Raw genomic sequence first — 130,697 nt, 5'->3', positions numbered from 1 at the left:
TTCTAAATTCCATCCTCCATAGAAGGAACCAGAGTTCTTTGGCAAGATGTTCCCAGGGCTTGGGCAGGGAGAGGACAGGATGCGCCTGGGACACCTTCCTGTGCCCAGAAGCACTGAAGGGCTCAAAGCATAACTGGGACATGTCAAAGGGACGTTACCAGCTTGAAGCTCCCCCCCCCCCACTGGCAAATCAGAGGTCACAATTATTGTCACAAGTTATAATCACAGAATAAAATAGGAAACCACAAGTCCACACATATTCAGATACTTACTAGGATAAATTATTTGTAAGTTGAAAGTTTGATGAGAAATAGTCTATTTGCCTGGTTTTAAAGTTCCTCACGCAAGGTTCCCATAATCACTAAGGGAAGAAGAGTGAGTCCCCAGGGGAGATGCGGGCAGACACCACGGTAACCAAACAATCTAATCGGACACCATCACTCGTTGGCTCAATCGTAGTCCTGCATCACCGACAGGGTGGGACGGGCAGACGGCACGTCAGTTGTGTGATTCTCCTGCCGAAGAAGCATAGCCTGCCTCTGATCACGAGGAAAACTCAGACATCCACGTGGAGGGACTATGTACAGAAGGACGGGCCCAGAACCTTCACAGGTGTCAGGGTTTCAGCTGTCAGGGAGAGGCCAAGGAATGTTCTGGATCTTCAGAGACTAAAAAGATGATGGCACAGTGCGATGTGTGGCCCTGGGTTGGATCCCATGCACAGTACTGGGACAACCAGAAAGTCTTGGATGCAGTCTAAGACCAGATGGCGATGACCCTACTTTGGACGAGGTGCTATGGTTATGTCAGAGAACAGCCTTGTTTGGGTGCATGGTAGAGCCCTAGGTCAGCAATTAATTCACAAATGCTTCAGGGAGAGGTCCTGTACCATTCTTACAACTTTTCTGTAAGCTGGAGATTGTTAAAAAAAAAAAAAATGTATTTTTAAGGATGTTATGGGAAGAAGCATAAATTCTCTCTTTGACCCTTCTTAGCTTGAACTGCCCAGCGGAGCAGGCTCTAGCCTGAGGCAGCCAAAAGTCTTACCATTGTGCCTGTAGGGTGAGGCCTGAGGGGACACTAGGAGGACACCAAGAGCATCGGCTTCTCTTTCAAACAAGAGGGCAGAGGAGCCGGCCCCCTTCCTTGTGTAACACAAACGTATGCCAGAGAGTGGAGGCCACTCTTTAAATGTTCTGTGAAAATGCACAGGGAAGGAAGTTCTGCAGAACTGGAAACATTGGAACATGAACCATAGTGGTGAGCAGTGTGGAGACAGAGCAGCCTACATGAGGCCTGGAGCTGGCCTTATGCCTGTTGTGAGCTGAGAGTTCAGGCCGGTGTGGGACACAGTGGAGGTCATAGGCCTTTCTGAAATGGGAGTTGGAACCAGTCATGACAGCACAAGTTAGGAAGGGGCTGTCCACTCTACGAAGGGGACTTGGAGACTCTGCCCACCAGCCTGGTGGTGGAGCTCAGAGAGCAGCCATCCCAGACTGGGACAGGACAGAGAGTTCTAGGAAAATGCAGAACCAGTGGAATATAGGATGCATTCTACTAGATCAAAAACTGTACGGAGTGCCTGTCGGAAGATGTAGGAGGCATTAGCTATAGGTACAGAGGAAACTCAGCAGGTGAAAACATAAAGGCAAATGTTAACTCCAGGAAAAACAAAGAAAACAATCTAAACAGAGTTCACTACTTGGCCCAGCAGTGAATAGTATTTACATAATTATAATAGTGCAAACAACAGTAACAAAAAAAAAAAAATGAAATAGTTCACTTGGGAAGATGAAAGAAAAGAAAGACTGGGAGCTGAGGGTGCTGGTGAGAGCTCCTTCAGTGACATCTCATAACGTCTAAATCTGGTTTAAAAAAAAAAGCAAGGGTGGGGCGCCTGGGTGGCGCAGTCGGTTAAGCGTCCGACTTCAGCCAGGTCACGATCTCGCGGTCCCGGAGTTCGAGCCCCGCGTCGGGCTCTGGGCTGATGGCTCGGAGCCTGGAGTCTGTTTCCGATTCTGTGTCTCCCTCTCTCTCTGCCCCTCCCCCGTTCATGCTCTGTCTCTCTCTGTCCCAAAAATAAATAAACGTTGAAAAAAAAAATTAAAAAAAAAAAGCAAGGGCATGTAATTTAAAAACGTGGAGAAACATCAGACAAGAAACAGCTGAAAGAATTGAGAGAGGCTGACACCAGACCCTTGGACGCAGGGTCCAGAGTGGGACTCAGGGACCACTACGGACTTGTTGAAAGTGGCCTAACTTTATGGCTCCTTCTGTTCCTTTTATCTATGTATCTGTCTTTCTTTGGTAATAATCAAAACAAACAAACTGGAACTCTAAACTGAAAATAACAAAGAAAAATGCATTCATATTCCCACCATAAAATGCCACAGTTTGGGACATTAAAGAACAGACTTTGACTAAGTCATTGATTAGAAAAGGAATTAAAATGGAATCACAAAATCTTTTAAAGTGAATGATAATGAAAACACTGTTAGTCAAAATTCCTAGATGCAGCTGACGTAGTACTTAGACTTTTATAGCCTTCAGTTCCTATATCAGAAAACAAGATAGTGGTTTTTGCCGAGTGAGGAAACTATAGATATTTTTAATTTCTTCTTTGTGCTGACCCGCACTTTCTAGTTTTCTAAAGAAGCTGCTTTTGGTTTTGTTGACCTTCCCTGTTGTTTCTTCTGGACCATTCTGGCCAGGAAGAACCCCCCCCCCCCCGGCCCATTCCCCATAGGAGCTTCTGTGGGGTCAGCCTTGTGGGCTATCCAAGAACTATTCATTCCACGTGGCTGAGATTGTGTGTCTGCCTTCCCTGGGATGGTCAGGGGCCAGGGTCTATGCAGGGTCACCCATGGGTCCCAGCATTCAGCAGGCAGTTAAGACCTGCAGGGTGGGGGTCAGCCAAGGTGACGCTTGGGAAGCTGAGCAGGGCACCTGGCCACAGGACACGCGAGTCCCGCTCTGGCTGCCATTGGGAATGAGGGGACGAGCCCAGCACAGTGCCGCAGGGGCTGACTGCCTCACCCTGTGCCCCTAAGTCCTGCTTGTCACCCCCATGTGCCCGTCTCCTGCCCAGGAAGTGCCCTTGTCTTCCTCCAGGTGGGAGGAGGGAAAATCAGGGGCCCCTTGCCCCAACCACCCCCCCCATGGTTCCACGGCACTGCCGGCTTGGCGGGTCCCACCGTGGCGGGCCTGGTCTCAGCTGCCGAATGGAGCTGGATGGGGCAGCACTGTCACTGCCCAGCCCCTGGGAGCCTGGGCAGGGCATCAGGGCCGTCGCGCCCAGGAGCCAGGTGTTTGCTGTGTCCCGCCTGTGGGCCCACAGCCAGGGCGGGAGGGGGCCTGGCCCGGGCCCCAGGCCCCGGGTTGGAGAGGCCAAGCCGGCTCTGGAACCCTTTCCTCTGGGAGAAACAGCTCGGCCAGCACAGAACACATTGGGGATCCAGGAGCAGCAGCAGGAAAGGTGAGCGGGGGTCGGGCCCAGAGCAACCCCCTCCGCCCCCCGCCGACCCCCAACAGGGGCTTTGAGCTCCAGGGCTTGCTGGCGTGTTCTGGGGATGTGTCCTCAGCTGCTGGGGCCCTCTGGAGAGGACTCAGCCTGGAGGAGTGCAGAGAGAGCCTGTGTGGGCGCTCTGCCCTGCGGCCCCACCCCTGCCTGCAGGACCCTGTCCCCCGAAGCATCCTGTGCTGCTCTGGAACGTACACCTTGCCGGGCATGGCCTGCCCGGGGCCCTGGCCATACCCCACGGATCACAGGGCGGCCGCCTCATGCCTGTGCCCCGTAGCCCTGGGCCAGCCGGGGGCCCCGAAGTCAGAGCGTGTGGCCTCCACGTAAGCCAAGAGGGGTGGGGGCACAACGCTGCAGGGCGGAGGGGATATCAGGGCCGAGCCGGGGCCCGGACATCACCGGCATCCTTCAAAGACCCGCCCCCACCCCCGCTCCCGCCTCTTTGCCCTACAGACACTGCTGAGCCGGGTGGGCACTGGGGACCCGATGGGGGCAGGAAGGGCAGGTTCTTGCCTGCAGGAAGTTTCCCACCGGCACCTTCCAGAGCCGGTCCTCCCGGGGCTGGACTTACCACAATGCCGCTTATGACCGTCGGGCCACGTGGCCAGAAGTGGGATCTGGGTGCCTGGGGCTGTACGCACACCCCAGTATCGAACCTTCGAGGCACTGAGTGGGGAGGTGCTACGGTCCCCGTGTCAAAGCAGAGCACGGCGAGGCTCAGGGTGCCCCCGACCTGCCCGGGGCACCGTGGGGTGAGCCGGTGGGAGCCTGCCGCAGGGTTCAGACAGGTGATGTGGCGGTGAGTGCTCCGAGCGCCCCGGTGAGTGCTCCCAGCATCCGGGGAGGGGCAGCAGGGAGCCCCTCGAGACAGCCATTTCCCCAAGCGGCTGTGTTCCCTCCCCATTGTGGAGGGAGAGTCCCACCTGCTGGGCCCCCACCCCCACCGAGGTGTCCCCTCTCTCTCCTGTATCTGCCCTTCCCCACAGCAGCAGGACACAGCCTCGTCTTCCCTCTCTCGGGCCCCCAGCCCCTCCGGCTGCCTCCGTTCGGTCCTTCCAGCCACGCGTCCCGGGCGCCAGCACTGTCCTCCCCCTCCTCCGCCCCCGCACCCAGGCTCTGGAGTGAGCCTCCCCTTGCCTGGTGCTATCTGCCCTCTGCCTGTCACCTGCCCCTTGCCCGCCAGGGGCCCTGTCACTCTAGCAGCGAGCGGTGAGTAGACAGACTCTCATTAAATCCTGGTGAACCGATTGACCAGCTGACAGAGGTCCGAGGAGGCACGTTGCCTCAGGCCCAGCCACTGGCCTGGCCAGGTGTCCCCAGGTGCTTCCTCTTGTCTGACAGGCACCGCCCTAACGGCCCCCAAACTGTGGGGGCCCTAAGACCTCTACCTCTCTGGGCCCGAGGTAGCCTCTCCAGGAGACAGAGAGGCCAGGTTGAGTTAGGGTTCGAACCTACTGCAGAGGAGGTGAGAGGACGCCGCACACCCCAGAGGTGAGGGGCCACGGGGGGGGGGGGGTGCTCCGGCAGGGAAGGGAGAAAGGGGAGTCATCCTCAGAGCGGCAGAGTCCCAAGATGAGGAGGGCAGCTGGCGCCCCCCTCCGGGTCTCCCTCAGTGCTCCCTATAGGGTTTTAGATGACTTAGGAGGGTTCTGTCAGCACCTGGCTGGTGGGGGGGGGGAAGGGGGGAGGAGTAGGGCCCGCACCCCAGGCCTGGCCACAGCACCCGGCCCCTCCAGGGCCTCCTCCCGTGCCAGGGCGACCCAGGTCTGTCATCTCCCACCCCAGGCCCCTGGGCCCCTCTCTCCTCGAAGCAAGGCCACAGGCTCCCCTCCCTGAAAATCATAAACTGTAAATCGGAGACACACTTGGTTCCCCGAGCAGGCCCCCTCCCGCCCTCCTGCCGTCATTCCTGGCAGGCGGACCAGTGAGCTCACTCATTACATAAGGCATGTGAGCTATTTCTTGGGGGCAGGAGCTCCCCCTACACGGGGCTCCGTTTCCCCTCTCCAGCTCCAACCGCAAGCCAAGGGGGTCTGGGCCTAAGAGGCAAGACCCCCATGTTCCCAGAGCCCCCTCACCCCCTGCGGGAGGAGGGGCTGCTCAGCCCAGGTCCCAGCCCCCACCCCTCCAGGAACAGGAGACCGAAGGTCCTCCCTGAGCTGCACCCGGAGGGCGGCGGGCAGCGACCCAGCCCCAGCCAGGTCTCAGGCATAAGGGAAGGGGTCCCAAGGGCATCACTGGCTGCTGCGTTTCAGTCATTGCTCCCAGGACGGGCACAGGCGTTCCTCTCTCTCTGGATTGGGGGTCGCTCCCGCTGGCACCCCCTCTCCCCCGGCCCCATATGATGCTCTTGGCCCCTCAGAAGACACCTGGATCATCCGAGGGCCCCAAGCCCAGCGACATTTCAGCCAGGACATGTGCTCCTGGGAGGAGAGGCAACCAGATATCACTTTGCTCAGACCAGAGGACCCCCAGGGAAGGACCCCGGGGGTGGGGTGGGGGGGTGGAAGGAGCCCCAGCAGGACAGCCATGCTTCCTGGAGGTGGGCCCCAGCCCAGGGAGCCCTCCGCTCGCTGCTGGCGGTCCTCCCAGGAGCCTCCGGCCTCAGCTGTTGGGGGACAGGGGCCCAGGGACCTCGGACCCCCTGCCGCACTTCCGTGACCGACTGGGACTGAGGGTGACCCGTGAGGACACGGCTTGAAGGGACGGACGGGCAACATGTGCAGGGCATCTGGGGGGCAGGCAGCGAGGAGCAGGGCAGGGCCGCTCCCCGCCTGGAAGGGGGGCCGTGGACGCGGGTGGGGTGGGCCTGCGGGCCGCCTGCGCTGTCTGCCCCGTGGTGGCGGGCTCTTCGGCGGGCTGTGGGGGGGGGATGGTGTGCGAAGCCCCGGTCCCCCCCCCGCCCCCCCCCACCCCCCCCCCCCCCCCCCCCCCGCTTGGCCCTGCCTGCAAGGAGAAGTCGGGAGGACACCCAGCCACTCGCCGCCCTGCCCGCCGCCAGGAGGGAGGCCTGTGCGGCTGTGCGGCGATCGGGGCTTCCAAGGCCCCTCGCTGCGCCCTGCGAGGGGACAGGGGACAGGGGACAGGGCTCTCGGGCGGCGGGGACGCGGGGAGCCCGCAGGCCGGAAACAAGACCACGGCTCCTTTCTTTTCAGAGACTCGATTTCTTGGAACGCACACCCTTCGGGTTTGCTATTTTTACCCGCCCCAGCCTTCCGGTCTCCATGGCGACGCCTCCAAACAGCAGATTCCAGGCGGCAATGACGTCACCTTTCCCCTTCCTGCCGCCCAGGCCTCCGGGCGCTGCCGGGCCGACCCCGTCGCGCGCCCCCCTGCGCCCCGGCCGGGCCCCCACCCCCCTCCCCTCCCCCGGCCGTGGGGTCCCCCGCGCCCCCGCGCCCCTGCCCGCCCGCCGGCGGGGCCTTGGGGGGCCGCGCGGCCCGTCCCCGCAGGGCGGCTGTGCTGGAGCCCCCGTGGCAGAGGGCACGGGCCCAGGGCGGCCCTCCCTCCCGCTCCGGGATCCCTGCCATGCGGGCCGCCCTGTGGGAGCTGCGCGGGCCCTCGCGGCCGGGGAGGCAGGGGCAGGCCGGCGCCAGGCCTCGCTGGCTGCGGGGGTAGCAGCCCGTCTGGCCTGGGAAGCCCCTGCCGCTCCCTCGTCGGACACCGGTGACCTACGGCACAGGGGCTCCGAGGTGGCGGGAGAGCCGCAGGGGCCCGTGGCCTGGTCGGCTGAGCCCCTGCCGCTGTGCCCCTGGGCGTCCGAACCCCCTCCCGCATGGTGGCAGTCCTGTCCGGGCCTGTCGTGGGCCATGCGCTGCACACCTGGGTCCTGATCGGCAGTGGAGCCGTGCGGCCTCTGCTCCCGGGCCCGGGTCTCCTACCGGGGGTCAACCGCCGCGTCCGTGGGGGCCAACACTTTACCCAGCTGTCCCTGTAACGCCCGGCCTGAGCTCAGTCCTCGGCGCAAACCAAGCACAGGGACACTTGGGGCTGGAGGGCCAGCCATGTGCGACTGGGGTCGGGTGGGAGCGTGGGCTACCCGGGTCACCGCCCCCCACCTCCCGCGAAACACCCTCCCCCTCCCCCCTCCGGGTGCTAGCGCCACACTGTGGACTCACTTTCTCCACAGTGGTTGAGGAGTCTCCTCGGTGGCTCGTGGGGTGGGGGGCACCACACCCCTGCTGTGGCCTGCTGGGGTGCGGGGGTGCTGGGGGGCCCCACCCCCACCCCGAAGCAGGGCCCGCCCCTCCCCAGCAGCCCAAGGGGCCGAGACAAAATAACCCCCGGCCCCACCCCCAGCAGCCTCCCCCACCCAAAGCAGAAGCTGGGCCTGAGGTTCAGAGAGGGGAGCAGGACAGGCAGGGCAGAGGCGGCACCGTGGGGGGGGTGGGGGCCCCGGAGAGTCGGGGCCACGCTGCATCGGGCCAGCGTCCAGAAGGGCAAAGAAGGCGCTTATAGCAGCTACACCGTCGGCTGCGGTCTCTGCTCCCAGAAACGGTATTGAAACAAGGTGGTTTCGAGGCTCACATTCCTGCCCTCCTGCTCGGTGCGAGGTACGAAGCCCCAACTCGCCCCTGCCTGACGTGGGCAGGCGCGCTCGCAGGCCCGGGCACGAGGCAGGCAGGTGGGCCCCCTGGAGTGGGGGTGGCTCTAGCCGGAGGTGGACGGGGTTGTCCACGTAAGCACCAACTCCAGCGGGCTCCGTCCAGACAGAAGACAGGAAGGGGTCACTGGGTCTGGGGAGCTGTTGGACACTGAGGGGCCTGAGAGCAGGCTTCATGCGGAGGGTGTGAAGTTTGAGGACAAACAGCTCGTGGCCCCGGAGCAAGCGGGGTCTGGGCACCCCCGGCACCCGCGGGCAGTCCTGTCCGTCTGCCCTTCTGCCTCTCGCTCTTTATGTAACAACACAGGCTCCTGGGACCGCCGCTGCCCCTACCCTTTCCTCCCGACTTGACCGTCTGGGCTCCTGCCAGGCCCCACGCGAGGCCCCTGGTGTGAGCTCCGGTCAGCCAGACGTGTCCTGCCCAGGCTGAGATCCAGGAGGAGGTCAGGGGGCTCTGGCCCTGAGGGGCGGTGGTGTCCACGGGGGAGACCCCACGCCAGGCATGAGTGTGGAATGGATTTCTTCCACCAAGTTTACCAAGGACCTGGTTTTACTGAGAGATGAGCAGGAAAAAGTTCTTGTTCTCAAGGGCTTACGGTTTCATGAGAGACAACGCAAAATTAAATTTCCATGTGTTTTATACGAGATGGGGACACACAGTCCTACAAAGAGTAGACCAGAGTGAGGTAGCTGGGATGCTGAGGGGGCTCCTTATGAAGTCCATTTCAACAAAGCCCTAAAATGGGTAAGGAATGAGCATTCTGGGTGGAGAACAGCAGGTGCAAAGGCCCTGAGGCAGCAGCTCTGGTCAGGGTCCACGTGGAGGGTGGAGGGCAGTGAAGTAAGGAGGAGGAAGAGGTGTGGGAGGGTGGGCAGATGACACTGAGCCTGCTGTTCACCCCCAGCATTGCTCCCCCAGGGACGGGGGGGTACTACGGGGTACCCTAGGGGGTAGTGTGTCGAGCCTGAGAGCCCCCCCCCCCACCTCTGTCGCTGCCAGGCTGGGGCAGAACAGCTTCCGGGTGGGGCGAAGGGAAGGGAAGTTCAGCAAACAGCACCCCCTGCCTCCACTTTGCTGCTGGAAACACTGAGGACTGGATACGGACGATAGATTCCGAGTGGCCGAGGCTACTTTTCTGAATGCTGTGTCCCCAGGCTGGAGTGACAGCCAAGAGGAAGTCCCTCGCCTGGCCCTGGCCAGGCCCCTCCGCGGTCCCTGGGCAGCCCCTCCCCACCCTGCTCAGGGACCCCCTGCCTGCTGCCCTGCCCGTGACTTTAGGAGTTGGCCATGGGGCCGGAGGGCCTGGGTACGGGGTGCAGGCTGCCTGGCCCGCCACCCCCCAGAGCCACCTCCCACAGCCCCACGGACACGGCAGGGAAGGTCCTGCGGCCACGGGCCTGGCATTGGCCTCTGCCCAGCGCCTTCCACAGACCGCCCCACCTCCAGGCCGAGCGCTGCCCAGAGGCTCTCATCTCCGTGAGTAATGTTTAACTTGGAAGGGCTGCCGGGGAGAGGTTAACAAGTTTGGATTGGGATCTGCCTGCAGGAGGGGGAGAGGGAGAGGGGAGGGGGAGAGGGCAAAGTTGAGAGGGAGGAAGGGGGGCAGGAGGCGGGGCTGTGGGCCGGCTCTCACGGGGGGGGGGGGGGGGGCAGGGCTTGAAGGGCCCCTCCCTGGGATCTCCCCGCTGCGAGCCGGGCCCTGCCAGTGGCTCCTCCCCGGGGAGGGGGGCTTTGAGGCTGAAGACACACCCTGGGCAGCGGGCTGAGCCCCTCTGGGCTCGGTCTCCCCCACGGGAACCCCGCGGTCAAAGCTCCGGGGGAGAGAGAGCACGAGGAGTGCGCACACACACACACACACACACACACACACGGGCCCTTGCGCACGCACCGACGCACGCTCAGGAACACGGGCTGTGGGCGGAAGGGCCCCCTGCGGAGCCAAGGCTTCGCCGCGAGGGACCCAGGGAGCAAGGATGAAGCCTGGCCGGGGTGGGGGTGCCGGGCAGCAGGAACACCGAGCTCCTGTCCTGCCCCCTCCGGCTCCGGTGTCCATCGGCCACACCTGAGAAGGCCGAGGGGCGCTGGGGAGGACTCCACTCCAAGCGACCAAGGGGAGAGGCCTTCTGTTCCACCCTGTGTCGGGCACGGGCCACCCCGGGCCGCCATGCTAGGCGGGGTCTGCCCGCCTCCCCCACCAGGACCCTGCCCGGGCTGGATCTCCCTCACACCAGGCAGAGCGCCCCCCACCCCCCCTTCAGCATCTGTAAGACAACGGATGCCTTTTCACGAAGATGGCTCTTCAAGGAAAATGCACCCCTCTCCAACCTCGGGTAGTTTTTCCTGACCGGCTTTACCCCTGGGGGGCCCAAACACCTGCTCTTGGGGAAGGGCCTACCCTGGCTGGTTGGGCCCCCCCGGCACCAGGTGGAGCAGGGGTCTCACCCTCACGGAGTAACAGCAGTTGATGGAAGATGCTGGAAGGGAGTCCCTTTCCCGCCTCGGCCAGCCCGCCGGCCAGCCGCTGTTGTTTCTCTAAAGATAAACTGTTTCACTTTGAACTTCCTCCTTGAGAATTCTGAATTCGTGACCTGTCTTGTGAGCTTGGCAAAGGGCCTGGACAGAGTAAAGATATTCCCCCCCCCCCCAACCGGTGTGCGTGTGATTGCACGTCAGAGCCCGGGTCTCGGGGCGCCCTCCCCCCAAGTGGTGGAGCCTGGGTCTCGGGGCGCCCCCCGCCCGAGTGGTAGCTGGCAGGGCACCTGGAACCCAGCTGGCGCTCTGCGGTCGGTGTATTTGCATCCCCTAAAATTCAAGGTTTCACCTTGAAACCTAAGCCCCCACTAGAGAAGTGAGGACTTTGGGAGGCGAGTAGCTTACAAGGGGGAAGCCCCATGATGGGATCAGTGCCCTCGAGAGGGGACCTCAGAGAGCTCCCTCGCCCCTTCTTCCGGGTGAGGACACAGCAAGAAGTCGGTCATCTGTGACCCAGAAGAGGGTCCTCAGCAGACCCCGACCCCGCCGGCACCCGGATCTCAGCCTTGCAGCCCCCGGTCTGCGGTAATCTGTGAGCAGCCCAGACGGGCTGAGACAGCGGGCGTCAGCACCCCTGCCGGGGCGCGCTGGCTCTCAGGCCAGGCTGGGGAGGAATGGAGAGGCTGAAGCCAGAGGGACCCTCGCTTTCCCCGGAGGAGGGCGTTCTCAGGGCCCAGGCCCGCCCCCAGCTGGGCTACAGAAGGCCCGGGTGGGGTGACGAATCTCCGGGGTTTCTCCCACCCTTAGCAGTGTGTCCAAGCACGTTGACAGGGGATTTGGGGACAGTCAGGAGCCCCTCGCTGGAGCCTGCAGCCTCAATGCGGCAGGAAATGCCCAGAGTGGAGACCACGGGCTCCTCAGGCTCCTCAGGGCCCTGCCCCCCAGTCCACGGTGCTGCCCACCACACGTGGCCCCCGAGCACTCACTCTGTGGCCAACGGGCCCCGCACTTGGTTCCAGACATCTAGCGTGACCAGAGAACGTGTGACAACACGCTCATCACGTACGTGCGGGTTCCTCGTTGAAATGTGATGTTTTAGGGATGTTGGGCTCAAATGAAACACGTTATTACAGTTAATCTCGCCTACTTTCTTTCACACTTCCACGGGGGCTACTGTCATTTACAGTGACCTGGGAGGAGGGGCCGACAGGGGGACAAAGGCCGCGATGGCAAGGGCAGGTCTGAGGATGGGCGCATCAGGGACAACTGACCAGCAGAGAGAGGACAGTGCCTGCAGGTGACAGCAGGGGACGCTGGTGGAGGTGGCGAGGCCCAGGTCTGTTTCACAGGACTCCGTGCTGCGGGGCATCACCACCACTTGAGTACAGGTCCCTCACCAGCTATCCCCGGAAGCCCCGGCCTGTGGGGACAAGGGCAGCTGGAACCCACCCCAGCTGTCCCTCTGCCACGTGCCCACCAACTCCAGGCCACTCTGGGTGGTCGGGGGGCCTGGGGCTGTGGCCCTCAGGGAAGGCTGCCCAGCAGTGGCAGGCATCTGGGGCGGCCTCTCTTTGTCCCCAGGGGGCCCCTGTGGCCTGAAGTCCTGGCAGACCTTCCCTCCCTGTCCACATGGCTTGGTGGCTTTTTCTTTGTACTGCCCGCCCCCCAAAGCCAGATGCTCTCGTTCCGTGGGGAGGAGGTGCTGCTTGTTGGCGGCTGTGGGGGGGGGGGGGGGGGTCTGGCCATCCTAGGAGGCGGTGGGTGGCTGGCCATCCTAGCAGGTGGGGGGGTTGGGCATCCTAGGAGGCGGTGGGGGGGGTTGGGCATGGGTGCAGAGCAGGGGGGACAGTCAGCTCCCCAAGGGTCTTGGGGGAGGCGGGTGCAGCAGAGGCCCCTCCAAAGCTTAGGAGCCCCCGAACGGGAGGAGTGGGCCTCACGCTCTGCCCGGCCTTGGGCACCCAGCTCCGCCCCTCGCGCTGTGGCCCCAACCACTCCTATGCCAGGCCCCGGGCTGCCGCTGAGGCAGCGAGACCAGGAGCCCGGACAGCAGCGAGGGGGCGCTGCGTTCAAGCCCCAGCTCTGTGCTCACTGTCCCGTGGTCTAGGACTAAGGGACGGATGGCTCCTGGCCTCAGTAGGCCCGTCTGTAATTGGGGCCGAATGACGGCACCTCCCCCGCGGGGCTGGACACGGGCGAGCAGGCTGGTGCCCCCGAAGCGAGAGCTGGGCCTGAGGCCCCTGGCCCCTCAGTGAGGCTGCTCGCAGGGCAGGGTGTGGGAGAAGCAGACATTGACACAGTCTCACCTCTGCCACCAGCACAGCTCTGAGAAATCAGGGACCTGTCCCTGCTTCCACCGCAGGCGGGGCCTCGGGGGTACCATCCCCACAGCTGGGAGACCGGGGGGGTCGCTGCTCAGGCCCCAGCTGCCCGCCCTGCCCTCCACGAAGGGGTGGACGGAGAGAGAATGACCGAAGGGGCCAGGCACGTATGACCCATGTGCGCCGAGGCCGCTGGGCCGCCTGGCGTCTGGCGGGGGCGGGGTGGCCAGCAGCAGAGACTTGCCCAGCGGTGCGTTAGCAGAGTGCGGGCCACACGGAAGCCCCCACACTCCCCGTGGGAACAGAGGGAGGCGGCGTGGGAGGAGAGGGGCTGCCTGGTGGGGCCTCCGCGGTGGCCAGCTGGTTCTGCCCTCCCAGCTCCACCGGGGGGGGGGGGGGGGACAGGACCACCTGCGCCTCCCCGCGTCCCCAACAACAACCCAAAAGGAGTCCTGTGTTCCAGATCCCAGTGCCCTTCTCCCTCCCCAGCCCCCTCCCTCCTCTCTGGGTGTTTTCAACCATCACGCACCCCCTCCCCAGGCTTCTGAGCGGCCAGCTGGGCCTGAAGGTGCCTCAGGGACTGGGGGGCCGGCTGTCTCCCAGGGCTGCCGCTCCAGCCAGGACCCCTCCCTCCGCATCCTGGACTGAGGGCTGGAGAGTGCCAGGCTGTAGACTGAGGGCTGGAGAGGTGAGGCCCCGGGGGAGACAGCGTGGCCCAGGCAGCCGGAAGGAAGGACAGGCCCGTTTCAGTGGCCCAAGGGGACTTGGGGCGGCTGCCTACGTGGGGGCCCCCCCCCCCCCCACTGCTTGGCCCCGGGTGGGTGTGCGGCCAGTTCAGACAAGGGATTCTGCAGGCCAGTGTGCCAGGGCTCCCGCCGGCCGGACGGCCCCTGCTGGCCTCAAAAGGGACCCTCGGGAACCAGGGCGCCCCTCTGGCCTGTGCAGGGGCGACGGGGTGTCGCCAGGCCCTGGAAGGTCCAGGCAGCAGAGTCGGAGAAGCTCAGCGCCTACCTGAGGCCCAGGCCCCGGGGCAGCGGCGGCGGGCGAGGCTGGGGCTCCTGCAGCTCCGGCTTCCCGAAGGGTGAAGCTGAGGGGTCTCAGGTCAGAGAGCCAGCCTGGCCCCTCCTGCCGGCCCCCTCGCCGGGCCGGGAAAAACCCTACCAGCTTCCTGCTCCAAACCTGGCAAGCGGAGACACAGACCCTCTGCTGGGGACTAGTGTCCCTCACTGTGCCGCGAGCTGATAACCCTGTGACCCCTGGTGGCAGCCTGGCCCTCTGGTTGGTCAAAGGGTCCCAGTAAGACTCAAAGGCTGATAAATAACTCCAGGTGCCTGGCCCCTGGGGGTAGGGGTAGAGGAGAGAGGGGGCTCCCCCTGCCCGTGCCCAGCAGCCCTGCCCCCAAAGACCTCTACCTGTCATTGCCAGGGAGGTCAAATAACCATCCACTGACCCCTGACCCAGCCTCTCTGCCCTCGAATGGAGGAGGGGACCAGAGAAGAAGGGTCAGGGTTGGGGCAAAAAAGGAGGAGGGGAAGAAGGAGAAAAGGACAGAGAGGAAAAGAAGTCAAGTGGGAGGAGGTGCATAAAGGAAAGGGGAGGGGAGGAGGGGTGAGGGAGGAGGGAGGGGAGGAGAGAGGGAGAAGGGGAGGAGGGCAGGGAAGGGGAGGAGGGAAAGGAGAGGAGCACGGAGAGGGAGGAGGGGGAGGAGGGGAGGGGAGGAGAGGGAGCAGGGGAGAAGCGGAGGGGAGGAGGCAGAGGAGGGGAGGGGGAGAGGGGAGAGAGAGGAGGGGGAGCAGGGAGAGGGAGGAGGAAGAGGAGGTGATAGGGTAAGGGGAGGAAGAGGGAGAGGGAGGAAGGGGAGAAGGGGAGGAGTGAAGGCCCAGGCTGAGGCCCAGCAGCTCCTCTGACAGAGAACCCCCCCCTACTGTGGGCCCCAGCAGGTGCCCCAGGAGCCAACTCAAGGACACCTCCAGGGAAGCAGATGACAGCTTTCCAGGTCAGAGCTCTCTCACAGCGCCAGGCTGGAAATTGGCCTCACAGAAACGGGGGCTCGTGGTGGCCGTGCAGCCATGGCTCATGGTGGCCGAGGCCGGGGGCCTGGAAGGCACAGGGACCTGCCGGCATCTCAGGAAGTCAAGGCCCCGGCAGGGTTGTCCTAAGGAGGCAGCAGGTGGGACGAGCGGTCCTTGCGGAGAAGCCACGCCCACTCTGGGGAGGCGGGGGGGGGGGGGAGGCCCCGGGGGGGGGCCCCACACTCGCTGGGAGTGGGTCTGACCCCTGTCACCCCGTCCTGGGTGCCCCCTGGGACATTCGTGAGCTTGAGGCTGAGCTGGGCCTGCTCCGGGCCATGCTCTCAGGCGGCAGCGGCCTCCTCCGCTCTGGGGGGTGGTCAGCGGGCAGGGGGTGAGACAGGCGGGTCGGGGATGCCCCGTCGCCCCCGACTGACCGCACCGCACCGGGTGCTGAAGCAGACGGTGTCCCGACGCTGCCGCACAAACGACTGGGTGCTCAGAACCACAGAACTAGTCCGTGCTCGCACAGTCTGGGGGCCAAGTCCCCACTCACGGTGGGCAGGGCCGCCGTCCCTCAAAGGCCCCGGGGAGGACCTTTCCTGCCCCCGGGCCGTGTCGCTCTGGCAAGCTTCCCTCTTCCCACAAGGACACCAGTCGGGGTGGACTGCGGGCCCACCCTGACCCAACGCGGCCTCTTCTTAACTTGATTCCGTCCGCGGAGACCTGGCCTCCAGATCAGGTCCCATTCGCGGGTTCCCAGCGGACGCAGTTTGGTGCGACGTGGCTCGACCCCCTGACGTGACCCCTGCTCCCCACAGGAGGAGGGCCCACGGCGCCGCCCACCCCCGGCTCACGCTCAGGGTCGGCCGAAGAGTCCCGTCTGGGCCCCCTCTTGGCCGGCACCGCCGGAGGCTCTGGGGACACGGTGGGGGGCAGACGGCAGGCTGGCCCTCCGGGAAGGTAGCGGCACCCCCGGCCTCCCGCCCCCACTTGTGCGGTGGGAAAAGCCAGCAGCGGCCACCCGGTGGACGGAGGGCCTGTGGAGGAGCTTCAGGTGGCTCAGGAAGGCTTCTTTGTGCGGGGGGCACCGGAGCAGAGCCCGAGGGTCGGCAGGGGGACCCCGTGGGGGGCAGAAGCCTGAGCCGGAGACACGGGGACACAGGCAGGGCCGGTGTGGCTGTGCAGAGGGCACGGGCGCAGGACGGGGCAGGGGGCGCGGGACGCGGGACCTCACGGCAGTGACAAGGTTCTACGGGACGCTGGGACGGGGTGGGGAGGCTTGGAAGCGGGGCTCGGAAACTGGTCCCGGAGAGAGGTGGGGGCTTGGAAACGGGGCCGCCGTCTCTCCGTGCCAACGCCCAGCTGTTTCTTGGCTTTTGGGCTCGTAGAGCGGGGGCTGCAGCCCGCTGCCCGCCGCCGGGTCCCGGCCGTCCACGCCCATCCCTCTGCGGCCGGGAGGGGACCCCCGGAGGAGGCCGCGCACGCCCTTGTTCCAGAACCGGTGAGCGGGCCCCACACACCCACCGCCGCCCGACAGATCCTGCGATGTTTCCCAGGCAACTGCTTCAATCTGGCCCGTCTACCAGGCACTCCGCACGCCCACGGATGCCTCTGCCTGGCTGCGGGCAGGCTTGCCAGCCTGGCACACGCCGGCCGGCAGGTGTGGTCCAGCGGAGCCCGGCGCCTGGCTTCGTCAGAGGGCCGAACTCTGGGGAGGAGGCGGCCCGGCATTCCGGGCCGTCCTCACCTGGAGAGCAGGCGCGGCCGGGGCGCCCCGAGCGGGAGCCCTGCTGTCCCGTCACGCGGCAAGGGAGGCGGCGGCCCCGCCGTGAACACGCGCCGCCCACGGCCAGCGTCACCTACGAGGCCGCTCCGCTTTCCAGGGCTCTCCAGGTCGTGCCCGCCAGCTTCGGCCCCTGTTCCGCCCATGTGTGCCGTCCTGACCCCATTTGCACGGTGGCCCGCGGGCAGAACCGGCCCCCCCAAATCCAAGGAGGGGGCGGGCGGCTTAGACCGCCCCAGCTTGTTCCGGGCCAGGATGTGGCTAGAGGCCTCGCGGGGCTCAAGCCCTGCCTCGGAGCAGGGTCTGATTGGGAACCTCGGCCGGGCTCCCGGGGACATCGGCACCTGTGGGAGGTCGGTCTCGCTCCCCCAGAGGGAGCGAGGAACCCGCACCCACCCGGCTCTGAGAGCACCAGGAGCCGAGACCTGTGCTCCCCGGTGGTGGAAGGTGGCGGGAGCGAGGGGCCCCTGACCGCCCGGCCGCACATGTCCCACGCTGGACCCGGCACCCGGGAGGGGGTGGCACCGGCCCATCACGCACATGCCAGCACTGCCCTGCGGACGGAGCCGGGGAGAGCTCGGAGTGCGCTGCCGGCTGCGGGCTCCCGCACCCCTGCCCTGCACTTGCTGCTTCGCCCGAGGGGGCCTCTTCTCGCGGAGACGGTCTTCGTAGACGCGAATTTGGCTCGTACGGAACTTGTCCCCGCAGGGCGGGCATCCGTCACAATCAGAAATGATCTTCCAGTGAAGCTCCGCTCGCTGCCTGTCACCGCGGCGGGCGGCCCAGAAAACGTGAGCCCTTCAATCAAGTTCAACGTCCGACCTGCTCCTGTCCCACACCGCCGCTGCGTCGGGGGACCTGGCGCTTCCGCTCCCCGTGCAAAAGGTCCCTGTGCGGGCAGGGGCAGCGGGCAGCTGTCTGTCGGGCAGGCGGTGGCAGAGAGGGGGAGGGGCAGGGCTTCCTGACAGGCGCCAGCACCTGCCACCCCCCCCCCCGGCGGGTCACCCCAGCTCCGTTGTCCGTGGAAGCGTCCCAGGCTGTAGGCGCCGGGGGGGATGGGGGGAGTTGATCCCCGGGAGCCGGATGAAACCAGGGAGGAGGAGACCCCAGGAGGACGAGTCGTACATGGCGCTCTGGCTCCCGGAGGGCCTCTGCTCCCCAGGCGGCGCCGGCCTGGCCTGGGGACCCGGGCTTCTCCCTTGGCAGCCAAGGGCAAGCAAGGCCCCCTGGGCTGGAGAACGGGTGCCCCCCGCCCTTCTGGGCCCTAGGCCACAGCCAGGCTCTGTCAGGCCCTGACTCTTTCCCTTGGCTCGCGGTCACTGGGTCACCTGCCCTCACCGGGGGCACCAGTCCTTACCAGGGTGTCACCTGCCCTCATCAGAGGTCACCTGCCCTAACCAGGGGGTCACCTGTCCTCACCGGGGGCACCTGTCCTCACCGGGGCACGACTGCCCTCACCAGGGGTCACCTGCCCTCACCAGGGGGTCACCTGCCCTCACCGGGGGGTCACCTACCTTCAGGCCAGGGTAGTAGTCTCCCTGCCAATGCCTTGCTCTGCCTTTCTTGGTCAGGAGCCCAGGCCGTGTGAGGTCTACACAGGAAGGCACTGGAAGGGGCAGGAAGAGTTGGGACACTGAACCGCGGCGCTCAGCTCCCGGAGAGAAGTCAGCGCCTTCCTCTGCCTCAGGCGTGGCGCCGGCCCTCCCGCATGTCCCCGTGGCCCGGACCGCAGAAGTGCTGGTGTTTCCATCCAAGGCTTCGAGGCTGTGGAGGCTGAAGCCGGGCGCGTGGGAACCCCTGACATGAGCCGCTGGGCAGTCCCGGGGCTGCCGGGCTCCTGCGGCCTGCATGCCCGGGGTCCGTCTGGGCTTCCCTACCCTGGGAGCAGGCCCCGCGTAGGTCGCCTCCTCTAGGGACTCCCGGGACCCCCTGCTTGCAGCTCTGCTGGCTTATGCGCGTGGGGTCTGTTTTCCATCGGTGGGCAGGCTCTGGGGGTGAGGACCCTGCCTCGTTCCCCCGGGGGGCGTTAGTATCTACGACAGTCCCCGACACAGGTAGACATTCAGGGAGCATTGGCGAACAGGCCCGTCCCCCACCGGTGAAGGTCTGTCCTGGCATCTGGATGAAGGGTGACTTTGACCTCGGGATGGGGGGCCTTGGGACTGGAGTGTGCAGTGGGGGGGGGTGCCCAAGACGTGGGCTTGGCGGAGGGCAGGACCGTGACGCGCAGAGGGGCCAGGGTGAGGAGGGTTGGAACTGGGCCGTGGGAGCCCTGAGGAAGGGGGTGCAAGAGCAGAGCCCCAAAGCCGCTGGGGTCCCAGCGCCTCAAGTGACATCCACGTGTCCACGGAGGGGAGCTTCCGGCCCCCCAGCTCCCTGTGCACTCCAGCCCCGTCTTGGGGCCCACGGGGCACAGGGCTCCGCAGAAGCAGCAGCAGCGGAGGGTGCCTGGACGTTTGCTGCCACCAAGTGGTGGGCTGGGGGCTCGCCGGCGAGAGTCCCCCCCCCCCCCCCCCCCCCCCCCCCCCCCCCCCCCCCCCCCCCCCCGCGCGCCAGCGCGCGCCAGAGTCTCCGGGAGCCCCCACAGGCCCTCCCCTAGAGGCCCCCTCCCCGCCTTGGCTGGCCACCTGGACCTCGTTGCCTCACTTTTTCCCCCGCTTAATTTAAAAAAAACAACCAGGTTCCTCCCTTTATTAGGAAAACTCGATGGTCCTGAGGAGGCTAGTCCCTTTCTCCGCCTGGACTGAGAGGGAAGCTGAGGGTCCCAGCCGACTCCTGCGGTGGCAGGTGGGAGAGCCAGGGCTGGCCCAGGCGATGGGGCAGGTGGGCTTTAACTGAGGGTGGCTGCCGGGGGCGGATGCGGAGGGCCCCCTGGCCCGACTTTCTGTACGGTTTCTCCTCCCAAACCTCTGCAGACCCCAAACCTACCGGGGGGCAGCGCGAGATGGGTCCCCCCACGTCCCTCTGCAGCTGGAAATCAGTTCCCTCAGTCCCACCTCTGGTTAGGGGAGGGACCCCTGGCCTCAGTCTCCCCAAATGTTGAGGTCAGAACCCCTTCCTCCCTGACGGTGTCCCAAAGGCGAGGCCGCCTCGGGGCCGCGAGAGCAGGCTGTGGGGTGCGCTGGGGTGGGTGCAAAGCGCGGCTCCCAGCGCGCACAAGGGCGGGGTGGGGTCAGGTCGAGGAGGCGGCCCGGGTCCACGGCGCCCAGGCGGGAGATTGGCGCGCGGGACCGTTGGCCCGGGCCCTGTCCCCGCAGGGAGGGGGCGGGGAGCCGGCGGGGGAGCCCTGCGGGGGCCGGGGCCGGGGCGGGGCCTGTCTCGGGGGCGGGGTCCGCGGCGGGCCGCCCACTTCCGCCGGACGCGCGGCTCGAGACGAATGGAGGCGGCGCGGAGGCCGCGGTTGGGGCTGCGCCGCCGGAGGCCGTCCTCGGGGGGCGGGTGAGGCCGGGGGCGGCGGGACGGGGGAAGGGGGCGCGGGGCGCTGGGGGCAGGCCCGTGTGTGCTTCCCGGAACCCGGCTCGCTCCGCCCCCTCGGGGTTGTCACCCTCCCCCGCGCCCCCCTCCCCGCTCCCCCCCAGCCCTCCCCGCCCACGCCAGCCCGCTCCCCCGCGGGACGCACGCTCACTAGGTCTCCCCGCTCCAGCCCCCACCCCCCGCCGAGGTCCTCCCGCTGCCACCCGCCCTCCCCGAGCCCCCTCCCCACGGGCCCCCTGCGGAGCGCCCCCCACTGAGGTCTCTCTGCTCGCTCAGTGGCCGCGCGGGGCCCCTCCCGGAGGACGGAGGCGAGTGCGCGCGGCCGTGGGCGGAGCTGCTGCGCGCTGCGAGAGCGGATCTGAACCCCGACGGAGAGCTGCCGCCGCTGCCCGCCTTCCCCGACCCGGTGCGTCGGGGGGACCCCCGGAGTGGCCGGGTGTGTGTGTGTCCCTGGCCCCGGAGGCGCCCGGGCACCAATGACGCGGCCCGTCGACCCCATTTGGCAGGAATCTGGACGCGGTCCCGAGCGTGCCGCGTCCCCCGAGGTGTTCACCGTGGGACCCCACACCTTTTCCTGGACGCCCTTCCCGCCGGCCCCGAGCGGAGGCGGGGGCTCAGGCCGTTGCTACAAGCTGCTCCTTGGGGCCGGGGGGCGCCCGGGGTCCCCCGCCCGGTCCCCGCAGCGATGTCTGGGGCCTGAGCCCCGCGGGACCCCCGGCGCCCGGGAGCGACGGTGGGAGGCGGCGCCGACCCTGCGGACCTGCCCCATGTGCCAGACCGACTTCGCCCCCGGGTGAGTGCGCCCCGCCCTCGGCCTCCCTCCGCCTCTGCGGACCCCAGCCCTGTTTGGAAACCACAGCGGGCTTTAGGGGGTTCAGGGTGCCCGAGCTCAGTTGTGGGCCCTTCAAACAGTAGTTCGTGCGGGCGGAGTGCGCGGCGCGCAGGGACTGCACGCCTCGGGAGACGGGTAGGTCTGGGGGTCCGCCGGCCCTCTCCTCCCTGGAGAGGATGCCACGGCCCCGGGGGGGGGGGGGGGGTCACCGAACCTCTTCCCCCGCCTCTAAGCCGGTCCACCCTGACACAGGGTCCCTGTGGTGACTGCCAGACTGTGGGGTCACCAAGCAGTTTCCTGTGTACATAGTTCACCGGTACCTTCCCAGTGGTAGGTTGGAGGTTGTAAAAATGACTTTTTGTGTGTAGAGGTGTTTTGTTTTTTAAAAACTCGATGTATATCTTTTATCTTTTTTTTTTTAAGTAAGGGGAGTGGCTCCAATTTTGTTAAGATATTAATCTCCAGACGCCCAGCTCGTGGGCCGTGTGTCACACAGCTCAGGACACAGACGTGGGGGTCACAGGGGTCAGGATTATCAAAAGGATCCCGGTCAAGTGAAGTGAATGGACAGCAGGTTCAGTAAGCGGACCAGCGCCGGACCTCGCGTGGCTGGGAGAACGGTGTCCTTAAGTCGCGGGTCACGTCCCTGGTCCCCGGAAGCAAAAACAGCCCAGGACGGTGAAGACAATGGAGCCGCTGACGACAGAGCAAACACCAGCAAACCTTGTCAGAATAGGCAGCGCGGAGCCCGCACGGGAAGGCCTTTAGACCCGACCTTCTAATCAGAGAGACGACGTCCCGTCTGTGCTCAGCTGTCTGGGCTTCTCCAGGCTGCGCTTTGTATCACAACAAGGCTTTGAGAGCCTGGTGTTGGGGGTGGGCCCGGCACCCCTGTGCTCATCGCCTCGCGGAGCCCACAGGTCGGGCGAGGCAGTGGGTGAGGCCCCGGCAGGGGAAGCCACCTGCCAGGCATGGAGAAGGGAGCCCGGTGGCCCACGGGAGGTTCCCTGGCTGTCGTGTGAGCGCCAGGTCTGCAAAGTGTCTGCAGACCCAGCCTTTCGCCGTCCTGCCTGCCTCTTGCCAGAACCGGTGTTTGGGGCTGGCTTGCCCGTTCTGACAAAGCAGTGAGCACCTTTAAACCGGGGGTGCTCCTGATTTCCTGACTCATCCCCATCCACAGAAACCCAGGGGCCGGAGGTACCATCGGGAGCCCCGGAGGGAAATGGTTTTCTGGAGAGCTGATGCGGTCGGGGTGCCCCAACTGTCCTCCTGTTCTAGGGGGTCCTTTTTGTCCTTGGCGTGCTGGCATTTGTGCACAGTCTAAAAAACAGACTTCCAGCGACGGAGACGTTACAGAAAAGTTCCAGTTTCGGGTTTTGTAAGCAGTCGAAGGAAGACTTGGGAGCGCGCCTCATTTTTCCCAAAGTAGGTGTCGGCGTGTTTGGGCTCACGTCTCCGCGCATCGGAAACGCTGTGGCACGTTCTTCCGCTTGACGAGGGAGAGGGTCCGTGGGCCAGAGCACACCCCTCAGGTTGTGGCTGTGACTGGGGACAACAGACATCCCGTGTCACTGGAAGCGAAGGCTCACGTCCTTTGTGGGATGTTCGGGGCAAGGAGACAGACTGGGCCTTGGGAGTGCCCAGGTTAGCAGGTGGACACGGTAATCGAACTGTCAAATTGTCTTCTGACGTTTCTAGAAAAGCGTGGGCTTTTAGTAATTCTTGGGAATTTTTTAAATGTTAATTTTTTAAAAGTAAACGCTACACCCAACGTGGGGCTCGAACTCATGATCCCCGACGCCAAGAGTCACACACTCTTTTGGCCCAACCAGCCAGGCGCCCCACTTGGGAACTTCTCTCCCGGAAACCAAAGTCACGCATTGCTCTCCGTGTTCATCCCCGGGGGGGGGGGGACAGACGCCCGTAGCGATTCTGGCGGAGTATGTGCCTCGGGGAGACGGCGCCTGAGGACAAACTCGCCGATCTTCTCAAAGCCTTAGCGTTTTCCAGGTCACTCGGGGCACTGCTTTGTTCTTCAGTGTGACAGACGACCAGGTACTGGGCTCGCCAGACCGGGTGTGAGCCCCGTGCCCTGAAGATGTGCCTGTTGGCACGCCCGGTGCCCCATGTACTTTCTGATGCCCGTGAGTCTCACACACACACACACACACACGGTTGGGAAAACAGGCTCCCATGGGCCAGCTGACATGAAGACGTGGAAACCGGAAGCTGAGCGGTGTCCCCTGTGCTCCACGAGAGCCTGGCTTGTTGGCGTCTTGCGGCTCCGAGGCCCCTCGAGCTGCCAGACACAGAGCCCGCTCTGTTTGAGTCGGAAGCCGGCGGAGGATCTTGGGCTGAGTCTCCTCTCGTGCGGCCAGGCCGGCTGTCCACACACTGGATTCCCGTGTGACAGCGAGGCAGGCCTGTCTTGGGACAAGCTGCTGCAGGGAGTCTGTAGAGCAGGTCTGGCCGAGACAAAGCTCTTTTACCAGGGGGAGGTCCGAAGGGGCCCGAGGGTACCTCCCGGACACCCCAGACAAGGTGGCCTGGAGCAGACCTTAGAATATTCTGGCAGCCTCGGAGAGAGCCCGCAGGAGCCCCAGGGACTTCAGAGCACACCGAGCCGCCTACAGGGTCTGAGAGGGCGGCCGCCGGCCACCAGAACGGGCATGGGCTCCCAGAGCCACAGGGTGAGGGCGGTGCTGTGGCCCTCAGGGCCTCGCGGTGATGCCCCGGGGAAGGGCCTTTCCCCTCTGGCCGGTGAACTTGGCCAGCTGACCAGGATGGCCCTAGATGTGGGCAGGGGAAAGGTCCCATCTTGGGAGGTCTCGGAGTAGAGAAGCCATCTGGGCAAATCCCCTCGGAGGCCATGTCCCTCAGGCGTCTCCAGAGGTCCCGACGGGACTCAGGACGCATGAGGCGGCCGTTCTGTCAGCCACTGGTGGAGACCTGGGGAGCCCCGGTGGGGAGCGCTGTTGGGGCAAGACCCGTGTCTTCTACTCTGTAAGGTGCAGGTGGGGCCTCAGCCGCCGTGACACATGCCTGGGCTGGGGCAGAGGTTGTGGGTGACATCCGAGTCCCAACGTGAAAGGGGTCGTCATCCAGGCTGCCGAACCCAGGGAGACGGAGGAGGCTGGGCCCGTCCGGAGCATGAGCAGGGCTGGACGAGGGGGGCCGATAGCAGGGGGCCCAGGGGCTGTGGGCCGGCCAGCCACCGGGTAAGGTAGACCCCACGCTGCAGTGGACACGGGAGCTATGCTGCTTGCAGTCGGGGGGCTCAGCCCTCTGGGGGTGTGGGCACGAGGAAGGAAGACCTCACGTCCTCGTGCCCACAGGCTTCACGTCACGTGCCCGGGAGGCCTGACGGAGGAGCTGCTGCCCCGTTCTTGCACCGCTGATGGTCTCTGCCGATCCCCTTTCCTGGGGACGGCCTTTTAGGCTCCAGCGCCAGCAGTTGGCTGGGAGCCGTGGGGTTCTCAAGCCGAGTCGGGGCCAGAATCCCCTGGGGAGTTCGTTCAGACACAGGGTGCCCCCGCCCCCCCAGCCTCAGAGGCAGGAGTCTGCGTGAGCCTCGAGAACGTGTCTGACGGACACGTGGCAGGTGCACTGAGCGCCTGGGCCCAGAGAAACCTCCCCAAGGGACAGGATTGGGGAAGGGCCTTTTCTGGTTGGTGCAGGCCCCCCCCCCCCCCGGACCTTCCCCTGGGTTCTGACTAGCTGCGGAGACCGGGTTTCTCTCTGGCTGACCTTCGCTGTGCTTGTCAGCAGAGGGAAGGGCGGGAACGTGTGTGCTGGGCGCCCTTCCCTCTGTGTGAGTGACCATCTCCCTGTCGCAGGCTGGCCCAGCTGGACATCGACAACCACCTCGCTCAGTGCCTGGAGGAGAGTGCAGAGGACGTGGTGTGGTGACTGACCTGCGGGAGCCCCGTGGGCACGGAGGCCCTGACCCCACCTGCCAGAGCCGTTTTGGAAGCTGCCTGTTAAAAAACGTGTCCGTGTGGACTGCTGGCGTTGTAGGTAGTTCGTCTTGAGGCCGAAACACAGGATCCTTCCTGGCTTTCGGGAAGCGGGGTACTTTCCTGTAGTCGGAGACTCTCGCGAGCAAACTAGGCATCTGTCCCAAAGTCGGCCATGTCAACAGACAGGAGGATGGGCGGGGGGCAGTGCATTCTCCCACCTCCACGGACTCCGCTCGCACCGTGTTTTAATTCCCCGGATGAACTTGTTCCTTGCACGGCGCAGACTGCTACGGGGTGAAGAGAATCACGTGAGGCACCCCGGACCTCGCCGACGGGCAGCGTCTCCTCCGGTGGGGAACTTCAGGGCAGGGAACGGGCCAGGCGCCACCGGCAGTGGGCAGGCCGGTCTGCCGGAACATTCTGCACCAGCCCCGTGTTCGGGCTTCCAGGGCAAGTGGAAAATGGGGCGCGAGACTGCATAGGTAGTTTCCCTCCCGGTGCTGGTGGCCCACGGGCTCCGGTGACCTCTTCGTCCCCACCACAACCACGTGGCTGTAGAGCGCCGGCAGCGGGAAGCGGGTCACACGAGCCGTGGAAAGACCACGGCGGGACCGGGTGACAGACGCCGCTCTGAAAAGACTACCTGGGACAGGACTCCAACTGGGGGAGCTTCTGGGAGAGGCAACACCACGGAGACGGGAAGAAGACCGCTGGTGGCCAGAGGATGGGGGAGGGGCACGAATCGGGAGCCCGGGGGGCTCTCGGGGCCCGAAGCTACTTTGCATGAGCTGAAGTGGCAGATACGTGTCCTGAAACGTTCTGTGCAAACCCGCGTGCTGCCCAGCGCCGAGACGTACACGTGGCGCCCTGGAGACGCTGCCGCGTCCCTGCAGCCTCTCGGAGGGGGAGGGGGACCACGAGGGTGGGGGGTGCGCGGGGGGCTCTGCAGCTGCCCCGCCATTTTCACGTGAACCTGAAACTGCTCTAAATAAAGCCTGTTTTTTAAAAAACTGCTGCTTCCTAGAAACATCCACCGGTGACGAAAATAAGTGCAAGTGTGTTCACTACAGCCCGTGCTAGAGGGGCAGAGTCCGGACGGCCTGGGCCCGAGGGCGGCAGCATCGTCTGCAGGAGGCAGGCGGCCAGCCGCACGGCTCGTAACTGCACAGACCACACGGGACAGCGCGGCGGCTCCGGTTTCCTCGGGCCAGCAGAAGGATGCGCGCCGTACGGGGCTCAGAGCCGTTGGCAAATGTCGGGATGGCCGTCTCCGACCCCTCCTTCAATCTGTCCTGCACCTTAATCTACACTTTGGCCACAAGCGGCACGCTGCACACGTTCGCACGTGAGCGGCCACGCTGGTAACTGGGAAGCTCGTGGCACCGCGGCAGGGAAATACGTGCTGCAAATGGGGACAAATCCGGGGCCCCTGCAGACGTTGTCCTTGTACCCGCTGTGGCAAATGGCCCCCATCAGGATGGAGGGGGCTCTCAGGGGACGTTATCCCTTTCCTGGGCGCGCTGGGGGTCTCACCCTCCCCAGGTGACATCCGCTCGTCCCCGGGCGCTGCTCACCAGTCACGAGTGACCGCGTGGCCCTCCGACAGGAGCCGTGCTACTGGGCATCACCACCGGCTGTGACACTGAGACCCCGAAGTTGGCTCCCGCATCTGCTCTGCGGTCCTGAATTTCGGTCTTCGGAGGCAACACTTCCGGGTTGCGGTTGAGATGCTGGTTGGGGCAAGTGTCCGTGTCGTGTAAAGGCTGCTCTGCAACCGGGGTGGGAGGGTCCAGAGGCCACGGGCGGCCGGGGGCTGTGGGTCGGTGGTGCCTCGCCCTGAGCACGCGAGTCGGCTCATCTGCTGGAGTCAGGGCAGGACGGGGGCACTGCCACGCAGGCGCCCCCTCGTTTCCACTTTTGCTACCACCATCTCCCGCCCCAAACCCCCAGCCACGGGGTGCAGAGGCGAGCCCTGGTGCGCGGGGGATGCGGTGCGTGTGGTGACGGAGCACGAGTGGGCAGAGGGACACTCGGTGTGTCCGGCGGGTGGAAAAGGAGCCCTCCCACGCCCTGCCCGGGGCTCGAGCCACAAGGAGCGGTTAGAGGCGGCTCACCTCCTTTTAGAAAACCTTCAGTTTGGCATTCATCTGAGGAGGAGGGTGATGGGCGCGTGCCACCTGGGCAGGTTATGGGGGCAGGAGGCGGGCTGTGTCAGGAGCGTGCGTGTGGGTGTTCCAGACTTACTCCGTAAGCGGACGGCCACCCACACAGATCTGTTCAAACTTCCCAATTCTGAGCATCATTATTACTGATACGAATAGTTTTAAAAAATTTAATACGTAAGACATCACGTAGGCGCTGCTTAGTGTTTTCAGAAGTATTTTGTGCGAGTTTAGTTCGATTTTCTCCCTTTTCTGTGGTCTTCGGGAGCTTCGGGGAGCAGCGTTAGAATCTAGGATCCCGGCCCCTTGCCATCCAATGCCCCCTCTGGGTGAGGCGTGCCCTCTGCATCAGCCTGCACCGCTGTTCAAGCACCTACGTGTTAAGGGGCACATGGGGGGCTCAGCCGGTGAAGGGTCCGACTTCGGCTCAGGTCACGGTCTAGCTGTTCCTGAGTTCAAGCCCCGTGTCGGGCTCTGTGCTGCCAGCATGGAACCCGCTTCGGATTCTGTGTCCCCCTCTCTCTGCCCCTCCCCCACTCGCTGTCTCTCAAAAACAAACATTAAAAACAAAAGTCAAACAAAATATGTGTTAAATCTCAGCGACAGGAACTTACCGAATCTAGCCTCCTGCAGGTGCACGGCCCCGCCCGCTGCCGCCCGCCCGTGCGATGTCACCTGCCAGGCCGGGCAGGCGCCCCTGGCAGGAAAAAAGGCACCGAAGGCAGGCTTCGACATCATGGGCACATTTTATTCCTCAGGACGTTACAGGCTAACTCTCCTGGCGGAGCAGGTCAGTTCTGTTTCTGTGGAAAGTGTGCACCTTCGAAATCGTGGGGCAGTTTGTCCCTCGGACACGGTCACCGCGGCTCCTCCGCGGCGCAGGCACAAGAAGCAGGTTCCTCCAGCACGAAGCCGGCCGCGCGGGCCCAGACGCGAGACCGGTCCGCCCCGAGAAGCGCCGGCGGGACGCCCCCGTCCGCGGTCTCAGCGGCAAGCGTCCCTCCCTGGCCGCGCCCGGAGCCCCGCGCCCAGCCTGGCATGCATGCGCTGTGGTTAAGGATAGAGTGAAGGGGTCATTCACAGACGTGTCCATGACACAGAAGACGGCCTCACACGGACTCCTCGGTGGACAGCAGTAACGGGTTGATGTACTCAAAACCTTCAAACTCCGACTGGTCGATCCTCTTTATGACGTCCCTGGGTGCACAGAACAGCGCGGGCTTGGGTCAGCCCCGCCCCCGCGGCAGGCCCCGCCCCCGGCCGACGGCAAGACACCCCAGCAGCCTCCGCCCCAACCCCAAAGAGGCCCCCTACGGCCCCGCCCCCAGCAAGCCCCGCCCCTGCCCGTAGCCTCCTAGCCCCTCACAGCCCCGCCCATAGCCTGCGGCATCCCGCCCCCAGAAGGCCCCGCCCCGCCGCGGCCTCACCTCCTCAGGCCCCGCCCCCAGCGGAGAGCCTCCTAGCGCCCAACAGACCCCGCCCTAGACTTCCCCCTGCCTCGCCACGCCACCCTCCCGAGGCCTTACTCGTCGTCAGGGGTCAGTTGCACGGGCTCGCTGGTGAACTGGGTGTCAAAGTTGTCCAGACCGTACTCGTCGGTTATCTGGGGCTGGAACGGCGGGAGGGCCTGCTTCTTCTCCAACTGGGAAGGACAACGCGAGAGGTCAGAGCCGTGCACTGTGCGTCGTCTCCACCGGATTTGGGTTTTGGAAGGGACTTAAGTCACAGAATGGAATAGGAAGACGGCGTTTAAACACGTCCTGTATCTGAATGCCAGTTTTCCATTCCCTTAAACACAAGATCTGGGAAAACGTATCTGAAGCCAGAAACGTCCTGACCCGAGTTAAAAAAATGCTGGCGGTACCTGGGACAGAGCCACGCTGGGCCCAGTGGTCCTGCCACTGAACCCGAAGGAGGCTGCTCCGGGGAGTCTTTTTGTTTCTTACATCTTGGAATCCTGGTCATAAAGGAGCGGGGACTTGGCAGGGACACCACTGCCCACGCCGGTGCCTGGTGAGTGCCCATCCCGCCAGGCCCTTCCTCGCCACAAAGCCACCGTTGACCTTCTGACTTTCTAACCGCAATGCTCACCAGGTAGGAAACGGGACGCCTCAGGATCCAGACTCTGACTTCCAACTCACCATTTATGGGGCTGGGACACACTTGTGCCACAGGGCAGAGACGAGTGTTCAGGACAGGTGCCATTCAGCAGCATGTCACATGGGCGAGGGTGGGGAGGGCCAGCGGCTCGGTCCCTCAGTTACACGCCCAGTTCCCTCCCCCCTCACCAGGTGCGTGCTGTGCACCTACCAGTGCTGGGCCAGGCACGTTCCCCAGAACACTGAGCCATAAGTGAGGGACGAGGGTCCCTGCTCCATGGATCTATCGCGTTGGGTCTCCTCCCTCCCATGTAGCCACACGTGGAGCCAGCCCCGTGCAGCCCCCACCCCTCAGCTCCCGGGGCCTGGAGGGCCCTTGGAAGGGCTGAGCCTGGGTCCTCCTGCGGGGGCCGCCACATGTCCCCGAGCAAGCCGTGGGACTGTCCAAGACCAACGTGACGGGGAGTTGTTCCGGGCACGGAATGTGACAAGCATGGGCCCCGCTTCAGCCAGTGAAGGACATGAGGGTGTCTCAGACGTGAGTGAGTCGTTTCCGGCAGCTGACACGCACAGGGACGTGGCCAGCACGGCAGCCAGTCACAGGGCAGAGACATGCGTCTTCTGTCACCCAGAGGATGCCAGGAGGGGTGCGTGGCAGAGAGAACGGCTGTCCCTGCAGCCAGAGCGGGTCAGCCGTGTCCAAACGCACGGGCTGCCATGGGGCTGTGCCTGGGGGGATTTTGCAGTTTCTCACCTTTGTGCAGTTACCCAAATTCTTTGGTCAGGACGAAGTCTTTTCCCACAAAAAGTGGGAAGGGGGGCGTTTCTTAAACTAGCTCCCTACCTTAGGTCTTGGCTGCTATAAGATTTAAACAGCAAGTCACGGCAGATCAAGAAGCGAGCGCACCTGGGTGCTCACCTGGGATCCTCTCTGCGCCCCCCACCCCCCCAGCCTCCCTCGGACCCCCTTTCCTCAGTCAAAAGCAGGAGCAAGAACGGTGCACCTGGAGTGCCTCCCGGGGCGGCTGCTGATTGGCCGCACCGGGTGAGAGCAGAAGGAAGGTGCTGGAAGGGGCTCGCCATGGCGGCCGGGTGGGTCTGTTCCGATGGGCCGAAGGAGGTGGACGGCCCTGCAGAGTGTGCCAGGGGCATCGAGGGGCTCAGTGCCGCCTGAGAGGAGGCTGCCTCTGGCGAGGCCGGGCAGGGGACCGCCGGGAGGGCAGCAGTGGGGGCGGGGAGAGGCACAGGCCCCGGAGGCCGAGTCCCCGAGGACTGGGCAGAAAGGAGGGGCAGGGCAGGGTCCAGCTGACCGCAGGGCTCCAGCCCCAGCCCGGCGGGAGGCTGATGCTGCACGCCGTGGCGAGACGGGGCTTCTCTGGTCTCCACTGCTCCCTGTTTCCCCAGCTCTGGGCTATGACCCCCCAACAGCACGTGTGTGGAGCAGGGACTGGCCTGGGGGCCATGAGGCAGAGGGACCCTAGCACCCACTGCATCGAAATGCTTCTTCCCTCCACTATCTCATAGTCCTCTCGGCGAAAACGGCACCCCCCCAAGCCCTGCGGGGGCTCCGGGCCCTGGACCCCGTGTCCCTCTTCATGCAAAGCACGTGCTTCTGCTCAGGCAGATGTGCACCTGTAGCAATGGTGGCTGCCAGCCAGGCTGTCCCTCACTCGGTAGAGCCAAGGGCGGGCCCGCATGCACCTGCCTCGGCCCACTGGGGTCTGAATGGACTCTGATCATAAAAGACTAACCTCCTCACTTCATGTCCACGCCCCCGACCCTTTCCCTTCTGATCTTGGGAAAACCGTTAAGGTCTAGAGATGAGACCCAGGCCAACTAAGATAGGAAGGGGGCTTTCGGCAAGGACGCACTGGTCAGAATGAGCAGATGCCACCTTCAGCCGGAGCCCCAGGGCAGTGGGCGAGGTTTCCACAGAGGCCTTTCCTGTTTCTGGGGCTGCACGTCGTGGAACCTCAGTCTGCAGGGCGCGAGGGCACTGGGCACTGCCATAGCTTAGCCAGTTGGCACGTGGGCCACGGGCGGTCCCTCCAGGGGTTCTGTGGGTGCCTGGGTGGGGGGACAGGCCTGAAAGCAGAAAGGGGTCATCACTAACCCTAGCCTGGGGGCAGTTCGTTCCTCCAGCGTGTCCCGAGCTGTATGGATAATAGAGACCAGCCAGAATCTAGATCTCCTCCCCACTGCTGCTGGAGTCATCAGAAGCAGTTCCTTTTTTCCTTCTTCAGCTTTCCTTTTTTTAAGTAGGCTCTATGCCCAACGTGGGGCTTGAACTCACAACCCTGAGATCAAGAGTCGCATGCTCCACTGACTGAGCTGGCCAGGCGCCCCTCAAAGTCAGCTTCTTAGTTAAAAAGTGCATGTGCTCTGAATATTGTTCCAAGTATTTGTCTAATAACCCCAAGGAAGAGGAGGCTGGATTCTGTCTTGAAAACAGCTCAGCCGGGGCCTGGACAGGGCAGCGTGTGGCAGGGCGGGCGACCAGGGTCTTGAGAATGGGGTTGGCCCTTCTCCCGACAAAGGCACAGATGGCTGTCCTCTGGAAAGTGACAGTGACAGTGACCAGGTAGAGCAGACAAGAGCTTCTCCGTCCACAGGGCTGGGGGTCGTCCTCGGCGCTGGCCGCGGGGCCAGTACAGCAGCCAGGAGGGGGGCACGACACTGCCCCAGAGAGGGGCTTTCACGTGATGTAGTTCAAGCTCAAGTTCAACATGTACTTAGTGAGCTAATCTCCTTTTCCTCAGAGGAGCATATTTTCAAGGTTATATTTCAGTAACTTGCAACCATCTATGTATTTCAAAACAAAATTGGTTCAATTTCCCCTTAGCACCAGAAACCACGGCACAAAGGTCGGAAGGGCTTGCACACTTTGCTGTTAGCAGCAGCCCGGGACGGGAACAAGAAAGGCAGCTCTGGAAAACCAAGAAGACACCCCTCGCTGGGCTGGCTCCCACCACTGGATTTCTGACCAGGCGGTGTGGTCACAGATCAAGGACATTCCCAAGGGGACCCAAGGCGGTATAGCGTGTGCTAGGGGACTCCCAGGCAGGACTTCTCCTAGGACCACCTGGGACCACTGTCCCAGGGGCTTATCACAGCCCCACAGGGTCCCTGTCAATTATAGGTGAACAGGTGAGTTTCCAAATCGCTTCCGGGGCCCAGACCCTCACGAAGGCAGGAACCATGCCCTTCACCCCCATCCCTGCCTCGGGGGCGAGGTGGGGTAGGAACTGGGTCTTTTGTGCTTTACCAGGTCCCAGTCGATGCTGCGAAAAAATGCATGAGACTTGATATCGGAAAATCCAGTCTGTGGCCGGCAACCGAGCCTCTCTTTGGGGTCCTAGGGGTCAGAGATCAAATAAGGACATGTCAGCATTGAGCAAAGAAGCCCCAAGTCACGGCAAGAGAAAACCAGCTTTCCTTCCCTCCAGGATAGAAAGGGCTTCCTCGAATCATCTCCAGCCAGTCTTAACCAGCCCGGTGATGAGCAGACATTCCCTTCACTAAAAATTCTACCCCTAACACCGGAGGCTTCGTTAAATTTCTCTTTGGCATAATTTCGCATTTCATGTTTCGTCAAGTGTGACTAAAAACTGATGATTCACGGGACAGAGGTCAAACAGGGAGGCAGAGATTCACACCCACCCCGAGGCGTCCCGCAGCTGACCCTGGAAACAAGTGCCCGCGGGGCCCCGGTCAGCCCAGGCAGCCACAGACGGGACGGGACGTCAGGGCGGCCACAGTGTACCTTGTTTAAAAATCCTTTCAAGACGTGGGAGGCTTTCACGGAGAGGAATCGGGGGATCCGGATGGGTTTCTCCAGGATTACTGCAACGATCGGGGCCCTGGTGAGGAGTCTGTGTCCCTCCCGACGCTCCCTACTGTGTTTGCTCTGCCCAGCTACCCAGGAGCTCCAAACCCTTTCTGAGCAAGAGTGTCCAGGGCGCTCTTAGGGCCCTGGCCCCTCTTCCCTCCATGCAGCAGGGCCTCTCACCCACAGAAGGTCCCCCACACCCCCCATGTGCGCATAGTCACAGGTGCCCAGGACCACACAGGAGCCAAGAGCATCCTCACAAACGTGGGCGCCTCCACACACGACCGCCAGAGGGCGCCGTGGGGACCCGGTGTTCCTGGGCATCAGCATCCCGCAGGCAGGTGTTCTGCACTTCCGGATGGCCTTGGCCTGGACCCTAACGGTGGCCCCGCCCACCCAGGCCTCCAGGGCGCACACCTGGCAGGGGCAGGGAGGAGTCTGGGCTACAGGAGGGCAGGCTGTCTTTCCTGGTGGGGCTCTCACTTCCCACCCCAGCCTTTGCCTTCCTGAGAGCCAGTCTATGAGGACGTGGCTTCTGTAGCACTGCAGGGGGCCAGCCCGGGACCCTTCCATCCATAGCCCCCCAAAAGAGGAAACACCTGCTCCGTGAGGTGGGGACAGACCCGCGCGCACAGTCTGGGGGTGGCACCTGAACCCTTGGGAGACGCCCGGTGGCCCACGCACCTTGAAAAAGGTAGTCCTCTGTGTTCATGTCGGGGTTGTCGGTGATGATGTCAAAGGGGGAGCGCCCGGCCATCATCTCAAACATCAGGACGCCCAGTGCCCACCAATCCACGCTGAACCCTGGAGGGATGGCAGAGGCCCGGCACACGGGCGGTCGGCAGGGGCACGGCTGCAGGATGGGTGTGCTCCAACCGCTGAGGGAGGCAGCCGAGTGGGGCAGTGTGCACGTCTCTGACCGGCGCTGTGACCCCTCTGCCCACCATCGTGGGGCCCTTGTCTTTTCTTTCTTAACTAGTTGCAAAGCTGTTTTCACATCAGGGCCATTAACTCTATACCTGGCACTTTGCTGGTTTTCCAGATTGTCGTTTGGCCTTTAAACCTGCTTGTGGCCCCTTGGACCACACAGACGCGTAAAACTGAGCACACCTGTTGGGCAGCCACCCTTTTCGTTTTCCTTCGGTTCACCTGAGCTTGAAAAAAATCCCTTCTCTAAGCCTGCAAAAACTCAGGGGCACCTGGGTGGCTCAGTCGGTTAAACGTCCAACTCTTGAGTTCAGCTCAGGTCCTGATCTCACGGTTCGTGAGTTCAAGCCCTGCATGGGCCTCTGTGCTGACCGTGGGGAGCCTGCTTGGGATTCTCTCTCTCTCCCTCTCTCTTAAAAAAATAATTAACTTGAAAAACAAAACAAACCCGTTTTTCACATCTTTCTATGTTCACTGTTTCAGTTAATCTGACAGGGTTAACAATTTTATTGCACAGGGCAGCGGGAGTGGGAGAGCCTGGCTTCAGTCGTGCCCGCAGCCCCTAGACTGTTTGGGACAGTCGCCCCCATCCCGTCCCGGGCCAGCTTCTAGACTCTCCAACTTGGCCTGCCCATCTACTGGCTGTCCTTCCCTGTCTGGCTACTCAGCGACTTTGGTTATAGCAGCCTCCTGGGCGCCTCCTGCCCCAGAGGACAAGTGACCTACCCGCCCAGCCAGCCAGCCCCCATTTTCACGGCAAAGAAACGTTTAAAAATACTTGATGACATGTTTGTGATGTGCTCCACTGCAAACACTAGGACACAAGGGTGTGGGGTGTCCACACGTGTACAAAGATGCATCACACATGTGAGCACACACACACGTATCCGGGGCACACACGCAAACACAGGCACGCGCACACACTGTAATCTCGTTTTCATTTCAAACCCGGAGAACGGACAGGTGCAGACACGCTCTTCACAGTCTGCAGGGCATTCTGGGTAACCTACAGCTGCTGGCTCGGTTTACAGCCGTGTCTCTCCCACTGACTGGGGGCAGGACACCAACTGGGGCTCCAGGCCTGGGGGCTCGTGGCTTCGTGTGGGTTTTCCTCCTTCCCAACCCCTTAGGGCTCCTCGACAAAAGGAACCCCACGCAGTGTCCTCCACCAGGGGACGCTTGAATGGACACCCGGGACACGTGGGAGCCACAGAGGTTCACACAGGGCGGAGGCCAGCGGGTGACAGGAGGGAACAAAGTGAGGGCTGTGTTTTTTAGGTGTAATTTGGTCAATAAAACCGCTCTCCCGGCTGTGGGGTCCGTGGTTAGGCCCCCCGGCAGCGTCAGCCCCAGCAGGTCAACCAACCTGACCCTCTGCATCGCGCCCGCATCCCCGAGGGGTCAGGGGTCCCTTACAGGGGTGGGGGGCTGTGCTCGTCCACACCCGCCTGCTGTGTGCCTGCGAGCAGCCCCGTCCCGCAGCCCCGCTCACCGTACTCCTCTCCCCGCAGGATCTCCGGGGCGATGTAATTCGGGGTCCCGCAGAACGTGCTGGTGGTGTCGCCAGGGCCCAGGCCTTCCTGCGGGGACACAGTCAGTTACCAGGAAGGAAGAAAAGCGTCTGAGGTCGGTTAGAGCAGGAGGCGCCTCGCCCAGGCCCCTTCGGGCTGCGGTGACCGGGCGGTCAGCACCTCCGACCCTGAGGAGCTGAGACGGCCACGGTGCTATGCTGACCGTGGATTCCGGGGGCAGGCGGGGTGGCCCTGGGGCCGGGTGCTCGCCTTGCACATGCCGTAGTCCGTTAACTTGATGTGGCCGTCCGCGTCGAGGAGGACGTTGTCCAGCTTCAGGTCCCGGTAGATGATCCCTCTCTCGTGTAAGAAGTTGAGCGCGACGCAGATCTCAGCGGCGTAGAATCTGGGGGCGGCAGAGCGGAGTCAACGAGGCGCCTGGACGAGAGGCCCGGGTCCAGACAGAGCGGGAGCTGGGGGGACGCCCGACGCCCTGGGGTCCTCGTGCTCACCCAGCACGTGGGGCCAACCACACCGCCAGAGGCGCTCGGTGTCCCAGACGTTAGGGCAGCGCAGATCGGGACCACCACACACCCGCTAGGATGGCCACTCTCAGAGACGGGCGGAAAGTAAGCCATCCTGGCGAGGACGTGGAGTGGACTGTGAGAGCACGACCGGTGGGCGCTCCCGTGGAGAACGGCACGGAGGGTCCTCAGTAAGCTAACACGGGAATGCCGCGCGACGCAGCGTCCTGAAGGGCCGTCTGCACACCCCCGGTCACCGTAGCCAAAGGCGGGAGCACTGTCAGACGGGCGGGTAAGCAAAACGGGGTCCCTCCATACAAGGGAACGTTCCCGAGCCTGCTGCAACAATGAAGCCTGAGGACGTCGGCCAGTCCTCAGAGGACACATGCCTAGGATTCCACTCTCGAGGTCTCTTGGGGGGACTGGGGAGGGGCTGGGGGCCAGCGTTTCACAGGGGCAGAGCATCAGTTGGGGAAGATGGAAAGTTCTGGAGGCGGGTGGTGGGGATGGCCTCATGACTGTGTGGATGTGCCTCATGTCCCTGAGCTGTGCGTTTACAATGGCGAGAATGGTGTATTTTGGGTTACGTCTGTTCTACCACAATCAAAGAAAAAGAAAACGTGAGGCGCCCAGGGGGCTCAGTCGGTTAAGCATCTGATTCTTGATTTCGGCTCAGGTCCTGATCTCACGGTTCGTGAGATCAAGCCCCATGTCTGCACTGACAGCGCGAAGCCTGCTTGGGATTCTCTCTCTCTCCCTCTCTCTCTGCCCCTCCCCCACGTGTGCCCTCTCGATCTCTCTCAAAATGGATAAACTTTAAGAAAATAATAAATAAATAAAAAAGAAAACGCCACTGTGTGGGGAGCGAGCCATTCCTGGGTTAGTACCTGCCTTTCCCCGGAAAGGATGTAAGGTGACCAAAATCACTGTATGGGATTGATTTTTTTTTTTTTTAATGTTTATTTATTTCTGAGAAAGAGAGAGACAGAACATGAGCGGGGGAGGGGCAGAGAGAGAGGGAGACACAGAATCTGAAGCAGGCTCCGGGCTCTGAGCTGTCAGCACAGAGCCCGATGCGGGGCTTGGACTCACAAACTGCGAGATCATGTCCAGAGCTGAAGTCGGACGCTCAACCGACCGAGCCACCCAGGCACCCCTGCATGGAGTTGATTTAAGGGAGGTGATGAGGAGCAGGATGGAAAACAGGAAGGAGGTAGAGAGGAGATTCACACTTAGGGCCGAGGCTGCGGAGGGAGGGCGGGGTGGGTGGCCCCGAGAGTCACTGTCACTTCAATAGAGATGGGTTATTCTCCTCCGAGAGCCATCGCCCTGCATCCGTGAACCAGAACCAGAGGCGGCGGCCATGATGCCCACTCAGGTGAGTTCCCAGCAGGAGTGTGCCCCCCCCCCCCATTTTGGAAACAGGAAAAAGGCAAAACAGCTCGGCGGTGTCCCCGTGCGCACATACTCGCCTAGGAAGCACCCACTTCTCCGGGCGACGTGCCAGCTGGCTCTGGAGTCTGACACTCGGCAGGGGACAGCAACGTCCTCTTTGCTGTGCCCCCCGGGGCCCTCCCAGCTCATCGCCGGCCTGTGCCGGCCTGCCCGCACCCACCTGGCATGGTCCTCTGGAAGCTTCCTCTGTCTCTGCATGTGGAACATGAGGTCCCCGCCGTTGACATACTCTATGACCAGGAACAGCCTGGAGGGAGACAGAGGGTGGTTGGGGCTGGGACCCCAGGGCGGCCCGTGCGGACCTCACCAGCGGGGGTTCAACGTGGGGAAGCCCCGGCACCAGGAACGCTGAGCCAGGCTGCGGGCGCGTCAGCTCTCCTCCCATGAGGAGGGAGGCCCCTGGGTCACCTGACCCCTCTCGCAGGGTGAGGCATGCGGCCCAGCCCGAAGAGTTGGGTCACTGTGGCAACATCCTGGGGGGCGTGCTCTCAGTTCCAAAAGAGAACACCGGGACAATCCCGTTCAGCCGCTCGTGTCCCTCAGCACAGGAGCAAGCACTCCCCCCACGGAGCCGGCCTTAGGGTAAAGGAGGCGAAGTATGGCAGGGGCGGGGGCCGGAGGCCACTGCGGGAAGGGAGGGCACCACGTGCACAGGTGGCTGCGGAAGGTGTCCCAAGAGGGCAGACGCAGGTCATGGAGCTGCAGGGCCACCCCGGAGACAGAGGGGACAGGAGAGCGGTGTGCGGGTGCACAGGCCAGGTGAGGGGTGACGACGTCCGGCGAGTGACCGCTCTGGCCGCCGAGTCCGGGTGGACCCCAGGGAGGCACAAGGAGGTGCCCTGTTGCCGGGCGGGAGCCCAGGAGGTTTGGATGGGGGCGGGGCGGTGAGCAGGCTCCAGGGACGGCGGGCGAGGTTGCGGGGGGCTGGACACCGGACGGACAGCCCCGGCACAGGGGTGACTTCATGGTGAGAGGCCTGGGGGCAGCTGGGCAGGGCGGCCCGAGTGACCCTGTGTGACCCCGCGACTAAGGAACTAAGACCACATGCTGTCCCAGTCTCCAGGCCATCTACCGTGTGGTTCCTACTGCATGACCTCTTTCTCGAGTTCGGTAAGATGCCGTTTTCAATGTTTTCAAAGTTAAACTCACGCACAGTCTTCCAGAAACACCCCGTTGAGGGCAGATCATGGTTCCTCCGGGCGGGGAGTGGGAGGGTCACAGGCACCCACACGACCGGAGAAGACGGGCTCCGTCCCCCTACCAAGGTTCTTACACACTTACAAGAGCAACGGCCCAAAATCTGTGAATCCGCAGATGGGAACAGGTCCGAGCAGCCCCGGCCACCCGGCCCGTGGCGGGGGGCGAGTCAACCCTCACTCTGCTCCCCTGCTCCAAAGGGCACATCTGGTGCAAAAACCTGGACCTCCCCACAGATTCGGCTGTGTCTGTGACGCTCCCCCCGCACAAAGCCTCGCCCGCTCACGTGTGTGTTGTGTGTTGGCATTCACGCTGCAGCAGAGGTAAGAGGGTTCACGCCACCATCTGGCTCTGACAGTTTGCACAGGCGACCACCAGGACGGAAGTGTGGCAAAGGTCATCAGACCCCTGGGAAGAGACCCCCGGACCTCTAACCCCGAGGGTGACTTCAGATGCAGGGCAGAGATTTTCCACAAGGACCAGGAATCACGTCCCCAGGCGATACGGCTCCCTTGACAACCTGCACCCCAGCAGCAACGTTCACCCCAACGCTGTGCTCCCCGGGAAACGCTGCTGGGGCCCGGCCCGCCTGCGGTGACATCAGGTGATGATGCAACCCCACGCCGCGGCCAGAGACAATAACGGTACGCTAACTCTGGGGAGAGCATCGGGAGCTTTAAGGAGCCGAAAAATGGAGGGGACGTTTAAAAACGGAGCAGTGGAAGCAAAGGTAGTTTCCTTTTTCCACCCAGAGAAAAGCCGTGGGAATCTGAGGGCACGCGGAGCCAGGCTGGGCTGGTCTGTGGTCCTGGGCTAATTCCCAGGTCAAGGGGTTTGTTCACTTTGCAAAGCTGATCAAGCCCCAATCCCAGTGGAGGAGGAGCTCTGCTTTCTTTGCCAAGGCGGTGGCAGACCTATGTTTTCCTCCGTTTTTGGTTTACAGATAAACCTAAGACTGCTTTCGGCGTTTCCTCAGAGCAAAATTGCTCCAGAGTCACAGGGCTCACCTCCCGCTAGTGCCCCTGGCGCGCGGGGCAGATCCCGTGTGGCGCGAGTCCCTTCACCCACAGCCCCTCCCAACCCAGAGGGGGGCCGGCGACAGGTGGAGGAGGCCTGGGGCGGCCCTTCAGCATCGGATGGCCAACCTCTGCCCAACTCCCCCCAGCCTGCGTGTCCGACACCGGGAAGGGAAGGAAGCAGGACTGAGGAGCCCAGGTCCGCGCCTAACCCTGCCCTGACCACCCCCAAGAGGGGGACCGAGGGGCTGTGCCCCGCTGGCTGCAGTAAACCCGGGCATGGGACTCCCATGGACCCCCACAGAGCCTCAGAGCGAGAGCCCAGCGTGCACTCACTCCTCAGAGCCGAGGACCTAGCACCCCCTCCCCACGTCTCCCCACCCCTGGGGAATAAAGCCCCCAGCCCCCCAAACCAGTCAGACGGAAACATCGATGCCACAGGATAGAGCGAGCTTGGGTCAGGAGGTGATACTATGAACTAGGTAGGGGCCGGCGCGACCTGTTTGTAAATAAAGCTTTATCGGGACACTGGCGAGCGTCGGTGTCTCCGTGCTGGGTAGGGCTGCCTGCACCACGGCAAACACTTCCGACACGAACCGAGCGGCCCTCAGAGGTGAAAATCCTTACTGTCTGACCCTCTGAGAGAAGGTGCAGGCCCCTGGTAGGAGAAATAAGGACGGCTCGTGCGGCCTCACCGAAGCTCGGGCAGTGACCTCAGCACATCCGCACCTTAACGGTCCGCCCGGTGACCGAGAGGCAAAGCTCTACCCCTCCCCTACTTCACACGCGGGTGGCCGGGGCCCTGCAAGGCTAAAGGACTCCCTCGGGGTCACGGTCGCTGTCGACGAGACCTGACGTCACACGAGGCCGGGGCACCGAGACCCCAGGCTCAGAGGCCCCGCTTGCAGGTGCCCTTCCCACACCACGGGGGGCCGTCGCCCCCCCCCCCCCCCCGAGGGACTGGTCCCAGGAGGAAGGAGAAGCCGCTCGGGGGACAGAGGAAAAGAAGAACTCGTGGTGAACGGCAAGGAGGGGAGGCGGGAGGCAAGGCCGGTGAGTCCCCAGGACCGGGCTGGTCGATGATGGCAGAGAGGTGCCGGCAAACGGCGGAAGCTTCCGGAGCGGGAGACACTGCAGAACACACCCACCCGTGGCTGGGGCCTGGAGGCTCAGCCCGGGGACGCAGGGGCCGAGCTGGGGCAGGCGTCCTCACCCGGGAGAGGGACACACAACGGCTCAGGAGGCCACCTGGGCACGGAACGGAGCAAAGCAAAGCAGGAGAGGCCACTGCCGCGAAGCGGCCGCAGGACACCGGTGGGAGCGCGTTCCCGCCAGGAAAACGTAAAAGTCATGTGAACAAAAGCTGGCAGGCAGAGGGGGAGGCAGCTCCTTCCACAGCCCCAGCCCCAGGCATCTCGTGAGGTCCTGCCAAGAGACGCCAGCGCAATTGAGAATGTTCTAGAGAATACAAAACTCAAAAATCCAGCGAGGACGGCGCAAGAAGCGTACAGAACGGATATTGGTGAAAACTCCTAGAAGAACCACCTGCAAACCAAATCTAAAAGCACATTAACAATAATGCACGGACGTGGCCTTGTCCCCCAGGGAGCCAAGCAAACGTCAACCCCACGTGTACCTCGTGACGGCACAGCTCAGGGGCTTAGTAACGGCTGCGTCCCGACATGGTGGGGACACTGACACGTCCTTTCTCCCTTCTACTTTTATTCTTTATTTTTAAAATGTTTATTTATTGTGTGTGGGGTGGGGAAGGGCAGAGAGAGACTCCCAAGAAGGCTCCCAGGTCAGCACGGAGCCCGACGCGGGGCTCAAACTCACAAAACAGGAGGTCACGACCTCAGCTGAACTGACTCAGGTTGCTTTTCAACCGACTGAGCCACCCGGGCACCCACGGCCACGTTCTTTCTGGACGGTAAACTAGAAACAAGGCCACTATCCCTGCTGGTTACTGGCCTGTCCGCTCTCAGCCTGTCCGGAACCTTCATGCAACTCCTGGGGCTGGGAGCCTGCAAACTGTAGCCCAGGTTCCCGGGGGAGGCCCCGGAGGAGACCAGGTGACAGTCGTCCAAGCGTCAGGAGGGGACGGCTCCGGCAGGCGAGGCACCCCTTCTGCAGATGCAGAGCCCGGTGTGATGGCCGCAGGTGGGGACACCGGCCTCTGCTGTCCCCCACCTCCCCAGCCTCTTGCGGGAGCAGGTGTCTGTGTGACGCTCGTCAGGTGGCTTGGTGCCACTTTTCCCACAGCAGCTGCCGATGCGCTCACGATGCAAACATCAGAACACTCCCACGAGGTCGGGAAGAGGCCAGGCTCGCCCACTGCCACCCGCCGCCCGCGCGAGGCAGCACGGGCCGCGTCATCAGAGAAAGAGGTGAACAGACGCGTGGACGGGAAGCGAGGGGCGGCCTCCTGTCTACCAGCGTTCTAAGCACACGTCTGAAAAGCCAGGAGGGCGCAAAGCTTAGCCGGCCGCTCTGCGGGGAGGAAAGAACTTGGGCCGGAGCGACACGAGGGAGTGGAGACTCCGCACGGAGAAAACTGTACCCACGTCAAAAAGCAAACAGCAGAAAGGAAAAAATAAGACGAAAAGCGTGACAGTGAAAATCCAGGGCACTGGGGGTCCGCTGAGTTGTCTCCCCCCCCTGGCGTTTCTCTGCATTTTAAGACTGCACAGGGGCGCCTGGAGGGCTCAGTCGGGAGACAGTGTGGCTCTTGATCTCGGGATCGTGAGTTCGAGCCCCACATGGAGGTGGCTTTAAATAACTAAATAAATAGAAAAATAAAATTGCATAAAGTTTTTAAAAGAAGCTACACTTTTCTGTGGCCTCTGAGGTCGCAGTCTGTCCTGACAATTTCCTGGACACGAGGAGCCCTGGGTTCGTCTGAGCCCAAGTGAGAACTGTCCTGGGCCAGGATGACTTGGCCTCATGGCCTCATCCAAGTCAGGTCCCCAGGTGCTGAGGGGGCAGTCCCAGGATGCCGCAGAGCATGGCCTGCGCCCAGGCTCCTCTGTCCTCAAGCACACGGCGATAACGCGCCTGCCCCCAACTTGTCCTGGCCCCAAAGCGGCCGGTCGCCTCTGGATGAGGAAGACACAACCACCCGCTTGCACACAAGAGCAGTGTATGGTCCCCGGTGGCAGGAGGGCTCGGCGCTGAGGCCCTGGGGACGGACGCTGGTCCCTCAGGGCCCCTCACCGTTCGGGGCTTCGAGACGGTCCATCAACACTGCCCTCGATGTTTCCAAAAGCAGTGCCGTCTACCTGGGCTTGTGAAGGTAAAGCGGAGAGCCCCCCAAAACCTCCTGAAGCTGGGACTGAACGACCCTCCCCCCACTGCGCCCTCCCTGCTGGGGGGTCCAGGGCCCAGGCAGTCCCACCGTGGGAACTGGGTCGGGGCCAAATCTTAACCCTTTTGGACGGTCCAGGTACAAAAGGAGCAAATGCATCGATGGCTCTGCCCCACCCCCCCCCACCACGTGACACCTGCTTCTTTAATTCCAGGCTCACATTAAATCATGACTCTGACAAGCGTATTGTAATTTGAATGCGCGGTGGCTCACGCGCTCACAGGGGAGGCGCCCATGCTCCTGCCCCGCTCACGGCCTCCCTCTGATCCCACGGCCCCGAGGCAGCCTGGTTTTCCCCCAGCCCCCAGGGACACGGTTTGCCTCTGCTCAGCCGCCTCTCGCCTCCCAACCATCCCCCGGCCTCCACCGTGTGCACAACCACGTGCTGCACGTGAGCTCTCCCGCACTCTCGGGGCTGCTTGGGGATCCCGCCTGGCATCGGGCAACACACTCCATCCCCAGCTCCGCTCTGAGCCTTCCCTTCAGGCCTCCGTGTGCCCACAGGGCCTCTGCTCATGCCCTGACCCCACGCTGCCAACCCTCCCGGGGACTGGGCTTCGGGCTTCCCCAGCACAACAGCACCTCGCTGGGAATTGCCGTCGCCTCGGTTTCCCCGGAGCCTAAATGGTTGTGCACAGCTTCGGGATGGCCCCTTACATCTACAAGCCGTCTCCTGCTCCTTCCTGACACACACCAGCTCGCCTGGGACACATCCCTGCCACCTGCCCCGCGGAGAGGTGCTAGGGCCGAGCTCCAGCCCCCTCCTCACCCCTGCTCTCAGGGCCTTCCCAGGCCGTCGCTCACGCACTGCGGTCCCTCCTCGAGCCAGGGCCATTACTGAGTCCCGGCTGACATCTCTCCAGAGCTCCAGGCAAGTATTCGAGTGCAGTTTATAAAGAGCACACAGAATAACACTGGCTAAGTGGCATTTAATACCTAGACACCACTTTGAACCAAGAGCAATTCACTCGAGTGTCTAAGTCGGTGGAGAGCGCACGAGGCTCTTCCACAAACAAACAAGGGTGTAACAGGCTCCTTCTGTTTCCAAGCGAGCACGCCCCCCACGCGGAGTGAGGGTACTACGATAAACCGAGGCACACGGAACAGCCAGTTAACTGCGAACGGTGTGACGGCAGCGTGCTCATCTGAGATCTGAGATCCCGCGAAGTGAGAAAAGTGTCCCCAGACTACTACTTCATGGGGGGGTTGCTAAAAATAGCCACGTTAGCCCATTTTTCCTGGAACGGCTCAAACAGAAGCAATTCCTGTTGAGGCAACTTTGCAGTTGATTTTGGCCGCTCGCTGGAAGACGGGCGGTCGGTGCAGCGCTGACGTGGTCCCTCCGCGACGCAGGTGTTCGCTTTGTATCACAACATGACTGCACTTGTTTCGTGTGTTCGCGGCAATATTATTGCCGAGCCGTAAAACTTGGGGTTTCCGCGTAGCCACGAGCACGGACGCGGCCGCCCCGAGAGGCAGCCACAGCTCCGGTGGCTGATCATCCCGCGGTGTCGGCGGGCGCTGCTGCCCCCAAGGGTCCTGTCCCCGCGGCCGCCCCCACCCCGCACGCTGGGGCCTCGGCACGGCTCCTGACTTCAGTCCCTGGGGGGGGGGGGGTCCTGCTGGCGGGAGGGTTTGTGGGCACAGTGCTCACAGACACCCGACCGCAACAGGGAGGCTGCTTGTCCCTCGGGGTCCCGACACCCCGCTGGCGGTGCCTCTGTTCAAAGGCACAGCACCCACGTGGAGAGAGGCCCTCACAGGGGCCCACGTCCACGCACAGGTGGCCACAAGCTGGGCCCGTGGCGACGGCTCCGTGTCCTACTAATCCCATAGGAGCCCCACGAGGCAGCAGCCCTGCAGCCCCATTCCCAGAGGACACTGGGGCACAGAGAGGCGACCCCGTGCGAGGTCGCACCGCCGACAGCGGGGCTGGGCCTCCAGGCAGAAAACCGGGGGCTGCGTGCACGAGTCCTCCCAGCTCTCTGCTCTAGGGGGTCTCTCGGCGAATCGGGGTGACCTCCCAACCGTGTAAGCGGCTTTGCCAAGGCCGACTTGCGAGGCAGCCCGTCTGCCGGAAGGACCCCCGGGCCCCCGGGCCCGGAACCAGGCGGTTCTCCCCTCGTGAGTCCGCATCTCTGCCGTGGATGGCTCAGGTGCGCGCGGGACCTGGAGCTCTCCTCCAAGCCGGTGTGACACCTGTGACCCCCGCTGATGTGTGAGTCGCGTTCTCTTATCCCCATACCAGGGACTTGACTGTACGTTCACAAAACGTGCTTTAAACTCCACGCCTGCCTCCGAGGGGCCAGGTGTTAACCAAGTGCTCAGGACACAAAACCGCCCAGCACCACTGCTGCCCCGGAACCAGAGCCAGTCGGGGAGGCAGGTAGGTGAACACAGCTCAGGACAGATGCCCCAGCCCAAGCAGCCAAGCGTTTGGTGCTTCCAGACAGACTGACAGATCCTGTGAAAATGGGAGACAAACCTGTCGTGCCCGTTAATTATTGCCCCCCGCCCCCAAACACTGTGAACAGATCTTCTAAATGTCCGTTTGAAAAGCGGTGGGGCATGAGGTTGTGTCACAGGGGTCACAGAGAGACACGGAACGGACAAGCAGTCCACCTGGGCACATGACACCCCAGGCCATCTCCGGGGGCAGAGAGGGCTGTGCTCCAGGCAACAAAAATGGGAGTGAAGTTGGAAGTCTGGCCTCCCACATCCACATCCCCGCGGTTCATACAGAGAAATTAACCAAAACACAAGTCTTTTGGAATCTCGCCATTCGGGAAGGATACGGTTGGGATGGGCTGTCTTCCCCTGGGCGTGTTCCATGATTCCCAGAGGCTGCGGCCAGCGCTAAAAGGACGCATGGAGAGAATGTACCGAAACACAACAAAGGGAATCTGTGACTGCCGGGCGTTTCCAGAAGCTCTCGGGCAGGAGGGGAGGTGGGAGGGGCTGAGACCACCTGGCAAAGTGGCAAAGGGCCGGGGCGGGGGGAGCCAGGGTGGAGCCCGGTCACAGCAACCTCATCCACATGCTGGGGAGCCCGGATCGTATCGCAGAAGCGACTGGGAAAGTAGCCAGAGAAGCTTCGAGGCGGGAGAAAGACACTCTGGACCCGTGTTTTCCAAACATGGCTTGGGCGCGACGTGGGGGAACAGAGACCCGAGGCCCAAAAGAGGCCGGGGCTCAGGCTGGAGAGAACAGAGGAATCTGAGACACCCTGAGGAGGTGCGATCAGTGAGACCCAGGGAGGGAACCAGGACCAGGTCATTTATCCCAGGTGCTTTGGACACACAGGGGGCAGCCAGCACAGGTGGGCCAGGGGACTGAAGGTCAGGAGGGAGTCGCCGGCCTGACTTACAGCTGAGCTGAGTTACCACGAGCGGGACAGACGCTGTCGTCCTCAGAAAGGCCTGCTTGCAAGGCTGGCCCTCGGCTGACTTGCCCGGGTAGTAGCTCCTGCCACCGATCAGGGAGGGCGGCCCCGCTGGGCACCAACAGTATGCTTTCTGCTCAACACCTGCTCGCCTCCCGGCAGCCCAGAGTTCTGCTCTGTGCCAGGTGGAGGGCGCCCCTTTGTCGGCCCCCAGTAGCCACCCCAAGCTGTCACAGTTCCTTGCTGGACGAGCACGGGCATCCTGTGTGACTCTGCCCTTAGAATCTCCCGCCTGCTTTTCTCCTGACTTGGCCCCAGGCGTCTCTTTCCTTTGCCAGTTTTGCTTTATACCCTTTCACAGCAAGAAATCTTCACCTTGAGTCCTACTATGTGCCGGTCCCATGAGTTCTCCTACGAAATCACTGAACCTGGGGGTGGTCTTGAAGACCCCGACACAGAATGTGGTCAATAATTTTTCAAATAAACAAACTGGGTGAGATCAGGTCAACTGGCTGAAAAGAATTCTAAATATATATTGACTATCCCAGACCAGTAGTTTTCAAGCCTTTTATTTTAGTTTAACTTTTTTTTTTTTTTTTTTTTTTTAGAGAGCGAGCGAGCGAGCACGAGTGGGGTTGGGGCAGAGGGAGAGGGAGAATCTTAAGCAGGCTCCGTGCTGTGGAGCCCACCTGAGCTGAAATCAAGAGTTGGATGCTCAACCAACTGAGCCACCCAGGCCTTTTATTTTTTTTTTTTAAAAATTTTTTTTTTTCAACGTTTATTTTTGCGACAGAGACAGAGCATGAACGGGGGAGGGGCAGAGAGAGAGGGAGACACAGAATCGGAAACAGGCTCCAGGCTCTGAGCCATCAGCCCAGAGCCCGACGCGGGGCTCGAACTCACGGACCGCGAGATCGTGACCTAGCTGAAGTCGGACGCTTAACCGACTGCGCCACCCAGGCGCCCCAACCCAGGCCTTTTAAAACAGCAGGATTCAGGGGCGCCTGGGTGGCGCAGTCGGTTAAGCGTCCGACTTCAGCCAGGTCACGATCTCGCGGTCCGTGAGTTCGAGCCCCGCGTCGGGCTCTGGGCTGATGGCTCGGAGCCTGGAGCCTGTTTCCGATTCTGTGTCTCCTTCTCTCTCTGCCCCTCCCCCGTTCATGCTCTGCCTCTCTCTGTCCCAAAAATAAATAAATGTTGAAAAAAAAAATAAATAAATAAATAAAAAAAATAAAACAACAGGATTCCTATATATCTAAGTTTATGAGCGAAGCCGTTGGTATTTATTTATTTATTTATTTATTTATTTATTTATTTATTTATTTATTTATTCTGCTTGTCGGTAAGACCTATAAGCACAGAAACCCACCTCCTGCCCACAGTGGCATCCCAACACCTGACCCAATGCCTACACGCCTAGACTCAACTCAGTGGGATGTTTTCATTAAATATTTTATAAATGCAGTGAAATAATGTAGGTTCAGATGCATGACATTTACTTAATATGACACCAGCTAATGAGAATAACAAAGCTAGTCTGATGAGCCAAAGAAAAAGCCCCATGCTTGCAATTCAGAGGACCTCACATACGATAGTGAAAACCTTATGCCAACTCAGTTCCCACGTAGCTCAATTCAGAAAGCAGCACTCTTAGAAACACGCTCTTTTTCTTACCGACTTGTTGTCTGGAAGCAGGAATGTAAGCCGACCAGGAAAGGGTTGCTGGATGCCTGCTCAAACACATGCTTCTCTGTCTGTACCCAGTCAATATCCTGAAATAGAAACCAGCGTGTGTTAATGAGGCTCCCAAACACCCTTCATCCTGGAGAAGGGGGGCAAGAGAGACATGTCTCTCACCTCTGCTTGTAAGAAGACAGTGCACCCAGGAAAGGAAAATGCCCACTAAGAAATATATCACCATCACCGTCCCCGCCATCACCACCATCGTCACCATCAGCGCCTCCGCGACCACATCGCCACCTCCACCGCCAGCTCTGTGCTGGCCTCTGGGTTGCAGGCTCTCCTTGCACTGCCTCAAGCGCTCCCCGCGGCAGCCTTGGCAGCTGGGTTTTATCGTCTGCACTTAAGACGCGAGGAAACAGGATGGACGCTTTAGCAGATTCCCCAGTATCCCATCCCATGTCTCGCACCAGCTCCTGCCACAGGCTATCTCCCTCCCAGTCCACGCCGGACTTGGGGGCAAAGCTGCAAAGTCAAGTTACTCTAGAGCCACAGTGATTCCACAGCTTTGATTCCATTCCAGCCCCCAAAAGCAGAGGTAGAGGAGGTTCCCAAACTTCCAGGTTAAACCTCTCCTCCTAGGGGTTGAGAAAGCGAGAGGGAAAGGAATGTGTCCAGAGCGGCGCCGCCTGTCCCTGAAGCTTTTTGCAAACAAAAGAGTGTGCTCTTCAGCGGACCAACGACCGTGTCGGATTCGTCCTCCTTGGGCTCAGTCTGGAGCCCCCTCTCTCCCCCAGAAGACCCCCCGTGCACACCGGCTGCAGACCTGACGTCCGTGCAGGGCGCTCCCAGCCCACCTCTCCCTGAGCTCCAGACTCGCTCGGGCGATGGGTGCTGGGTAGCCGCAGCGGGCATCTCGCACCGCAGAGGAGGCCTCCCGCAGCGCCCGACCAGCCTGCGCCATCCGTGCTCCAAAGGGGCTTGGGTCCCCAGGTGCTCAGGTGAAAACCCTTGTGAGTGGCCGAGACTCCCCTCCCCTCCCCCCTCCCCCTTCCCTCCCCCCTCCCCTTAGCACTCAAGGGCCAGTTGGGCAGTCCGTGCACTGCACGAATGCACCCTGCTAGCAGAGCAAGTAAAAGCTCCAGTTCAGCCCCGCCTTCTCCCTCCAAACCACGAGTCGGGGCCAGGGCAGGGCAGCCTTCCTGGGGTGCTCTGGCCCCACACACACCGAGCTGCCTCATGCGCTACAGGGCCAGGAGTCACAGGACCACTGCTACCTGTGAGCCAAAGACGTAGAAGCCGCGCTCAAGTGCGAGAGAAAAAGACCCAACGTCCACGAAGCCAAGAGGCCCACGGAGGGATGCGCGACGTTACGAGTCGCCACGGGAATGCACATCACACAGCCATCTCACACCTGCCAGGACAGCGGTAATCGAAAAACAGGAGACAGCACTTCCTGGAAAGGGTGCGCAGAAAGCGGGAGCCTCACGCGTGGCTGGTGGGAACGGGAAATGCTGCGTCTGCTGTGGGACCGCTTGCTGACTCCTCGAATAGCTAAGCCCCAGGAGCCCCGGCGCCCCGGCGCCCCCACTCCCGGGAAGACCCCCAAAGACCCGGACGCAGGGCCTGGAGCAGATGCCCGTACGTGAACACTCACGGCGGCACGAGTCACAGTGGCCAAGAGGTGGAAGCAATCCCGATCCCTACCGACAGGTGAGCGCATAGACCACGTGTGGTCTGCTCCCCAAACGGAGTCTTGCTCAGGCTTAAAAGGCAGTGTAGTTCTGACTACACGCAAGGGCCAGAGACGGGAGGCCGATGGGTGGTGCGGGGGCGGGCGCAACGGCCGCCCGGGGCTTCCTTGCGGGGGTGCCAACGGCCCGGAACGAGACGGCGGGGACGAGGCACCGCGTACACACAAACGTGTACTTGGACATGGCCGCAGCGGTGAATTCTGTGACGAGTGTCTTGCTCCCCTTGACGGGACAAACACGGGAGCCTGAAGGTCCCCACGAAGGAGGCGCGAGCCCGCGCCGGCCCTCACCTCGTCGTCATGGACCAGCTCCTTCTTCACCACCTTCATGGCGTACATCTGGTCGTTCTTCTTCAGCCGCACCAGGAGGACCTTGGCGTAGCTCCCGCGCCCAATGACCCGAATCAGGTCAAAGTCCTGCAGCCCGAGCCCCTGAGATATTTTGATTCCATCCATCCCGTCGATAACCGGCTTGAGGTCCTGAGGGCGAGACAGAACGTGGGAAAGGGCGGGACCCCTCCCCGCGGAGGGTGACGAGTCTCTGCGCGTGGCCTGGAGCTCAGGGCACGATTCTGCTCACGGGCCCCGACTCTGTGCCCCGAAGACCACCCCAGTCCCGCCACTCTGAAAGCCCGTCATTTCTGCAGACCGTGGCCCAGTCGCCAGCCACAGGCGGCCCTCTGTGGGCACGTGGGTGACAGGGGCCGGCCTCCCCAGGACAGGCTCCCCAGGGGGCTACAGAGAAGAACTAGCTGAGATCTGCAAAGCCCCGAGGTCGGACTCCTGGAAATACATAATGAAACAGAAAGGTGATCCGATTAAGAACAGAAGCCTCCCTCCTAAGAACTGTCTCTGGCAAGCGTATCTGTAGGGGAAGCAGGGGGTAACTAAGTGCTCCTGACTCATCCCAGACGGGGAATGACCAGGAAGGAAAGTCAGGAAGTCTGGGCGCCATTTATCAGGTACTCTGGGAAAGCTGTGGTCCCAGCAAGGCAGAGCTGTCCTGAGGTTTTGTGGATGGAGGCTGCACACTGGAGTCTGTGTGACTTCTCACTCACTGGAATCGTCTGATGCCCCACTGACCGCCCAGAGCCGGCCACACACAGGGCCGAGCCGAAAATCTCAGTCCAAAGCCGGGGTGGAACACAAAAGGGCAGCAGCAGGTTTCCCGGGACAGAAGGAGTAAATCGTGACCCTGGGATTTATACTGACAAATATGTTGGTCTCAGCCCCATTCCTGGCACGGAGTTCCCAACACCCCTGGAGCTCCCTACCTCACAGAAAAGGCATTTTTTTTTATGTTAATGAGACAACTTTTGAGAAGCCCAGGCCACCTAAGGATGGAGGTGATTACCAACCCCTGCTTATTATAGGGCGTCAGAACTCAGCCTCACCCCCTGACCTCCGGGGAGGGGAGAGGGGCCGGGGTTGGGCCCATTCTCCAATGGCCAAGGCCTCACCAGTCACGCCCCTGTTACGAAGTCTCCACACAAACCCAAAAGGACCACGTCTGGAGAGCTTCTGGTTGGTGACACGGGGCCGCCCCCTCCCCCCAGCCCTGGCCCCGTGCACCTCCTCCATCCGGCTGTTCCTGAGTGATCTCCTTTTACCACAAACCAGGAATCCAGGAAGCAAAATACTTCCCTGAGGCCTGTGAGCCGCTTTAGCAAATTAACTGAACCCAAGGAAAGGGTCGTGGGAACCCCCGATTTACAGCTGGTTGGTCAGAAGCACACGCAGGTGGCCGGCCACCTAGATGCGTGAATGGTATCTGAGCCCTTCCCTTTGGGGCCTGACACTAGCTCCAGGCAGAGGGGGGTCAGAATGCAGCGAACTGTAGGACACCTGGTCAGGGTCCCCCAAGACTTGGAGAACTGCTCGGTGGTGTGGAAACAGTACAACAGAGGGGCACCTGGGTGGCTCAGTCGGTTAAGCATCCGACTTCAGCCCGGGTCACGATCTCGCAGTCCGTGAGTCCGAGCCCCGCGTCGGGCTCTGTGCTGACAGCTCAGAGCCTGGAGCCTGTTTCAGATTCTGTGTCTCCCTCTCTCTCTGCCCCTCCCCCATTCATGCTCTGTCTCTCTGTCTCAAAAGTAAATAAACGTTAAAAAAAAAAAGAAACAGTACAACAGACAAATCAAGGGAGGGTCTGATGCAAATAAAATCGGACAAAGGTTGCAGCTCAAGACCCGTAAGCCCTGGGCCCACTCCGCTGTCTGGACAGAGAGGGGGCACTGGGGAGACTGAGCCCGCAGCAGGTGTTGCCACATCTGCGCCCCAAAGAGCCTCTGGGGGATTCATAAAGGACGTGCCCCAGCAAGACTGAGCCATGACAGGCCAGCAGCCTGTTTTCTACAGGCAGGTTCTGGGCCGGCGCCCACCCACTCCTCACTGCCCCCCAACAGACTAACTTCGCCATACTGCATACCCCGTCCCCCAAAGCCAGAGGCCCCGTGCCCCACGCGGGCAGTGCCAACATCCTGCCGCTTCCTGAGGTGCCAATTTCCCAGTGACGGGAACGCCTGTCCTGTGACAGGAGACAGGAGAAAACGCAACGTTTGAATCTTAGGAGTGAGGGGAGAACAAGTCACTAGCAAATTCGGCAAGAATCTGTCAATCTACCTCTGACCCTGGACCGCCCAGCCATAAACACGCCCGAAACAGGACAAAGGGCAAGAACAATCCAGGGTGATTCCTCCACGTGGACCCCGGGAGACAATAAAAAGCTGGCGACCCCACCCGCCAGGGACCAGCTCTCCCTCCTTTTCTCAAAGCCGAAGAGCATGGGGGCTCCCTTGTGGGGGTGGGGATGGCCTGTGCCACCCTGGACCGATGCGGAAAGAGCCCCACCACTGATTGGTGTCGTGGAAAGCTTCCTGTGTGTGCCAGGAGTGATCATTATCCCAACTGGACAGAAGAGGATTCTGAGGTCAGAGAGGTCCCCTGACCCAGGCTCACACCAGCCTGCAGCCTGGGCTCACACAGACCTGGCCAATGACACCTCATCCCCCAGTTCCCCGTCGCTGAGAGAACCATGCAGTGAACGCTGCACCCTCACGTCTGTGACTGAGCAGTGGCTCCTGTCAGCCGCACACGCTCGCTCTCTGTCCACCTAATGCTCTGGAGATCCCTTCTGCGCGAAACGCTAGAACCTCCGTGGGACTCCATCCTGAAGCCCTGAGTGAACGTCGTCGCCCTAGATGTCCGCAGACCACTCCCTCGCTTACGGTGAGGTTAGACAGGTTAGCATTCCCAAGCCTGTCTGGTTCCTATTTAAATTTCTATAACTGCCCCAGAAACGAGCTAATGAACTTATAAAAAAAAATTGGAAACACCAACGAGCCATCTTATTTACTCACCTCAGAATCATCTTTAATGTTGTCATGTTTCCGGCTTGAAGAAATATAAGCAACTAGTGAAGAGAGAAAGAAAAAACAGGGCATTCTAGGCATTGTCAGGAACGGAGCCTGACACACAGGGGAACCCAGGGCCCCTCGATCCTCTGGAGACACCGGTGGCCCAGGCCAAGTCTGCAGCATTCAGGGCGAATCACGGAGTGGCCACAGCTGAGCGCACAGTCATAAGAAAATGCAGCTTCCTGGTCCCACCCAGACGTGCTGACTCTACACCTCTGTGGGTGGAGCCTGGGAACCTGCATTTGTGACGCATGTTCTCAGCGATTCATGTGGAAGTAACTTCAAGAAGACTGTGGTATTTAGCTTTCCAGACACTGTTCTTAGAGTGTGCAGATGGATAGGAGGGCAGGCGGCCAGAAGAGGGGATGGTGGGTGGATGGATGGTGGAGGGATAGATGGATGGATGGATGGATGGATGGATGGATGGATGGACGGACGGAAGGAAGGAAAGAAGGAAGGAAGGAAGGAAGGAAGGAAGGAAGGAAGGAAGGAAGGAAGGATAGATAGGTGGGTGGACTGATGGACTGATGCATAGTTGGATGGATGGAAGGATGGGTGGGTGGGTGGACAGATGAGTAGATGGATGGGTGGATGGATGTATAAGGGGATGGATGGGTAGGGGGGTGGATGGATGGATGGATGGATGGACGGAAGGATGGATGGACGGATGGATAAGTGGATGGATAGGTGGGGGGTTGGATGGATGGATGGTGAGTGGATAGATGAGTGGACAAGTAGACAGATGAATAGGTGGGTGGATGGGTAGATGGGCAGATAAGTGGATGGATGGTTGGATGGGTAGGTGGGTGGGTGGGTGAGTGTGTGGGTTGTTGTCTGCTTTGTGTGAGCTGTTGTGCTAAATGCTTTATCTTCTGTGGTCTCATTTCATCCTTCAAGGACTCTCAGGGTGCAGAGCTCACATTCACCACTCGAGGGCAGGGACTCTTCCAAGCTCTCATAATACTCCACAGACTTTGGGAGCTCAGAGCTAAGCTATCAGTCCAACTAGTATTCAAAATCATTCTCCGAATGCTTCATACCATTAAACAAAAGTCTCTCCCCCACCCAAACCCCCACGAAATCCCACAGAAACTCAAGAACCACCTTGACAGCAGGCCTCTCCACGGATGGAGACCAGCTCGACGCAGCAGCCTGCCCAGGGTGGGTGCCACCGTCAACAACTTCTAGAACTCCCACGGTCGGTGCCGAGGGAAAACGCCCACCCCGACTCCTATGACAGCCACTCACAGAGATGTGCGTGCCCACAGAAGGCCACCCCACCCTGCCATCTCTGCCCAGGATGAGGGAAGGCCCTGGGGACATCCCCAGCCCCGCAGTGAGGTGTGGTCAGAATGGCGGGCAAGCAGGGATTCCGGGGCGGAGAGCCCGGGCTCCACGAGCGGGAAGAAAGCCCCTACTTCCATCGGTGTTCTCAGAAGGAAGGTCCACGTTGTCCTTGTCGTCTACTGCAGGTTCTTGGGAAGGCATGACAGAATCCTGCGAAGACATGAGCATTACAAAGTGACCAGTCAGGTGTCACAGTGTAGCTTCTGGAGATACCCTGTGACTTTCTAGAATCACCTCTTCTGGTATACACATTGTAGCGTGTGTGACAATACATGTTACACAAGTGCACCTGGTAACATTGTTGCCCTGGAGGTGGAAAGACCCACATAGAAATTTCCTGAGTCCACAGGCAGGGTGATCACTCGGCACCTCACACTGTGACCTTTCCAGCAGGTGCTTTAAAAAGCAGGGCATCTGTTCATAATGCTTGGTAGTCCCCCCTGCCCCCACGGCTGCATCAGAGTCCCAGGAGGCTGAGGTCACCCCTGCCACAGCCCCCTACTGGCGGACACCAGGCTCCAGGCATTGGCATCGTTCGGCCCCCGACTGACTACATCTGTGGGGCTGGCCTCGTTTCTTAGGCCGACGCGGACCTACGGGACCCCACATCCCAGGGCTCAGCAACATCGGGGTGCGACAAGGTCTGGACTCTGTTCTAGTCCCATCAGGGGTGACGGCCAGAGGCCCGGGAGCACAAGCGAGCCTGGACGCTCAGTAAGGAAACGAACAGCATCTCAAAGGGCTGGGAGCTCCGACTCGAGGATCGCGGGCGGGTGGTGAGGGTCACACGGAGCAGGTCCTGGCGTGCGGACCGTCATGGCGCTTTCCCCTCTGCTCTGCTCGAGAGCTGCTTCGTGCCTGGGGTCCACACAAGCCTTCCCTGGCCCCGCACCTTCGTGCCAGAGTGGCAGCGGGCACCTGAGGCCCCCCCCCCCCCCCCACGAGTGCTAGGGGCTCACAGGGCTCGGAAGAGGGGCCCCGTCCCAGCCCCTCCTCTTGCCTCGCTGGCGGCAGGACCCTGTTTGGACAGAGGGGGACTGAGGGCCGCCTGGGTCAGCGTGGGCAGTGGGCTCGAGGCTGCCCCCACCCGCGGGCCCCCGGGGCCCAATCTGGCCCACACTCACCATATGCCTTTTGCAGGTCAGCGGGACGAGCACGTGGCAGCGTTTATGGACCAGCAGCTTGCAGTTGATGCATCTGTAGCCCTGCCCCGCGAGGCCCCATATCCTCTCGCTGCACCGGCCACAGTACGCTCTCTGCAAGGACAGCGGCCGTCACGCCGAGGGCCTGGGCGCCCCTGGAGCCCGCGCCTCACTGCAGGGGACCCCACGTTGCACCTTCCCTGATGCCCCGAAAGACGATGGGGCGCTAGACAGGAGGTGGCCCAACCAGTGGGTCACGTCGGGCACCAGGCTCTGCCCAAGCTCCGGGCCCCCTGCTTGGGTCCGTTCCCAGGCTGGGGGAACCATGGGGTCCCGCTCTGGCAGGGGTGACAAGGCCCCCCCCCCCCCCCCCCCTTGCTTGCAGGGACCGGAGGGGATTCCAGCCCTTGCCGGGTCGTGTGCCGAACAGGGTGGCGCCCCGTCTGGTGCGGTGACCCAGGCCGAGGGGGGCGCGGGGGGCATCCACACACCTCCCCCGGACGGCCACAGAGAGACTAACTCTGCCTGGCATTACGTGTCGCGTGTTGGCCGCTAGGGGCAGCCTGCGATTGCTTGGGTTTTTGGGAGTTGTAAAGATTTTTCCGCGGTCAATCTTCGTTCTTCAAGCTCTAAGTAGCTGAAATTAATGGCAATCGTCAGCCGGTTTGGTGATGTTTTCCTCACGTTGGGCTGTTGAAAGGGCACGAAGATGACTGTGTTCAGAAAGCCGGTCACACGCGTGGCCGCACGTCTGCCGGGTTTCCGCGACCATCTTTCCTGGCTTGAACTCCCTGGCAGGCTTTAGCCTCTTTTGCCGTTTTTAACAAACTCCCTTCTTTTGAGAGAGTCTCTGCTCCTGGAGACAACCGTGAAGGACCACCCTGCACTGTAGTTCATTCACGATGGCTGATGGAATCCTCTGGTGGGTGGACTCGGGCGGGGGCCGGGGGCGGGGGGGGGGGCGGATCGGGGTGACACGGACAGGCCGTGGGCCTGTGCTCCGGGCCACGGGCACCAAGAAGCCGACTCCTCGCCAGCGAAGCACCGAGCTCGGAAACCAGGGCCTGAGGGGGCTGGTCCTGGCACACAGGTGCCCCAACCACGTTTGCTAAGGTTAAGCAAACACACACTCACACACCCCACGTCACTTTTAACTCCGGAAACAGGAAAGAGAAGAATTTATTCCGAGTCCTCCCTGTTGCCTAAAGCGTCTGTCCCACGAGCTGGCAGGCACAGAGGGTGGGCCCGGCGGGGAATGGCCTGGACGGGGCGCAGTGGACGGCCGCGGGGGCCACGGTCTCATGCCGGGTAAATGCCCAGCTTCGCATTCAAAGGAGGAGCTTCAGGTATGAAGACGGGTTTCACTCTCTTCTGCGTGTGTGTCTGTCAAACACCGTTTATGAAGCCGTGAAACAAAAGCACCTTCTTACGTAACCCACCAACACGCGCAGCCTTCCCATCGTCACCCCTGAACAACCTAATCTGCAACGCTTGGCTCGCGGATAGGGGCAAACTCACAGCCGATCGGTGCCTTTGCGAGGTAACACATTCCTTCCCAGAGATGAGCAGGGGCCGGGCCGGGCCAGCCGCTGACCAGCAGCAGCGTGCCCTCGCTTGTCCGGAGAGGCTATCACACGTTGGCAAGGGCTCTCGATCTCAGACCTGTGTTTGACTTGTTAACACTTCAGGAGACATCACGAAGAAATGAAACAAAACCTAACCCCCGAGCCACGATTCTCTGAAATTCACATGAATTAATAAGTTAATGGGGTAAAAACATTTTAAGTCTCCTTACACACCACTGAATCTGTCCCTTGCTCGGATTTCGCATCATCCGTTCTAGTTTTTGGCCATATTGAGCTCTCATCTGAGGTCGGAGCCTTTGGTCTGGGTTTCTGCTGCTTCTTGGGGGGGTGGGAAAGGCGGCTCCCGCCAGGCCCCAGACCTGCTCCTCTCGCGGCCTGATGGTTCAGCCAGTGGTAACTCCAATCCCTGGTCCAGGGGCAGGCCAATGAGGACCACCACCTGTGTTTTCCAAATAAAGTTTTACCGGAACAGGCCCTCACTCGTTTGTCGACCCACTGCCTGTGTACACTATGACGGGGCGGTGGCTGCAACAGAGGCCTTGTGGCCCAGCAAGTCTGAGGTATCTACTCTCCGCCCTTAACATGGATTTAACAGGAATTGCTTGCTAGCCCCTGTTCTAGTCGCTGGGACCAAGAAGCTCAGGAGAAATCCTCGACGGGCATTTGCCAGAGATGCTCACGCCCCGGGGCTTCCCAGGGCGGGACTCTGACCATCAGCCGCATCCTGCAGAGGGGGCCTCGCCCTCGTGCCCCCCATCCATGCCGCCCGTGTCTCCTGCTCCGGGACGGAGGTTTTCATTTCTTCTCCAGAAACTCGCTGGACCTCTCCCTTTGATTCACCGATGGAACCTTTTCTCATTGTTCTAGAAGAAACGTCACGTTGACGGCAAATAACGATCCAGGCAGGTGCCTCGGGAAGATGGCCGGCGGGGTGACTGAGTTCACTCACTTTCCGCCCTTGAGTTGCCGAGGAGGACGGAAGAAATGACCTCTTGTGGGCTTTTCGCCTGTAGGTCTTGCCGATTCCTGTAGAACAAAGCGCGGGGCTCTGCAAACATCCTTTCAAGTGACAGGTGGAGTTGAAGTGCACAGCCCTGTGATTAACACAGCGAACGGCACGGAGCCAGCCTCCAGGGCTCGGGCCACGGGACGTCGAGCCAAGGACAGTCAGGCGGGAAACCAAAACTGGCAACAAATTGCGCACACATCTGCCTGCTCATCTGTGAACGACCAAACGATCTGAGTCGAGGGTCTTTGGACAGGATCCCTTCTCCCTCCCCGTGTGTGGGAAAACCCACTCTGGGGCTCTGGGGACAGCTGAACATGTATAACAGGGTGGGAACGGGGAGGGGCAGGAGGGGCAGGCAGGGGAAAGCAGAGTCAGGGTCTGCACCCTGTAATCAGAGAAATGGGGTTTTCTCCTACAATCTGCAGGGGGGGGACAAGCCGGGCCCCGGTCTGTCTTGCTGGGCGGGTGGGCTTCGTCTCGGACCAGCGAGTCAGCTGTGACGAAGAAACGGTGTTTCACCAGCAGTCAACACGGGGGAGCAGGACGCCTAGAACCTTCTGTGATATCCCGAAAGCTGGCTGGTCCCATCTGGCCGAGACCCCTCTCTGTCCAGAACCAAGCTGGTGCCCAGATGTGCAGAAAGAGAAGCCTCCTGGCCGCAAAGCTGGCTGGTAAACACGGGGAGGGGGCGGCAGATGCTTCGCATCCTGGGAGTTGGGATGTTTCCATTTCTTCACGTTGTGGGCAGCCTCCTTTCATCACAAAAGTTCCCGTCCACACCCAGTCAGTCTGTCCTCAGGCACTGGCTTGCTGGTGATGCCTAACCTCCCCCAAGACACCCGACATTCCTTGGAGCCCGTGCTCTCCCGCCACCCACCTCGGTTCCCGGGGTCTTTCTCATTCCTCACAGACGTGCCCCATTCTTCTTGGTCCCTACACAGTGCCCTGGGTCTCCCCTGGCTCCAATCATCGAGGAACCCACGTTCAGGGTCCCAGTGACCAGAGCACCGCACCCAGTGGGGGGCAGCAGGTGCATATGTGACGGGGGCACAGACGGGGGGCTGGATAGTCGTCCAAGCCAAGAGACAGAAAGTAAGACAGAGCATGTGCTCCGAGAGCATGGGGACGGGCACACCAGGCACGGCACTCAGCACGTGCAAAGGCCCTCAGGTGAGCACGCGTGTGGCTGCTGGAGCGGGTTGAAGGGTGTCCCCGAATTCACGTCCCCTTGGAACCTCCAAATGAGGCCCCATTTTGAAAAAGAATTTCTGTAGAGGTACTTAGTTAAAATGAAGTCATAGTTGGTTGATCAGGTGGGGGCTAATCCCGACGGACGTCCTTACGAGAGAAGAGAGGCCATGTGAGGACAGAGCAGACATCGGCCTGCAGCAGCCACAAACCCAGGACCGCCACAGCCCCCGGGGAGCTGGAAAAGGCTGGAAGGATGCTCTCCTAGAGCCATCAGAGGGAGCAGAGCCCTGCCCACGCCTCGGCTTGGGGCCTGTGGCCCCGCAACTGGGACAGAAGGACTTGCGGCTTTAAGCCCCGTCTGTGGCGCGTGGATGCGGCGGCCCCGGGACGGGAGGGGCCTTGGCCAGTGAGGCACCTGCAGGCACCCCCTCCCCCCTCCCCCGCTGTGAAGCGGACCAACCACAAAGCCACACAAACCACATCATTCCTGGAGAATGCGACAGCGTCCTGAAGAGGAACGACGGAAACGAAGGGCTGGGCAGCGGGCCCACCTGGGTGGCAGACGCGGGCGGTGAGGGGGCCCCGGGGCACACAGGAGGTCCTCGCGGCCAAGAGCACACGCTGCGGCTGGTGTCATCCCGGCAGAGCAACGCCGAGATGCACGGACTGCATAAGTCAAACAGCCACCACGTGCGGGAAAGGCCTGACCAGAGCCTCACCGCGGCTCATTTCTGGAACCCGCTGGCACGGCCTCCGCGGCCCCGCCCACTCTCCGCGGAAGGGTCCTGCTCAGGCCGGGCCCCGCGTCGGCGGCACTCACCCTGTTAAAGCGCTTGGCCTGGAAGAGGTGGCCGTTGGCGCGGTGCAGCTTTCTCCATCTTCTGGCTCCGCGGCGGTAGACGGACTCTAGGGAGGATAGAAGACGGGTAAAGGACAGCCCCGCGGCCACCAGCGCCCCCCCACACGAGGACAGGAGCCCGGTGGCCGTCAGCCCGCGGTGACGGCCGCTCCGTCCAGGGGCTGGCGCGACGGTGTGCCCGGCGGCCACCCCGGCAGGGAGGACAGCAGCTGGGTGGCCCCCGAGAGGGTCCGGCCAGAACGTCACTGGAGGCCAGCCCACTTCCAATCCCTCCTCCTTGTTTTCCTTTCCACCCTCCTTCCTCCGGGCGCGGAAACCAGGCCCCCCTGTTCCACACTGGGATGTGGTTCAGAGGGGCCATGAGCTCACGTCTCACCATCCACAGAGGGGCTGCGGCTGCCACGTGGAGTCCACGGTCAGCCAGAAACACAGCATTCGGCCGGGCGACCTGCCCGCCCGGACACACAAGACCCCCTCCCGGTGTCACCGGCCTGACACATCTCGGGGCAGAGGTGGGGCAGACAGGCCGGGCACTCGTGCTGAGTCGAGCGTTACCCAACACGTCGCTTTCAAAACACACGTTCACCCATCTCAACTTGTCAGAAGGACACTGCTAATCAAAAATGCCAGAGCCAGTTGGGGAACTAGAGCCGCTGGCTTGATTCTTCCCTAAAAATGCTCATAACTCGCTCCTTCCAAACACTCTGAGGCAAACGCTGACAAACAAAACACTCAGGATACAACGGGAAGCTTTGTGCTTTTATAAAGTTCCGCAGTGAAAGCCACTTTCATGAGCCGTGGAAGTGCCACGAATATACACCAATGTGGAAACTGTAACGGAATGTTTTTAAAACAAGCAAATTAGCAGCTCTGGCTGGACGGCCACTCGGAGCCTGCTTCCCTCCCTTTAAGCGGGAGACCAAGAAACAAGAAGTCGGATTCCTCTGCGGCAGGAGCCCCACAGCCGGCGGGCAGCTGGGGCTTTGGCAGAGGCCCACGCGCTGCCCAAGGACCCCTCAAAGGTTTCCCGCCACAGGCTCTCAGCAATTCCCGGACAAGAGCAGGGCCTGGAGGGAGGTGGCACCAGCCTCCACCTTCCTGCTCTCCCCCTGCGAGTTCACACCTGGGCTTCAGGCCTGGAGTCCACAGGAGGCAGTACCACCCTCAGTCTATGTGTCCCTTGCCCCTAAGGAGTCCCCGTGACCTCCAGGGCCTTTGCCCAGCTGACAAGGTGTGTCCAGCCACACCCAGGCCTTCCAGGCCACCTGGCTCGGTTTGAGGGATGCCTGGCTGGCGGTGGGTCTGTGCTGACGTCCACAGGACTGGCTGTCCCCATGCATGGTGATCACATCCGCTGCCCCTCCCTGGATGTGGCATTCACAACCCCCAGGTGTCCTGAAGAGAGAAGGCACTGAGTGACAGACACAGACCAGGGGACACAGAGATACAGAGGAAACTGAGCCGGCCTGATGGGGACACACCAGCACCAACACTCTGGCTTTCCTGATTCCGGCCGACTTCCACACGGAAAATATGCCCTAAAATATGTCTAAAAATATGCCCAACCGGATATCCTTCAAATTTGGTTAAAGTCGGCCAAAACAAGACACACAAAGATGTCCTAGCAGAGGCCAAGGGGCATTAGGGAATGCACAGCAGGCAGGCACACTCACCGAGGGGACAAGACCAAGGGCTGCACGTGGCCCGCATAGGCCTCACTCCACACACAGCTCTGTCCCCTCAAAAGACTAGAACTTACACATGAGGAGCAAAACGACAACAAATTCTATAAGGAAACGTAGGAGAAGATCTTACTAATATGAAGGCGAGAAAAACTCTGAAAACACAAAAGGCAGTAGAATAAGGAGCGAGTGCGCCTGAGTGCATCAAAACAAGCACGCATGTTCTTCCAGAGGCCACCAGGGAAGCCAAAGAGAATCGGCCTACAGTATCGGCACACACACGTGGTGAGGCTTCGTGACTCAGGATGCACACACAAGTTCCATAAGTTAACAAAGGAAAAAGGTGAACAAAAGACAAGAACAGGCATTCCACAGAAGACAGTGAATGAAAATGACCAGAAGCCCCACCTCGTGAGTAATCAGGGAAACCCAAAGGCACCTCGGTATCCTTGATGCCTGAGCGGTGGGCCCAGGTTAATCTCCCACAACCCCGACGTACAGCAACCTGGAAGCTGCTTATTCTCCGAGAGGGGGGGCTAACATAGCACCGATATTTGTGGGGAGGAACATTTGCTTCCTCCATGACCTAGCGATTGCATTACCCCTTGATCAAAGCCCAAGAGAAACTGTCGCACACGAGCTGGGGGACATTCAAGCACGTCTGAAGATGCCCAGGGTCACAGACAAGAGGATGGTAAATGGACGCGGTGAGCGTGCGGCTGCACCACAGAGACCCGACCGGCGGTAACACCTGACTTGAGCCACCCGCAGCATGACAGATACATCTTCGAAAATCAAACTACCTAAAAAGTCAATAGAAAATGATATATTGATACATATAAAATGGGCTTTAGGAAACGGTGCCACTCTTACACAACTACAAAATAGACAAAATCAACAACAAATTGTTTTAGGATCCATAATCACGAGACGAAATTGTTCTAGTAAGTGAAAGACCAATGCCAAGTTCAGGACAGTGTGGTCTCCGGGAGACAGGTCATGGGGGTGGGTACGGGTTAAGCTCTATCCTGGCTGGAGGCTATGGGCACAGCAATTTACAATTTCAGACTTGGGAGGAACGGTGCAGACCGCAGGCAGGCCCGGTGCCCCTCTGGTTGACGTCGGACGAGTGTGTGGAGCCTTCGTTACCGCCAACGAGCTGACGTGTCAACTAAGACACACGCTCTGCCCCACTAACTTTTCCCTGACGTGCTGGTTCTGGCCCAGACAACACCCTCAATCCCACACGGCATGTTGTCCTTCCGCGGACCCGCTGGTGGTGGCGGTTTCTCAGCCGGCCCCGGTTTTCACGACCTTGCTGGCCTCGAGGAGCACGGTCAGACTCGGGTGCCCGCCTGGGGGTTTAGCCTGGGGCTTCTCCCACGACTGGACTGGGATCAGCACTTCCTTAACTTCTGAACCAAACTGAGAGCCTTTCCTGAAAAACCCAAATTCCCTCAGTGGCAAACACCAAAACGCCCAACGCTTTCGAAGCTGAGTCTTTACTGGAATGTTCCCCAAGTGCAGGGCCGGACGCCGCTGGATGGAACCCACTCTGCCCTCCTGAGCCCCTGATCTCAGAGGTGATGATGGAGGCTGTGGGGGCCCAACGGTCCCCTCCCCTCGTAGGCCACGGCCACCGACCTCACGGGCCACCGGCTCAGGCAACGGTCGCGTTCGCAGATCCTGGGTTCCTGCCCGGAAAGTCACGGCCCTTATTCCCGATCCAAAGTGACAGGCACGGTTCACAAAGGAAGAAAAGAGCACGTGTCCTCGGAGAGCACGTGCGTGCAGAGACGCGGCTGCTCTGGGGAGAACACGGGCCCCGCGCCCCCACTGCTCGACCACCTCGTCCCCCTGATCCCAGTGCCCGCGGAGCCCGCCCACAGACGCGCGGGGGGCCCGTGTGAGGCACGTGGAGCTCGCCCACAGTCCTGGTGGCTCCCAGGGTCCCGCCTCGGCTGTGCGGTCAGGGCCGAGCTCCGGGCTCGGGGTGTGCCCTCCGGGGCCCGTCCTGGGCGCCGCAGACGTGGCATCGCGGCAAAGCTGGGCCAGCTCCGGGCGGCGCTGGGCCCGCGTGGGCTGCCCCCACCCCCCACCGCCCTCGGAGGAAGGGCTGCTCGCCTTTGAAATTCTATAATTAGGAGGCTGTGGGGAATTTTAACGAGCTCGGTTTCTATGGCAATCGAGCGTCTGGAGGGCGCCGACGAGAACGGCCGAGGAGCCGTGAGATACGCCCTGCGCCTGCAGACCCAGGGCATGGCGTGGGGCGTGCCGAGTGTCCCGGCCCCGCTCGTCCCCGGGCAGCGGACCGCGGCCCCGCGCGGCGCCTCGGAACCGGGTGCGAGTGGCCGCACCACGTGGCACATGTCAGGGCACAGTGACTGGATGGCCGGATGCCCCCGGGGAGGGGGTCCCACGTGGGTGACGAGGCCCCAAGCGAGGCCGAGGTGGCTTCGGGCCGTGGGGTGGGAGGTGGCGTGAGGTCGACACCGGGGTCTCGGGGCAGAAGGGGCGCTGCTCTGTCAGGGAGAGCGACCTCCCCCGCGCCCCGGCTCTGTGCCCCCGAGGGCGGGGACTGCCGGGCTTGGTCTGTGACACAGGACAGCAATGACAAAGAGCATGTTTTGGGTTAAGACGTCTGAGATGCCCTGGTCACTCGGTCATCCAGGACTGTGTGCAGAGCTGGTGTGAGGGGACAGAGGCGGGGGGCCGGTGGCCCTGCCGGGCCGTTCTCTGCGCCACATCGCCCCGCCGGCATCTGGGCTCACAGGACACTCCCCCCAGGTCACATCCCACTGAAAGGCTCCTACTGCGTCCTTCACGTGACCTTGTGCAAAGAGCAGCTTGGGGGTTCGGGTGGGATGTCAGCCCGGCCGTGGGGAAACTGTGGGGCCGCTGCACAGTCTGGCAGGTTCTGAGGGACGAACACACGGTCACCGTGCCAGGGGCTGGGGCCGCGGGGTGGGACAGGCACAGGACACAGACCTGGTGCACCTGAGGGGTGTCCCCGATCACAAGGCTGCCTCTCAGCATCTCCTTCCAGCTGGAGGTGTGGGTCAGAGGGTGCTGAGCTGTGGAAGGTGGGCGAGGAACCACAGGGACACAGGTGGCCACGGGAAAGGTCTTGGGACCACACAGCCGGGAACCACGTGATGAGGGAGGTGGGTGGCCTTCTCAGGTCACGTGAGCCACAGTCCTTGTCCCCGCGGGAAGTGTCGCACCTGCCTGGCTTCTACCTGCACGGCAGGGGCCACCTCCTCCCCACAAGGACACAGCACAGGACACGGCCTTGTGACAACAACACCACGAAAGGTCTTGGTAAGTACACGGAAAACACAGGTGCTTGACTGGCCCGCACGGGAGTGAAGCTGCTGCCCGCATCTCCTCATCCCTGCAAGCAGTCAGCACCCTCGGGGGGCACTAGGGACACACACAAAGCGGACAGAAGACCGTCCTGGAGCTGACGGCAAATGACGTTTGCCCCCCCCCCCCCCCCCCCCCGTTCTAGGCTAACCCGTGGCCACACCCGCGGGCAGACCCTGGTTTTAAAGCTTAAATTGCGTGAGGGCCGCACAGCAGAGCCTCTCCAGCAGGGGGAGTGGGGACGCACTCGGGCTGGGCCGCCAGCACCTGCCAGCATGACATCCCAGCCAGCCCCCTCCCCCCACGGCCAGGACAGCAGGGCAGAGAAAGCCGGGTCACCGAGGAGGGGACGGGGAGGCGCTGCCGTGTCAGTGGCCGGGGCAGGGGACGCAAAGCGCTCCTCCTCCAGAGGGAAAGGCGCCGCGGACAGACGCAAGCGACGGGGACACGCAGGACGCCCGCTTCAGAACCGATCTCTGATTGGCTCTAAGGACCCAGAGAGGTGCACGCGTCAACCACGGTGATGGAGCACCCATGGGGGCGCAACCCCTTTACCACTGGGAGGACAGGGTTGTGGGCCACCGAGGGGTCCTCACAGCCACCCTTCCTCACCGAACACCATCCACGTCCGTGAAGAAGACCAATCCTAAGAGGTGTTTTGAGCGAGAGGAGTTGTAACAGTTCAACTTTCGAATAATTTTATCACAAATATCTTAATGTTTGGTGGTACAAATCAGCGTTTAATGAAACAGCTGACCGAGGGGTCCCTGGGTGGTTCATTCAGTTAAGCGTCCGACTTCGGCTCAGGTCATGATCTCATAGTCCGTTGAGTTCGAGCCCCGCGTCGGGCTCTGCGCTGACAGCTCAGAGCCCGGAGCCTGCTGCTTCAGATTCTGTGTCTCCCCCTCTCTCTGCCCCGCCCCTGCTCGTGCTCTCTCTCTCTCTCTCTCTCAAAAATAAATAAACATTAAAAAAAAAAAAAAAAGAAATGGCTGAGCGAAATTTCTGAAAGAGTCTATGGAAAGACGTATACCAACTTGCAAGTAACCTACTGCAAATACACTCATGCGGAATGCAACTCTTCCCTGCGTGGGGGTTTTCCTCTGTGGATTCACTTTTACAAGCTGCTCACAGCTGCCCGGCGCCCCCATGGCTGCAGCAGGACCAGCCGCCCCTCCCACGACACCTCCCACGACACGGGAGCCAGAGCCAGGCTCACCAGGGAAGTGGCAGCTCCAGCCAGGGGAACGGGCACCGCGGACGGGCACCCGCGTCCAATCCTGCCTCCAAGAGCAAACCACGACAGCAGGAAAACCACCGTGGAAAGTGCCAGGGCCTCACAGTCAGACACATGAGCAGATGAGACGATGCCAGGAGGAGCGCTGTGTCACCAGGGCCACCTTGTGTCCTCAGGTTTTTTTTTTCTAGTGTTTATTTATTTATTTTGAGAGAGAGTACGGGGGTGGAGGGGCAGAGGGGAGGGCGGGGAGCTCTAACTCACGAACCGTAAGATCCTGACCTGAGCTGAAATCCAGAGTCAGTCAGACGCTTAACCGACTGAGCCCCCCAGGCGCCCCGTCGGGCTGCTTGGTGAGTCCTTGGAGGCCAAACAGAAAGGCCTGCAGCTCCTGGGCAGCCATCAGGAGACAGAAGCCGGGGCTCAGCACGCCCAGGAAAACCCAAGCCTAAGGAAGGGGCGCAGCCAGCGCCCCTGGTGACACAACACCAGAGACGAGGGGGTGGGGAGCAGCCAACAGTGACTCTCGGTCTGGAGGGTGGAGGTCTGAGCAGGATCAAGGCGCAGGTGCGGCGGTCCCCGAGAGGCCTCCTCCTGGCCCGAGGACGTTCTCGCTGTGTGTTCACAGCAGAGACAGCTGTTGGGCTCTCAGAAGGGCAATGATCCCATCATGAGCGCCCCGCCCTGTGACCTCAACTATCACCTCCCCGAGACCTCATTTCCAAACACCATCGCATTAGGGGTTAGGGTCTCCGTATAGTTTGCGGGGACACATTCGGTCCCTGACATTCTGCCCCAGTCCCCCCAAGTCTGTGTTCTTCTCACATGCAAAGTACACTCGTGCCACCCCACCGACCTCAGGCCTCAACTCATCCCAGCATCACTTCTTGCCGTCCACGGTCTCGTCTCCATGAGGCACAGGTGAGACTCTAGGTACGATTCACCCAGAGACAAGACTCCCATCCAGCTGGGGACCTGTGACTCCAAAACAAGACGTGTGCTTCCAAAATACAATGTGGGGACGGGCCTGGGATGGCCGTTCCCGCTCCAAAAGGGAGAGACAGGAAGGAAGGAAAAGGTGCTGGGGCCCGAGCGTGCCCACAACTTAGCAAGGCAAGTCCCATTAGATCTTAAGGCTGGAGAACAAGCCCTTCTGGGCCGACGCTTTGCCCTCAGGCCCACCGGGGCGGCATCGTGGCTCAGCCCTGCGAGGCTCCCTCGAGACCCTGCAAAGAAGGGAGCCTGCAACCAGCCTGCAGCCAACCTTCGGGACATCCAGTGGTTCCCGAGCTGCACAAGTTCAAGGCCAGAGGCCAAGAGGTGAAGCAAAGAGCAGCTGCTAAAAGAAAAAAACAAAACCCAAAAGACAGCCCAGGTAGACATTTTGGCCGGCTCTTGGTACTGGGGAGACAAGAGCTGGAGACTGGGGTTCTGCTAACCCCCGGACCTTCTGGGTTGACATTACTGAGAGACATATGTGGAAAAGGGGCAATGGGCCAGCCTGAGCTGAATCAAGGTGATTTGCCCAAACTCCGTCGGCCAAAATAAAATTACATTATCTCATGAGGAAAATAACATCATTCAGAGTGCCTACCTAGTTTTTCAAACACAATATCTGATATTCAACCAGAAATTACCAGGCAGGCCAAGAAATAGAAGCATACTGAATAGTCTACAGAAATAGACTCAGGTGATTCAGACATTCAAATGTATTTAAAAAGATTAGGTGAGAGAATTTCACCATCAAATGAGACCCAGAGAAAAAGAAGCCCTAAAAAATCCTAGGATTTCAGAAATTTAAAAGCAAAAAAGAGTAATTGATGTTAATAATTCAGGAGAAAGATTTAAAAGCAGATTATACCAAATAAGACACATCAGTAGAGAATATCCAGATTGAAGCACAGAAGGTAAAGAAAACCAGGATGGAAAAAAAAAAATACAGAAAAGAGCATAAGAGACAAATGGGATATAGTGAAAAAATGTGGGTATGCAGTCCTGAGGGAAGAAGGCGGAGTGAATGGGGCAGCAGTTGAAAAGATACTGGCTGACATTTTCCAAAAAGACAAAAGACATTATACCCTAGATCCAAAAAGCTCTATAACCTCAGTTGGGATAAATTCAATACTTCCCTCTCGTTCACAGGGCTGCTGAAATAGAAGAACAAAGACCACTTTAAAAGCAGCCAGGAAGAAAAAGAGAGAGAGAGAGAGAGAGAGAAGCATCACCTTCAAGGGAACAAGACTGACAGGTGACTTCCCGAAAGAAACAACGTACTCAAAGTGCTGGGAGAACCCTGACTGCCGACACTCGTGCACCCAGCGGGAAATAGCCCTCCAAAATGAACGCAAAACACATTTTCGCACAAACAAAACCAACTAATTATCAGCAAATCGGTGCTAACAGAAACGCTAAAGGGGATATTTCAAACAGAAGAAAAATGGTCTCAGACATAAACATGATCAGGCAGGAAGAAATCAAGCACATCAGAAGGTTATAGAAACAGGTAAATCTGAATGAGCACCATTTAAAACAATTATTAATGGGGCGCCTGGGTGGCTCAGTCGGTGAAGCGTCCAACTTCGGCTCAGGTCATGATCTCACGGTTTGTGAGTTCGAGCCCTGCGTCGGGCCCTGTGCTGACAGCTCAGAGACTGGAGCCTGCTTCGGATTCTGTGTCTCCCTCTCTCTCTGCCCCTCCCCCACTTGCTCTCTCTCTCTCTCTCTCTCTCTCTCTCTCAAAAATGAATAAATGTTAAAAAAAATTTAAAACAATTATTAATGATGATTTCTGGGGTTTAAAATATATGTGATATCCACATGCATGACAACAATAGCATAGAAATTGATAGGGGTTAAATATAACTGAAGTGTTCCAAGGTTCTTGCCTTACCTGGGAAATAGTACAAGTATTTAATTTAAGGTACATTCCAAGAACATGTTTTGTAATTTCTAAGGCAGCCAGAATATTTTAAAAATGTATTTTTTGAAGTATTTCTAAACAAAGCTAATAAAGGGGGGAGAGTTCGGAATACTAACACTTGACTGAACCTAGGGCAGGCGAGAAAGGAAGGTGAAAAAGAAACAGATGGGTAGGTTGTAAAATGAATAGTAAGGTGGCAGATTTAAACTGTAACATTTCAGTATCACATTAAATGTAATTGGACTAAATGCTTCAATTAAAAGACACGGACTGTCAGCCTACACTAAAAGCAACTTCTGCTAGTACAACCTGTTTTCAAAATATGAAACAGGAGAGTTGAAAGTAAAAGGACACCATGTAAACACTATGTTCTCCTCCCCCTTGGCATATACAGGTGCTAGTATAGTTATGTTGATGCTGGACAAAGGAAACTCGCAGGCTAACGGTATCTTTCATCTTAAAAATTTAAAGATGGTAAAAGTATCAATCCGAAAAGCAGATATCATGATCCTAAATTTGTATGCACCCAATATGACACAAAACACATGATGAAAAACTCACAAAATTAAAAAGAGAAAGACAAACCCAATAATATCTACAGATATTAAAGATATTTTAAAACACAATAAAGCTACGAACTTTCAATAAATCTTTAGACATTTCTAAGTCCTTCAAAACATGACTAAAGATGACGAGAGAAGAAACACAAAATTTCAATACTTGATTTCTATTTTAAAAATTAAACAGCTTTTAAGACTTTCCCACAAAGAAGACTCCAGGTTCATAGAGCTTTCCTGGTGAATCCTTCCAAATAATTAAGTTAGGACTAACATCATTTTACGTAAAATGTGCGTAACAATTAAAAAAAAAAAAACCATTTAATTTTGTAAGGCCAAACTACCTCGGTGTTAAATTCTGACAATAACGTTACAAAAAAGGAGACTAATAGGCCAGTCTCTGTCACAAATAAGGTTGCAAAAACACCAAACAAAATGTTAGCAAAGTGAATCCAGCAAACTATAGAAAAGGTAAGCATCACAATCAAACGGATCGCATAAAGGGAGTGCAGGGGTGGGTGACGTTCAAGTCAATCAGTTAATTTGCCTTAGTAATAGAAAAAAAGAGAAAAGTATGTCAAGAGACAAAGGAAGCATTTGATAAAATCCAACACAATTCGGGACAAAAACTCGACTAGGAATAAGATAGAACTGCTTTAATTTGATGGTGGGGATTTTCAGAAGGGAAAAAATCCCTTCACAAACATCTTTAATGGTGAAATTTTGCAAGCTTTCCCCAGATCAGGAGCAAGAGGCTGCCGGCTGTCACCACTTCTGTTCCACATCATTTGGGAAGGTAAACACGGCCAGTGCCAGAAGGCAACAGGTGCAGGGTTGGGAGATGGAAATAAAAGTTATTCACTGACTGAATGATTGTCTAGGAAATCGAAAGGTGTCTGCAGAAGATGTGGCAGCATTAATGTGTGAATTTAACATATTCACAAGGTCGCTGGACAACAAGTCAACGTGAAGCAACTAACTGCATTTCTCAATACATTTCTATCAACAAATAAGTTTTATGGAGAACTACAAAAGTAATGTCACTTAACATGAAGTTAAATATCAGTGAAGTGCTCTACAAACAACGTGCAGGGCTGCTGTACAAGAGGCTATAAAACGTTACCGAGAGAACGTGAAGACCGCACAAGCATATGCTCAGGGGTTGGAAGCCTCAATATTGTCAAGACGACAGTTCTCCCGTGTTGATCTATAAATTCAAATGCAATCCAAACTGAAACCAACCAACCAACCAACCAACCAAACAAACAAACAAACAGCCTCACTGGGTTTTGGGAATTTATAAGCCAATTGTAAAATCTGTATTGAAATCGAGAAGGCAAAGAGGAACCAGGAAAATCTTGAAGGAAAACAAAATCAGAGGACTTACAACGCACGATATGAATGGTTATCATCAAGCTGAATTAAACCAGTGTGATGTTGGTATAAGAGATCAACGGGACAGAAGGCCAGAAACAGGTCCCCACACACAGTCACCTGATTTATGACACTGAAATGTGGTGGAGACAGACGGGCTTCTCAAGAAATGGCCCTGGTTCAACTGGTTACCAGCAAGGATGCAAACGACCCCGACCCCTACCTCACACTACACACACCAAGCTCACTCACAGGAGTCACAGGAGTCACGAAAGCTTGCAATCGCGGCATGAGAGAGCATGTTCAGGTCCTTGGGGCAAAGAGGCATTTCTTCAACACACTACCAAAAGCACTAATTGTGACATAAGGGTCCATTTTCTGTTCATCAAAAGAATGAAGACGCAAACCGCTGGGCGTCGGAGCAAATCTGTGGTGGTCAAAGACCTCACAACCAGAATACATGCAGTGACTCTACAGATCAATAAAAAGGACGCACACCCCAACTGGGTTGTTTTTAAACACCCCAATTTTGAAAGTACGCAGAAGACGTGGGCAGGCACGTCACAAAAGCGGGTCCTGAGGAAAGTCCAGAAGTACGTGGGAAGAGGCGATGAGGAATGCAAATCGAGACCAGAATTTCATTTCGTTTTACATCGGCTCCGTTGGCACACCTGAAGAGCTTGGTGACACCCCCACGTGCTGGACACCCCCCCCAAAGCCTGAAGGGGTGCGATGAATTCACACTCATCACAGGGGTGGGCTGGTGCACACGTCCTAAACCCCTGCAGTCTCCAGAGTAACACAGGGAGGGTCTTTTGCACACTAAGGAGAGGACTCGCGTAGCTTCAGAGAGAGTGAGGCGTGACTGGAGGGCTGGGACCCCACACCCAGCCTCTGGGGAGGGGAGAGGGGCTGCAGGCTGAGTTAATCACCAATGGCCGAGGATTTCATCATCACAGCTCTGTCAGGCAACGTCCCCAGCCGACGAGGTCTGAAGGGCCTGCAGGCTGGTGCGCCCGGGGAGGTCATGGGCGTCCACAAGCCAAGGCCCGCACCTCACCCTCTGCAGCTCCCCCCTCAGGCTGGTCCCGAGTTGTACCCTTTACGATACACCAGCAAACTGAGGTGTCCTCCTGAGTTCTGTGAGCCATTCTGGCACATTCCTGAACCTGCGAGGGGGTCTTGGGGACACCTGGCTGATAGTGGCTTGGTTGGGAGTATCGTGGGACCCTGACAGGTGTCTGAAATCGGGGCAGTCTTTCTTGTGGAAGCAACCTGTGGGGCCTGCGCTAACCCCGACAGACGGTGTCAGAACGCAGTTCAATCGTACGACACTCGACTGGTGTCACGACCGGTTGCTGGTCTGGAAAAAATCCACACGAGTGATGTCCGGAAACAGGGCGGGGCGTAAACTGGTGCAGCCGCTTCAGGAAAGATGGCAGGTGAAACACGGCTGGCCGGGCCCAGGCCCCGAGGCTCCGCGCACATCCACCTACACGGACGTGTGCAGCAGCTAAAAACTGGAACCTTCGCGAGCGCAGCGGGTAAAGTCGCAGTGAATTCACGCAGTGCCCGACAGGGCAAAGGGAATGATGAGCCAGAACCACATGTGACACTCTGGGGAAGTCACACTGACAGGATGCTGACTGAGATCCTGTAGGATTCCACAACGAAAAGTTCGAAAACAAGCAAAACTATCTGCCGGGGATGGGGGTGGGGGGGCGGTGGGGGTGGGGGGAGGCGCCTGGGTGGGGGGTATCACCTATTCCACTGGAAGCTGACAGGGACCTTGTAAAAACTCATTCCGTTGAACACTCCAGACTTTACAGTTTCCGGAATGCTTTATTTTGGTAAAAAAGCAGAAACAAAATGGAGAATGGAGGCACCAGGTCATTTTCTTCCACGGAGAAAATTAAAACTCCCAACAGGCCCAAGAGGGGACTCCCGTACTGCGTTCTTAACCTTGTCTTTGGCCTTTCCCCCCCACCTCTCTCTAAGATGAACCTTCTGGGGCCCACACTCAAAACGCAACCTGTTATTTGGTCACCCTTGTAAGTACCCTTGTAAGTCTCATAAAAGCACCTCTGAAAGAGCTCACGTCTACTGTGTTCTTTTAGTGCAACGAAGGGGGCGTCTCTCTTGTTCCAGACGCGGCTTCGCTCACCACAGCGCATCGATGGCACTGCCATGAGCACAGACACCCGGGACGCACACAGAAAACCCGCTCCCGGGGTCCCCGAGGCACCTCTGTCAGCCTGCGCTTCCTGTCCCTGCCGCGAGGGGCTGAGCAGGCAGGTTCTCTGCCTCATGTCTCTGACTCCCCAGCAGACACGTGACAGTCGTGCAGAGCCCCGGGTCATGTGTTTCTCTCACACCGCCTGCAAGCCCCCTCTTCCCCGAAAGCCGGCCCCACGGGGCCCTCGACCTGGCATCCACCTCCCAGGGCCGGGGATGGCGGGCGGGCTCCCCGCGACCACTCCCTGCCCCTCTGCACGCGTCAACACCATCATCTCCCCACCCTCAAACATCTGGGCACTGGGTCACCTTCTCTCCATCTCAACACCAATGACCTTGACCGGCCTCCTCCTCGGCCACACCATAGACCTGCCATCCGTCAGAATCACCTCCGGGGACTGGTCCACAAGTACTTCTGTGCCCGCACCCCACGCCCACACCCAGCCCTCCCCCTGCCCCAGATGCCAGCCCAACCCCTCAACATTCCACGTCTAATCTAAGAGGCCCAAAACTGGAAACACCACTATTGTGCGTGCCCCCAAGGGACACACAGACCTGCGAGACGCGCCCGGGCCTCAGGGATGCCAGCAGTAAGAGGCCTGCCCTCCAGCTGCGGGAGCACAAGGAGGGGTCTGCCCCAGCTCATCTGTGAGAAAACCAATGGTGGTCCTCCCCTCTTGGGTGGAAATTTGCAAACCTCGAGGGGCAGATGGCTGGATGGTGGCCGGATGCACACAGGTGCCAAATTTTTGTAAATTCTGTGTCTGAGGATCAAATCGTAAGGAAGAAAGGTTTTGGGGAAAGGACCTGGACCCCCTTGAACAGGATCCCAGAGAGGGTCTGGCAAGGGTGGGCTTTGTCCCAGGCAGAGCCGAGGTTGACACAGTGGCTTAAGGGAGTCCAAGGCTGAAGCGTGAGTGTCCCCAGAATCCTGCCAACACGCTGGCCTCTCTCTTACCCACCCCATGCACACTTACTGTTACCTGAGCGCCGGCATGAAAACAGTCCACATCTCTTAACCCGAGGTACAGTGTGAATATGCCCAGAATCTGCCCTTGGGAGTCGGGGGGGGGGGGGGGGGGGGCGCATGTGCTCTCCCGATGACAGGTGTGGCACCCTGAGGAGAGGACCCGCATGGCCACGTCCGAACAGGTGCTTGTACCCCCAGCCCTGTGGGGCTCCACTCCCCACCTACACAGTCTGCCCCCAGTTCCCGTCGGGCCCAGCCCTCCCCATCCCCGTAGGGCGGGGGGGCGGGGGGTTTGGCCAGTGAAGGGTTTGTGAAGGACCGAGGGCATCCAGGGGACAGTGGAACCTCGGAGTCAGGCCAGAGGCTTCGTTTGTTCCCCGAAGATGTGACCCGGCAGACGGGAGGCTAGGAAGTCACCTGACTGGGGGTGGAGCGCCTCCCAGGAAGCCGGTGCTGTGGAGAGAAGCCGATCTCTGTGCCTGGGCCCATCTGCTTCCTGTTCTTGGTCACTCCTGGGAGCCCTCAATAAAACGCCCTGTCCCGAAGGTCCCTGGCCTCTTCCCGGGCCACCCTGGCAGCAAACCCACACTCCCCCTGCACCCCAGCAGGTGACCGAGCCCACCAACCCTGCCTCTGGACATTTTGGACTCACCCCCACCCCACCGCCTCCGGCCTGCCCTGGTCGGCCGCCGGACATCAGGCTGCCGGCACCAGCAAGATCAAGTCTCAGGGACGCGCTTGGCCCGCAGGCCTGTGTCAGGACATCCCCGAAGCCGGCCTGAGTGTGAGCCGACATCAACCATCAAGGTCACTGCTGTCACCTCCCCTTCCCTCCGACTCACTTCCAGGGGAACGGCTCCGTGCGGCTGGCACCTGCCGGCCACCTGGGGTTGCTCAGTGCAGGCGTTGTGATTAGCGTGTTTCCATCCTGTTTCCATCCATTACTACCTTGGATCAGAAGAAGCCAGAGGGGAGGAAGGGGTAGGTATCATGGGCTCCACTCCACAGAAGCCAGTGGAGGCCACCCAAGGCCAAGGGTCCCCTAGGGATAGCTAGAGCTGGCTCTCAGGCTCCCACTGCAGGAACCCCACCAGTGGGGACAGAAATCCCCACTTACAGGCCTAGAAGCTCCCATGTTCGGCTGAACGACGGCCCCCAGAGACGTCCCCATCCTAGTCCCTGGAAACTGGACGTCACCTTACAAGGCAAATGGGACTTTGCTGCTGTGATCAAGTTAAGGGCCCTGAGATGGAGACAATGGGTCGGCCCAATGTCATCAAAGGTTCCTGTAAGAAGGGGCGGGGGGGTGAGAGTCAGAGATGATGGAAGCGTGCGGGGTGTGCCCCTCACTCGCCTCAGCCCCTGGCGTCCTGTCTGCACCAATCACATTTGTTCCAGAGACCCAGCATGGGGTCACGCTCGGGGGGCCTCAACTCAGGGGACATCCCATCTCACCACGGTCACCAAAGCCACCGCCAATTCCCTCACCTCCTCTGTTCAAGCTGTCACGAATGCCGGGGACACAATAGTGGTCTGCCAAGACCGGGAACCCAGAGGTGATGACAACGTGGCCCCGCCTCCAGGGACCCCGAGGCGGTAAGAACATGGCTTGGCCTCCAGGAGCCACCAAGGTCAGTGCCTGGTCCCAGGGATGGGAGACCCCCTAACCTGAGGTACGTGGAAAGCACAGAGGTAGGAGGGGCCAGGCAGGCTTCCCGGAGGAGGGAACATTTGAACTGAGTTCTAAGGATGAGGTGAAGAGAAGATCGGACGAAGGGCGGGCTCGGCACAGGCTTCCGCCAGGCCCAGGAGGACCACGGGCCCCGCAAGGAATCAGCAGGAACTCACGGGAGGGGTCTACCTTGATCCCTTTTTCTCTGAAGCGGTACTTAAAGTACGGCTCTCCCACTGTCTCAGGTCCGCCGTCACGGAAGGGCAGCTCCGAGCGGGCACGGGAGGGCCCGACGGCGGGAGTCAGCAGCGCCAAGCATAAGCACACAGGCCCCCATCACGTGACCCACTGCCAGGAATCGCTCCCAGGGAAGCCCCTGAAGGAGCAACGCGGGTGTGGTGTCCGTGTAAGGATCCTGCTGCGGGCGAACCCCAAGACCCACGGGTGAACGGCGCCCATCCACGTGGGTGTTCAGTGCTGCTCCAGGGAGGAGTGGCCGCTGGTCTGGGCAGGGTCTCCAGGACTCACTGCAGGAGGGCGAGGCCATCTGCCACGGGACTCACACCCACCACCCACTGGTGAGCAGCTGACCAGGGCATGTGTGGCCACACCGTGGAGCGCTACGCGGCAGGAGAAAGGAGCCCACACACACACACACACACACACACACACACACACGCCTCCCTGGGTGAGTCCCCAGACGCTGTGCTGAGTGCCGACACCAGTCCCAAAGGACCGCACACTGAGCACATACTCACCAAACACCAGAATTACGGAGATGAAGAACAGGTGTGCGGTTGGCAGGGGTTAGGGATGGTGGGGCAGGGCAGGGCAGGGGGCCCAGAAGAACAGCCCCGGGGGGACCCTGGTGCAGATGGAACGTTCAACACACGCGATAAACGACACGGACCGCACACACATCCACACGCGCGATAAACTGCGAGGTACATGCCTTATTGATTACAGTTCTGATTCAAAAGCAAGCCCTCTTTTAAAAAACTGAGGCAGTTTGGGAATTGGAATAGTATTTACCAATTTGGCGATATTAAAACGTGACATTAAATGTCTTTCCGTGTTGGTGAGACAACGCTATTACGGGATGCTTGTCTTTCAGAGACGTCTGCTGGAATGTGGAGGCTAGAAGTCCGGGATTTGGGCTGGGAAAGGGCGGGGCCCTGGCTGGCCAGAGGTCACTGGTGGAGCTGTCTTCAGTACACAATTCTAGTTTTGTAGATGTTTGGAATTTCTCATGACAATTTTCTTTAAAAAAACAAACAAGAAACTCATTTCCATTTTTCGGCTCTGGTACCCACTCTGAGTCGGAGCTCTGGTCTCTCCAAAGCCGGCTCTCGGGGAAGAAGGCTCTGTGATCATGAGAATCAGAGGTCGGTAGGGCCACTGAGTCAGCTGGGGGGCAGGGGGCTCGAGCCTCTGGAACAAGTCAGGTATAAATGAGGCCACGGAGGGCCAGAGCAACAGCTCCCCTCCCACGGAGGACCCCCCGGGGCTCGTCCCAGCACACTGTCCACCCTGCAGGAAGGACTCTTGTCCCACGACTACTAAACATCTCAAAGAAATCCTCCCGAAGTCGTCTGATCATGGCCCCCAGAGCAGCACCGAGACAGGACGCTGGGGGGCCCTCGGGCTCCTCTTCGAAGCTCTTAGCCACGTGACTGCCTCACCCCAAACCCACTTCACCTGGACATTTAAAACGACCTCACGGGACACTGGAACAACAGCTTGCTGCCCTCACTTCACTCTCAGACCAGCCGGAGGGAAACGAGCCTGTTGTCAGCAGTGAGCCCCCCACACGCTCACGACCACCTCCCCACACCTCCGGCCCCTTTGGGGCTCGCGTCTGCCGATGCCCTGTGTCCCCGGCCATCTCTGGGCTTGGAGGACCACACAGGACAAGCGCAGACACGGTGCGGAGCCAGTGGGCAGGGTCAGTGTGGCCGTGACACAAGTGTATGTGCCTTGGAAGCCCCCCGACAGGAGGCTCCAGGTGCAGAGGGCACTGGTGCTGTGACAAAAAGGAATGACCTTCCCCACGAACAGAGTGTCCCAGCGTCCGCTCGAACAGCACCACCACTCTGGAGGTACCGTGGGGCCGCAGGGGAGCACAGATGAGGCCAATGGGGTGCCGTCCCGGATGCGGGTGGACCCCGTCGCTGAAAACAATGGCTGGATGCCTCCGGACGGTCAACAGGGGCTGTGCGGGAAGGGTAAACCTTGTAATCCTGTGTGCCCCTCCCCCGGAGACCTGCCCACGTCCACCTGTCCACGTTCCTCCCTCCACGCTCACTTCCCGCTCCCACCCATTCACAGGGGAACCACCCCCAGCCCTCCCAGGTTCCGCCAATGTTGTCCCAGTGCCGGACTCCTGCCCCTTCTCCCTAACCCTCTCCTGGGCAGCAGTGGGCCCATTGGGTTCCTATATCATAGGTCCCATCACGTCCAATCCCGTGGCTCCCACCTCTCCGTGGCACCTCCCCTCCCCTCACCCCCAGTCACCCCTGTTCCTCTGCGCTCCTGCCTCACCTCCTCCCACCTGGGCAAAGCTGGCTCCCTCTGTGCATGGAGGCAGCCGCCCCGCCCCCCCCCCCACCCCCCGCAGCCCTTCCAGCCATCGTGTGGCTCCACGTGCCTGCGGGCTCACCTGTCCCAGCTTCTCTCCCCAGAGGTCTGCGGGCTCGCCTGTCCAATCTTTCTCTCCCCGCCAGGACACAAACTCCGTGTGGACATGTGGCGTCATCCCAGGCCCTGAACCAGAGGCGGCCACCATGGGGCCTGTGCACAGTGACCAAGTCCACTGTCTTCCCTGTCCCTCCAGGGCAAGTGCCCCGCGCCCAGGGCCACCGACCTCTGCGGGGCTAGAGATCCTAAGAGTCCGGCCCCAGTTTTGATGTTCAGCTGCGGATGTGTAAGCCCCACCTTCTCCTCCCTTCTGCCCACATCTGGGCAAGCCGATGAGGAGGCCCAGAAGCACAGGTGCACACATGGCCAGGAGCAGCCGGCGCCCGCAGTGCTGACCATGTCCCGCGAGACCACCATTTACTTCGCTGTGCCGGCCCTCGCTTGTAACCGGAAGTTTCCTGAGCACAGGAATCCCATTCCCGTTTCCATTCTCACCATGGGCCTCAGTAAGTGTGCATTAAACAGACAAATGGCTGCGGACTTTCCACTACTTACACCTCGCCTCATTCTAAAAGGGACCGGAGAAAGCCAGCTGTAGCTCTATCCACTGAGAAAGGCCTAGAATTGTCGCGATATTAACAATTTATTTATCACACTGATGTGGTTTGAATTCAAGAGGCGGTTAGATAGGGCGCTGGGAGCCGCCAGCCCCAGGCTAGGGAGGCAGCTGTGTTCGCAGAGCGCCCTGGCACATGTGGGGGGGGCCGGGGGTCAGGAAACAAGTTCCTGCGGGCACCTCCTTCACACCTTGTCGTCCTTGAAGAGAAGCCTTGCGCCTGCCCGGAGAAGAGAACAGCACAAGAAAAAGAGGGGAGGGTCCCATGATCCCCTGGTGGGGCCACTTACGGGTTATCTGCCCCCATGGTTGGCCATTACATTTGCTTCTGGACCCCCAGTGAGGGGTGGGGGGGCTGTATTTTTAGACTTCTCTACTACAAAGTTGAAATAAAGAAAAAAAAGACGAAGTTTCTAGGAATCTATGGTTGACCCACACAAGCAAACACAGAACAAGAAACTTGCAAGCAGGACTTGCAAAGCCCACAGAAGACTCTGGGGGAGAAATACAAATTAAAACAAAACAAAACTTCAGGCAGAGCTAAGGGACGGGTCCGGGGTGGGGCCACCCACTCTGGCCTGAAACCCCGCCTGGCATCAGGGCCCCCTCAGAAGTTATGCTCCCTCACCGGCCGGGACAGGAAGGGTGGCTGTTCTACGTCTGGTAACGTGAAAAGACGGAAAGGAAACTGCACTGTTTTTCCAGCCCTTATCCGCAACCCTTTCTGGCGCAGAGGGCCCCGGAATCATTCCTGATCCACCAACAGTGTGCTGGGCCTGTTATGTGTCTACCACGCGTGTTTTAAGGTCTGGATTTACCAGGCACCTGTCACAGATGCAGTTCTGCTACAGAGGCATCACCCAGGTGACCCTTGAACACACCCTGGTCGGGGGTGCCGACCCCACCGCACAGACAAAAATCCACGTAGAGCAGTAACAGCCTACTATTGACCAGGAGGCCTTATCGATAACATCAACAGTCGATTGACACACATTTTTTGCGTTGCCGTAATAATACCGTATCACAGCACCACAATAGTATTACAGTAGGCTGAACTGTACTCTTAGAATAAAGGAAGCTAGAGAAGAGGAAATGTTGCAAAAATCGTACGGAAAACATTTACAGCAACGCACCGTATGGACAACAAGCATGTGTAAGCTCAAACCCATGTTGTTCAGGAGTCCTCTGCGTACCTACTCCGCGTCCGTGGTACGCACGCCTCCACCGTGTACTCGTTACACATCTTTGCATCTGTCACATGTGTGTTTCTGCTGTGTCACACATCTCTGCTCTCGAGACACATCCACTGTGTGACCACCGTATGAGTGCCTCTGATCTGTTTCTCTTACGTACCTGCCCTACGCCTGTCGCATACGGAACAGGTGTCTCCTGTGTATCTACCACGCGGCTGCTGAGGGTGGGCTCTGTGTGGCAAGTGCTGACCTCCTCCGCTTTCCAGGCCGGACCGCAGTGCCGGCCAGAGGGTGGCGCTGTCTGGACTCAGGTCAGTTCTGTGTCTCTAAAGTCTGCCCGGTCCATAACCTCCAAGTAGCAGCAACAGACAGGAGAGCAACACAGCAGGCAGGAATGCGCGTGCACGCGCGCACACACACACACACACACACACACACACACACACACACACCCGGGCGGGGGGGGGGGGTGGCTGAGGCTCAGATGTGCATCCGCGGGCACACCTCTCCCTTCCTGGGGCCTGTTCTAGTGGGTGAGGGACAAGAGGAATCCCGACCGCTGCCAGCACAGAGCACGGTGTGGCCCCTCACACCAGCCCCACCTGCCAGCCTAACGGGCAGGCAGTCCTACCAAGAGGGAGAAACTGAGGCACGAGGAACCTGAAGTCTTTGCTCTGGGTCCCACACCCAGTGGCCAAGAGGCCAAGTGCACCTGAATTGCCTGGCTCGTGGTCACAACAGCTGAGCTTGAATGAATGAACGAATGAACGAACGAACGAATGAAACAAACACAAACTAAAAAGAAAACAAGTAAATTAGCATCGGAGCCTCCCCACTGAAGGTCATCCCTGGGCTTTTATAACAAGGTCGAAGGAGAGAAAGGGGGTGGGGGCGTCAGCAACTGCACGGGGGATCCAGGGTCCCACATTGAAGAGTGAGGGTGGAGGGTGCCCCCCAGCATCCCCCCAGTTAGAGGACTTAGCCAGTGCATTTTTTTAGATTCTCAAATTCTGTTTGAGATTCAAAACAGCTTTAGTAATTAAACACACAAAAGGGGCCTGTTTCTCCTAGAAATTAAGCCTTCTGAAAGGTTTTAAGAATCTACTGTGGGAAAGCCCGGGGTTGTCAAAACTAAAACCAGAAGGGGACACAGGCGGATTTCGATATTGCCAGAGGGACTCCAGGGTCAGAAAGTAGCACCCCCCCCCCCCCCCCGCCACCCTGCGAGGGGCCAGGCCAGTCCCAGAGGAGCCCCTCAGGATCCCTGCACAAAAAATCATTTTATTTATTTTTTATTTAAAAAAAAATTTTTTTTTAATGTTTATTTTTGACAGAGAAAGACAGAGCATGAGCAGGGGACGGGCAGAGGGAGAGGGGGAGACAGAATCTGAAACAGGCTCCAGGCTCTGAGCCGTCAGCACAGAGCCCGACGCGGGGCTCAAACTCACGGACCGCGAGATCGTGACCTGAGCCGAAGTCGGACGCTCAACCGACTGAGCCACCCGGGCGCCCCAAGCATCATTTTAACAAAATAAAGTAACTATTTCCTCGTAGTCCTGCTTACTTTAGAAAGGCAGCCGTCAGGAAGCAAGGCAACCCACCGGAGCCCCCAGCCTCCAGGAAGTGAGCCCCATACCCCCCACCCCGCCCACCCGAAGTGCGAGATTGCGTACCAAAACGACGAAGTAAAAGTGTGATCCTTTACCTCGTGGAAATTCCAGCAAGACCAAAACCTCCCTCCGAAGAAGTGTCCCCGCCACAGGGGCCTCTGCTGAACCCCCCACCCCGCCTCCCCTCAATGAGGCGGGCCTCGACGGCCCCTGACGGCCACCACCCTGTGTGGCCGCGTCGGTGTGCAGTGCGGTGCTGGCCCGTCTGTGCAGTGGCTCATCCAACCTGATGGAGGTCTCACCCCGTGCAGGTCACACCAGAGTGGGAAACTGAGGCAAGGAGAGGCCACGTGACCCCCGCTGGCCACCGAGACACGAGGGAGGTGCCTGGAGAGAGGCTGCCCACCCCGGCCCCGCCTGGGATCCCCTCCTTATCGGGGAGCAGTCTGACCAGGGCACCTGCCTCCTGGGTGCGGCCCTGGTTTTCCTTGAGGTGAGTGGAGGCAGTGGGGGCACGAGAGGTCAGCTGGGGTGTGCCCTCAACACACACACTGGGCAGCCGGTCCTCAGGGCAGCAGAGGAGAGGGCAGTGCTAAGGGCGGACCGCCGGTGTGCCTGTTCCTCCTTCGTCCCGTCCCCCATCCCCCTACATTCACCCCAAACGGCCGCCCGGGATCCTGAGCTGGGAGGAGGTCCAAGAGCCCGCAAAGAGCCCGTGGGCTCCCCATCACTGGTGTCCGGGCGAGGCTGACCTCAGAGAGGGAGGGGGGAGGCGTTCAGATCCAGAGACAGAACCCTGGGGGCAAAACCCAGACCTCGGAGACAAGAAGGAAGGGGCAGCCAGTCGGGGCCACCGGAGGCAGGGACAGAGAGGAAGAGGTCCCGGCTGGCAGCTGGTGACCGCCAGGTGAACAGGGGACAAGACGAGATGCGCCAGCACAAAAGTTGCTGCCTCTGTGGAATCTTCGCGACCGCAGATGGTTTCCCCTGACGCACACGGTTTTCCACGTGGCACATTTAGAAATAACTTTAGCAAAACAACCTCTCCCACTGCAAGACGAAATCGAACCGAGGGAGGCTGCACTGTGGGTCACGGGGAGGAGCGGGCGGGTCGGCCAGGGGAGGGGAAGGTCTCCGCTTCGCCTCTGGGCTGGGGTGCAAAGACTGAGCGGCGCCGTGTTGAGAAGACACGGGGACAGTTAACGGTCGACAGGGATGGGGTCCGGTTCAACGAGCTGGCTCAACACCGGTGCCCCCGTCACCCCGGGACAGGGCTCGTCAGCACGGGGTGCTCCACACCGAGCGGCGCCTTCTCCCACAATAAGACATCCCCGTCTTACTTTTGTCACCTTGAAAATGTATCAAGATTTTTCTGCTCCTTGCAAGTCCGTTTCAGCCAGACACGGACAATGCATGTCCACCCTAATGGGAAGAGGAAGCAGGTCACGCCCAGGTTTGTCGCGTTGACTTCTCACGGGCTCGAGAAACGCAGCGGCAGCAAATCACAATCACCAGGGACCCTGTGCAGCTCCCCCAGCGTCGCCTCTCACGGCTGCTCTGCCAACAGGGCCTTTGCACATGCTATGCCCCTACACCTGCAGGCCGCCCCCCACTCCTTCCCCGGAGCGTCACCGCAGGGGCCAGGCTTCTGCGGGCCGTCCTAGGTGAGTGGGCCGGCCGACCCCACCCAGTGTCTCCGTGTTGGCTCCGCCGTGGCGGCCACTTACACTAATTATAACTTAGAACTTTAAATTACCTGTTTCTGCATGTTTGCTCACTAACAAGGGGGGATTAGCAGTGCATCCTGCAGGTCGCTGCTCTCCCAGCGTCTCCCCAGCCCTGGCACGCAGGGACGGCCACGAATGTGCATGCATAGCACACACGAATGAACTACTGAATGAGCGAGCGAATGAATGAATGACAGGGCTCTGGGAGGGGGCCTTTCCAGAATGCCGTGCCGAGGGGCCATCTTAGAAAGGGTAAAAAAAGAGCCCATTCGCTGGGTACCTCGCACCGCACTTAACACTGATCTCCTAATTTACGATCCCACCAGTTCGGGGGAAGGGGTGTCCCTCCCTGTGCCATAATGGGGGACCAGGAGGTTTCCGCTCACACAGAGCTGTGTGGCGCCAGGAAAAGATTTCTCCCACGAAGCCCCAAATCACAGCGCACGTGAAGGTGGCTGTGTTACCAGCTTAAAAGCAGTAAAAGCCCCGTTATCCCGTCCGCGAGTGGCAGCACGGAGGCTGTAAGTCCGTGGAGGCCAGGACGCGTGGCCGCGGTTCTCCGTCACCAGCCTCAGCCCTGGCCACTCCACTTCTGCCCGGATGGTGCACGGTCGAAAACCCCCCGCCAGCAGCAGACCCACCAGAAGCTTCCAGGGCGGTGGTGGGGAGCTGGTTTTCCCGCTGGTCGCCGACCCCTCCCAGCTGCAGTCCACCCGTCCTCAGAGAGGTTCCGAAGTCGCGGTCGCTGACTCCAGGAGCCACGGCACCCCCCTGGGCGCAAACAGCCCACCACGCAGAGAAGGTCCCAGGGCCCGCTCTACTCAGAGGCAGGGTCACAGCCCATGTTGAAATTCAGCACACCTCATGTTCCCATTTTCCCAGACGTGTCTGCTTTAACTGAAGCACCTGCTACGTCTAGGGGGACGGTCTGAAGCCTGCACATCCCAGGGCTGCATCCCCGTGAGAAGCCACGCCCTGGACACCCTGGGGTCCCCAAAACCAGCCAGTGAAGTGCTCCGTACTCGTGGGACCTCGTCTCCCATGGGCCCCTGCCATGGGGGCACAGCAGGGAACCTGTCGTGCCTCCCACATCCTCCAATAGCCCGGCTCTTCCCAGCCTTCTCCAAAGTCCCCGAAAGAGGCCAGAGAACGTCACGCCAGGACCCTCGGTCGCACCAGAACGTAAGACAACCAGTGCTCCCCGCAGCCACGTGCCTGACACACGGGTTGACACACAGGTGACCCATGAGTCTGCACAATCCCGAGAAGCGGGAATCTCGGCCCTCCCAGAAGTGAATGGGAGCCCGGCCCACAGCCTGTGTCAGCCAGCCCTGCCACCTGTGCCCACTGCCCACCTGACAACCTCTCCCCCCAGCAGCTTCAGCACTGGGGGGGGGCCAGGATGGGTCCAAGTCCCCCCCCCCCCAGACCCAGACCTGTGACGTCAGGGCATCGAGCCTGAGGGTCAGAGAGGGCTTAGGCCCCGGAGGAGTAACTGATGTCAGGGCAGAGCTCGGGGTCTTTGTCAAAATGGAGGAAGAGAAACCACCTTGTCCCCTGGGGGGAAGCAGACCGGCGGGGGCACCAGTGGAGCCTACAGCCCCTGGTAGGTCTGTGGCGTCCCAACTGACCTTGGCCTGGCCCTAAAGCCACCATATGTCACCATGCCAGCCGACACGCAGCCTTGCTGTCCTCAGCCTCCTGTGCGTGGGCGCCTCGTCTGTCAGGGTGCCGCCGAGTGATGTCGAAGGATGTGCTGGGTGACAAACGCCGTCGGGACCCACCTTTGTTACGAGAACTTACACCAGCTCTGCACGCACGCGAGCTGATCAACCTTTCTGACGGCTCTCTCCCCCGAAACACGGCAAAATCCGACACGAGCGTAAGTAATGGCTTCCAGCGTTGAAGGCTCCGCGTGCTGTGGGCAAACACCGTGTTCCCAGGTGTGTGTGTCTGTCCAGTGACACTCAGGCTGAGGTCAACGTGGGCCCCCCCCCCCCCCCATAGCACTCCCTCAGTCTCTGCTACATGAGAGCCGGGAGTTGACGAAGATTCAGGAGTCTGGCGAGAGAGCCTGACCGTCCGCGGGAGATGCTCAGCTCCGCCTCCCCAGGCTCACGACCTCCAGCCCGGGACCACTCGTGCCCCCCTCCCGGAGAACCCTCTCGCACCCCAGGGAAACACGTTACCAACGCCGGTGCTGTCCCGTACCGGCCACCGCCTCCGAGCACCTACAAGGGGGAGCTCGGCACGGGGCACGTCTCTGCGGCACCGCATTCAATCCTCTCAAACTTGTGAGATGAAGTTCTTTGTGTCCACATCTGCCCCCTGCGGAAACTGAGGCCCAGAGAGCAGAGGCCGGAGCAGGACGCGGGGTCTGGGGGACGGTGCCACCCAAGCTCGGAGCCTCCTGGCAAGCAGGCGTCTGGGCGCTGAGTGCAGCCTCCGGTGCTGCCCTGATGCTCGGTGACCTAAGGCTCTGGCAGGAGTCCCTGGGGCACGCACAGGACCCACCTGCCTCAATCACAGCACTCAGAACAAAGAATGGGAGGGCATCTTCGTGACCACCGCCAACACCCACCAGGGAGGCAGATGCGGGCGGGACAGGCGCCGTGCCGCTGAGCCCAGCCAGGGTCCTCCGTTGGCCGGACCGCCGAGCGCCTCCCTGGGAGGAAGGGCCTGGGCCGGCAGGATGGCCCGGAAGACTGAGCTGGCCCCTGTGTCCACTCACACCGCCGGGGCCCCGGGACGCATGCTGACCAGGTAGTGCTGACCACGTGAGCGCCAGGGAGAAGAGAAGCTGGAGCGGGGAGGCTCAGATGTGGGCACAAGACACGTGGCGCTGGGGACTGGATGCCACCTGGAGCACCGACAGCGGGCAGGGGCCCCGGAAGGCGCGTCCCGAGAGGAAATGCCCAGACCATGAACTGCCCTTTTCCTCCTGAGAATCTCCTGAGCAACTTGGAAACCCAGCCGCTTTGGGGAGGAGCGTTTTCATTGTTCCTCCGTGAGGGGCCTCGCTCCCACAACCCCGTCCGTGGTGGGAACCAAGTACCGACCAGCACGCCATGGGCGCCGCCTCCTGCACCAATATGCCCCGTTCACAAGCAGCGCGTCCTCCCCCCCAGAGCACGCCCGGCCTGCCACTGCGGCCACCAAACCACAGGCGGACCATCCATGCCTCGAGAGCTGACCACACACCAGGAAAGGGCTCCTACCAGGAAAGCAGAAGCAGGCCAACAGGACAGCCCGAGTCCCGGACGGTCAGGACGCAGAGCTGGACCATCACAGAACCAAAGGGGCTCTGCAAGGCAAGCCAGAGAATGTCACGGACTGTGTGAAACAGGAACACTGGGCACACGGCACGCCTCCGGGGACGGTGTGGCCAGGGGCCTGCAATCCGGGGGCGATGTGCACGGACCCCTGGTGACCAACAAAGCAGCAGCCCAAGACCCCAGGGGAAGAGTTCCCACCCACCGGGCACCGCAGGCCAGGGCACATGACCCTATCTGCACCATGGCTCAGGCGGGGCACGGGGACACCACACTAATGGGTGGGGAGCGCAGGGGAACGGGGACAGAGCTTTCCACGGGCAGGAGAGTGAAGGCGACCACTGTCGAGCCTTCAGAAGCGCGATAGCGACGGCGGGAGTTAAGTCGAGGCTGAGAAGAGCGAGGGGAGCTGGGGGAGCTCGGAAGAGGTGACAGGCTGAGACTCGGCCACAGCCACCGCCGTGTCCCCCAAGGGGCCGGCACGGGCACGCAGCTGCGTGATGCTTTCACGTAGGAGGGGGTCCCTGGGGCCACACGGCCTAGCGCAGCCAGGCTCTCTCGCCAGAGATGGGGTCCAAACAGGGGCTGCTGCTCCAGATGGGGGGGGGCGCTGGCAAAGGGAAGCACCCCAAAACCGCATCAGGTAGAACACTCCAAGGACCCGTGGCTTCCGTGGGAGGAGGCTGCACGGGACGTGGAGGGCACAGGCGTGTCCAGAGAGAGACGTGGCGATAAACATGGGGACCGGGGCACCCCCCGTCCGCCCTTGGTGCCCTGACACGGGCCTACACTCAGGAGTCCCCCACAGAGCAGGCCGGGGTCCCACACCCACACAGTCTGACCCGCCCAGGGACCCGGGGGGTCCAGGAGGTACTGGGCTCCAAGCGGGTGCTGAGGCAGCAAAGGAGCGCGCGGGGAGGCCAGGGAGCAGCGAGTCGGCTCACCTCTACCCGTCTACAGTGTCCATACCTGTCTACACCGCATCCATACGCACCCACACCTGTCCACCCTTATCCACATGGCCTCTGCACCTGTCCACACCCGTCCACACAGCACCGTGCCCATCCATGCCGGCGGCACCGAGGAGGAAGCCAGGAGTCCTGGTCTCCAGCTGCAAGCCTCTCTCACAGCAGGATCCCCCCACCCCCCACCCGCTCCGGCAGGCGCTGCACTTTCTCTTGTGCTTTGGTTAAAATAACCCATCACGCATTTCTGTGCCAAACCGGGTCTCCAGACGCTGGAGCGTTTCCCACGCACACACCAGAGAGGCAAGAGCGTGAGGGGCACGGGTCTGGGGGCCCCTCGTTTAAGATGTCAGATCCGTTTAATGTCCTGGCTGGGGCTGAAATCCAGTCCCCCCCACCCCCACGACTCCCACGCATCAGCCAGCCCCCAGCTCCTCACAATCTGAGCATCTTGAAAATCAGGGCCTTGGCTTCCTCAGCTGAGCCATCGTTTAATGCTAAAAAATAATCAAATTTAAAAGTTCCCCGCGTACAAGAACAGACCAGCCAAAACCCATGAATAAATTATGTCTATTTTGTTTGCTTGCGGGAACATCGAGGTGGCGTTCCAGAAGGTTTCCTTCCTGAACAAACTGGCAGGACTTCCAGTCCACCTGACCCCGCGGCTTCCTTAAAATCCAAAAGCTGGGGGGCGCCTGGGTGGCGCAGCCGGTGAAGCGGCCGACTGCAGCCAGGTCACGATCTCGCGGTCCGGGAGTTCGAGCCCCGTGTCGGGCTCTGGGCTGACGGCTCGGAGCCTGGAGCCTGTTTCCGATTCTGTGTCTCCCTCTCTCTCTGCCCCTCCTCCGTTCACGCTCTGTCTCTCTCTGTCCCAAAAAATAAATAAATGTTGAAAAAAAAAAAAAAAAAAAAAAGAATTTGTAGGGGCGCCTGGGTGGCGCAGCCGGTGAAGCGGCCGACTGCAGCCAGGTCACGATCTCGCGGTCCGGGAGTTCGAGCCCCGCGTCGGGCTCCGGGCTGACGGCTCGGAGCCTGGGGCCTGCTTCCGATTCTGCGTCTCCCTCTCTCTCTGCCCCTCCTCCGTTCATGCTCTGTCTCTCTCTGTCCCAAAAAATAAATAAATGTTGAAAAAAAAAAAAAAAAAAAAAGAATTTGTAGGGGCGCCTGGGTGGCGCAGCCGGTGAAGCGGCCGACTGCAGCCAGGTCACGATCTCGCGGTCCGGGAGTTCGAGCCCCGTGTCGGGCTCTGGGCTGACGGCTCGGAGCCTGGAGCCTGTTTCCGATTCTGTGTCTCCCTCTCTCTCTGCCCCTCCTCCGTTCACGCTCTGTCTCTCTCTGTCCCAAAAAATAAATAAATGTTGAAAAAAAAAAAAAAAAAAAAAAGAATTTGTAGGGGCGCCTGGGTGGCGCAGCCGGTGAAGCGGCCGACTGCAGCCAGGTCACGATCTCGCGGTCCGGGAGTTCGAGCCCCGCGTCGGGCTCCGGGCTGACGGCTCGGAGCCTGGGGCCTGCTTCCGATTCTGCGTCTCCCTCTCTCTCTGCCCCTCCTCCGTTCATGCTCTGTCTCTCTCTGTCCCAAAAAATAAATAAATGTTGAAAAAAAAAAAAAAAAAAAAAAAGAATTTGTAGGGGCGCCTGGGTGGCGCAGCCGGTGAAGCGGCCGACTGCAGCCAGGTCACGATCTCGCGGTCCGGGAGTTCGAGCCCCGTGTCGGGCTCTGGGCTGACGGCTCGGAGCCTGGAGCCTGTTTCCGATTCTGTGTCTCCCTCTCTCTCTGCCCCTCCTCCGTTCACGCTCTGTCTCTCTCTGTCCCAAAAAATAAATAAATGTTGAAAAAAAAAAAAAAAAAAAAAAAGAATTTGTAGGGGCGCCTGGGTGGCGCAGCCGGTGAAGCGGCCGACTGCAGCCAGGTCACGATCTCGCGGTCCGGGAGTTCGAGCCCCGCGTCGGGCTCCGGGCTGACGGCTCGGAGCCTGGGGCCTGCTTCCGATTCTGCGTCTCCCTCTCTCTCTGCCCCTCCTCCGTTCATGCTCTGTCTCTCTCTGTCCCAAAAAATAAATAAATGTTGAAAAAAAAAAAAAAAAAAAAAGAATTTGTAGGGGCGCCTGGGTGGCGCAGCCGGTGAAGCGGCCGACTTCAGCCAGGTCACGATCTCACGGTCCGGGAGTTCGAGCCCCGCGTCGGGCTCCGGGCTGACGGCTCGGAGCCTGGGGCCTGCTTCCGATTCTGCGTCTCCCTCTCTCTCTGCCCCTCCTCCGTTCATGCTCTGTCTCTCTCTGTCCCAAAAAATAAATAAATGTTGAAAAAAAAAAAAAAAAAAAAAGAATTTGTAGGGGCGCCTGGGTGGCGCAGCCGGTGAAGCGGCCGACTGCAGCCAGGTCACGATCTCGCGGTCCGGGAGTTCGAGCCCCGTGTCGGGCTCTGGGCTGACGGCTCGGAGCCTGGAGCCTGTTTCCGATTCTGTGTCTCCCTCTCTCTCTGCCCCTCCTCCGTTCACGCTCTGTCTCTCTCTGTCCCAAAAAATAAATAAATGTTGAAAAAAAAAAAAAAAAAAAAAAAGAATTTGTAGGGGCGCCTGGGTGGCGCAGCCGGTGAAGCGGCCGACTGCAGCCAGGTCACGATCTCGCGGTCCGGGAGTTCGAGCCCCGCGTCGGGCTCCGGGCTGACGGCTCGGAGCCTGGGGCCTGCTTCCGATTCTGTGTCTCCCTCTCTCTCTGCCCCTCCTCCGTTCATGCTCTGTCTCTCTCTGTCCCAAAAAATAAATAAATGTTGAAAAAAAAAAAAAAAAAAAAAAGAATTTGTAGGGGCGCCTGGGTGGCGCAGCCGGTGAAGCGGCCGACTTCAGCCAGGTCACGATCTCACGGTCCGGGAGTTCGAGCCCCGTGTCGGGCTCTGGGCTGACGGCTCGGAGCCTGGAGCCTGTTTCCGATTCTGTGTCTCCCTCTCTCTCTGCCCCTCCTCCGTTCACGCTCTGTCTCTCTCTGTCCCAAAAAATAAATAAATGTTGAAAAAAAAAAAAAAAAAAAAAAAGAATTTGTAGGGGCGCCTGGGTGGCGCAGCCGGTGAAGCGGCCGACTGCAGCCAGGTCACGATCTCGCGGTCCGGGAGTTCGAGCCCCGCGTCGGGCTCCGGGCTGACGGCTCGGAGCCTGGGGCCTGCTTCCGATTCTGCGTCTCCCTCTCTCTCTGCCCCTCCTCCGTTCATGCTCTGTCTCTCTCTGTCCCAAAAAATAAATAAATGTTGAAAAAAAAAAAAAAAAAAAAAAGAATTTGTAGGGGCGCCTGGGTGGCGCAGCCGGTGAAGCGGCCGACTGCAGCCAGGTCACGATCTCGCGGTCCGGGAGTTCGAGCCCCGTGTCGGGCTCTGGGCTGACGGCTCGGAGCCTGGAGCCTGTTTCCGATTCTGTGTCTCCCTCTCTCTCTGCCCCTCCTCCGTTCACGCTCTGTCTCTCTCTGTCCCAAAAAATAAATAAATGTTGAAAAAAAAAAAAAAAAAAAAAAGAATTTGTAGGGGCGCCTGGGTGGCGCAGCCGGTGAAGCGGCCGACTGCAGCCAGGTCACGATCTCGCGGTCCGGGAGTTCGAGCCCCGCGTCGGGCTCCGGGCTGACGGCTCGGAGCCTGGGGCCTGCTTCCGATTCTGTGTCTCCCTCTCTCTCTGCCCCTCCTCCGTTCATGCTCTGTCTCTCTCTGTCCCAAAAAATAAATAAATGTTGAAAAAAAAAAAAAAAAAAAAAGAATTTGTAGGGGCGCCTGGGTGGCGCAGCCGGTGAAGCGGCCGACTTCAGCCAGGTCACGATCTCGCGGTCCGGGAGTTCGAGCCCCGCGTCGGGCTCCGGGCTGACGGCTCGGAGCCTGGGGCCTGCTTCCGATTCTGCGTCTCCCTCTCTCTCTGCCCCTCCCCCGTTCACGCTCTGTCTCTCTCTGTCCCAAAAATAAATAAAAAAACGTTGGAAAAAAATTAAAAAAAAAAAAAAATCCAAAAGCTGGGAAAATGAAGTTGGTTTTCATTCACCTGTGACTTACGCTTACAGGGGCCCAGCACTTGCTGCCAGAGGGAGGAGGGCAGGTAGAGGACCAACCATTCAGACCACGTGTTTGCTCCGGCAGGGGGGGGTCCAGGGCCTCCTGCCCCAGGCAGGACCGCGGCAGCCTCCCCCTCTTCGTGCTGAACCGGGTCTCCCCGTGTGTGGCATTATCCCAGGAAGCACTGGGGACTGTCACTGTTGCCCTCACACGGAGGGGGCCAGAGACCCCGGCTGGGCTGGGCTGTTTGAACTTTTCCGGTTCTCATAGGGATTCACTTGGTGCAGGGAAACGTGCTGGGGGCGGGGGGAGGGGGCTGAAATAACCGAGCTTGCTGGGGAGGGCTGGGCACAGACCCAGTGACAGGCTAGGCTGGAGCCCCACAAGTGTCGGGGGGGGGGGGGGGGGAAATGAAACGCAGGCCAACAACTCACTGCACTGCTGGTGGTGAGGAGGGGATCAATCCACTTACCTCCCTCAGGGAGCTTCTCAAACAATGGTCTCTGCTCTACACAAGCCTTTTTCCTTCGGAGTGAGTTTTTCTGCTATATAAATAATCCGATTGAAGGTCTGAACAACATCAAAAGAAAGCAGAAGAGGAGGAAAACAGTCACCCACGCTCAGCGCCGACACCGCGGACGCTCGCGTGTTCTCCGCCCCGGAAGACAATGCCTTCAGAAGTTTCCCGCTTCTTCCACACGTTAAGAGCAGTGAGATCCAACAGACCAGGCAAAGACCAACACGGTGTGTGGTCCGTCACCAAAACCCCACCAGGAAAACTCAACAATAAAAAAGGAAACACTCGATTCAAAAACGGGCAAAGGACTTGAATAGACATTTCTCCAATGAAGACACATGGCCAATACACGTAAGAGGCTCAATGTCACTAATTATTAGGGAAACACAAATCAAAACCACAAGGGACCATCTCACGCCCATTACAGTGGCTACTATAAATACACAGCAAATAACTGTGTTCCTGAAAATATGGAGAACCCGGAACTCTGAACACTGTGAGTGGGAGTGCAAGATAGCGTAGCCTCTGTGGAAAAGAGTTCAGCTTTTTTTTTTTTATTAAAAAAAATTTTTTTTTTAACATTTATTTATTTTTGAGACAGAGAGAGACAGAGCATGAACGGGGGAGGGGCAGAGAGAGAGGGAGACACAGAATCAGAAGCAGGCTCCAGGCTCTGAGCCGTCAGCCCAGAGCCCGACGCGGGGCTCGAACTCACGGACCGTGAGATCGTGACCTGAGCCGAAGTCGGACGCTCAACCGACTGAGCCACCCAGGCGCCCCATAAAGAGTTCAGCTTTAAATAAATTAAAAATTTAAAAGCACCTGGGTGGCTCAGTCTGTCGAGAGTTTGACTCTTGATTTCCACTCAGGTCGTGATCTCATGGTTCGTGAGATCGAGCCCCACATCTGGCTCTGTGCCGAGCATACAGCCTGCTTGGGATTCTCTCTCTCCCTCTGTCTCTGCCCCTCCTCCTGCTCATTGTCTCCCCCTCTCTCTCTCAAAATAAATAAACATTTATAAAAAATAATAATAAAAACAAAAACAGAATCACCCTATGGTCCAGCAACTCCACTTCTGGGTATGTGCCCCAAAGAACAGAGAGCAGGGTCTTAAGGGGACATCTGCACCCCTGTGTTCACAGAAGCCAACAGGTGGCAGCAGCCCAGGTGTCCCAATGGATGAATGGATAAACCAAATGTGGCATAAACATAATGTGGAATATTATTCAGCCTGAAAAAGGAAGGGACTTCTGGCACCTGCTACAACACCAATGAGTCTTGAGGACAGAACGCTGAGCGAGGAACGCCAGTCACAAAAGGACAAATACTGTGTGACTCTACTTTCGGAGCTGGCAAATCCAGAAGAGACGGGGGGCGGGGGCACGCGGGGTGAGGGAGGTAGTGTTTAATGGGGGCAGAGTCTCAGTTTGGGAAGATGGAAAGTTCTAGACACGGATGGTGGGGTTGGGTGCACAACAATGGGAATGTACTTAAAAATGGTTAAAATGGTACGTTTTATGTTATGTGTATTTTGCTACAATTAAAAAAACCACAAAAAACAATGGTGAGCCATAACTGTCTGACCATTATTTACATATATCCATATCAAGGCACCTGGGTGGCTCAGTCAGTTAAGCGTCTGACTCTTGGTTTTGGCTCAAGGCATGATCTCACAGTTTGTGGGTTCGAGCTCATGTCAGGCTCAGTGTAGAGCCTGCTTGGGATTTTCTACCCCCCCTGCCCCCGACTCATACTTTCTCTCCCTCTCAAATAAATAAACTTTAAAAACAAAATAAAATTGGGGCGCCTGGGTGGCTCAGTCGGTTAAGCGTCCGACTTCGGCTCAGGTCATGATCTCACGGTCCGTGAGTCCGAGCCCCGCGTCGGGCTCTGTGCTGACAGCTCGGAGCCTGGAGCCTGCTTTGGGTTCTGTGTCTCCCTCTCTCTCTGCCCCTCCCCCGTTCATGCTCTGTCTCTCTCTGTCTCAAAAATAAACATTTAAAAAAATTAACAAAATAAAATAAAATAAAATACCCAAATCGTGGTACATTTGGCAGGTTTTGAAAGTGGTGTTCACTAAGTGTATTCAATAATATCTCAGATCATCATACCAAGAAAAATGAGGTTCTGCAAATTGTACAGAAAGTTAAATTAATATGGTTAAAATATTTGCATGGAAAAAAGTCCAAAAACAAGCTCAACGTTAAAAGCGAAAATGACAGCCCCTCCTACAGCCAGCTCACTGGCCTCATGGATGGGCTCTGTCTCAGGCCCTTGCCCTGATGCTAGGAGGCAAAGGCCGTCACTCTGGTCACACCAGGTCCCACGAACAGAACCACAGACACGGGGACAGGGACCCGCCTGCGATGAACACTCAGAGCTTCGTTTCGCCATGTGAAGTGCCCCCCCCCATGGCCCCGAGATGCACTGTGGGTCGCATCCTTTCTGCCAACGCGCCCACTCGCGGTCACCACTGTCCCTCCGGAGACAGTCCCTGCTGGGGGGAGATACTGTGACGGCTCCCAGACAGCTGAGCTGTACACGTGACCCCAGGCTGCTCAGGGCTCCCGCAGCCTGACCCAGAGAGGGGAGATGACATTCCACGCAGGCCGCAGGCAGTGCCGACGACGCAGCCTCCCCACCCCCCACCAGTCCCGGGATATGGGGACCTTTGGGAACCCCCTTGACGGGAGCAGGGGGAGTTGAGTCATGAGATCCATTGCTGTACTGAGGGACAGCTTCACTGAAATTTGTTTCGTAAACGCCCGTGGGGGCCACAAGGGTGGGGTGAGCTTTCGTGTAGGGGGAGGCCTTTGAGCAGAGACTGGGGAGGGAAGGATGGTGTGGAAGGGGGATGGGGAGAAGGGGATGGGGGAGGGACGGGTAGAGAGGGGAAGAGGGAAGGGGGAGGGGGAAGGGGGAGGGTTGGAGGGGAATGGGGAAGGGGGAGGGGTAGAGAGGATGAGGGAGGGGATGGGGAGGGGTGGTGACAAGGATGGGGGAGGGGTGGAGAGGATGAGGGAGGGGAGAGGAGAGGGGGTGGGGGATGGGGAGGGGTGGAGAGAAGGATGGGAGGGAGGAGAGGGGACGGGGAGAGGGGGAGGGGTGGAAGCACACAGGGAGACAGCACAGGGACTGGGGGAGGCAGACAGATCCTGAGGACGGCTGTCCAGGAGGAGGGAAGCGGAGCCTGGGCCAGGTAGATGAGGAAACAGGAGAGCGACCTTCCCAGGTCACCCAGGGCGAGGCGGCAGAACCTGGATGGCATCTATGGCGAAGCGCCCCCCACCCCCTCCCGGGGTGGGCAGAGAAAGCAGCTATTCAGAGCCAGCCCTGCTCCGGCCTGAACAAAGGACGCCCTCACACCAAGCGTCCAGGCGGCCGACACGTGCCAGTCACCAGGCAGCCTGCCCCTCACGCCTGTCCCTGGGCCCCACCTCGAGGCGGGACGGGGCTCCGCGCCCCGCGACCGAGCTGAGCCGGCCGGCCACCTGCAGGGCCCTGTCCGCCCTCACACGACGGAAGAAAGCCCCTCCTAGCCTCTTCCGGTCACGGTGCATCCCTCTAACCACATGATAACACACCGCTCGGATATCTTGTTTTACTCCTGGGGAGACACAACATCAAAACCTTCCGCACGGTGGATAAGGCCCAAATAGGTCCTGCAGAAACGAGGGCGCCATCGACACCCCCGCGAGCGGAGGCCTCCCCAGAGGCGCCTTGGCCGTGAGGGCCACCCGGCAGCTCGGGACGCCGTCCACAGGTGCCGGCGGTCCGGGTCTGTCCGAGGGGCTGGCCTCTTCCCAGCTGTGCGCACGGGGACAAAGCCGCTTCAGCCCCGCCCGCCAGGGCTCCTGCGTGCGTGCTGGGGCCCAGGAGAAAGCGCTCTAGGTCTGTTGCACACACAGCCAACGCCTCTGAACCACACACCGAAATGGCTAAGCCGAGCCTGCGAGAATGACCAAATTCCAGAGCTCTCACACCAAAACCTGGGACCATGAGGAGCAGAAGCGTCACTGCCAGTGGGACACGCTGCAGCCACTCTGGGGACCGGTTTGGCGGTTTCATGGAAAGTTGGACGTGGGGCGCCCGGGTGGCTCAGTCGGTGAAGTGTCCGACTTCAGCTCAGGTCATGATCTCACGGTCGGTGAGTTCGAGCCCCACGTCGGGCTCTGTGCTGACAGCTCGGAGCCTGGAGCCTGCTTCGGATTCTGTGTCTCCCTTGCTCTCTGCCCCTCCCCCACTCTCTCTTTTTCTCTTTCTCTCTCTCTCAAAAATAAAACATTAAAAAATTGTTTACAAAAATGAACTAGGGGCGCCTGGGGGCTCAGTCGGTTAAGCGTCCGACTTGGGCTCAGGTCATGATCTCGCACTCTGTGAGTTCGAGCCCCGCGTCAGGCTCTGTGCTGACAGCTCAGAGCCTGGAGCTGCTTCGGATTCTGTGTCTCCCTCTCTCTCTGCCCTTTCCCCACTCATGCTCGCTCGCGCCCGCTCGCTCTCTCTCTTTCTCAAAAATACAGAAACATCAACAAAGCTGAACATACTCTTTCCATGCGATCCAGTGGTCACACTCCTCAGGATTTACCCAAAGGAACTGAACGCTTCCGTCCACATGGAATCCGGCACACGGAGGCCTACAGCAGCTTCGCTGATCACTGCCCAAACTTGGAACCAACCACAACATCTTTCAGCAGGTGATGGATAAATTAACTGCGGCACACTCAGACAATGGGTGTTATTCAGCACCAACAACAAATGAGCTCTCAAGCCATGAAAACACAGAGGAGCCTTGAATGCATGTCACTAAGTGAAAGGAGCCAATCTGAAGGCTACACACTGTAGGATTCCAACTACGTGACGTTCTGGAAAAGGCAAAACCATGGAGACGGTAAAGAGATCAGTGGTGGCCAGGGATTGGGGGAGGGAGGGGTGAGCAGGTGGAGAACTTACAGGGCAGCGAAGTCCCTGTAAGATACCACGATGGTGGACACATGTCCTCACGCTGTGTAAACCCACACATCGTACGACGCCGAGAGTAGCCCCAACGTTAACTGTGGACGGTGATGTAACAGGTCCCTACAGGCTCATGGACGGTCACGGAGGCTCAGACAGTGGGGCAGGCTGTGCGTGTGTGGGTGCTGGAGACATACGGGAATGGTTGCTCTGCGAACCGAAATAGCTCTAAAACAATAAAAGCTTCATCAAAAGAATCATTTAAAACAGATTGAGTGAGGGGCGCCTGGGTGGCCCAGCCAGTAAAGCGACTGACTCTTGATCCTGGCTTGGGTCTGGACCTCAGGGTTGTTCAGTTCAAGCTCCGCTTCGGTCTCCATGCTGGGCACGGGGCCTACTTAACAACAAACAAGCAAATAAATAAATAATAAGTAAGTAATAAAAAAGGTTAAGTGGTAAATTTTATATCAGGTGAGTTTTTAAAACCATAATTACCAGGGAAGACGCGTGAGGGGAGGGTGGCGGGATGCGGGCATGGCGCTGTCTGCCAAGACGCTCTGCATGGCCAATGATCACCACCCACCTGCCTCCCGGTTTCAAAGCACAAGCAGTTATTCTGAAGAAAAAGGACAGCGAATGATGACGGCGAGCGCGTGACCTAGAACGCGGGAGCGGCACCGCCCACGGTGGCGGTCCTCAGCAGGGTGACACCAAATCGGGCCCGACACCTCACACACCTGCAGGGCTTTACGACGTGGGTGCAGAGAACGTAACATTCACACGATGGGTGCCTCCAACGAGGGCTCTAACGACAACATAATGGGGCAAGCTCACCCCAAAGAGCAGTGAGACTGGTCCCCCGCAAGGGGATCCAGAGCACTCTGAAGCCCGGCCCACCTCAGACGAAAGCAATGGGCTGAGATTCTCCCCAAATTTCAAAACAATCCTCAACAGTTATGCGGCATAACCAGTAATAATTAGGAGGCTGGAAAAAGAAAGGATTTTGTAAGTGGCCAAGAAGTAAAATTCTGTCAACCAAAGGACAGGGGCATGGAGGTAACGGTCACTGAGGCTTCTCTATAGAAAATACCGGAAAGCTGCCGTGAGAAGGCCGAGTGTTGACCCTTCGAAAATACTGACGAGAAAGAAGTCTAGAATCGTGCCGAGCAGGTGTTTACTGCAGGGTGTAAGTTGCGTTCTTTTTCTAGATTTGGGGGTACTTGTGGCGATCGTCGGTATTTAATTCATCATTTACTTTGATCTCTGTTCTCCTTCTAAAGACACAAACATGATCCTATTACTAAAAAGGTGGGCGAGGGTCAGACATTAACAAGGGCATACACACACGGAGACCCTTCGTAGAACACGCACTCACGCTCCCGTGTTCACGAAGAGACACACGGGAGCGACGGAACCGCCTAAAGGGGACGGAGTAACCTTTGCATGCAGTTTTTATTTCTGGATCAGGCTAATGGTTTATACAACCCACACGTATGAGAAACGAGGATGCCAGAAATGTCCTAAAACTACACGACCAGGAAAAACATAAACCCAAGAGACGGCCAGGCTGACACCAGCTCCGGGACAACCCCTGAAAACGTGTGCCCCGGGCGGGCACACAAAGTGCAGGGAACAGAGGCACAGAAGCCCCACAAGCCCCACCCCGCATGCGGAGGCCTTGGCTCTGGCCACCAGATCTGGACCCCTCGTGTCTGCCTATGCGGGCTGCACGGCGGGGGGGCGGGGGCAGGGCTGGGGCTAGGGGCTGCGTGGGGTCGGGGGCTTCCTGAGGAACACCGCCCCGGGCTGGCCTGCAGAATGAGTGGGGGTCCCGGAAGCAACTGGGCCAGGAAGCAGCAAAATGCTCAAAAACTCGGAAACGTCAGAGCCCGCGGAGCCCGCTGACCCCGCGGTTGGATGTGGGAGGCTTTGAGCCTGAGTATCAATCACAACCCAAGTAGAGTTTCATACACTCGAGTGTTAGGAAACCCTCCAGTCCATGTGGGTCCTGCACATGTTTTTGTAACCAGGCTGGGGAGGAGGCGCTCTCCCCGCAGCACGATGCCAGCCAGCGCGGGGGAAGGGTCCCCGGCATCCCAGCACCTGAGTCTGGCAAAGCCACCAGTCGATGCCGAAACCGTCTGCGAGGCCCTCGTGCTTGAATGGAAACCACCAGCGCATCGGCCGGGAGCATCTGCAGATACTAAAGTGTTTTCAAAAAAGTACAATGAACAAAAACCTGGTTTGGCGAAGACTGGGGGTTTCGGCCCCTGCGCTGGCCGGCCGCAGGACCACAGGGATGGCCGCCCCTCGGAGCCCGGTTCTGAAGGTCTGCGGACACATCTGGCAAAATGCCACCGCAAAGGCGCCCCAGGTGTTGGCTAAGAACCCCCAGGGGCCGTGGGAACACAGGCCAACTCCACGTCCTCATCTTCACTTCAAATATGAAAAAAAAAAAAAAAAATCAAAAATCAAAAATATCATCGATGAAGTTTTCGTTAGAAAAACACAATCCAAGGAAGTACAATTTAAGGGCCGGCTGGCAGGACCCACAGGCGCAGCGACGCGGACCTGCCTCTCCCTCAGGACCTTTCTGCCACTCCCACGACTCCGCCCTCCTGCCACGCTGCAGTGCCCACCTGAGCTGGTTCAGACAGCCCGGGGGCACCTCTGTGCACTCACCTGGCTCGCTCATCGCTGGCCCAGCCCCACCTAGACTCACAGGGCAGGGTGGGGAGAGCCCACAGCAGGCTCAGGCCGGTCAGCGTGGGGTGCAAGCCCCACACCTGTGAAAGGCCCCGCCTCTGACCTCCACTTGGTGACGCAGTGCAGCCATACAGGCCTAACTCTGAGTGGCCTGCGTGGCGGGGCACCCAGAGGTAGTGGACCCCGAATGTCCTCAGCACAGACAGCAGGGCTGCAGACCAGCCAGCCACAAGTGTCCCACCATGGCGGGGGGGTGGGGGGGGGGGGCAGGGGTAGCTGGCTAAGCCCGGTGAGGCCTGAGAACAGACCCCAGGGTGCCGGGAGCCCCTGCTGGAGAGCCCTGGGTACAAGCTATCCCCACAGTTAGACCGTCTCTGCCTCCTTCAATCTCTCAACGGGGTGGAAGGGTTCCCTGAGCCTCTCTGGGAAAGCCACACAGCTCAGGGACGTTACCAGACGAGCAGAGACTGGTGCCACAAAGCACGCTTGGGTCACGAACACCCTAAAATCAAGACAGACCGAAGGATTTTAACCTAAGATTCAGTTTCCGAGTCCGCGTGGCAACTGACCTGTAAGAAACAACCACTTTGTGCACGTGTTATCTGAAAAGGCTATTAAAACCCTCCAAATTGTTTGATATGCTAACTTTCCCCCTGCGTTTCAGCGAGGGCTGACCTTGAAGCAGATGGGCGTATCCAGCCGGCTGCCCCGCGACCGACGGCGCCCGACATCACTGAGGTTGGCAATGGAGTGGCCACCCTCACCCTCAAGGTTTTGTTTTGTTTTTTTGGACAGGAGTCATTAGAATTAAATTTAAATTTTGTCATTAACATTCCTTATGTTAACATGTAACAGGCTTAAAACGCTTGAATGAATTACTATTTCCCTTTTTAAGTTTCAAATGCAGTCAATGCTAGATGAAGACCACATATCCAAAGGTCTCAGATCCTCAGGTTTTCGTGAGTGTGAGGAGGGTGCTGCGGCTGCTGACCAGGGCGGCAGGTGGGCCAACGGGGCCGGGGGCTGGAATTGGAAAGGAGGGGTCCACGCAGCCCCTCCCTCGAGACAGTGCGTTCTCCCTAAGTCCTGTCCCTCCAGGGTCCCAGGGCAGGGTCCAGTCCAAGACCCAGACGCTTCCAGAGAGTGAGGTGGGACAGAAGCATGTAGGACTGGTGTCACTATCTCCATGTCACTTCATCGGCAGCCGTATTAAGATAGAAGGAGGGGGCACCTGGGGGGCTCAGTCAGCTGAGCGTCTGACTTCAGCTCAGGTCATGATCTCACGGTTCGTGGGTTCGAGCCCCGCGTTGGGCTCTGTGCTGACAGCTCGGAGCCTGGAGCCTGCTTCCAATTCTGTCTCCCCCTCTGTCTCTGCTCCTCCCCTACTCACACTCTTTCTCTGTCTCTCAAAGGTAAATAAACATTAAAAAAAAAAATTAAAAAAAAAAAGACATGAGAGAAGAGGAGAGCAGAGGGGATGTGAGAAGTCGGCAGGCGCAGCGTGCTGTCCCTCCAATGCCGCCTCCAGGGTGCGCTGCCCCAGAGGCTGTTGTCACCAGGCCCACCATCACACGTTATGGGCCCTGCGCTGAAGGGGGACAGCCCAGGGCCAATCGGAAAGGTGTCCTTTTCAGAGCTGCGGCGACCAGCCCACCAGGACCTGGTCACCTGTCACCTCCCCGACCTCCTTCTCGACAGGGGAAGCCCCTCTCCAGGGACACCTGCAGAGCTGTGCCCAGCTCTCAGGAGCCAATCGTGCCTTCAGCGAAGTCCTGGTGGTAGCTTGGAATCCATCCAGGTGGGAGTGTCTACACCCGACCAACAGGGAAAGAGACAAACCAGGTCGGCCCTGTCCTTTCCCCAGAGAGCGGCGGCTGAACGTTCCCAGCACACCACTGCTTCTATCACAGGATCAACTAATCTCAGATCCACAAAATGATCAGCCGTGGTCTCCATACCAGTTCACGTTCCTTCCTGGCGAAGGTAAGCGAAGCCAGGTCAGACAGTCAGACGGATGCTTGAAAGATGCACGTTACCAAGTCTGCCCTGAATGGCCGCTCGGGGAGCCCCCCAAGCCCCCGCCGCGCACGCTTCCGCCTCATGACAGGCACAGCGCCGGAGTGGAGACAAGGCGCCCAGGACGGGTGGGGCAGGTGGGAGCACCTTCCCCGGTGCAACGACGCAGTGTCCAGCTGGGGACTTCAGTTGGAACCACGACAACCTTGATCGAACCTGTTTTAATGTCACCGTGGAACAGAATCACGCGATGGAAGAGAAGTGAGCAGGCTTACAAAGCAGAAGCGTCCCCATCGAAGCTGGGCTGCTCTGTCCAGGACTGAACTACCGTGAAGGCTGATCAGGGCACCGCCTTGGTCTCCTGAGACTAAGCAAAAAGTGCCATGTGTCCCCGAGAAGCTCCAGAGGTAAAGGGACGTGAGGGAGAGCCTGTGTCCGGGGCAGGCGACTGGGCAGCGTGTCTGGGCCTGTGGGTCCAGGCCCGGCTCCTCCTCCGTCCTGGCTGGAAGGGGGCGCAGAGATCCCCCTCCTTGCCTGCCCCCTGGGGGCCGCAGGAGCACCCTCCCAGGCCCTCATCGCTCCCCGGGGCCAACTCGCAGCAACGAGAACAGTGCCAGCTGTGACACCCGCACCCATGAGCCCACACTGACCGAGACAGATGTTGGTGTAGAAATAAACAGAGCCAAGAGTCAACCCTCGGTGCGGAACCCAGGTAATTCATACAGACGTCCCTCAGAGAGGGGGTGTGCCTCCCTGCCCTCAGGTGTGGACTGTGCAGTGACATCCCTCCCAAGAGGGAGCGGGGTCGGCGGCAGACACAGCCCAGCCGGGTGATCGGGGCCACAGCACAGCGACAGGCCATGTTGGGAATGGGGACCGGTGATTTGATGAGAGAACGCTCCGCCTCTGGGGTTTCCTCCCCAAAACCCACACCCTGGTCCAACCACGAGAAAAACATCCGCGAAACACAAATCAAGAGACGCTGTGACCAGCAAAACACCTGACCAGCAACCGTCAAAAACGTCGCGGTCATCCAGAAAAAGCAAAGTCTGAGAAACTGTCACAGCTCAGAGGAGCCCACGGAGACGGGGGAACTAAGTGCCTGTCATGTGGGGTCAGAAAGAGGATATGGAGGAAAATGAAGAAAATCTGGATGAAGTGTGGACCTTAGCTAACGGTGACCTATTGAAATCGGTTAGTTCCCTGCAACATACACACCAACGCAGGCGTCAGTAATGGGAGAACTATGGTACTCTGTGCTATCTTCCGAGTTCTCTGAAAATCCACAAGTGCTGTAAAAAATAAAGTCTATTTGGGGCGCCTGGGTGGCGCAGTCGGTTAAGCATCCGACTTCAGCCAGGTCACGATCTCGCGCTCCATGAGTTCGAGCCCCGCGTCGGGCTCTGGGCTGATGGCTCAGAGCCTGGAGCCTGTTTCCGATTCTGTGTCTCCCTCTCTCTCTGCCCCTCCCCCCTTCATGCTCTGTCTCTCTCTGTCCCAAAAATAAATAAACGTTGAAAAAAAAATAAAAAAATAAATAAAAAATAAAAAAAATAAAGTCTATTCACACACACACACGCACACCCGTGTGGCCGAAACACCTGGATGTCCACCCAGCTGCACCTTCTCAAATCCACTCAGGGACAGGGGCGTGAGAGTCACCACCAGCCGACAAAGGAAAATGAGTCACAGCCGCTGCTGGAAGGCCCTGGCCTCGTCCTGGTCCCGTGGTGATTCAGGGCCCTCGGGATGTGCTGATCGCCCACGTCCGTCGTGAAGACGTCTCTGACCCCAGTCCTCCTGCATAATTTAGCCTCAGGAAGGTATAATCTAGATGGTGTCCAGGTAAACACAGCAGCAGGGACACAACTATTTACTCACATTCCCTCCCAAGACCAAAGCCAGAGGGAGGAAAACACCGATAAAAAGAGCAGCAAAGGAAGGAGCAGCCCTACGTGGGGACCTGGAAAGCAGAAGGCCCGGCAGTCAGCAGGGGACCGGGCGGAACGGGACGCCAAAAAGCCCCCAAAAAGCCCGGGAGTCCAAAGCTCCACGTGCCAGGGAGTGGGGTGCCCACGGCGCAGGCTCCCAACCTCTTAAGGGGAGGCCCCGTCCTCACCCGGCGCAGCGGGCGGACCGTGGGCTCAGCCCGGGGGATGGCGGCGTCCCCTCACCCAGGTGGGGCACCCCGGCCCCTGCCCAGGAAGGGTGCCCCCCTGGCCACCATACTCTGGCCTCCCCCAGCTCTGCAGTGCCCCCCGTGTCAACACAGGCAGACAACGAAAGGTCACCCAGGGGCTGCGGAAACCTTCCCAGGCCAAAACGAAGGGAGGAAAAGAACTTTGGCGGAAACAGAGCCGTGTCGGGAGCCAAATGAAACACCGGACGAGACTTCACCACTCACTCAACTGCACAACTGCCATTCCTGTCTGTCACCACTCCGAGCTCACACCGCGCTGCCCTGACTCCCCCAGTCTTCGCGGTGATGGGGAGTCACGCCCAGGGTCTGGACCGCAGGGTGGACAGGGCTGTGACCTCGGTCATGTGGCTGGCAAGGGGCAGAGTGGGCCCTTGCACTGCAGCAAAGAGCATAAACTCGGGCCCAGCCGTGGGGCACAAGTCTCAGTTCCGTGTGGCTGTGATTTGGGAAAATCGCTTGACCTCTCTCTGCCTCAGGTGCCGTTGTCACAGGATGGAGACAACAGTGTATCCTTCACTGGGCCATCGTGAGGGTGACTCCAGCTCATACGTGGGAGCCTTGAACCAGCACAGTGCTCGAGAACGTGCACAATTACATCATGGGGGCCCTTGCCATAATTAATAACCTCAAACAAATGATGTGATCTCCCACCTCTGAAACAAGAGAAGGTTGCTATTTTAAAAAGGAACTTTCGAGGGCACCTGGGTAACTCAGTTGAGCATCTGACGCCTGATTTCAGCTTGAGGTATTGAGCCCTATGTCAGGCTCCGCGCCTGTTATTAAAAAAATAACAACAGAGAAAAAAAAGAAAGAAACTTTCAGGACACAAAAAAGAGCTCTTGGAAATTAAAAACTAAGGACAAGACAACACACTTAAAGATGGTTAAGATGTGAAATATGGAAGATATCTCCTAGAAAATAAAACTTCTCCTAGAAGTGGAAAATAGACACGAAAATTAGAGGATCAGTCTAAGACTGCCAATGAATGACCCACAATAGCTCCAGGAAAAGATGATAGCATGAGAGGAAATCATCAACGAAATAAATAAAGCCTCCCATGCCTGAATGTCTTCAGTTTCCACACGGGAACTTCCCAGCACAAGAGACAAAAAAGGCCACATCAAGACACATCATAATGAAACCTGAAAACACTGAAGACAAAGAAAAGGTCCTAGACACTTTCAGGAGAAAAGAAAACACACACACACACACACACACACACACACACACACACACACATCAAAATGGCTCTTGACTTCTCAATTGGACTGGAAGCTAGAAGATGCTGGTGCAAGCCCTTCAAAGCTCTGGAAGGGGTGCCTGGGGGCTCAGTCGGTTAAGCATCCGACTTCAGCTCAGGTCATGATCTCGCAGTCCTTGAGTTTGAGCCCTGCGTCGGACTCTGTGCCGACAGCTTGGAGCCTGGAGCCTGCTTCAGATTCTGGGTCTCCCTCTCTCTCTGCCCCTCCCCCGCTTGCGCTCTGTCTGTCTCTCAAAAATGAATAAACATTAAAAAAGCTCTGAGGGGCGCCTGGGTGGCGCAGTCGGTTAAGCGTCCGACTTCAGCCAGGTCACGATCTCGCGGTCCGTGAGTTCGAGCCCCGCGTCGGGCTCTGTGCTGACTGCTCAGAGCCTGGAGCCTGTTTCCGATTCTGTGTCTCCCTCTCTCTCTGCCCCTCCCCCGTTCATGCTCTGTCTCTCTCTGTCCCAAAAATAAATAAACATTGAAAAAAAAAAATTAAAAAAAAAAAAAAAAAAAAAAAGCTCTGAGAGGGGCGCCTGGGTGGTGCAGTCGGTTAAGCGTCCGACTTCAGCCAGGTCACGATCTCGCGGTCCGTGAGTTCGAGCCCCGCGTCAGGCTCTGGGCTGATGGCTCAGAGCCTGGAGCCTGTTTCCGATTCTGTGTCTCCCTCTCTCTCTGCCCCTCCCCCGTTCATGCTCTGTCTCTCTCTGTCCCAAAAATAAATAAACGTTGAAAAAAAAAATTTTTAAAAAAAAAAAAAAAAAGCTCTGAGAAAGGGGCACCTGGGTGGCTCAGTCAGTAAGTTGTCTGACTCTTAATTTTGGCTCAGGTCATGATCTCAGGGTTCGTGAGATCGACCCCCCTGTCAGGTTCCACCCTGAGAGTGTGGGGCCTGCTTGGGATACTCTCTCCCCCTCTCTCTCTGTCCCTGCCCCGCTTGCTCTTGCTCTCGCTCAAAATAAATAGATAAAAAAAAATTAAAATGCTTGGGGAAAACAGTTTCCAATATGGGATTCTATACCTAGCTCAACTGTCATGAAAAGTACAGTTAGCGCAAAAGCACTTGTAAACCAGATCTCAAAACATCTACTTCCACGCTGCCTTTCTCAGAAAGTCTGTGAAGGATGTCTGAACCAGAGATTAAGCCAAGAGAGGGGATGGTGGGGTCAGGGATGGAGGAAGCAGGCAGAGAAGAGGGGCAAGGGGTTACCCAGGATGATGGCAGAAGAGGCCCCAGGACAGACTGTGCCAAGGCCCTGGAGGCACCAGGAGGGATATGGTGCAGACATCAAGGGGGTGGGGGCTACCCTGCTGGAAAAATTACATGCAAATTTGAGATAAGACTTCTAGAAAACTCCATGAAAAAAAGGCAATTATTATTTCCAAGAAAAACTAAAAGTTGTACTAAAAAAATGTAATTCTAGTGGCTCATGACTATCTTTGCAATCCGTCATAATGTGAACACTCGGTGATTAAACAATAAATGGTGATCTAACACTATTTTGGGGGCAGAAGGAGAACTGACCTATTCCAGAGACAGAGGGGAACAGGTAATGTCCCAAACAGAACAGTCTAGAAACAGCAGCATAAACGTGTTATTTAGAAATCTGGAAATAAATGCCAAGAACCCGCTCAGATTGAAAGTGAGCTCCTCCAGGAGATGGAAGGGGCAGAGATACCTGTTCTGTCCTTTTAAACCACAAAGGACTATTCAACACCTTAAGACAGAAATATATCAAACTCAAAATCAAATCCAAAATATGAGAATAACATACAATACAAACTTTATACACAAGCCTTTAGCGGTAACGGCATGGTTCCCTCACCAAGACAAGGCACGTCCAACCTATGCCCGACGTGACTTTGTTCAGTTCCTTCCACAATCCCAGCTCACAAATGGATAAACAGAGGCACGGCACCAGGGCGCCATCAGGGGCCAAGTGAACAGGCAGCCCTGGTGGGCGCCGACCACCCACCCGCTCTCCACCTGGGGCCCTTCACCCCGGCGACGCTCCATATTGCTACAAATCAAATCATTTTAAATTTCCCAGAAGTCAAAAAAGCAAACTGAAAACACACACACACACACACACACACACACACACACACACGCACTCAAACCACCAAACTGAACAATAAAACATAAACTCAGGGTCCCCTCCACCCACCGACATCGTGGATACTGTCTCTCGTTCACCCAGCGAACGCGCAGGCAGCAGCGTGAGGCTGGGTCAGCAGGCGTCTCTGTCCGACTGCACGCAGAGCGCCTTTGAAAGATTCCTTAGCTGTCAGCTAGGCATTCCTGCCTCTCCTGGTTCTGAACCTCGCTCAGGGGAAGTGGCAGAGCTGCTGGGTCACAGTCCGGCTGCCTGGGGTGGGGACAAATCGGCCGGGTCATCCTGGAGGCCTCAAAGACACAGAAGGAGACACAGAGACCAGTCGTAGATGAAGTGCCCTACTCTACCTATTTAGGATAACCCTAAAAATAAGCTGCCACTCCAAATACACCTGTGGGGGTTTTGCGGCGCTGTCTCCCGTGCTGTAACTTTATTACCAAAAACAATCTCAACGCTGGATGAGAAATTGGTTCAGAAGGCTTACTTTGCTTTTCTGTCCCTCCCATAAAGCAACACACACTTACAGAGTGGGATCCCTGGGCCTAGAGCTGGGGCCCCACAGGAACACAAAAGGCCCATCCAACTCTTAGGGGCAGTGGTTGTGGGGACAGTGGCCCTAAGTACCACTCACTCTGCAAGAGCAAGGGAAACGGCACAAGCAAAGGCCCTGTGGCAGCAGGGATTAATTAAGCAAGACCAGCCAGACCCACCCAGACCCTGGCCCCTAAACTCCTCTTTGCTGTGAGCAAGGAAGGGGGAGGCACAAAAAGTAAACTTTCTCGGGATGCCTGGGTGGCTCAGTCAGTTAAGGGTCTGACTTCGGCTCAGGTCACGATCTCACGGTTCATGGGTTCGAGCCCCACGTCGGCACGTCAGGTCCTGCGCTGACAGCTCAGAGCCTGGAGCTGCTTCAGATGCTGTGTCTCCCTCTCTCTCTGCCCCTCCCCCACTCGCACTCTATCTCTCTCCATCTCTCATAAATGAATAAACATTTAAAAAATTAAAAAAAAAAAAACAAACCTTTGTTCGTTGGATATAAACACCAAAGACACATCAAACCTGGAATAGAGGTTTATCCTCAGTAGGACTGGGCTGGCTCCCCCTCTCCCCAGAAAAGCGTGTCCCTGAAACAGCTCCCAGTCCTGGGAAAGGAAACCCCTCTGGCCTGCTCTTTGGACCCTCAGGAGTCTGAAGCCTGACCCCAGGCACCCGCCGCCCTGAGGTCCGACCCGGTGGCTCGACCCACAGGGGCTCAGTCTGTAACATCTGGGTGGTCAGACGAGATGTGGCCTTTGCCACTACACAAACAGCAGAGGGGACAAGGCAGGAATATGGACGGCTTCGGGGACAGGGAGTGCCCACTGGAACTACGGACAGGCCCACGTCCGCACCACGGTGACACCTGACAGGAGGGGCTGAGGGCGGCATCCACCGGGCGGAGGGAACCGTCCAGGGCTCTCGGCTGCTCTGGGTGACCGACTGGTGTCCAGACGGCCCAGAGCCGATGTCTGGAAGGTCAGCAGGACCACACTCCCCGCAGAGTTGGGCAAACGGCACACACAACTCCTTTCGTGACTATCAGCGGCTCTGAACTTTGTGATGGCACCTTGTCGGCGGCTGACGCGCAAAGACAGGAGGGATACGAGACCCCATGCGGATTTGACCAGGACAGACACAGGTGAAACACAGCCCAGACCCCTCTGACGGCAGCAACACACACTGGGGTCTTTTGGGGGGTTCGCTCCCCCAACCTGTCCCTGCTCTTTGGCTCTGACCAAACCCTGCTGACGCCCCGGAAGCCACCTGCTCAGGCCCAGCTCCGGGTCCCCCCGCAATGGGTCAGCACCGTGAGGGTTCACATCGGCCGCACACTAGCAGCACGTGACCACACGGAAGGAAAGAGGCCAAGATGTCCCAGACATCCCAAGAAACTATGACACAGCTAATTTCTCCTCATTGGCAAGCACACACGTGAGCCGACACCCCTGCTCCCTCTCCTCTCCCACGCACCCATCAGCACACCCTGAATTTCCTAATTCGAGGACCAAAACTAACGAGTTACCCCTGTGACCCGGGCTGGCAGCACAGAGACGATCCCTCCTGCTCCTGGGGGAGGGGTGGGCTTGCTCAGAGGCCTCCCCATCACCCGGGCACCGTCCACACGAGGGGCCATCCCATCCGCCCCGGCAGCCCGTCCCCCCAGGCCGTCAGCTCCCCGCCAGCCCCAGGAAGGGGGGGGGGGTTGCCTGCTGTGGTTGTTTTCTGGGTTTTTTTGTTGTTGTTGTTGTTGATTTTTACAAAAACACCTTGCAAAATGGACGTCAGAAATCACCCCCGTTCCCACATCCCCACCAGCAACCGAGCGGCCCCTAGGCGCATCTGGGTCTACCTCCGACCATCTCAGCACGGAAAACCGGACGCTGGCCCCACACTCATCGCCGACACCCGAGGACCCCAATGGAGCGAGCCGGGCACGTCAACACCGGCCGAGCCGCCCAGACTCCGACACGACGCTGTCGTCAACGCGAACACGGGGCCGGGACCGGCAGGGGCACGCACAGCGGGAGCAGCCCTGCGGGGCCCGGTGCGGGGAGGCAGGTGCTGGCCGCGGCCGGGGGCGGCGGCCCCGCGGACCCCTCGCCCGCAGCGATGCGGAGGGAGCAGCCGGCGGCGCTCACGCACGGTCACGGCGGACTGGAGTCGCCCGGACGAGCCCCCCCCGCCGCAGCCACGCTCCCCGCGGCCAGAGCCCCCCGAGGACCGCGAGGCCGTTCATCTCCCGGGGCCGCCCGGCCGCGCTGACAGGCCGCGCGTCGCTTCCCGGGGATACGTTTCCTTCCGGCACCCCCCGCGTCGGCAGCTCCTCCGGGGCCTGTCAGCTCGGAAACAGGAGCCTCCGGCCGCCCGGCCGCCGCATCCCTGCCCCCGGCGCCCGTGGCTGGAACATCTGTGCGGCGCCGAGGCTGCGGGCCAGGCCGCCGGCCGGGACCCAGCCGCCGGGCAGCATCGCCGCCTCGCGCGGGGCCTGCGGCCCCGGACAGAAAGGCACAAGCGATGTGCATTACTCACCGGGCTTTCTTCCCCCCCCTGCTCGGCACAGGGTTCTTTATGCTCTACGGAGCGGTGGGCGTGAAGGGAGGCATCTTCCTAACCCTCCCTGCGCCGGCGCTGCCCTCCGCTCCCCTCCGGGCCCACCGCGGGCAGGGTGCGCTCAACGGCGAGGAGCAGGTATTTAAAGGCAGGCTGGCCGGCCCGTCCCCCGCCTCTCACATCCCTGCCTCCTCGTGTCTCCAGGCCGGGTGGTACCCGGCTCCCCTGGGAAGCTGGGGCCGGCAGCTGAGGCACCAACTAAAACACGGCCTGGATACCGAGGAGCTGACGTCACATGAAAACAAGCATCTCTGCATTAGGACGGTCCTGAAAGAGGACGCGGGGCAGCGGCCACAAGGAGGGCAGCTCGGCCTCAGAGCCTTTGGAGTGCAGTGTCCGTGGGACAGGGCCCAAGCGGCTGTGCCCCCCCCCCCAGGTCAGGCCCCTGGGCAGGGTGCGGGAAAGCAGGGGCCTTTTGAGTGCGAGTGACCCCCCCCCCACCACCGGGTCCAGAGACTCAGAACGCGTCCCGAGGCCTGGGTGCCGTGGCCCCAGAAGGGAAGGGGGACAGAAGCCATGGTCCCGGCCATCGTGGCTACAGGGGAGCCCACCCCCAATTCCCTCCAATTCCCAAAAACCCCAGGAAAAAGACACTGTCAGCCTAGGCCGGGGAGCTCGTCCAGCCTGCCTGGAGTCATTGGACTTGCAATGACCCTCCATGGCCGGGATTCACGCTGGGGGCTGGGGGCTCAGGGGGCACCTCTCCCCTACCGAGTACCAAAACACACCCTGCCCGGGACCTGCACACGCCTGGTTCGAACACCCCCACCCACCACTTACAAGCAGGCGCCGGGGCTCCCACATCTGTGCTCGCTCCTGCACACGAACAGACTCAGGGCCAAAGCTCTGGGTTCAAATTCCAGCCCCGTCCGTCGCTCACAGTGGGGCCTGAAGTCACTTGGGGGCTCCAATCACCCTGCCGCTGAGTGGCCACGGGAAGGCATTTCACACACCGCGAGCCGTGAAGGTAACACTGAGGCTCCCCCCGAGGCCCAGGGCCCCCGAGTCTCCACCACAGGGAGCGAGGGCTGGGGGACACAGGCTCGGGGCTCCAAGCATCAAGTTAAAAATGGCTTGTAATTTCTCAAGAACGTGGAATTTACACAAAACACGCATTTGAGAAATTTCAGCCCCTGCGGCTCATCTGTCTAAGGCAGCTGAGGCGCTGGGGCACAGACCGCTTGATTACTACCTGGCCTTTCCAGAAAGTGTGCAGACCCCTGGCTGAGACTACAAAGTCGTAAAGTAACTGAACCACCACGTCTACACAGGGCTCAGCGGGAAACCCCAACGTAGCCCAAGTCCACCGCAAGCAAAGCCTTGAGCTTTAGGGCACAGCCCCTGTCCTCCAGCCAAGCGCACACTTCAATCCGGACCAGAACATCCAGTTTCGAAGATCTCAGAAAACCCAGGCTCAACTGGCCGGCTGCTAATTCTATCTAACGGAAGCCCGAAGCCCGTACTAGTTGGATGACTAGCTTTGAGTTTGTTGCAAGTAATTTGAGACAAAGGTGAATGAAACACCATTTTTATGAAAACAATAGACACACCTATAAATAGCAGGGAATGGGCATATTCCAGAAGGACTATGCGCCCAAGGGCTTCAGCCCCCAAGTCCCTGCTCCACCAACTGGTCCAACCTAGAGCCCCTCACCCCCGGGCTCTTCCCTCCTCCCAGTACTGCCGACAACCCTCCCGCAGGGCCAAACGCACCCACAACCGCCCGCAGGGCCCTAATACGCCTGACCAGCTGGGCGGGCTGGGGGTGGGGGCAAGCTGGCCTCACCACAGACTCAGCTCGTTCCTGCAGCCCCCACGCAGCCCCGCGAGGTGGCCACTAGTACAGACCCCTTTCCGGGGAAAGGAAGCCCAGGGAGGCACGCCCACCTGCCTGAAGCCACACAGCGGGCTACCCGCGTGTTACACCCACCACCTTCTCCGGTCTCAGGAACACACTTCTCACACCACAGACTGTACACCCGGCTTCCAGCCAGTGTGGCCGTGTGGGTCACGCCCAGCCAAGTCCCCCTCCCTGAGTAACCCTGCCTCCAGGCAGCCGTCCAGCCTCAGGGAAGCTTCTAGCCAGACTGTGCCCTGGGCCATGGGCGGGGCAGGCAGGAGCCAGAGAGCAGGGCCAGGGGAGTGAGGCTGGGCCTGGCCCGGGGGGGTCCTGCCACGGCCCAGCAAGAGGTTCTCTGCCACCCCCTTCCCGTCACCACAGCTCTTCCCCACCAGCCCCAACCCAGCCCCTCTTTTGGGGCCACTGCTCCTCTGAGCCTCTGGACAGATGTGTCCAGGTGAGCCCAGCGTCCCCCCACACAGGTCAGCAACATTTGTCAGCCTGTGTCAGGACACCCGCCTTTAACATCTCAGTCTCAGGCTGTGGAAACCTTCCTTCCCGGGAGTGGAAGTGGAAATGGCCTGGGGCCGGGCCTGTTACCACCCGCCCCACAGCAGCTGGTAGGAGGAGGACTTCAAAAGCTCCCGAACGCCTGGGGCTCCCGACAGGTGAGGAAGCCTGTCCCAGCCCACAGGGCAGCAGACAAAGGGCAGATAAAGGCAAGCTCACATCATCGTCCAGGCCAACCCCAGACCCACAGGGTCACGCTGGGGGGTGGGTCTGACCTCTCAGGGTCCTGACCCAGATACAACCTCCCTTCAACCACAGAGGCCTTGCCGCGGGGGTCAGGCTCAGGCCCAGAAGCCACTTCTGCTGCCCCTGCCCAAGAAGGGAGCGTGTCTACAGGGCCCAGTCCAGCTCTAAGTCAGGCGAGACTCCTCCTCCTCCAGGAAGCCCCCTCGGGACATCACAGAGGCCCTGGGAGCCTCTCTCACTGTCAGGACGGCCCCTCTTGTTAACGGCATTGAAGTCCACCACCTGGGCCTCAGTCCTCTACGGACATGCTGAATAAGCACTTACTGAGCACATACAATCCCATCACTCGCGTTGTTTTACAGACAGAGGCGGAGTCACAGACACTCGGGGGGAGGAGCTGGAGGGAAGAGGCAGCGCCCACCAGCGGCCACCACCAGGAGCCACGAGTCGGAAGGCGCCCTCTTGGAGCCCCCTGCTCAGACTTCGGGCCTCAGACCCAGGCAGGGCCACTCTGTGCTGCGCTGGTGGCCCTTGGCTGCAGCAGCCCTGGGGCTGGGGAGTCAGAGAGGGGCGGCCCCTCCCAGGAAGGGACCTCGGACCCCGCCCACCATCAAGCCCACGCAGCCTCCGCTGTCTCGCCCTCACCCTCACCAGGCCCCACCCCCTTCACCTGGTGACACCCCCAGTTAAGAGCACTGTTCTGCTGTCTGTCACAGTGACCGTCTGCTTCCAGGGAGCCATGGCCCAGGCGTGTGTGATGCGTTAGTAACGTCCCCCCACTCCCAAGTGAGACAGTTGCTGCATCTTGCGGGTAAAACGGCCCAGGTTCCCTGAGCCCCAGCTACAAACCAGAGCCAGGTGTGCTGCATCTCGGGCCCAAGAGCGGGGGCCACTCGAGACGCATGCACGTTCCAGACGGATCAAAGACCTACACGCAAAAAACAAAAGTCTGCCCTTTGGGGTAGCCAGAAAGGAAAATATTAACAGATTTGAACACGCAAAACTCACAACAACAACATTTCTGCGTGACCGGAGGTACAAAAAGGCACGAGACAGAGGAGCGGCTTGGGCGACGACAGTCTGCCCTGCACACCAGTGCCGGGAAGAGCCGCCCGAATGAGAACCGGCGGGTGTGGCTGTGAACGGAGCTGCGCACAGGGAGTGAGGCCCAGCCACTCGCGAGGCCACAGAGCCCCTCTGTGCAGCCACCACCTTTCTCTCGGCCTCGGGTGGCCTGGAACGGCAGGTGGGCGTCCCACACTGTTTCCGGGCCTCAACAAACTGCTAGGGCCACCCCAGGCCTGCCTCACTCACTGTCCCTTCAGGGCCACGGGTGGCCTGCTCACCTCTCCCACAGAGCCCTGGCCGCCCAAACTGCCAGGATTCTTAATTCCTTATTGTGCCACAGGCCTCGTCCCAGAAAGCCCCGGAAACGTGCTGCCACTTGGTGGGAGGGACCCTCCTGGGTCACTCGGCTCCTGCGGGGCCCTCGTTGCTGACGGCAGGGAGCCTGGCCTCGCAGCCGAACCCCCAGAGCACATTCACCCCATCACTTGCACCCGACGGGCAACCTCAGGCAACTGAGGTCAGCTCGCACGGGACCCGGGGCTGGACGGAAGTCAGGCCGCCTCTAAAGGGGGGACGCTCAGGGGACCCTGCTGACAGTTCACCCTGATGATGCCTCAGCAGGTACAAACTGTACGGTGTGGCCAAAACCAAGCTACCCGTTCGGGACTTTTGAAGCCTGGAGCCTGCGGGAGAATGTTCACAGCAGGGCGCTCCAGAAAGAGCCGCTGGGGAAACAGCCAAGTGCCCACCAGCACGCGAACGGATAAACACACTGCGGGAGATCCAGACAGAAGGTAATAAGGACACAGAGGTCTTCACACAACAACCCAAGGCGGCCTCACAGACCCGCACAACGCTCCGCTCAACAGCCGCACCCACGTTCTCAGGCGTCCGCGGGACATCCTCCGGGACACCACAGGTGAGGCCGCGAGTCTCAATGGATTTTAAAAGACAAATGTCACACAAAGTGTCTTCTCCGACCACAGCAGGACGGAGTCAGAAGCAAATCACAGAAAGAAAACTGGAAAAGTCGCCCTGTCCACCGATGAGACAGCGGATGGATCAAAAGAGAAATCACAAGGGAAATAAAACAAACTTAGAGACGGATGAAACCAGAGGCGTGGGGAGCGGGGGGCCCTGCCGCTGTGGAGCCAACACCAACACCGGAAACCAAGGACGGTCGCCCGCCAGCCAGCTAAATTCTCGACTTACGGACTGGAAGAAGAAGATGAAACTAACCCGAAGCTAGCAGGAAGGAGGAAATAACAAGGATTAGAGCAGAGATCAACAAAATGGAAAATACAGAAATAGAAAAAAAAAAAAAAATCAATGAAAACAAGAGTTGGTTCTTTGAAAAGATCAACAGAATTGACAAACTTTTGGGGCTCCTGGGTGGCTCAGTCGGTTGAGCGTCCGACTTTGGCTCAGGTCACAATCTCGCAGTTCGTGGGTTCCAGCCCCGCGTCAGGCTCTGTGCTGACGGCTCAGAGCCTGGAGCCTGCTTCGGATTCTGTGTCTCCCTCTCTCTCTGCCCCTCCCCACTCATACTCTGTCTTCTGTCTCTCAAAAATAAATAAGAAACATTAAAAAAAAAAAAGGATTTCTCAAGGGGCGCCTGGGTGGCTCAGTCGGTTAAGCGTCCAACTTTGGCTCAGGTCACTATCTCACGGCTCATGAGTTCAAGCCCTGCATCAGACTCTGTGCTGACAGCTCAGAGCCTAGAGCCTGCTTCAGATTCTCTCCCTCTCTCTCTCTCTCACCCTCTCTCTCTCTCTCTCTCTCTCTCTCTGCCCCTCCCCCACTCATTCTCTCTCTCTCCCTCTCTCTCAAGAATAAACATTAAAACTAAAAAATAAAATAAAATAAAACATGGCTTCTATAAATAAATGAATAAATAAAATTTTAAAAAGGATTTCTCTTAAAATAAACAAACATTAAAAAAAAAAAGAAATAGGAAATATAAACAGACCTACAATCAGTAAAGAGATTGAATCGATAATCAAAGATCTCCCGACAAAGAAGGCCCTGGCCCAGACAGCTTCACTGGTGAATTCTACAGAACATTTAAAGAACTAACATCTATCCTTCTCAAACTTTTCCAAAATGCTGAAGAGGAGGGAAATCCGTGAACTCATTCTAGGAGGCCGGTGTAACCCGATACCAAGCCAGGTAGAGACACTACAGGAAGAGAAAACTACAAACCAGTATTCTTATGATCACTGATGCAAAAGGAAACAGAACTCAGCACCATAGCGCGTGACCAAGTGGGATTTGCCCCAGAACGCAGCAATGGCTCCACATGGGAACGACCAATCAGTGTGATACACATGAACAGAATGGAGGGAAAAGCCACTGACAAAGAAAGGGCATTTCATGAAGATAAAAATCCTTTCATGGTAAAAATACTCAACAAACAAGGGAGAGAACAATATGGCAGATGGGGAGGCGGAGAGGAGGAGAAGAGGGGAGCTGCTGGCTGAGAGATGGCTGTCGATGGTGGGTGTGGGGACACTGGGGACTGGGAAGGTCTCAGGAACCATGTAAGGAAGTTCCTAGAGCAATCCGGACCCTTCACACACCCTGATTTCCAGCCGAGCACCAAATCTCTCCAGTCTTTGTTAGATTCACGCAAAGTTCTAGTCACTGGAGGTGGTGGCTTAGGATGGGAGCTCCTGGAAAGTCTGACGTTGTCTGGTTTTAGACAGATTCACGTTGTAGACATGGACACTATAAATGTTTCCAATCTAAATAGGCAGTTTTTATTTAGGCCTAGAGATGCTAGAAGACCTCAGGCTGAAGCTGCTGAATTTCTGCATGTTAGAGTTCCCAACTCCATGGAACGTAGTTCCATATCCTCTTGACAAAAATTACTTCTTTTATTTACTTATTTTTTTAAGTTTAGCTATTTTTGAGAGAGACAGAGACAGCATGAGCTGGGTAGGGGCAGAGAGAGAGAGAGAGAGAGAGAGAGAGAGAGAGAGAGAGAATCCCAAGCAGGATCCATGCCGCCAGCACAGAGGCCCCACGGGGCACGAACTCACGAACCTGTGACATCATGACCTGAGCTGAAACCAAGATGCTTAACCGCTTAACCTACTGAGCCACCCAGGCCCCCAAGTGACTTCACCTTTAAAACAACAACAACAAAATCCTCGGCAAACAAGGAACAGAAGGCACCACGCGTGTTTTCTCCCCCCAGCGCCAAGCAGTGAACTCAATTCTGATGCTCTCTACCTGAAGTCACACCAGATCCCACAGGTGAAGGGTTCGGTCTACGAGACCGCTGCCTCCCCACTTCAGAGGCCAGTCACCAATCCAGGCTGTCAACTGTGTGCTGTTGACCGAATGGCTACAGATGACGCATTCCCTCAACCCCTCCCAGGTGGGATTAATTTGCTGGAGTGACTGGATTAACTCGGCAACAGACGGACGGAAGAGATCCACAGGGCAAGATGTGGGGGAAGGGCGTGGGGCTTCCACACTCTACACAAGCCCCTGTCCCCACATCTCCCTGGGTCACCGCCAGACACCGCCCCCACCCACCCTCCTCACGGGGTTTTACGGAGGCAGGATGGATTCAACCTCCAGCCCTTCTCTCCTCCCAAGAGGTGGGGGGGGGGGGGTAAGACTATAAACTGCTCTAGTCACTAGGTCTTTCTGGTCACCGCCCCATCCTGAGGCTATCTAGAGGCCCCAACCCAAACCCCCTCATTATCATAAATTCTAATGTGTTCAAAAGGTACTCTTAAAGAATGACACTCCCATGACAAAGAATGACAAAAGACACTCGCCTTGCCCAGGAGATTCCCAGGGACTTAGGAGCTCAGCCAGAAATTGGGGACAAAGACCATATACAAGTCTCATTATGGCCACAAAGGAAACTACGCACCTCGACGTGGTAAAGGCCATATATGAACATCCCCGCAAGCATCTCCCTGAGTGCTCAAAGACTGAAAGCATTTCCTCCAAGATCAGGAACAAGGCAAGGATGCCTGCTCCCTCTTCCACACACTAGAAGTTCTAACGGGAGCAGTCAGGCAAGAAAAAAGAATAAATAAAAGCACATCCATTGGAGAGGGAAGAGTAAAATGATCTCTGTTCACAGATGATACAGAAAACACTAACGATTCCACAAAAAAGTCGTCGGAACTAATACACAAATTCAGCAAAACAGCAGGATGCAAAGCCAACACCAGAATCAGCTGCATTTTTATACACAAGCAACGAGCAACCCAAAAAAAGAAATTCAGAAAGCACTTCCATCTTACAATAGCATGAAGAATAAAGTACTTACTAAACCCACGAAGGAGGTCAAAGACTTGCACACTGAAAACTACAACATCGTGCTGAAAGACAATAAAAGTAAACATCCCGCGTGTACGGGCGGGAAGGCTTCACGTCGTCGTCGTGTTAATACCACCCGAACCAACCAAAGATTCCATGCAACCCCTAGCAAGAGCCCAACGACATGTTTTTGCCGAAACAGAAATCCTCATCCTAAAAATCATCTCCAGGGACCCAGAACAGCCAAACCGTCTTGCAAAGGAACAAAGCCGGAGCCCTCACCCTCCCTGATTTCAAGACGTACTACAGTAACCAAAACGGCGTGATGTTGGCATAAAAGCAGACTTTCGACGTCCAAGAGAACAGACAGTCCAGAGGCCAACCCTCCCACGCCGGTCAGGTGACTCTTGAGAAGGGCCGTTCAATGGGGAGAGGTTGGTCTTTTCAACAAACAGGCACTGGGAACACTGGACGTCCCCATGTCAAAGAATGAAGCTGGACCCCTACACCTCACGCCATATACGAAAATTAACCCCAAATGCATCAGAGACCTCAATGTAACGCCTGAAATTATAAAACTCTTTGAAGAAAACGTAGGATAAAACTTGACCACATTGGGGCGCCTGGGTGGCGCAGTCGGTTAGACGTCCGACTTCAGCCAGGTCACGATCTCACGGTCCGTGAGTTCGAGCCCTGCGTCGGACTCTGGGCTGATGGCTCAGAGGCTGGAGCCTGTTTCCAATTCTGTGTCTCCCTCTCTCTCTGCCCCTCCCCCGTTCATGCTCTGTCTCTCTCTGTCCCAAAAATAAATAAACGTTGAAAGAAAAAAAAAATTTAAAAAAAAACAAAAAAAAGAAAAAAGAAAACAAAACTTGACCACATTGTAGTCGACAGTTTCTTGGATGGGATACCAAAAGCAGAGGCAAAAACAACAAAAACGGACAAACTGGACTTCATGAAAAGTTAACAGTTTTGTGCATCGAGAGACACGATCCAGAGCGGAAAGACGACCCACAGAGTGGCAGAAAGTATGTGCAACCATACAGCTGATGAAGGATTAAAACCCAGAATGTAAAAGGACTCCCCAAACCCAGCAGCAGGAACATTAACAACCGCACTCAAAAACGGACCAAGGACACAAACGGACATTCTCCAAAGAACACACCGCGTGGCCAAGAAGTCCAGGAAAAGATGCTCAGCATCACCCACCCTCAGGGAAATGCGGGTCAGCACTACGAGAGGCCCCCTGACACCCATGGGGATGCTTCAGAAAACGGAGGGGCAGCTGGGCTTCTCAGTCGGGTGGGCATCTGACTCTTGATTTCGGCTCAGGTTATGATCCCAGGGTCGTGGGATGGAGCCCCGTGTGGGGCTCTGTGCTGAGTGTGGAGTCTGCTTAAGATTCTCTCTCTCTCTTCCTCTGCCCCTCTCCCCCACTCGCTCACTCACTAAAATTAAAAAAAAAATAAAATAAAAAGGGAATTGGAAACTGGTAAGTGCTGGTGAGGATGTGGGGAGTTTGGGACCCTGTGCACAGCTGGTGGGAACAGTGTGGAAACCAGTGTGGCAACAGAAACACCACATGACCCAGCAGCTCCACTTCTGAGTATATATCACCCCCCCCAAAACTGAAAGCAAGATCGAAGAGATATTTGTACATCTGTGTTCGCAGCAGCACAATTCACAAGAGCTGAAGCAAGGAAGCGACCCAGTGGGTCCATAGATACGATGGAATATCATTCAGCCTTAGAAACACAAGGAAATCCTGTGATGCTACAGGTCATACGCTACGTGGATGAACCCTGAGGACGTTCTGCTACGTAAAATAAACCAGTCACAAAAAGACAAATCCTGTTTGACTCCACTTATGTGAGGTACTTCGACTAGTCAAAGTCATAGAACGGAGAGAGGCAGGGGCTGGGGGAGGTACCGGTGGGAACAGAGCTTCAATTTTTTTTTTTTTAATGTTTGTGTGTTTATTTTGAAAGACGGAGAGAATAAGCACGAGCAGAGGAGGGGCAGAGAGAGAAGGAGAGAGAGAGAATCCCAAGCAGGTTCCCTGCTGTCAGTGCAGAGCCAGACGTGGGGCTCGAACTCACGAACCGTGAAATCACTACCTGAGCTGAGATCCAGAGTCCAGAGCCCGGGAGATGGATGGTGCTGACTGTTGCGTAACAGGGTGAATGTGATTAATATCAACGAACCAGCCACTTAGAAATGGTCAAGGGGCACCTGGGGGGCATCCAACTCCTGATTTGGGTTCAGGTCATGATCTCATGGTTCATGGGATCGAGCCCCACGTCGGGCTCTGTGCTGACAGCGTGGAGTCTGCTTGGGATTCTCTCTCTCCCTTTGTCCCTCCCCTGCTCACACCCATGCACTCCCTCTCAAAATAAATAACCTTAAAAAAATGGTCAAGACGGCAAGTCTTACGCTGTATGTAATTTACCACAGTAAAAAACCGGGAAAAGAAGCAACGTGGTTTTGACATGCACCATAACAGGGATGAAGGTGGAAAATGTCATGCTAAGGGACAGAGGTCAGTGACAAAGTGCACATCCCATGACTCCATTTACAGGAAATGTCCAAAGCAGGTAAATCCAGAGCCGGAGCGCCAAGCCGTGGCCGTGGGGGGCTGGGGGGAGCAGGGAATGGGGAGCGGCCGCCGACGGGCGGGAGGGAGAGGTGGCACAACACTGGATGTCCTAACTGCCACAGAGTCACTCGCTCCACAGTGGCCAAAACGGTGCATTTTATGTCATGTGTACTTTACACGATCTTGTGAACCTCTATAAGAACGACTAAGTTCAGATTAACAACCCGAATAGAATGTGCTGGACGGTGTTTTGCTGAAAGTGGACACAGGCCAGAGGGTGCAGGGTGGCCCTTCCAGCTGGACGCGCCCCCAGGTGCCACCGCGGGACTGCACTTCTGCCGCCCGTCCGTCCATCAGTCCGTCCAGCCCTCCTCTCGTGGTCCCGACACGGCTCCGGGGCGCCACTCACCTGGCACCCGTCCGACCCTTCTCGCTCCCCAGGCATCAGGCGTGCTGACCAATAACACTGGATGTGAGTGCCCACACAGGCACCAAAATCTCACCGCACACCGTGGCCATCGGTGACCAGAACGGATTTTTTCTTGGCATTAAAATCAAGCCAGAAGAGCAAAATATTGGGGAGAAGTCCAACACTCAAAGAGCCCAGGGCCCAGGGGACCCGCGTGAGGAAGGCGTTCTGCTCACACACCCCTGGCCAGCAGGTGAGGCAGCCCTGGTCCTGTGTGCCCGGTGCAGGGATGTGGGTGTGCGCGGCCGGGATCCGTGCGCAGGGGGAGACAGCACCTGTCAGCCGGCCTCAGCCCCTCCCTGGGACCGGCTGCCTCCAGGTGCCGGCGGTATGATCAGCAAGGCCGAGTGGCCATCAAAGCTCCAGAGCCACCCTCGAAGCATCTCAAGGACAGTGCTTTCTAGAAGCTCCCTACATTCTCTGCATTCCTGCACAGCGACACAGCCACTGCCCGGCACTCCCACGTCTACCGCTCTGGGGGCAGAAACCCCGCACCCTCCTGCACTCCAGAGGCTGAGCCCACACAAGGCCAGGTCAACTCCCATCGACAGCTGGGTGCCCCTCTGGGGGGGGGGGGGGCTCCTGCGGGAGGGCCCGCCCCCGGCTGGCAGGTCAGCCCTCTGGCCTCCATGGCTCGCGGGCCAGCCCCTCTCCCACCCCCTCCTCAGTGCGTTTCCTGGCCTCCAACTCAAGCTGCAGGCTCACCCGGCCCGCCCTGCCCCCTGCTCCCCCTCTGAGCGTTTAGGTGTTTATCTGGCCATCGCCTGCCTCCCAGCTGGGAGGTCCTGGGGCTCCTGCTGCCCGCACCCAGCCTGGCAGCGCCGGGCGCCGAGGCACAGGCACGACTGAACGAAGGAACGTGCCCCTATAGCTTCTTCCGCTCTCCCCGAAACCGTCCCCACGTCCAGCACCCGCCCACCCACCAGGGCAGCGCGCCCAGCCAGCCCCGCGAGTTCTGGCTCCGTCAGACCACCCTGCTCCACTGCTGCCAGGATTCCACAGCCTTGCTGTCTGCTCTTTCAGGGTCCCCAGTTCTCTCTGGAAGCCCCAAGGCCACTCCCCAGTCACCAGCCACTCTCTCCTCGACACGAAGGGTCCCCGAGTCCATCTTCAGCCCCAGTGCTTTAAGCCCAACGCTCACGCACACAACCCACTCAATACCTCCACCGGGTCCGGGGGGCCGCAGGAACTCGGCACAGACCAAGGGACCCGACAAGAGGCTGACCCAGAGCCCGCCCCTGGGTCCCCTGTTGGGAAGGGGCTGAGGGGAGCCCAACGCGCAGGCACCCAGGCCGGCCCGGAGGTCAGTGCTCACAACACAGAGGGCAGGACACGGGGCCGGGGGAGGGTCTGGGTGGCTGGTGAGTGATTCACGCCCCACATGAGTGCCCTGTCTTCAAGGACAGGGCGGGACGGAAGTGCTCTGCCTGCTTGGGGTCCGATGGCCCCTGGGACGAGGTCAGAAGCTCTCCTCCGGCCCCACTGCTCCTGGGACTCCGTCCCCTACCAACAGCCCCACGAGGAGATGGCCCGGGGAGGGGGCAAACGACCAGGTGCGGGCGTGGCAGCAGCTGGGGCAGATGCCCCAGCCCGGCCCCTCCCTCCTCAGGGAGATCAGGGCTTTCCTGGACTTTTCCTTACGGCACCGATGGACAGGCCAGCGCCGGGAGGGCAGCACTCGCTAGCCACGCACAAGGGCAACGGCAACCACGTGAGGCCGCATCAGCCACGCGCTCTGCCCCCGGTCGCTGCAGGAGGATACGTGTTCCTCAGCCACGGGCCACACAAGGCACCCATCTCCACATTCCCGACACGATGGGCCACGAATTCGAGCCAGAACACGCAACACGAGTCACAGGAAAATGTACTCACTGTGTTCTCCCGGACAAGGCATGCCTGGCTGCTCGGGGATGCTGGGGAACACTGGACAGAGGGAGAGAGAGCAGTCTGTCATTCGGCGCACTTTGCGGAGGTCCTGCTCCGAGTCGGGCTTCGCACACAAAGGCCACGTGGCTGACCAGCCCCCTCTGAGGAGATGCTCACGGGGCGCAACCGGGGAAGCCCAACCACACCGACGTCAAACCCCCTGTCACGGGAATTCAAAGTCCACTGAAAACTTCGGGGCGAAAAGCCGTCGGGGGACTCAGACAGAGCCGCCCAAGGAAGCCGGCCGGTGCGCAGCAGTAAGCCAGCACGGACAGGGGAGGACACACACCTCCTTCACAGAGGGACTTTGGAAAGCACGTTAGATTCCACTTCGTACTCAAGTGGAATCAAAATGAAGTATCTTAAAATATACCCTGGGCTTCCATACTAGATTATCAAAACAGAAGCTTACAAAGTATTAAACCCTAGCTGAAACAACAACCCTTCCCTTAATCTAGAAAATAGAAGTGGCTTTTTAAAGCACCTTAGCCGACAGCGTCCCGGCAGCAACTTAAGCGAGTTTACCGCCAGGAAGTGGGTGGGGCGAGACCTCCAGTTTATAAACCACATTTGCATAAAGAGCCTCAACCGATCCTGTACCCACCCACTACCCCAATAGCAGGGACAATGATGGTCCCACAGAAACCCTGGTCCTGAGCTCTGGTCGCTGCCCGCTCGCCCCGCGTAGAAGGGAATGCAGACGTGGCTGGTCGGCCACAGGTGCCAGAACCACGCTCAGACACCCTACAGAACCCCGAAAGTGCTGGGGGGCAGCCTGACACCCCCAATTTACAGAGGCTATACTGCAATGATAACAGCTCACATTTACGTGACTCAACGTGTAACCCAGCTCTGAGCTTACTGGGCTGAGGAGCGCTGGGAGCCAGGAGAGAGGCACAGGGAAGTTCTTGTCCCCAGACAGTGGTGCTGTGCACCGTCCGGGCTCCCCCCGCCCTCCTCGCTGGGGACAGGGACAGATGGAGGCCAGTGAGCGAGCCCAGGCCTCTGATGTGCCCAGAGATGCTGGCCTCCAGGGAATGGGAACGATGAGGACCAGCAACCAGAACCCAGGCTCCTGTGTCCAGTGAGAAGGAGCTTTTCTATCAGCCACAGCAGTTTTTATTTGGGTTAATAAAACATAAGAGAAAAAAAAAAACCCAAGCTGCACTGTATCCGACATCCTTAAATTCTCTCTGGAATCCCGACATTTTAAACCATGATCCTCCACGTGGCCTCTAGTCCCCCAGGCTGTCTGGGGGACGCTGGGCTCCCATCTCCCCAGACCACAGTGGAACCACCCCACCCCTCCAGCTGCCACTAACCGTGAATGGTGAGCCCTTCATCCCTGTGCTGACAGGCCAGGCGGAAGGCCTCCTCCAGCTCCATCTGGGAGGACACAGTGCAGGGGTCACCTAGGCGGGGCAAGAGACATCACTGAGGTCACCGCAGGCCTACGGCAAAGGGGTCCAACTCGAGTCTGGAAAGGCCACGTCTCTCTGCTCGGGACCAGCCGCCCACAGCACAGCTGGGAAGTCCAAGAACCAGCCAGACCAGGAATCAGCTCCGACCAGGGCCCCACATCAGAACCGGTGGATTCCCCCAAAGGGAAGTGAGTTCACCCTGAGCCCCGAGAAGGCCACCTGGAGAGCAAAACCGTGCTAACTCTCGGTTGGGCAAGATAAAGGACATTCTTCTTGGCTCAGTCCTGAACGAAAGCAGAGACTCCCTCCCCCCATCCTGGGTGGGAACACAGAGATGCACAGAACCCACACCCCGGGAGCTGCCCCCCACCCCCCAGCTTTCTCGGATGTGTGCACCGCGGGGCCCTAGCTACTCACCCTCCTGCTTTCCCCGAGAAAAGGAAAATCAGAAGAGAGCTCACCTTTCCAAATCACCTACCGGAAAACCCAGAACACGAGAGAGGAAGAACAGGGAGGAGGGCAAGGGCTGGCCCAGGCAGGGCGGCGAGACCCCTGCAGCCCTCTCCCCGCTGCCCTGGGGGCTCTCCTCCCTTCCCAGCCCCCAAACCAAGCTTCCCTGAAGGCAGCCTCTTCCCGGAAATGACTTCCAGCATCCCCCCAGGGAAGCTGGCTGTTAACCAGCTTAATTCCATAGTTTTAAACCTCCCTGAGGCAGGGCTGACCTAACTTCCCACAAGCACACGTGTGGAGATTTACGGTCTGTTGCCAGACCAAGGGCTACCTTCGTTGTCGACCCACTTGAGGGTGAGCGGGTGCCCCTGGTGGAGACTGCACATCTCTCTCACTTCCTCACAGAGCTCCTCGAAGGTCATCGCTGCGTCTAGGCTGGTGATCAGGATGTCCCTGGGGCAGAGGATGCACACGTTTCACCAAGGAGCACATTTAAATCAAATACTATTGATTTATTAATAACTGAGTTGATTAAATGAAAAATTTCCCAAACAAAATATTACAGGACCCCCAACAGAACCACTGTCCAGTTTTATTTTTTAATTACTACCATGAATGCCTTTGCACACAAAGATCTATTCTGCACCGGGACCTGCCTAACTGGGGGGAAAGAACGAGGCAGGGGCATCGGGAAGAGCCAGGCAAGCACTTGCTCAGGGACCAGGTTATTTGCCCATCAAAGGAGGGGGTGGGGGGTGTGCCCAGTGTGTTCAGCTCAAGCCCACGGGCTTCATCAGACCTTCCCCCAAAGCTGACGGCAGGGACAGCAGCCCAGGCTTGAGCTGGAGAAAGGGAAGACCCACAAGGCTGTTCCTGTGACCTCAGGAAAGTGGGCGCTGAGAGGCCACCCAGCATAGCGTCCGACTCGGGTCCACATCACCTGGAAATCTCCTCATGACACAGGTGCTGCCGGACCCTGCTGACACCCCAGTCACAGCACATCTTCCAAGGCCAAGCTGGGGGCCCCCTATTTTTAAGAATGGCGCCTGGGGCGCCTGGGTGGCGCAGTCGGTTAAGCGTCCGACTTCAGCCAGGTCACGATCTCGCGGTCCGTGAGTTCGAGCCCCGCGTCAGAGCCTGGAGCCTGTTTCCGATTCTGTGTCTCCCTCTCTCTCTGACCCTCCCCCGTTCATGCTCTGTCTCTCTCTGTCCCAAAAATAAGAATGGCGCCTTCGATGTGTCTGCTGACCTCTGCCCCAAACAATCTGCCAGCAAGGTGGTAGCACAGTCCCACTGGGGACAGAGCTCCACTTGGACCCTTGCCGTTTGGATAAGTGAGCGCTGACCTTGGTGGGTGCTTTCCAGAATGCATCCTCGCTGCATTCTGAGGACTATGCCTCCCAAGTGCCCTGGGAGACACACGGGGCAGGCGCAGGTGGGGGTGAGGAGCTGGGCTAGGCAGGAACTGTCTGCACAGCCTGGAGCACCACAGAGGGAGAAAGGAAGAGTGTGGGAGGGGGAGGAAGAGGGGAAGAGGGTGGGGAAGGCCGGGGAGGGGAGAGGTGGGGGAGGAGGGGAGGAAAGGAAGAGGGGAGAGGAGGAGGGGAGGAGGGGAGGGGAGGGGAGGGGAGGGGAGGGGAGGGGAGGGGAGGGGAGGGGAGGGGAGGGGAGGGGAGGAGGGAGCTGAGGTAGGGAATGGGAGGAACAAGAGGGCCACATCAGCCCAGAGAAAGACTCAACAGGTCACATTACTGGCGGTAACCAAAGCGCTCTCCAGGGGCCAAAGTCAGGGGCAGGGTGGGGGCAGCGGTGGCTCAGTCCAGAACCCCCAAGAGCTCCAGTCAACTTTGCCCAGGACCCTCCTCGAGGGCCTCCATCCCTGCCCTCAGTGCCCCACCCTGGAGGCAGGCTGGGGGGGGGGGGAGGGGGACAGGCCCCTCCCACCCAGGCTGCTGGGGTATGGACTTCCTTTCCCTGCGGATCCACTCTGAGTTTTCACAAAGTGGCTGTCGACCAATCCCACAATTCCTGGCTGGGAAGAGGGCGTCTGTGTTGTGACAGGCCTTCCACAGTTTACTAACCAGCAAGCCAGGATGTTGCAGCCTCAGAACTAGTTTTAATGGGCTGACCACCCTTCCAGGCCAGAAACAGCATTCCTGGACCTCTTCAGGCGGACTGGCCATCCTTCCCCAGAAATCATTCCTCCCTGGAGCCCTGTCACCAACTGTCCCACACATACCCTGCTCCCAGGCAACCCAGCTGAGGATGGCAGAAAGGCCAGGAGAGGTCTGACCCCGCACCCCAAACAAGGTGCCCTCACGAGGTCAAGAGCCACAAGCCCCTCCTCAGCTGGGACGATGCACCCTAACTCTAACCCTAACCTTTGAGATGCCCCCGTGGCAAGCCACTATGGCCAAGACGGCCAAATTCACGCGCCAGGAGAGCGATGCGCTCCCCTCCCAGCGCCGGTACCGGTGACCCTCGGACAGCCGGGTCCGATTTCAGGGCCCCTGGAGACCAACACGGATACAAGGAAGCTCTCCCGCCAGCCTCGTCTACAGCGCGCGCCCGGGGCCAGAGGCAGGATCTGGCCTCTGGGCACCGTCCCCGCCCCCCCCCCCCCGACGCAGTCCTGCCCCGCGGCTGCTGAGTGTGGGGCGCTACCCGGGCCGTACCGGGCGCTCCCGGCCTCTGACCTCTGTGAGGAGCCCGTTCGCCCCGTTTTACAGCGAGCAGGTGGAGCCCAGGGCGACGCGCGCGGACGCAGAGCTGATCGGTGTCCGAAAGATCCGGTCCCGACAGAACCGCTCCCGGAGACTTAAGGGAACCCCCACCACGCCCCAATTCGCGCAACCACGGGCTGCTCACTGCCCCTAACCTGCGTCTTGCACCCAGGACCTGGGTCATTAAACTTTTCTTAGAACTCCGGCCGGCTAAATTGGGGAAAGTTTAGGAAACTCTGATTCTTACAACTCAACCAGGAGTTTTCGCAACTTGACGAAAACTTTAGTCTTTACAGGTTTGTGGCCTTGATGTCCAACCAGCCGAGGCGGGAATGTGTCAGTGCGGTGCCCGGGGCCGCCTCCCGCGCCGCAAAGTCCTCGGGGCGAGTGCGAGCGAAGGAGGGACGGGCGCGGCCGCCGGAGCCCGCAGCGCCCCAGCCTCGGCGCCAGAGGACCCCGCGACCTTTCCCGCGAGCGACGTCCAAGGGCGCCCGGAGCGCCCGCCCCGTCCACGGCTGTCTCTCGGCGAGGGCGCGTCAGGACCTCCCCGGCGCCCCTGCGCCCCGAGGGCCCTCGCCGTCCCTTCCCTCCCGCGCCGCAGCGACACGGCCCCCGACGGCGGGCGCGGTGCGGGCCTGTCCCCGCGCCTGGCTCTGCCCCCCTGTCCCCGCGCCTGGCTCTGCCCCCCGGTCCGGGCCGGTCCCCGCGCCTGGCTCTGCCCTCCTGTCCCCGCGCCTGGCTCTGCCCCCCGGTCCGGGCCGGTCCCCGCCGTCGGGCGTCGCGCGCTCACCCGCTGGAGTGCGCCTTCAGGCGGACTCGGCAGCCGCTCCCGTCCATCTTGGGGCCGGTCCTGCTGGGCATGGCGCGCTCCCCGGCCGCCGTCAGCGCCGCGCCCCGGGCGCTCGGGCCATGGCGCGGGGACCCAGCGGCCGGCCGGGGCGCCAGGTGGGGCCCGCGGTGGAACGCGGAAGGGCGCGCGCGCGCGCGCGGCGCCGGGTTCCCGGGGCGCGGGTCCGGCCAACTCCGCGGAACTTGGGGGGCGGGCTGGGCGGGACGGGGGCACGGCCAGCGGGGGCGCGCGAGGTGTGCGCACGGAGTCCCGGCGTCAGGCCCGGGGCGGGGGGAGGAGGGGGGGTCGGAACATGGCCGACCCGAGGCCCGGCGGGCGGCCAATCGGCGGGACGGGCGGTCCCGGGGCGGGGGCGGTGGCACCTGCGGCCAATGAGGGCGAGGCGGGGCCGCCACCTGGGCCAATCCCCGGGGGTCCCGGCGGCCGCGACCCAATGGCTCCGCGCGGGGCGGACTACCTGTCGGGCGGGGCGCGGCCCACCTGCGGCCAATGGAGGCGCGCGCGGCCCGGCTCTGCCCGGCAACCGGAGGCGGCGCCCCGCGGGCCCCGAGCGCCGGCCCCTCCGCGAAGTGGGCTCCAGGGGCCGCGCTGCCCAGGCGGGGCCCCTGCGCTGCAGCGCCCCGGGGACCTGTTGGAAACGCAAGCTGTCTTGGGCGCCCCCGCCCAGACTCGCAGAATCGAAACTCCTGCAGTCTGTGCGGACAAGCCCCGGGTAATTCGGAGGCGAGCGCGAGTCCGAGAGCCGCTGGGCCAGGGGACGGTGGGAAGGAGCCGCCGGTGACTTGAGGGGCGGGAGCAGAGGCCCCGGCCAGCGTCACGGGGAGGGTCCGGCTCGGCTGGCTCTCCCGGCCCGGCTGCCCTCCTCCCCTTGCGGGTCCGTGACCCTATTGCCAGGAGTCTCGTCTACACTAGCTGGCGATTCCCTCGGTTCCA

General features: G+C 59.3%; 2 protein-coding genes across 5 annotated transcripts; one reads left to right on the top strand and one right to left on the bottom strand.

Moving 5' to 3' along the window:
- The first annotated feature begins 20,069 nt into the window (after positions 1-20,069).
- FAAP20 (FA core complex associated protein 20) lies at positions 20,070-25,114 on the top strand. 3 transcript variants are annotated; one of them, XR_003970845.1, is made up of 5 exons: positions 20,070-20,147; positions 20,460-20,589; positions 20,690-20,976; positions 21,439-24,616; positions 24,852-24,937. XR_003970845.1 is itself a non-coding variant. In XM_030325276.1 (4 exons), the coding sequence occupies exons 1-4, from the start codon at positions 20,086-20,088 to the stop codon at positions 24,922-24,924; spliced, it is 552 nt and encodes a 183-aa protein (XP_030181136.1). In that variant the 5' UTR covers positions 20,070-20,085; the 3' UTR covers positions 24,925-25,114. The 3 variants fall into 3 exon arrangements, 1 of the variants encoding a protein (XP_030181136.1); XR_003970846.1 differs by having other exon boundaries at positions 21,439-23,159; positions 24,852-24,934; XM_030325276.1 differs by lacking the exon at positions 21,439-24,616 and having other exon boundaries at positions 24,852-25,114.
- A 2,749-nt stretch (positions 25,115-27,863) lies between these two features.
- PRKCZ (protein kinase C zeta) lies at positions 27,864-129,795 on the bottom strand. 2 transcript variants are annotated; one of them, XM_030325274.1, is made up of 18 exons: positions 129,705-129,795; positions 126,523-126,644; positions 125,643-125,732; positions 124,267-124,317; positions 60,385-60,470; positions 55,761-55,892; positions 54,708-54,786; positions 53,233-53,285; positions 50,165-50,353; positions 48,115-48,212; positions 37,642-37,728; positions 35,773-35,908; positions 35,484-35,571; positions 33,749-33,868; positions 32,999-33,078; positions 32,501-32,590; positions 28,663-28,778; positions 27,864-28,333 (listed from the first exon to the last, which is right to left on the bottom strand). In XM_030325274.1, exons 1-18 carry the CDS (start codon positions 129,773-129,775, stop codon positions 28,246-28,248), a joined length of 1,776 nt encoding a protein of 591 aa, XP_030181134.1. In that variant the 5' UTR covers positions 129,776-129,795; the 3' UTR covers positions 27,864-28,245. The 2 variants fall into 2 exon arrangements, with proteins under 2 accessions (XP_030181134.1, XP_030181135.1); XM_030325275.2 differs by lacking the exons at positions 124,267-124,317; positions 125,643-125,732; positions 126,523-126,644; positions 129,705-129,795 and adding an exon at positions 110,621-110,660.
- Positions 129,796-130,697: the final 902 nt, after the last annotated feature.

The sequence above is a fragment of the Lynx canadensis genome, chromosome C1 (genome assembly GCF_007474595.2).
Source record: "Lynx canadensis isolate LIC74 chromosome C1, mLynCan4.pri.v2, whole genome shotgun sequence".
In the NCBI taxonomy this organism is placed as follows: Eukaryota; Metazoa; Chordata; class Mammalia; order Carnivora; family Felidae; genus Lynx; species Lynx canadensis.
The sequence above is the reverse complement of the archived record's forward strand: the minus strand, read 5'-3'. Positions and strand labels throughout refer to the sequence as shown.

Excerpts from the sequence above, each read along its gene's own strand:
- FAAP20 (XM_030325276.1), top strand. The coding sequence starts at position 20,086 with ATGGAGGCGGCGCGGAGGCCGCGGTTGGGGCTGCGCCGCCGGAGGCCG. Across the intron at positions 20,148-20,459 it reads AGGCCGTCCTCGGGGGGCGG|TGGCCGCGCGGGGCCCCTCC; the intron begins GTGAGGCCGGGG and ends CTGCTCGCTCAG. Across the intron at positions 20,977-24,851 it reads CAGACCGACTTCGCCCCCGG|GCTGGCCCAGCTGGACATCG; the intron begins GTGAGTGCGCCC and ends TCCCTGTCGCAG.
- PRKCZ (XM_030325274.1), bottom strand. The coding sequence starts at position 129,775 with ATGCCCAGCAGGACCGGCCCCAAGATGGACGGGAGCGGCTGCCGAGTC. Across the intron at positions 50,354-53,232 it reads ACATTAAAGATGATTCTGAG|GACCTCAAGCCGGTTATCGA; the intron begins GTGAGTAAATAA and ends TCTCGCCCTCAG. Across the intron at positions 28,779-32,500 it reads GCAGCATCGACTGGGACCTG|TTGGAGAAGAAGCAGGCCCT; the intron begins GTAAAGCACAAA and ends TGTCCTTCCCAG.